Raw genomic sequence first — 144,179 nt, forward strand, 5'->3', positions numbered from 1 at the left:
GTATCGCGTGCAACTACAGAGTGGGTGACAAACACGTGCGTGTTTACTGTTGTCAGCCGTAATCGTTGACATGGCTATTGTAGAAAACGGTTGAACATATCTCAAGCATCACAAAATAGTTTCATTGCGTCATGAAATGATGAATGAAATTTAGTTCCATATTTTCTCGAGAAGTTTGAGATTTAGCATGATCGAATGACTTCGCTTTGAAATTATGTACACCAATGATAGGACAATAGGATCTTTGCGGAGACAATCGATGCACGGATTATATCATTTGTTTGTAAAACATTGGGTATTTATCATTTCTATATGAAGGAAGGAACTGTATATTAATACATCTTAGACAACTTAGAACTTAGACAAATGGTTCGAACGGTTGCAAATAGTATTGAAACAGGCTCATTGCCCTACAACTGAAAACTGATCTAGAGACAATAGAATCTTACAGTCGATCGTACGACGAACAGCACGATGAAACTCTCAGCCTCCGCTGTTACACTCACTTATCAGATAAGACCGATAAGACACAGACTCATCAGATTCGTTCCATCTTTGTTGAGATGCGGATGCGACTCGGTCCAGTAATTTTAGTTTTCTGTTCGTGTCATTTGCAACTCGCCTCACTGCTATCAGTCGCCCTTCGTGCTAATCTTTAGAGTGCATCCACAAGTTCCATTACTATACAATTGTGCGTAAAAAGGAAGAAAGTGACGTTTGATCCTAGGATATTGTTTTATTTTTAATTTATCAGCTCGACAAGCTTCTATTATTCTACGATGGAGACAGTGTGAACTAATTTTGTGATCATCGGTTTACTCAGTGTTTGTTCACTAACTAGTTATTCACTGCTGAACCCGCACGTGCCAAGTGAACTTTCAGATCCGTAACTTCACCGCGACCGTTACTTATGCGGTATAGTATTGAAATATTTATTGCCTTTCTGCAATTTATGATTCGTAAATTTAACCACATTGAGACGAAATTCGCGTTCCCGATAGTGACGAAGTAGGGTTATACCTAGACGAAGGAAATTGGTTTCTCCCGTTGCCCTGATCAGGCAATCCGCTGCAAAGTTTGAATGAGCAGGAGGGAAGGAACGAATATAGTGATACCTGGTTACGCCATTGAAGGGGGTGAAGGAAGTTGCTAGCGAGTAGAAGGACACGCAATCCAATCGTGGGAAAGATCCGGACGACAGCTTTCATACTTGGTGTGGCGGTAGTATCGTATATAGGGAGAAAAGGCAGCAAGAGCCTCGGTAAAGGACCACCATGGACAACGATAAGGAGCACACTCAGGTTCTGATTATGTAAGTTCGGAGCTATATGCTCATAATTATTCGATGTAGCGCAGGTTGGTCATAAATAAATAAATTTTAATTAATTGCTTATACTTACCCGATGAATGGTTGCTCAGCAGGGAAATTGAAGGTGTATACATTTTTCTTTATGAAGCTATAATGTGCGTTCATAATTGATCGTCGTTGTTGGAATAGTCTGTAATTAATACGGTGAAATAAGTACTATGGTGTAACACGTTCCGGAACCATTTTTGTTCACACTGTACCTTGTCGCATTTTTCGGAACTGAATTTATCGATTTTTTGTGATGTTTCTGAATTGATATAATAGTATTTCTGCATTGACACAAAGAAGTAAACTTAAGAGGGTGTGTTTGAGCGTTCGCTCACGGAAGTACGGTTGTTCAGTGTTATCATATGAAACACTCACTGACCTTGAATAACTCACGCAAGGGTATATTATATGGGTTAATGTTATAATTTCTGCCATCCTGTTGATGGTTGGTCTAGAACCACAGACTAACAGACATAACACTCTAAGGAAATTCATCTAAAAATATCTATCCGCGCATTTTTCCAGAACACTAGCTCAACCTTTTATACATGGTCCCAAACATTAATTTGATAGAGTGTTACCCCTTAGGCTTGGGAACAATTTTTCACCAGGGGTCTATTCCCCGCATGTTTGTTCATATACCAGTGGCGCCATCATCGCAAATGAGAACTACAAATATATTTCAAATAATCGTTAAAGCGGACGAAGTAGGGGAATATGGGGAAACTTGACCAAGCGCAAAATTCTATTTTTGGCTATGGTGTCTTCTATTCGATTCTTAAATCATTATTTTTTGTTATCATTTTTCAAAATTCTTTTGGTCAAGTCTCCCCACGCCTCACAGTGGTCCCAAATTGAAAAAAGACGGTCATAACTATTTTCTGGCTCCCAGTTACGTTTTTGTGCTTCGGTGTCTTCAGAAAAGTTTCATAAAATTTGTTTGCGCATATTTTGAGATAGGCACCTTAATTCTCATTAAGGTGGTATAACAAGTTTTGAGTATCTTTTTTTTATTAAATAATCAAAAAAAATTTTTTTCTTCTTTTAACTTATATAGTAATTCATTTGGAGTAACTTTGCTGAAGAAATTGTTTATCGATATATTTTTCAATGAAGATATAACTGTGTGATTAAAATTGTACTCTAAAATCAAGTTTTTTAAGTTTTCTTCACAGGATCAGATTTAATCACTTAGGTATGTTCTAGAAAGTTTTAGATATCATCAAAACACACAACTTTTGTGAACACACCAATGGTCTTTGGCGTAAAATTTAGGATATAAAAACATATTTCAGTTAAAAAATAGGGTTTTTCTGCATCATTTTGTGTTTGAACCGGCAACTTCCGGTAGCCAATTTTTGGATATGTTTTACAATATAGTACAACCTTGCATTTGAAAAAAAACTGGAGTCCTATCTTGAAAGATTTGTATCTGAGCTCAATCAACAGTCACACGAAAAACGCATTGTCTTCTATCTCGTCATCTTGGATTTATCAGCCACCACTTATTGTCAATATAAAATTCGGCTACTCCATATTTTTTTAGTATTAGGAAAGGGTTTACACGGTGCTGCTAGCATGTGGAATACTGGCACCAGCATGCTAACTTACACGCAGAACTTTTTCATTCAACGATAGCATACTTTTCTATCTGCTTTTCGTTTCTTATGCTGTAAATTTTAAGCATTGTGCATATTCGGTCTATCCTCTTATTGAATGCTTACTAAAAGTATATTCTAGAAGATGCATAAAAATCACAGCAGAATAAAAGAGACGTCAATAAAAGGAACGCTAACTCTGCATATATTTATTTCTCAGTGTAATATAAATATGACATATGTGCATGCCATCCCGCAACCCTGCCAGAGTCACAAACGTCGAACAGGTCGAAACGTGAGCGCGTTGCGAAAAAATAGAAAAAGTTTACCGAAAGGATTTTGTTTTTTTCTACCGGAAAGAATATGGATTATTCCAGCGAATGTGAGTACTTTCATATATTGTATGAATGAAATACGAAACGTATATCATATTGATTGACAATTAACAGTTTTTTTTTAATTGTCGAATCATATTAAGTTTGACATGAATTGATGCATTAGCCCGGTTTTCGGTTTCTCATACAAAATTATAATATGTAAAACATATCTGAAAACTAGCCACCAATTGGAAAATGAGAGATATTTTTGTTTGTAATGTGTAAACACATTCAAAAATGCTCATGGTACAGTGATTGTTATTATAAGGATAATGTTGTGAATTTTTTGCTTTGTTTAACATACATCAGTTTTTCTCGACAAGATATATACCGGTAACTTTATTTTCAGATGCTAAGCATGGTAGCAGACAACGAGATCTTTTCACTCGGAAAGAATTTTTCCAGCTCATTAAAAAATGTATCGGTAAAGGTACTGATAGCTGTTTTGTGGTTATCGAGCGTTCGCTTTCCGAACAGCTCGGCGGCATTCCATACACATTATCCGCAGAGTGTAAAAAAAATCTACGAATTTTAATTTCTGATCTTAAAAAGAAGTGGAATGATAGTCACAGAACGGAACGCGATTTCTTTAATCAAAATGCTGAATGGCTCAAATCAGAAGTTGTTTTTACTAGTGACAGTGTCGCCAATGACGACGACTTGCGCACTAACGACTCCTGCGCAAGGTCTTCGGCAGGGAGTACTGGTCGTCCCTTATCAGGATCTTCTTTCCAAGAATTGAGTGATCGAACTAAGCGGAGACGGACTGAAAGTCTTCGGAAACATTACGATTCTGAAGAGTTATGTTATGCCGCGCAAATGAGTCTAAGAGCCGAAAATAAGGTGGATGCAGCCAATTTGATAAAAGATATTGCAACCGGGAGCCCATCAAAAGTCCTTAAATACAAAGAATACCTCAAACAGAAGCCTGAATCAACTCTTTCTGGTAACGAAGCTGTTGCCCTCATGATTGACAATAATTTTTCCAAAAACCAGTACAATAGCATACGATCTGTCAGTCTTGGAAAAAATTGTGTTTTGTATCCACCTTATAAACAAGTCCTAGAAGCTAAAAAAAAATGTTATCCTTCACCTTCGGGAATTATTGTCAATGAGTCGAGCGCCGAAGTTAAATTACAACCATTACTGGATCATACAGTCGAACGCTTGTTGTTAGTGCGAGTAAATTTTATCGAATGTCTCCAATCAGATAGCGTAAATAATCTTGAATTACTCTGCAAATGGGGTTGTGATGGTACTTCTGGACAAAGTACATTTAAACAAAAATTTTCTGACGATGACGGATCCAAAACTGATGCCAACATGTTTGTCACTAGCTTGGTGCCTTTGCAGCTCATTTACGCAGATAAATCTGTTAGCAAAAACACAGTACTGTGGAAAAATCCTAGCCCTTCATCTCCTCGATTCTGCAGGCCGATAAGATTACAATTTTTGCATGAAACAGCTGAAGCAACAAGAACAGAAGTCGATGATATAAAAGATCAAGAGAAAAAATTGATGCCTTTTCAAACGATTGTAAATGGCAAACGAATAAACGTTTCATTTAAAATTTCATTAACAATGATAGACGGCAAGGTTTGTAATTCATTGACTAACACAAATTCTTCTCAACGTTGTTTTCTCTGCGGTTCAACTTCTAGTCAGTTTAATCGAATTGATCAAATGTTGAAAAAGCCAGTAGTCTCCGAAAACTTAGAATTTGGAATTTCGTCGTTACATGCCTGGATTCGGTTCTTTGAGTGCTTATTGCATATTTCTTATAGACTAGATGTCAAGAAATGGCAATGTCGCTGCAAGGACGAAAAAGCTAGAATGGAGAAACGCAAAAAGGAAATTCAATTTCATTTTAAGCAGCAATTGGGACTTCTAGTAGATATACCAAAGCAGGGGTATGGAAGCACAAATGACGGTAACACAGCGCGCCGATTTTTCGAAAACGCTCAAGTTTCTGCATCCATCGGGGAATAGACCGGAATTTAATCGACAGGTTTTATGTGATTCTGCGGGTAATTGCATGTGGTTTGGATATACACATTGTGAAGTTTGAGGCGTATGCTCTGAAAACTGCACGAAGATTTGTCGAACTTTATCCATGGTACTACATGCCCACTAGTGTACACAAAATCTTGATACATGGAGCCCAAATCATAGAGTCTTCCTTGTTGCCGATAGGACAAATGTCTGAAGAGGCCCAGGAGGCTTGCAACAAATATATCAAGAAGTTCCGTCGAGATTTTAGCCGAAAATGTAGCAGGTCCAAAACAATGGAAGACGTTTTTTTTAGATTGCTGGTTTCGTCCGACCCCCTTATTTCTAGCATGCGTAAAACGTCTTCAAAAAAAATAAAAGCGTTACCTGCTGAAGCAAAGGAGTTATTGAAAGAAACTGCGTTGGAGATCAGTAACGAACCAGATTTATCGATAGATGAAGTGGAGTGCAGTGACGATTATGAGAGTAATTGACTTATTATTTCTGCTGTGTAGAATAATTTGCGGTACTAATAATATAATGTTCCTTATGAAACTTTCAAACATTCGTGTATTTTTTACCAATTTTTAACAGGAATACATAATCAAAAGAAAAAACCATTGAAATTTAAGCTATTTGTCGACATGGTGCTGGGGGTATGCATTGATTTGCATGCTATCGACTTAGTGTACGCGTTTTCTCTGTTTCAGGGATTAATCTAAGATGGCGAGATAGAAGACAATGCGTTTTTCGTGTGAATGTTGATTGAGCTCAGATACAAATCTTTCAAGATAGGACTCCAGTTTTTTTTCAAATGCAAGGTTGCACTATATTGTAAAACATATCCAAAAATTGGCTGCCGAAAGTTGCCGGTTCAAACACAAAATGATGCAGAAAAACCCTATTTTTTAACTGAAATATGTTTTTATATCCTAAATTTTACGCCAAAGACCATTGGTGTGTTCACAAAAGTTGTGTGTTTTGATGATATCTAAAACTTTCTAGAACATACCTAAGTGATTAAATCTGATCCTGTGAAGAAAACTTAAAAAACTTGATTTTAGAGTACAATTTTAATCACACAGTTATATCTTGCATTGAAAAATATATCGATAAACAATTTCTTCAGCAAAGTTACTCCAAATGAATTACTGTATAAGTTAAAAGAAGAAAATTTTTTTTTTGATTATTTAATAAAAAAAAGATACTCAAAACTTGTTATACCACCTTAATGAGAATTAAGGTGCCTATCTCAAAATATGCGCAAACAAATTTTATGAAACTTTTCTGAAGACACCGAAGCACAAAAACGTAACTGGGAGCCAGAAAATAGTTATGACCGTCTTTTTTCAATTTGGGACCACGCCTTGGTCAAGCCTCCCCGCAGTGTACAGTGTACTCTTTGTACGCAAAAGGCAAAAATCCTAACTTAATAAAGCACTCATTTATAAAAAACCTGTTTTAATCCACCTAGCGGTGCAATTGTGCCTTTCTCATTTCTCTAAACTATGGCACGGAGGCTTTTTATGTTCAACATAATTGTGGAAATGTCCATTAGATTCTTAGTACACTTTGCACTTATACACAATGGCATGCCAGCCACGAACTTGATGAGCTACGTGTCGACGGTGAAACACTTGAAACAAAAAAATATCATACTCCATTAGCCTAATCAGCATTAGATCAATGTTATCCGCTTGCTAACTCATTTTGTCATGCGGGGATGGGTATGTGAGGAAGGCGAAAGTCCCATGAACGAACGACTCCCCAGCTTAAATTGGTATGCTTTGTAATATAGTGGTGGTTTAAAGATAATGGGGTTGAAAGGGAGGGGTATGAGGTGGTGGTCTGAGGGGTGATTTAAGGAGATTTTTAAAGGATGGGAGTGAACAGTAGAGGGGGGTGTAACCCCTCTCCGTAAACCATCAACTACGCCCCTGTTAAAATCCAGAAACCTTATGCGAGTCGAAAAAAAAATTTGACCGGGATTAGGTTGACGTTTTTCAGAGTGATTGCATAACCTTTCTATATGAGAAAGGCAAAAATGTGCAAAATCCAAAAAAGTGAATCTTCGTCAATTTTTTTTCGTGTTTGCATCAAATCTCGACGTTTTATGCACCTTGAATACATTTAGCATCAAAAATAAAAATTCTATTTTTAATTTTTCCTATAGTTTTTATGAGAAATTTCTGTGTGGCCGCACTCTGAAACCCGTAATTCCGGAACGAGAATTCCGATCGATCCAAAATTCAATAGCAGCCGATGGGAAGGTTGCACCTTTCATTTGAGACTAAGTTTGGGCAAATCGGTCCAGCCATCTCTGAGAAAAATGAGTGACATTATTTGACACATACGCACATACATACACATACACACACATACACACACATACATACACACACATACAGACTTTTTCCGATCTCGACGAACTGAGTCGAATGGGATATGACACTCGGCCCTCCGGGCCGGGATTAGGTTGACGTTTTTCAGAGTGATTGCATAACCTTTCTATATGAGAAAGGCAAAAATGTGCAAAATCCAAAAAAGTGAATCTTCGTCAATTTTTTTTCGTGTTTGCATCAAATCTCGACGTTTTATGCACCTTGAATACATTTAGCATCAAAAATAAAAATTCTATTTTTAATTTTTCCTATAGTTTTTATGAGAAATTTCTGTGTGGCCGCACTCTGAAACCCGTAATTCCGGAACGAGAATTCCGATCGATCCAAAATTCAATAGCAGCCGATGGGAAGGTTGCACCTTTCATTTGAGACTAAGTTTGGGCAAATCGGTCCAGCCATCTCTGAGAAAAATGAGTGACATTATTTGACACATACGCACATACATACACACACACATACACACACACATACATACACACATACACACACACATACAGACTTTTTCCGATCTCGACGAACTGAGTCGAATGGGATATGACACTCGGCCCTCCGGGCCGGGATTAGGTTGACGTTTTTCAGAGTGATTGCATAACCTTTCTATATGAGAAAGGCAAAAACATATTGTTTTGGAGCTAGCGTCAATCCGGTGCTAGCTTAGTCCTGTCATTAAATTAGTTTCGGATTCTGATGAGACAAATTCGAATCCCAAATTTTATAACTATATAGTCATCATTTATTTTTACTTCTAGAATTCACTTTTAAGTAAGGGAATCTATTTCTATGGTATCTCTCCAGTTCACGAGACCGTTACTCCAGCCCTTTGCCTGAAAATGTTGAAGATTTACTTCTGAACATGGAGTACGAGTCGAGTGGTATTGAAAAGACCGCGTGCTCAATAAGGATTCCCAAAGAATTTTTTTTTCAATGTCATTGATTATTTTTCATACGCTACCGCTAACTTAATCTAGAGTCGGAAGAAGTTAGTGGCATTTTTGAGATGCTTTAATATAATTCTGAAATGGTCGGTGTTAGGTCAGACCGGACTAAGTGACAATGTTTAAAGTTTGAATCGCAGCATCCTTTACGTTATAAATGGATTTTTTTACCATAATTCTTGTTTACTGTTTCATATTTTATGTCTGGCAAAAGTGGAATGTACCTGAAGAAATTCTTTATCCAGTACTATCATTATCTCATTTTTTGATGTTTTGCGACTTATTCCGGTGTGACTTAACACCGACCAAATGTATTTTTCGCGGTCACTTTAAAGCTAAAAGATACAAAAGCAAATTAAAAGGACCGCCAACTAGCCTCAGGCTCTCCTATATTTTAGAGTAAAGGTGTGTTCGAAGCACATATAGCAAATGTCAAAGCATTTGCTGCTTTTTTCATTTTCAAAGATGGTAGCATTTCGAGGCTTTCTTAGCTGAACGTTAATGCGAAGGGCACTATTGAACATATAGAAAAATAGAATAATAATCTAAAATTTTCGCAGCATATTTGCAACAAAAAATTAAAAAATAAAACTGCATTAATTTCCAGATACTAGCAACATTTTTCTAAAACGTTATAAACATGCTAACTGTTCCCCGATAGTCCATATCTTCACTGCGGTTCCCTACTCATTCGAAACGTTCCCATACATCGATAGCCTCTTCTTCGCCCCGCTGTTCCTATTCCTGGTGAAGCAAACCCGAGGCGTAACCTACCGATATCTCGCATTATTTCGCATTATTTCGAAACAAAGTTTTTCGCAGTTATTTTCACTTCATGGTACCGTTCGCTCTTGAATGGAACGCCAGTACCCTGGGAGGGCTCAGCGTGAAATGTTCTGCTCTAACAGCTTACTTGCTGGGAAGATGACGAGAAGTGCCCAGCTTGGGAACTTTTCTCATCGGGAACGGGCCATGGAACCGGAAAACGTGGGGGAAAAACGGGAACGGCATTTCACCCGGATTGGTGACGGGTTGTGCAACCACCAAAGACGAGGGAAAACAAAGCGAGTGAAATTTAATTGAGATTTCCCAAAGTATTTTCCGCTGCTTTGAAATTAAATATTTTATGCGTCGATGTGCTTTCCCCCCTTTTTTCCGCTGCCTGCTGGTTGATTTCCAGTTCGAAGCGTTTGGTTTTTTTCAGCACGCGTGCACGATTTCCACGAGGAACTTTCTTTGTCCATTATGGAAAAATAATCACTTTGAGTGAAAACTATTTCGGAATCGTGGAGTTCAGCGAGTGACGGATAACTTTCGGGTCAATCGTGTAACCGTAGCTGGAAACAAAAGTAAACGAATGAAAACCGTTTACAAGGAACTATCCGAGGGGCGGTTAAACTTTGCTTACACTGTACTCTGTTAGTTGGTTAAATTCCGCAAAGTTAAACTTTTATCCGAGCTAATGTGCTTTGTAACAACCAGAAACCCTGCAGCTTAATAATCACCATAATCACACGCGATCAGCCCGTTTGCCCTAAGGCAGTACAGCGTTAAATTTGAGGGCTTAATTGCACATCTCGTGTCGCTACCAGCGTGATGGTATCTCTGCCTGGGTGGTTTTTAAAGGGACGTACTCACAACTCACCCAGTTTCGTAAAATGTTATAACAATCACAAACATATCGAATCGACTTTACAATTTAAACAACAGCGTGTTTGACTTACTACAGTAGCTTCAGTAGATTTAAGTAGATAAAGCTTTTGCTAAAATCACAATGCAGTCAAACCATTTCAAAGGGTGTTAATAAAACTAGAGCATTACTAGGAATCTGTTACTCGAATGATTCCGCCATGACGTTGTCTGTCAACTAACTTATCTGTGACAACGCACTGCCGGAAATACGAAGGCAGCTTCTGGTCAAGCTAGGGTCCTCTTGCAGTCGTGTTGACGTTGCTACCGGCGTTCCTTTCAGCTATCCGTGCTTCATAGTACCATAATGCAATGTAACGGTCTGACCAGTTAGTCCAAACCCAGCGTTTCGCTTCTGACGTCGCCGTCGTTCGATAACACTCACTGATGCGAATCAGAAGCTCTGGATACGATGAACAGTGTTGCCGCTTGTACATATCTACAATGTACAATTGGGTCATTAAATGAAGAATAAAATTCTTCTTTTATTACCTACATCGATGAAGCTCAATTTTCTAAATGAAATATTAGATATGTACTTGTTTGACACTATCGGTCTTACATGATAATTGATAGCATCTTTTACAGTTAATCCAGCAAATGAATGTGGGCCTTGGTGGTCGGAATGAAGGCTGAGGCTCTATTATTTCAATTTCATAAAATAATTGCATTTATCAGTTTACGAACAAAATTTTAAATTGTAACTATATTCAACTAGCTAGAGATTACTTGGTAGCGAAAGTTATGAAAATTTCGAGCCATAGTACGTAAGTGAGAGCAAGGATGTGAAGTATACAGCTTGGAAAACTAGAAGTGCCAGAGTCATTGGAAACAGGCTTAATATCCTATACTTAACTTTTGTCTTCTGTTGGTGGGGGTCGAGCTTAGGCAGCATAACTACGAATCACTCAAGTCCACCAACAGACAGAATTATCCCTTTTTACTCTAATGCGTCACTTCGTTTCCACACGCACCTGAAAACCGAGATGAAGAGAAACAAAGGTGGAAACATTCCTCCTTCCTTTTATCTCGAAACTACCGATAAAAAATAATTATGACCAAACCGAAACAAAACCTCTGGCCACAGAGAAACCTACTACGTCAAGTATTTATGTTTTTCTTCTTCATGTCCTTTTGTTTTATCGGTTTATTCGAAGAAAAACATTTTTTCGTATGTAACTGAAAAATGTTTCATTTGATCAAACTTATCCTGATGATCAAAGATACCTAATTTTACGGTAGTTCTATCTTTGATGCCCTCAAGAATATAATCATAAATTTGAATAGTATGAGAAATAATCAATATACAAGCACCAAATTCATAATTCTTTCTTTCATGATCTGTTTTCAAGACATATATTTTCTTATTGGACAATTGCACCATGCATGTAATTTAAGTTGATGTGCGTATAATAGTGCGCAAATAGTATCGATTTTATTGTCCTGTTTCATTTATATGTTATATTAGGAGCAGAGAAAAGCCCCATGGAGCTAGGATTCATTCAAACCCTCTCTTTAGCAGGCATAAATCCACCTCACCTTTTTATCAACAGATTAAACAAGAGTTTTGTGATTATTTTAGTTAGTGCAATATATCGAGAAATCAACACAAGCGAATTTTCTGCATACCAAGCATTCGGTCATAGTATAGCACAGCACAATAAAATGTGGATCGAGTTTGATCAGCTTCCAGAGTAATTCAACAAAATCAAAAAAAAAAAATACATCAAACATTCACTGCAAAAAATAAGTTCCGTTAAGTGATACTTCAATATGCTAATTTCTGCCTAACGTCCATTATTCCAATTGTTTATTAAGCATAAGCATAAGAAATCGCCCGTAGTTGCTACTCCGTTATTGACCAGAACCAAATAAAGTTGCAAAATGTTCATTGGAACAACATGCTTGGGAATAACATGATGAGCCACATTGTACAATCTATTCTGATCCCTGCATGCTGATCAATACCTACGCCGACTACGTCCGAATGCAGATCTTCTGGGAAAGGAAGGAATGTTAGTCCGATACATGTTGCTACTAGAGACCGAGGAATCCTTTGCATCTCCACATATATCACGGGAAGGGGAGAGTTGTTAGTAAATGTGCCAATAGCGTTATCATGTAATAATTGCTCTAGGCAGCCGGCTGCCGAGAATTTGGGAAATTTATCATTTGTTGTATTAATACGATTAGCAAAATAAGCAACTTGAACTCCGGATAGTCGGCTATAAGGAGCACTGCTTATATTTTTTTAATAGTATTCAATCACGCGACGAATTTCTTCGTGGTTTCTATCGTGTCAGTGCGGCGATCGTTTGAATAAAATGCGGAATCTTATATAGAAGGTTCATCAGACTCTTCCATAAGTGTCACGGAGTTGGTTGTTTGGAAGGGAATAGGGTCTAGGATTCGCTCCAAGCAAGCGATGCGACCTGCAAAGCATAGTTTGTTAGGTATTAGTTTAGTTAGTTTTCGAGAACACGAACGCTCGAAAAAGAAGATATTGTTGAAACTAAACAAGATCTTCTTCTGGTTCTTTTTAAACTCTGGGTAGCCGGCTACCGAGAGAATCCTATGTTTTCTAAACAAAAGCAATTTCAACTCCACACAACCGAGTATTGAGTATTGCATAGAAAAGCTAATCTTATCTGCGTAATGGGCAGGATCACTATTATTGCGATATTATTTAGACTAATTTTGTTATTCCTTCTCTACTATATATTTTTGGGTTGCAAACTACCGAGTGATAACACGTTATACAGACAAAGAGTTATGATAGCTCGAGATGTTACAAATCAACGAAAGTATTTCCGATTTTCCATATCGGATTGTTTGTAAACTACACGTATACGAACGATTATATCGAACATTGAAGGGAAATACAGAGGATCGTTAACCTGATACACGGGCTTGTTACGAAGAACGGAATTTGAAATTAGATTCATTAAAACAGACGCGGCGTATTTTCAGTACGTATTGACTCGCGATCATCGATACCAGTCGAATCAAAGTCCCATTGGAGCCAACCTCCGACCAACTATTCATTTTTACGGTATTGTCTTCTAGGCTAGATCCGTTCGCACTCTCTCACTCTGCAACTATCGGCAGAAGGCCGACAGCATACAGGCGTCGTCGGTCTAAGGACCAAATGTCATCAATAGACCTAGACTCGCGTGGGGGCATGGGATAGAATTGAAAGCTAACCAATGAACATGACAGCAAAACACTTATTCTTCGTGCTGACATAACTGAATGTAATTGCCAACCGGTCTCCGATCCCTCTCGCGAATTATTCATTAATTCATTTATTCATTTATTTATTTATTCATTTATTCATTTATTCATTTATTCATTTGTTCATTTATTCATTTATTCATTTATTCATTTATTCATTTATTCATTTATTCATTTATTCATTTATTCATTTATTCATTTATTCATTTATTCATTTATTCATTTATTCATTTATTCATTTATTCATTTATTCATTTATTCATTTATTCATTTATTCATTTATTCATTTATTCATTTATTCATTTATTCATTTATTCATTTATTCATTTATTATTATTCATTTATTCATTTATTTATTTATTCATTTAACCATTATTCCAATTGTTTATTATCTCTAAAGTATAATATGCCCATCGTCTTTGGCCTAACGTACGTATGCCAAATCGTCGCTTTCGTGCTATCTTATGACAAACGCCATTTTAGGGTAAACTGAGTTGGATATGCCACATTACTTGTTTAAAAAATCTCTACAAAGTGGCGTTTTCAGAATTTTGATTTTCTGCTTGATTACTGAGATATTGCGAGAAACGTGTTGAGAAATGCTGTGATTTTTGCTTAAAATGGCTGTGTCTGGAAATTGGCACAAGTTATTTTGATTAATTGGATGTTATTTTATGTAAAGCTGCGCAGCAACAAAATGGCGTAATCATTTTGAAAATGAAAATACACGAATTGTGAGAAAAATGCATTTTAAGTTTTAAACTGGAAATATAGTATAATTGGCAACACTGTAACCAAAAATTACAGTGAAAACCCGTTTTTATCAGCCCCAGCTGCTTGTCAGTTTTTTGACCCAATTTCGTCAGCCAGCCAAGGTTATGAGGCTATATCTACGGAATAATGTTGAATATTTTTACAGCCTCGGTTTATTAAAAGAAATAAATAAATATGTATTGTCGTTGCCCCCATTTTGTCAACCAAAAAATACACCAAATAGGCTGATAAAACGGGTCTTCGGTGTACTATTTTTTCTAGATTTCCTGACTAACTTCCTTCAAGATGCATTTTACCGATTATTTATAGACCAAAATAAGCCAAAGATATGAATAAAAGTTAATAGTTGATGATTTATTTGCATGGAAAATTTTTCGTGCACGTCATACAAATTTAGTCCTCAATACATACCTATGAGACGTGTGAATGCGACTTTTGTTTACATTTTTTATAAAATCTCGCAATACAGTCAACTGATCTTCGTAATTTGCTGAGAGATTGATATAGAATAGATAGAAGCATCAATTGTCTTCTCTGAATTCTTTCTACCATTTATAAGTTTATAGATATTCAATCTCAAAGTTTAAAAATCGTTTTTCTCTAAATGGTAGTTGTCATAAGATAGCACAACAGCGACGTTATGTCCGTATGTCTAACGTACTTTTGCCTAATGGGGTACACCGTATCTGGCCTACTACGACGAGTTTCCTGGCGGTGATTGCTCTTCAGCTCCTCGCACCGCCGACGTTTGGCATGATCCTCATTATTGCGTTCGTTGCTCAACCGGTCGTCGATTACCACTCCTAATTGGTTCGGTGAATGCGTCTATGCAATTACATATCCTCCGACGTCGATCTGCATCCGCTGAACCGCTTTGCAGTTGGTAACCAATAACACCTCCGACTTGGCAGCTATCATACAGTTCGTGATCGTGTCCATTTTCTCCGTCACCGACACCCATCACTCATCATTATTAGTGATACTTCGCCTGTAAAACCCACGATTTTCACTTTCTTGCGTGGCCGCAGAGTCAAGACCCTATCGTACACCCCGTTCCAAAGAATTAGGCCGAGAATGGAGCTCTAAGGAACGCTCGCATTGACTTCTGCCCTTCGTTCGTCCCGTACAGCAACACTCCGCTCTGGAAGTAGCTTTTCACGATCTGATATGGATAGTTGTGGGCCCTAATCCGTTGCAGCGCTGTGGTTAAGGATTTACAGCTGGAGCTGTTGAACGCATTCTTCAAATCTATCGAGACCACATATTTAGATGGCTTCTCAGCTCTCTCGAGCATTGTTCGAATTGATTCCTCTATCGATACTCCTTTGCGGAATCCGAACTGCATCCTTGACGTGCTCGTCCTCCGTACATTTCGTCAGTCTGTTAAGGATGATTCTTTCCAGGAGTTTTCCAAGTGTATCCCGTAGATACATGGGCCTATACGATGTCGGATCGCTTGGTGGGTTCCTTGGATTTAGCAGCAACATCAGTTTCTGTACCTTCCATATTTCTGGGAAGTTATCTTCATATAAACAATTCTGCAGCACCATGTGTGTCCGGATATGCCAGGATCGCTGCTTTCAACGCAACGTTTGGTATTCCATCAGGCTCGAGCACCTGTTATGCTTGATTTTCCGTTTTAAAGCGGCCCTAGTTTACCGAAGCGCCACATTTCGCTTCTCTCTATCTATCTCTATCTGACTCCAATAATGCTCTCTGGCCTTGAGACAAGCAGAGCGTAGTGTATTGAGCGTCTCGTTACACCAGCAAGCTTGACGCCGGCTACTGTGTGGCTTCAGTTTTCGCGGCATTGTGGCGTCGCAAGTCTTCACAATACTAGATCATCTACACTCTCGGAACCTCCATCCGACCGAGGTGTCTCAACGAAGACGTCTTTGTTGAAGGCTTTCGTCTTCCACTTTCTCTCGCCGGCCATCCTTCCCAGTGAAGTACTGTAAAATGTAACGTCGATGATAGACTTTCTGCCGTCTCTCCAAAATGTGCTAACGGAACCTTCATTGCAGAATCCTACGTACTTCCTCCAGGATAAACCCTCTTGTGTTGGTTACTCTACTGCCCCACTCCACAGCGCAGGCATTGAATTCACCACCACTGACTACCGGCTTTCGGCCGATCAACTGCTCGGTTAACTCTACTAGCATTAGGCTAAACTGTTTCACTGTCCACCTTGAAGGTGCATAACAGCTGCACACGAAGACGCCGTTGATTTTGATGATCACTATTTCTTAAAAGGGGAATCTGCTTATATCTTGTATCGCAGCTCTTCTCGTTCTATTCGTTACCCAGTTACCATTATCCAGGGGATTTAACACGGTTCTATAATCAAACTAACGTCACACATAGTTTCTGTCGTAGATTGCCGCAAGTTTTTCCTTCCAGAGACCCTTGTTTGTTCACTCGTGAAGCGGCTCTAAATGGGCATCTCGACCAGCCAACCGTAACTTTACCTACCTCCAGTGCCTTGTCAGCAACGGTAACCGGTAGACGAATTATCGCTGTATGTGTTTCTTCGTAGCCCTTCGTTAACCGGATCGTCATGTCCGCTTCGCCCAGGTTGCACTGTGCCTTCAGTACACCTTTCAACTTGTCTACCGTCTCGATCTCATGCAGGTTCACAATCACTGTCTCTCGGCTTAAGAGTTTTACTTTTGCTTCTTCACCCTGTGATTTGGTCATATTCGCCATAGTCGAACTGTTAATCATGGAGTCCTCGTTCAGCTCGAAGAGAATCTCGCTTGTTTTGCCACGCCAAGTTTTTACCATGTTTTCATCCAAATCCCTCAGCTCCGTATCCTCTCTGACTTACTTGAGGAGCGCTGCATACATCGTCGCGACATTAGTTTTGACTAGCACGGTTTCTCCCTTTGGCAGTTTCTGACGAACCAGGGGTTTTCTTTCCTGTGTCGCTTCACTTTTCTCTATTTCTTCTGCTTTTGCTGTTTCCTATGTTGGTCCATTCGACCGACAACGGTGCTGTAGCTTTATCCCTGTTGAGTGGCCCTTCGGCAGTGAGAGCATCCTCGCGCGTTTGCTTCTTGAGCCCGTCTGGTCTTCCATCTCCTGGTGAGGTTCTTGCTTTCTTTGGAGTCACGGATACTGGTGTTGGTGTTGTTGCTTATATTGCCGTTGCTGTTATGGCTGTTGCTGCTACTTCTCCTTCTTCTGCTTTTGCTGATTAACTTCAGCTGTGGCTGGTGGTTGTGATGTCATCATACCACGTCTGGTGAACGGATTCGCCACGCCTACTCCATATGTGTGGATTTTTTGATTATTCTTCATTTTATTGGGTTCCAATTCGGGGCCGCTATCTCCATTCGTTGTACGTTGTAGCCTCTTGTGATCCGTTGGCGATCTATGCAAGCATGCTCATGCTAGAGCTGCTGTTATCCTTCATGGTGAGTGGCATTTAGAGTCGGATCGGTATAAAACCGGGAATGGTTCATCCGAATCTTGTACCACCAACTACTGGCGACGAGTGTTGAACGTACGCGGGGACCTGCCAAGGTTTTAACGGGATGGAAGTAGAGGCACTGTTAGCCCACTCGCTATTGTAAGTCAACGTAATCCTTCCTTACTTAGGGAATAGGACAGCACGCCTGTCAGCCCAAAGCCCCCTGTTTAATACGTGATTCTTGTCCTTTCCGCTGACCATTCGCCATGACCAGTATATCGTAGTTAGAATGTTACTGGCGTCGATTTTGAAGTGCCAGTTGGGTTGGGTGCTTTTACTGTTAAGATATTTGATTTATAAAAATTAAGAAGCGGCACAGACTCGCTTTTTCGAAGTTGCGTTTAGAGTTATGGATTTTTTTAGAGGTTTAGCAGAGCCCAATGCTGCACAAAACCCACCACATTCTAGCAAGACTCCACAACTCACTGTATGTGCGAAGGGGGGGTGTTAAACCCCCGAACACTTGTCACCATTGTAGCTCTCGTCCCTGTGAACCGTTTAGATGCTTATTTCATATGCCATTTAGCTCCTGTTTCTGGCCTTGTCATGATAGTCCCAGACGGACTACTCGGATAGTCCCCGACGGTGAACTCACCCTTCTCCGATCGATAGTTCCTCGACGGAGGAATTTCTACTGATACCGATACCCGATTTTTTAAACCATTTAGCTCCCAGTTTTATCGAGATCTACTCGGATATTATCCGGCGGTGAAGTAGCCTGCTCCGACTGAGAGTTACCCTACAGCGGAATTTATCTGGTACCGGTGTTTGTTTCGTGAGCCAGATTTCTCCCGATACTAATTTTTCTTTTCCGTTAGCAATTTAACTCCCCACTTTGTCCCGATCTAGTCCCCGGCGGTGGATCTAGCCTATTCAACGGGCCTACCAGTAGAAACTGAGGTCTGTCCGATTCCGGGTGGAGCGTAGCTTCCGGTTCACTGGCGCTCCAACGACCTATTGCTAGCTGTTCGATGCGATCCACACGCACTAATCTCCGTTGGTGCATCTAGCCTACTCACACCCGGTTGGGTGACGAGGTCGGTCCGGAGATTCCGGTGAAGCCTTAAGTCCGGTTTACTGGCGCCCCTATGACCTGAACCCAGTTGCACGTCGCATACTATTCAGCTGGTCCTCGTTGGAGGACCTAGTTTACGGAGAGTTCCTCGGCGGCGGAATTTCACCCGAAACCTGATTTGTGGTTTTACATCGGCTTTCTAACCGATGCACAGTGGTCGGAAACGCCAAAAACGTGAACTTAATTCACTAAAGGCCAAACCATCGAATTTATTCACAAGGTGTCTTTGGAAGAACTGTTTGTATGAATATTCCCCACAATATGATAACAATTAAAATTACTATGATCGAACTAAAAAAATTAACTTTTTATACTGACGACGTAGAAAGTTGGTGTCTTCAACAAAGTTTTAGAAATGCTCATAGTGAAGAATATTGTTGAAGAACTTGAGCTTGTAGGACTAAAGGTTATCGAGTTATAAGGCGTTTTCTATGGCAACCCCCTTTAATCTGTTTTTTTTAATATAACTTTTTTTATTGTGACTTTTCGTACAAACTCTGTTCAAGACGAATGTGAAGGTATCTAAACTACATAATATTGTCGAAGACTGTATGTAAAAATCCTCATTCGTTTCAAAGATATTGAAGATGTTTACATTTTTTTACGCTAACTTCAACTACGTATAAGAAAGAAAGGTGCAAACCAAAATGCACAAACAGGCACTGTTTAAACTATGCACAATAAAGCTAAGGTTTGGTGCGTGGCACTCTAGAACACTATGAATAGGGTAAGCTTACTTCATCATGTTTTTTGACTCTTTCCATACAAAAATCAACAAAAAAAAATTTTTTCCTATTTTTTCCGTAAAATTTAGTAATTAATGGTATGACATTCTTTTGTGAGCATTAAATTCATTATGACATGTCTATTTGAGTATACATTAGTTTGAGATCTCCAATGATATTAAAAACTTTACATTTTTGCTCCAACATTTAAAAAAATCTGAACTATTCAGGTGTAAGTTGAAATAATACTTGAAATTGAATATCAAACCAAAAATTTAAAAAATTGGGGTAAAAAAAACAAAAAAAAAATTTTTTTTTGCTCATTTTTGTATGGAAAAAGTAAAAAAAACATGATAAAGTAAGCTTACCCTATTCATAGTGTTCTAGAGTGCCACGCACCAAACTTTCTTAGCTTTATTGTGCATAGTTTAAACAGTTAAAAAAGTGGCTGTTTGTGCATTTTGGTTTGCACCTTTCTTTCTTATACGTAGTTGAAGTTAGCGTAAAAAAAATGTAAAAATCTTCAATATCTTTGAAATGAATGAGGATTTTTACATACAGTCTTCGACAATATTATGTAGTTTAGATACCTACACATTCGTCTTGAACAGAGTTTGTACGAAAAGTCACAATAAAAAAAGTTATATTAAAAAAATTAGATTTAAGGGTGTTGGGTCTAGTGAATTAAGTTCACGTTTTTGGCGTTTCCGACCACTGTGCGATGACGATACTTTGTTGGTCCTACGCCACTTCCCCTGAAGCTCGGAGAGTATAGTCGTAACTACTTTTTGAGAGCGTTCCACATACGCTCGTCGTACCACATCTCTTCTACGATATTGTCAACTATCACACCAGGCATTTCCCTTCGAACTTTTTCGAACCAATGGCATTCGAAGACCACATGTTTCGGTATCTCTTGCACGTTCACACTTCGGGTAAAGGGTTGACGCAGCATGTCTAAACCGATACAGGTACTTCCAGAAGCATCCGTGCCCGGACAAAACTGCGTCCAATGGAAGTTGACCTCTCCATGCTTCCTATGCGCCCAAGCCGACACATTCTCTGCGTTGTTCCACTCCTGCTGCCATTTAACCAACGAGTGATGCAGATGGGGATCATGACGGAAATTACGCATACCGCCTCCGATGATATCGTTCTGTACGCACTCGCGATACGAACAGCCATCCTGACCATCAATACGACCATCTTGTGGTGAGCCAGCTACAGTTTGACGTCTGCCATTCAGGTTTCCACGATGTCTATTTGTTTCTGCCATCAACATCTACACCTCCTCAAGGGTCTTGCCGGTTATCGTCAGGACAACATCATCTGCAAAACCGACGATCCCAACACCCCAGCTCCGATATTAACACTCCGTTGTATATTATACTCCAGAGCGTTGGATCAAGTATGGAGCCCGCCATGATCCTAATGTTCGTTTGATAAGCCAGTACTCGGTTCTGATAGTAACTTTTCAGAACCTTGCACAGATAGTCTGGGCAGTGCTGCGGCGATCGCTACCCAGCTGGCAGTGTTGAACGCGTTCTTCGCGTCAATCGTTTCCACGGCGCAGTAGCGATTACCTCTTCTCTTTTACTTCGATGCGTTTTTCGCGCTTGCGATGACTGTGCGGATGGCGTCCATCGTCGATATCCCCTTCCGGAACGCGAACTGCCTCTGCGAAAATCAGTTCTCATTTTAAGCGTAGTTAGTCAGCCTGTTGAAGAGTATCTTCTGGATCTTCCATCTATCCGGGAAGTAGTCATCGTCCAGACATTTCTGGATCCTGAAAATATTCGGAAACGCCAGCATTGTGGTCTTCAGTGCCACGTTGGGGATACAGTCCGGCCGAGAGCTTTCCTCGCGTTCAGCCATTTTGCCATTATGACGAGCTCATCGTTGGAGACTCGATTGTTACCAGCATTTCCACAGACTGCATCGACGTACGTGTATGTGTGTGTATGTACATGTGCATTAGAGTGGGACATGGTTATATGAAAAAAATAAAATTTTGCTCCGAGTAACTTTTTGGGTCCCATTTAGCTCCCAGAACAACTCTGCAAATTTTTAGCTCGATCGGTGAAACTATATTTTTGCGCCCACTGTTTAAAGTTTAAATGGGATTTCGTCTTTTGCAAAATAATTCTTCCAAGAGTCGCCTAAATATAAATAGATGCCTGACTTTTATAGGAAATTTATCAAGAAAACAAAGTGTAGAAGACAACGAAACGATCTGATGCTTGTGGAAAAAGTTATTAAGCGAAAACCGATTGATGCTTTGAAGATTGATCAAAAATTCATAGCATCACTGCTGCTGACGGTCGAATTATAAACAAAATTGTTAACTCTCTTATTATGTACAAAAGAAGCCTCATTTTATCCCTCAAAACTCTTGCGAAGTGTCCAAACAGTATAGCTAAATGATTTAGACACATTAAGAGAAGATCAAAAAAAAATTACATACATTACATTACATTGGTCAACTACCACCAGTGATGCTAGAAAAAATGAATGTTTTATCAATAGTTAGAACATCAATCGGTTTCTGCTTAATAACTTTTTTCTCAAGCGTCACATCGTATCGTGGATTTCGAAACTTTGTTTCTATGTTAAATTTTCTATAAAATCCGTATAACGATTTATTTTTAGGAAGACATGGGCGACTCCTGGAGGAATTATTTTGTGAAAGTTAATTTTTCCACGCAAAATCGCATGTAAACTTTAAACAGTGGGCGCAAAAATATAGTTTCAGGGATGGAGCTAAGAATTGGCACAGTTGTTCTAGGAACCAAATAATACCTTAAAAATTGCTCGGAGCTGGAATCTATTCACAAACGTAGTCCAAAATGAAAAAGAAATTGTCCCCATATATTGCAATAAAATTTCGCACAATTTTCAATAATTCGCAATGTACAATTGTACAATATTTTGTACAATTGTTACAATAACTTTGAAAACCGACAAAACACACATCGTCCAAAAATCATTAAAAAGGGTTTTTGTTTTCACCGAAAACCCTTTGTTATCGTACTTTTCTAAGATTATGTTTAAAAAGGAAGCAGTGAAGCTTTGATGTGATTAACATTTGCTCCAACTACCAAATAGAGACGTTAAAATTGCTTTCGGCGCAGTTGCAGAGATTATTTTTAAATGAAAACAACCCAGATATAGACACACTTAATTTTTTCTGTCTGCCGAATATTGGCCTTTTTCGCATCTTTTGCCGAAATCTCAACATTGTTTTTGCTGGAATATCAATAAAAGTGACGTTTGATTACTGAGATTCTTAAAAGATTTCATCAAATCAGCAAACAAATCTTACTTTATTTAGATATCAGTTGCTAAATTTGCTAACTGCACGGCAGTTGGGAAATTGCGGAGCCGAATTGAGTGTGAAAGGACGTTCAAATTCTGATAAAGTTTCGAATTTGGCAACACTGACAATGAAATGCCCCGGCAAAGCGAAGGCAACAATTTCAGAATTAAAGTTCTTCCTCGACACCGCACGTTCGTAAAAGGAAAATCCAATGAGTGGAAGGCATCAAACGAAAGAATGTTACAACTTTGCTCCGAAGCCTCGGCAAGTTGACGTGCACTCTACGGGACATTCAAGGATGTAACGTAACGTTTGCCAATTCGGACAGGACCGGTCTGCTTGCGTCTTGTTCCTATGCGGGCAACAACTGCAAAACTTGCGAGTTGTAACGCAAACGATAGCAACGTGTCGGATATTTGTCACTAAGCTGTCTCGTTTATTTCCCTGCAAGAATGAGCTTCGTTTACCCCACGGTCATCAGGACTTGTGATAGGGGAAGTCAGTCAAGTTAAGTAATTTCCATTAGCGAATGGTGCTGACTTGTTGATTCAGCAAAATGTGTATCTCTGTGAGAGGGTCGTACAAAGTATAACGAAAATGGTTACAATAGGACAAGCTTTACACTCTTCTCTTGTACTACACGGTCTCGATATTTTACTGGTAGGGTTTCTAAGTGAACTTGTGGGTGACCTACCTTTGTGTTGCTGATGTAGGTGTAGGAAAGCTTTAGTTTTATTACATTTTGAGAAAAAAAATACATTTAATGAATATGAAAAATACATTTAATGGATATGAATCTTCTTACTTATTGGCAGTCCTAAACGAGTAAAGATTGTATAAGTATCTACTCTCGTATTATGTTCCACATAATAAAATCCAATTTCAGAAAGGTCTCCATTATCACTGCATAACTCTCATCCATTCAGTGTAAACAAAATCCAATTGTTCTAATCGTTCCCTGAGCTCCTCCTTACCTAGTTCAAAACGGAAAAGAATCTTTTTCTTTTGCTAATATCTTTTCTATCTAAATTACCTTTCTGTTATTGCCGAAAAATTTACCCATAAACGATCTGCTGATAGTGCGTAATGCTATTGAACCTTTTTCGACCCGCATCTTGGAATCCCAGAAGGGACATAATCAGCTTCTGGCATCACATAGATATACATACAAATGCGTTCACGAGCTTCCCACCAACAGCGATGAAGTGCGCTTCACTAACGTCGCATTTGGGAGGACTGCTGAAAGGATGGAAGAGCATAATCATCTACTGGCTTGTGTTACTGCTCGTTTCATTCGAGCCATGTATATACCCAACCTTTATGTGCGTTAATTTTATGCTAATGTTCATGTGTGCTTATAAAATAGTAACAATCCGTTATGAAAATGGCTGTGCTTTGCGATGCCTTCAGCTGTAACGAGGTCGGAAGAAAGATGGTTTGGTGAGTGAGTGCATATCGCGGAAAGTAGGGTCAAATTAGGGTACGAAAAAATTGTCGGTTTAACCGATGAAAAATGATTTTTCAATATTCTATACTTAACTGTTTGTAGTTGGACTTCATGCCTAATAGCATTATTATTCAATCCATCGAATATCAATTGTGTTATTTTTCCTTTCGCTTTTATCAACATACTAATTATAATAATCAATTATCCTACGCATCTTAGAGGGTATAATTCGCAAAAATTATCAAGATGTGCAATTCTAAACAAGCCTTGGAAAAAAACTTTCATAAATTCACGAAAAAATCACGATTTTGTAAAATGAACCGTTTAAGATAACAATGATCAAACTCTTGAAATCATAAATAATGAACCATGTTCAGTATCAATTTACCATCTAGAAGTGTTAGGTTACGGCTCATCTATCGGTGAACCCAATATAAAACCGATTTCAGTTGAATTGCGTTGTACATTGACGTTTCGGTCCGAACAGTCGTTCTTGAAGGTGAGTAGAAGTAACTGGGAATGAATACTTCTGTACAAAAGAAATATACACTGAAAAAATGTGTCATTTTTCACAAAATTGAAAATTTATGCTAAAAAGTTAAATTGCAAAAAACCATATTTTTTTATTTTTTCTATATTTTTAACAAAAATCTAAAGAGAAAAGAAACATTTTGAATGTAATTGAATGATGGAGAACTTAGCGGTAGAAAAGTTTTTCTAACAAAAACTTTAAACATGTTTTCAATTTTCATACTAATTGACATACAAAACTGCAATATTATTACAGATTATAATTCTAAATCATTTTAAATCAAAATTCCTTTAACAAAAATCTTCCAAAATGCGATAGTTGTCGAGATATTTGGAATTTTGCTCCAATAAAAACAATTAATTCGTGTAATTATTCCCTTTTTTAAAGTTTTTCGTACCCTATCATAAAATGTCAACAACCTAATGTTTACCGTTTTAAAGACGTACAAGAAACTTTTTCAGTGAATTTGGATTATCAAAAAGCTTTCAATAAAAATGGTTTCTAAACAACAACTTTTGACATACTTTTTTAATTCATATTATTTGCAGTTAAAAATGAAGTATTCTTTGTGAATATGATTCTAAATGCCATTTTCAATCAAAATACTCATAACAAAAAATTTCTGAAATGTTACTACAATTCTCGAGATATTTTAAATTTTGTTTTGACAGCACAATTATTTTAGTTTATTACGACCTTTCATAAGTTATTCGCTTTTCTCCATGAACAACAATAGATTTTTCAGAAGACCCATAATATTTCCTGTGACTTTCCCTTTGACATCAAGGCGATATTGTAAACCATTTGAAAGCTATGCGAAAACAATTAAAATATTATTTAACCATAGGGCCTAATGAGTAAACTATATAGTTGAATCATATTTTGGTTGTTTTCACGTAGCTTTTAAATGATTTACAATATCGCCTTGATGTCAAGGGAAAGTCACAGGGAATATTATGGGCCTTTTTAAAAACCTATTAATATTAATTAATATTAATGGAGAAGCGCGAATAACTTATGAAAAGGCCATAATAAAACAAAGTAATTGTATTCTTGAAACTAAATTTAAAATATTTCGACAACTACTACATTTCAGAAAGTTTTTGTTAAAAGAATTTTGATTTAGAATGGCGTTTAGAATCATATTCACAAAGAAATTGTATTTTTGACTGCAAATAGTATAAACTACAAAAAATAGGTTGAATGGAAATTTTTTTTTTATTGGAATCTTTTCCATGATACAAATATAAACATTAGATTGTGGACATTTTATGTAGGGGTAATGCGAACAACTTTTAAAATGGGCATAGTTACACGAATTAATTGCTTTTGTTGGAGCGAAATTGCAGATATCTCGTCAACTATCGCATTTTGGAAGATTTTTGCTAAACGCATTTTGATTTGAAATAATACTTAGAATTGTATTCTGTAATAAAATCACAGTTGTGTATGTCAATCAGTATGACATTCACTGTCAATTAGTGTGAAATTTAAAAACATGTTTAAAGTTATTGTTAGAAAAACTTTTCTACTGATAAGTTCTCCATCATGAAATTACATTCAAGATGTTTCTTTTCTCTTTAGTTGACAAAATATTAAAAAAATGAAATAAAAAATGAGTTTTTTGGCAAATAGACTTTTTAACATAAATTTTTGTTTTTGTGAAAAATGATTCGACATTTTTTTCAAGGTATATATTTATAGTACATAAGTATTCATTCCCTGTAACTCGTTCTCAGGCACTTTTGTTGTATAAATACGGTAATCGAATAATAAGAATTTGAAATTAATACACGTAGAGACGTGTACGCCCTTTTGAAAAATTGCTCTTGTATCAAAATATTGCAATTGGCAGAAAAAATCATGGAGATTCATTTGTATAGTATTTTGCGGTCGGACGGTTCCTCATGGAATCCCTCAGTTGTGTGTGTGTGTACACAATCAACCTCCCGCTGACCGATAGTGCTTTTATAGAAGAAACTTTTCTGTACTTATTTATTGAAATACGTATTTATTTTTATCTAAGGATGCAAACATTTTTAGCTCTGGAGATGAAAGGTGATAGCTCTATTATACACCCAACGATCCATGTCAGAAATACCTGGTCTTACACATACATTCTAAGATTGCTTGCATGTATAATAAGCGCCGCACGAATATATTCACGTAACATTTAGATACGTGCAATATATTCACACTTTCTAAATGAAAAACAACATTTTTGATTCTGTCATGCATTCAGTTCAAGCAAAATATTTTGCTTAATTATTTGTATGCCTCGAAAAGAGCAAACAGCGATCTCACCAACGTCTGACTTTTAATTAATTAATTGATTCGACGTATAGTTTCACTATCATCGATCAACGCAGCCCGGGAGCAACTTGACAGCTCCCATATATTGAACTCATAAGCAAATTTTGTGGTGATTTGATGCTGTCATGGTGGCTCGAATGAGCCAACATTTTAAAAAGGCACTTCCCATATATTATTTTGCAAACTTAGATTTAAAAAATTAGAAATAAAACAAGTCGAATTTCGGAAATACAAGATAATGACTTTCAAATTCGAGCCACTTTCACATCTATTGGCTAGTAGTTCCGAAAATCTTCGGGATCGAACCAACATCTTTCCAGACATCAAATCCTCCGGTAGAAGCCCAGAAGCCGTTTCGTTAGGTTTCTGTCAGACCAGAACCGAGTAAAGCGACGGAGAATTCTAATGGGAACCGTACCAAATCATCGCAATATCTTCCGGACAGAATTATTGTAATAATCGAACAAAGCTCTGACAGAAGTCGAGGGAAATTGTACATTCCTAGCAGCATTGTTGATAAAATTGGGCACTACCGGTGTGCTGCTAGAATTCTGGTAAAATACATACAAAATCTATCCAAAATCAATTTCGCTAAACGTGTAGAAAATCCTAAATATCTTGTTTATATTCTCGACCAAAATACTAGAATTCATGACGATCTTAATTAATTTGAAACAACTTTGTAGGACTGTAAATTTGCAGTACGATAATAATATATAATTTGATGGTGGATCTATTACAGTGTATTCAATGAGATTGTGTACAGTCGGTTAATCGTAGCAGGCTACGTGCTTTTCGTTAAGAGCTGAGAGTATCTTTCTCATTCAAATAATTACAACATTGCGGTTGGAGCTATCGAATCGCCCAGTTTAATAACAAATTTTGAAGCGACGAGACGTATACAAAGTGTTCTTGTATTGTTACAGTCAATGCTAGTTCCTCCAAACTTGTCACAGGTTCACGAATTGTTAAGCTTGTTGATATACTTTCATTGGCCAAATTGTTTTCCATTTATATTTCTTGAGAAAAAAGTACCTATTAGACACTTCACACAACAAGAAAACAAAAACTTTATTAGGAAGAAAGAGTCGGTTTCTAAAAACGACTTGCAGCAAAATTTATAATAAGATTTATCTAACATTGTTGGTGTTTTTTCGGTTAGTGATAAATTTATTCTCGAATAGTAGTTTTCTATATCCACATTTTGGAATACGCTTTTTCTAAATGTTGTTCTAGCTGCATTGATGACGTGCATAACACACGTAACGAAATACACTTTTCGCTTGAAAATATTTCGTTTCGTTGTTCATGATGCTCATATGGAGAAGGTATACTAGCGCCACTATCAAATCAGTGATACATATATGAAACTATCTGTCAAGTTGTTCCCGGACTGGATCAACAAAAGAACTGCATCAGCCAGTCACATTCAGGAGGCGCTGCAGACGTAAAACAGAAGGAACGGGTGTATTTTTTAGTAAAGACGCTGAATTCCTCTGGATAAAGACTCGCCAACTCTATCTTATTCTTATTATTTCTTGAGCGTTTTTTCAAAACGTCATATCTGCAATGAGTTACTCTCTTTGTTTACTTTCTCTTCTGTTAATAATTCGGTCACTTTAGCATTTATCCCTCAACTCTTTGCATAATATGTTAGTTAAAACCACCGTCTTTCGATCTGTACTGTAAAATAAGTGAAAAGTGTTATAGTGACGCCGTAAAAATCGAAAGAGAAAGTATAAACATAGAGTAACTCATTTCAGATATGACGTTTTGATAAAACGCTCAAGATTTATCAGTAAGTGTCATTCCAATCGAGCACGAGACCAGTCAAAAGCCCTCAATCCGATGAAAATCGCTTCGAATCCTTCTGGAACGAGAGCCATTGACAGGTCTCGTGCTCGATTGGAATGACACTGGCAGATAAATGGCAAACAAACAATTGACGTGTCGAGTCTTTATCCAGAGTGATTCAGTGTCGTTACTTTTTAGTGGGTCGAATCAAAAGAGATTGTAACTACTAGAGGTCGCATGTCGCCGTTAACACTGAAAATTTATCATCTCGCTCTTACATATGCTAGGCCCATTAGTTTGACACATATTGTCCCGGGTATACACCTGTCAAAGTAATCGGATACAATATGCTAGAGCGAGACCCCATGTTTCAGTCCGTGAATGCATGGAGACAGTAGCGCTTTGCTTCCTCTAGTAGTTATAATCTCTTTTGTCGAATCACGTTGGTGCATATCAAAATTATTAGAAGTTGCAGAATTGCACTAATCTCGTGATAATTTCACAAACCAACACTTAATACAATGGAATAAATATTCGGGTGAATGCGTAATTCCTATTTTCAATTAACTAAACACAATTTCATTGAAAAATAAAGAAAAACAAGATCGAACACAGCCGCGTCTTGGCGATTCGGCAGTGCTGCCAAAACTCTTGCAAGCGGAGACAGTTGTCGTTAAAGCCTACGCAATGCTGCTTTAGCGTAAATCAAGGTACACTCAACATCACGCGGCAATGAAGGACAATAGTGTGGTAAAAGTTGTTATAGTAATAGTCCCATATTACGTCCTTGAGGTATTCCTGATTAGTAGCTATAAACTGAGGTTTTTTTGCAGTTACTCACGCGCAGTTCTGTCACATAAGGGAGAGTTTCGGGGTATACTAATCTAGGAACTTAATTAAAAAACATTTTTTCATGAATATTCGATTATCTATTTGGTTGTTCGTGTGCCTAGATTCACAAATTACCAATTAATTTCAAATAATGAACAATTGAACATTTTTTAAAAAAACTTAAACTCTATCCTCGCTCGTTCTAAGCACGATTTGCTATGGAAAAATCGTCAACCGGACCCGGAATTTGTAGAGTTGAATATTTAGTATCTGGGAAGGGTCTGCGAATGGGTTGAAAACTATAAACCTTTTAGGAGATAGTATGCTGATGAGCCGAAATGGTCCCGACACCAAGCACCAACCAACCGTGGCAGCTTTCCGTACATGCATATACGTAGTAATGTTCTTCGTAGCGTTAGTTCCATGTTGTAAAGCGCTGAAAGAAAGTGGTAGATAAACGACAACTCACATCACATACGCTGGTGAAATGGGATGCTTGGGATTGGATACTTTTGCCACGTTCGTGTTTCGTCCATGTCTCTGGTGGGACATTTTTTGCCCGTTTCTCGAACCATCCGGAACGTTGCGAATGGTTCTCATATCTCCACTCAACCACGCCACACGGTTTGCTTCGTGACCAAGCGAAATGTCCTTCGCTTGCGTCTTTCAGATATCAAATTTATGAAAGTGTAATCAATTTGTTCCAAGCGTTTGTGGCTGAATACTACGGACATGGAACATGTGAAAAATTCGATGACTTTTAGTTGTATCAGTTTCTGTCGGTATGTATCGAGTTTCCCATTATAAATATCCTATGGGTGGATTCTTTCAGTTTGAGGAATTTCATTGCAGTTTACAATATCAATTCCCGGGATAGTGGAAAGATATCACATTTTTGCAGACACGCTGCGGGTATCAGATGTTCACAAAACTACCGCTATCATTCTCGCTTTGTCAACGGGTTATGAAAGACGTCAGTGTGCCGAAATAAATGAGTTCTGGAATTGTTTGTCGCCTCATTCCCGTCTGTTTCTCCGGCCATCATTAGTAATTTGCATATATGCATGAAAAGCAGAAAAGTTGGTCAACATAGTTTTAATGAATATGTCAACCACATTTACATGGTGCCATTCAAAGCGGTGTTTTCAAATGAAACGAAGAACAAATTCCATGGTACAGAGGGAGAGCGAAATTAGCTGTGTTTTACTGGCGAGTTTGCATCGACTGCGGGGAAAGCCAATCTCTGATGGTGACGTCTGGATAATTGATTACGGTGGTCACTGCTCGGAGGAGTAAGTCGATCTCTTGATTTTTTGGCCAAAAAATAACACAGATAGGGATGAGCTGATATTGAAAAAAAACGGAATTACATTAGTTTTACGGATGATAGTTTTTGTCGAGCGAATGTTGTACCTTTGACCGGTTGATGCATCAAATCAAGAAGAGAAATGGGAATTGCTTTAGGTTGCGTTTTCAGAGGGAATTCGTACTTTTCAATTATCGCAAGTTTTAAAGAAATAATGTTTTAAACCGTCTAGCAGTGTAATGATATCGTTGAAACTAAATTAGTAGCTGTTTTGTTCATTTTTTGCCATAATAAAAAATCTGTCTTAATTCAACTAGTTGTGCAATTGGGTTTTTCTTTATCTAAACAATGATTCGATGGCTAGTTATGTTCAATATAATTGTAGAAATGTCTATTACATTCGTATTACACTTGGCACGTACATACCAACGCACGACATCCACGAACTTGATGAGCTACATGTCCACGCTGACACATTTGTGTGGTAAACTCTCTTACTACGATACCAGTTTAAATGCAAATTCACTGTGTGACTTCACTCTTCCACCCGTAATTCCGGAGCAGGAACTCCGATCATCAAAAAATATCAAATGCAACCTATGGGAGCGTAATGTGGTTCGTTTCAAATTAAGTTTATGTAAATTGGTTCAGTCTAAATCAAACAATTATGTTTGTATGGATAAAATCATCAAGCATTTGAATTCTCACAAATCTGACAAAAAATAGAAACGATTATTTGTTCTATGAAATATTTCTCCTTAGTGGAGAATTCTTTTGGTAAAAGCTGTTTTCTCTATACTAAGGAGAAAATTGCTCAAAACCATCTTTGCACGTGAAGAGCACAAAGCTCATAACCACATAGGTTATGGAATTTAGGTTTCGACTCTGTTTCATCAGAATCCGTCACTAACGTAGTGACAGGACTAATCTAGCGCCGGATTGACGCCAGCTCCAAATTTTTCTCTACCAAGGAGAAATGCAGCATAGTGCATATTGCATTGGTTTGCTAAGTAAAGTTTCTGAATTCAGTTTCGATCTGATTAATTCTCATCAGCTTAATCAGAGCTCCTTTTCTTGTCGGACAGCACGCGCTCACAGATAGTGTTTTCGTTTTTTGGAGCTAGCGTCAATCTGGCACTAGCTTAGTCCTGTCACTAAGTTAGTGTCGGATTCTGATGAGATGAAGTTGAAACGCAAATTCCATAACTAATTTAATTATTTGTTGTCGACTTTGATCACTGCTCGTTTGTATTGCCATTAAATTATATTATATTATATCCAATATATTGCTAATGATTTGTTCATATTGTATGTCCTCTTTGGAATAATATTCGATATATTTCATTACATTCAAACATATCCAGTATAGCTCTAGCAGCAAAAGGAGCGCACTTGCCGTGAATGACGATGCAATGTTCCTCAGTGTGCACTGCAATAGCACAATATTTCTCACTTTCCCGCATTGTATCAGAATTAAATTATAGAGTAGGGCATTGCAAAAAATCACTCGTTTTTGGATTTCAAAGTCTCGCCCACTTCATATTGTGACAAATGTCGAAGTATTTCACATCATTTGGACAATTCTAGACCCCCGCCCACTTTGCTTGAAGTTTTTGAAATTGGTACTATGGGAAAATATGAAGGAAACATATATTAAATACTATAACTTTGGAAGTAGCCTCAGAAATGGAGATATTTCCGTTTCACGAAAAATACGGGAAAGTGAGGTACTGGGTCATTATGTCCCCACAATCCCCTATTTTTAAAAATTTAACAATGCTACATATTTTACAGTTTTTCTGATGTAAAAAAGTCTCAGATATCGAATTGAACCTTTACGACCTTTGTCCGAATACGAGAAGTTGGGGTTATAGTACCTTTTGTCATTAATATTAAATTTTATCATTTTCTCGTGCATACATCTCTATTATTCTTCAATCAATTTTCAAAATATGCACCTTTTTGAACGTCTAAAATTCTTAGAAATAAAATAAAGATTCGTTACGTTTTACATTAACTATACAAACCACATTTTTCATTAAATGTCTTAATACCCCAACTTCCCTTATATTTCCAGAAATGAAACGTTTCTCATCTGATACCTAGGCGTATTTTACACCAGAACCAGTAAATTAAATAATAATTTATAGTTAAAAAGAGTTGCTATGTGCAATTTAATGATAAAAATGTGGAATCGAGACTAATAGTCAAAAAATTTTGATGTTTCTGAATTTTACCAGTTACACTAGTTTACAGCATTCCTGAACTAAATAAGCTGGTGGTCATTTTCAATGTAAAATCGTGTGCCGAATCCGAAAATGAAGTTCAAAAAATTTACGGTAAAACAGTTTTCGAGTTACAGTAAAAATATGAATATCACCTTTAAAAATAAAAGTACTTTCAGTAATCTCCAAATATTTTCGGTTGTAGTACATCGATATGCAATATTATTATGTTGAATTAAAGGTACTAGAATGTACTTTCGGTCGTTGGAACATTTTGATTTAGTTCGACTACTGGTGCTGACGTTGTTTGCGAGTTTATTGAACTTTTTCTTAATTTTTCGTCATTTTTTAAAGAAAATTGAGCGTTTGGTAAAGATTTTCGGCTAGATAAAGCAATTCTAAAGATTAGATTTTTATGGAAATCTAATAACCAATGAAACTAAGCACTTGTTAGTTTGAATCCGATGAAAATTGCGAAACTTATTCAATTTTTTGTAAAATGTCAATTTTTGTTTCTCTCTGGGTCTGAACCGCCTCAAATCCATTTTTTTCTAGAGTTTGTTTCATAATATATGAGAGATTCTCTGCCAGAATTCTGTCAAACAAGTAAGTGGAAGAATTTTGAAAAATTTAATGTGAGGTAATGATCGAACTCGTTTATCCAAATGATTCAAGACTTCTGATAACGATAATTTCAGGCTCAGTGGAGTAATGGCATCCAAAATTTGGCATTAAAAATACGCATAATATTCACATGTGTCATACAGAATCGTATCGTATCGTTTTGTACATACACGTTGTAAAATGCACGCTCCACAACGCCTTGATTCATACATCGGAAGCTTATGACGGTGCAAAATGTTAAATTCAGGGAAATAGCTTCACGAACGATGACATCCACCTATTTCGTCTCGTTTTGTTCTACAAACAATATATTTTAAATTATTAAAACGTCTAGAAGTTTATAATTTTAACTCATATTGGATTCACATTGGCTTCTACGATGTACCTATTTTACTGTACCAGTTCACACAACTTCAATATATTACAATATATTACGTAAAACATTTAAGTGCAATTACAAAATATTCTACGTTCTTCAAATCATTCTTAAGTTCAGACTTTGGGATTTTAAACCTAAAATAAGTCTTGTTCGATGTCCTACATATTTTACAACCACTGCTACATGTTCTAGAAAGGAAAACAAATTAAAAGTGTTACAAATTATTAATTTTATAACACTTGACGTATGTAGTATTTCTACGGATTCTTATAGTTTGTATTAACATTGTACAAAACCCAGCTAGCGTTTCAAAATACGAATTTTATGACGTGTGAGTGTTTAGTTTACAACGAATTTTGTATCATAAGAGTGTTATTTTATGTAATTTACTTGTAAATATTACACGCAGTATTGCATACCACTTATTGACTTATAATTTCATGGAGCCTGAAATTATTGTTATCATAAGTCTTGAATTATTTGGATAAACGAGCTCGAATATTATCCCACGTTGAATTCTTTCAAAATGCTTCCATTTACTTGTTTAACAGAATTCTGACAGAGAGTCCCTCATATATGATGAAACAAGCCCCAGAAATAATTGGAATCGATACAGTTCAATAACACTAGTTTACAAGAAAAATGAAGCTTCAAGAAAAAGTATTTTTTAGACTAATTTTAGGTCGCTGAACACTAATACAATATTCATTTTTCTGTTCAAACAAGCGATTTTGTGATTTGCTAAAAAACTCAATTTTGAGCACTTTTTGTAGTTTTTAGTCAATATTTCGTGTCAAAATAATCCAATTAATAAAGTCAATATGCAAGTTGAAAGGTGCCGAGATACCCTTTCCAAAAACATATAATATGTGTCGATCATATGTAAAATTTGTAGTGCTGTAAGCGTCCAAAATTTAAAAAAAGTGCATTTTTGACCATTTCTAAAAGTTACTCATTTTTAATTGATTTTTTTACAGAAGAACATATCTTTTTTCAGACCTTTTAGAATCTAAGATGACAGATAATATGTTTACGTTAATTTTAAGCCTAATATCACTAACATCGGATGAAAAATGTTGCTATGGCACATTGAGCGAAATGGAAATTTTATGATTTTAGCAGACCCTGCCCTGGTGCGGCGGTTTAGGGGGTGTAGCACTGGTCTCATAAGCCAGTCATCAAATATTCGAGTCCCTATCGGGATTTAGTGGGATTGTAGCACTAGCCACGTAATGTTCTGTGAACTGAGAATAGGCTGCGAACCCTGTTGAAACAGAAGGCGAAAATTCCTTTAACTTGTTAAATATGTACTCACCACAGACAAAACAAAACTTTTCCAACGAATATTCCCACATTTTAAAAAGAGCACTTAGTTGTAAAATGAAATATCCAAAACCATTCAAATGCCGCAAGATGGATGGATGCAAGCTCGAGAAGACAGTAGCAAACACAAACAATAACGATCAAGAATAGAAGATTATTTCAGCCGAAAATATGATTGTGCAAAAAATAAAAAGTTGCAGTTTTCACTCAGTGCTTCATACCATCTACATTTTCCATCAGATTTTTGTGACCATTGGCTTAAAATTTATGTAAAAAGATTATTTATCTCATTAGATTTAAAAAAAAAATCTTCTGTCCTTGATTTATTTAAAAAAATTAACTAGAAATATGCATTTTTTAAAAACGGTCGAACATTAGACTTTTTTTACTTTGGTCGATTGTAATCATAATAAATGTACATTTGATCTACACATAATATACATTTTCGGAAAGGGCATACCAATATCTTACGCACTTTTTCGATTGGATCCTATTTGAACGAGGTATTGACAATTCAATATTAATTCGTCAAAAGGGCGAAAGTGTTTTTTGTAAACAAACTTGTTTCGCTCATTAGTCTGCTGCAGAGTGGAATTTCATGAAAAATATGCGTTAATGTAAATTTTTACCCTTCGTAGAAGTAATTTCAATTGTTTTCTGCTTCGAAATTATAGTAAATTAAGAGAAACCATCAAAATAAAAGTTTGTTTACAAATCTTATTCACCCTTTTGCAAATTTAATATGGAATTAACTAAAATAGTTCCCAAAACACCTTTTTCGAAGAAATATTGAAAATGCTTCTTTAAAAAAAGTAGACTTTGTTTTCGTATTCAGCGATCCAAAATTAACTTAGAAAACAACTTTCTTTTTAGCTTATCGCGATTACCTTAAAATTGTTAAAATCTGTCACATAAGATTCTGAAAACATGAAAAATCATTTTTCTGTAATAAAAAACAGAGCAAAACCAAAAATGAAACAAAAGAATTTTTTTTAAACTCGAACCTCTTAGAAAGAGAAATTGAGTATTATTTTCGTGTTCGACCCAAAATTAATCTAGAAAACACTTCATCATACAACTTCATTTTTCATGTAAACTAGTGTAATCTTATTTAAGACCAAAAGAGATATGTGAAAAACAGAACAATTTTCACTCGGTGCCTAATAACATCACTATTTTTTATCGGATTTTCGTGATCTTAGGCTTAAAATTCACGTGAGAAGTTTGTCTGTCACATAAGATTTCAAAAGATTTTTTTTGCCAAATTATTTTTTTATGAAAAATCAACTAAAAATGAGTAATTTTACCAAATATTGCTTTTTTTTACTTTGGTTGCTCTTAACCCTATATTATTGATATTTAATCCAAACATGTTATACATTTTGGAAATAGACACATCAATACCTTTCGAATGGTGAGTCGATTGTGTTAATCGGAAGATATGTTCCTGAGATATTGACCAATAACTGCAAAAAGTGCCTAAAAACACGTTTTTCAAAAAATCTCAAAAACGGTTCTTCGAAAAAGAAAATGAATATGATTTCGTGTTCAGCGACCAGAAATTAACTTAGAAAACACCTTTTTTCTTAACTTCATGCAATCACCCCAAAATTTGTAAACTAGTGTAATAACCCAGAGAAAACAAAAATTGCCATTTTACAAAAAAATTAATAACTTTCGCAATTTTCATCGGATTCAAGCTAACAAGTGCTTATTTTCATTGGTTATTAGCAGGCTTTAAGTTTCCATAAAAATATAATTTTTAGGATTTCTTTATCATGCCGAAAATTTTGACCAAACATTAAATTTTCTTTAAATACTCCGAATTTTGTTAAATAGTTCAGGCAAAAATTTCATTGCCATGTTGCATGAAATTGAAAATGATTATGGATATCTTAAAGCTCGCAAAAAAAGATCCAAAATCATGTACTAGGAATCATAAGCCAGTTCACGAATTCATGAATATGAGCGTGATTTTGTGGACTATTTGACGAGCACGAATGGTCAGATGTGACCATTGCACTAGGAGTCATGAACTAGTTCACGAATATATGGTTAATATTTCATGATTTCGTGAACTATTTCACGAGCATGGATATTGGATCCTGACTAAAATATTAAGAATCATGAATTAGACCATGAGGATTGAATGGATTTATGAATTAAATTCTGAGTTTCGTGAAATAGAGAAATTATCCAGAATGCTTTGATTTTGTGGACTAATGTTCCTAAATCTATGAATAATATCATGACTCAACCTTTGAATTTGTGAATAATGTTCATAAAGTTGTAAACAAGTTCACGCACAGAAAATTCAATTCGGTAATGACATGGCGGAAACCGTGTCTGAAGTTCACAAAACAAAAACAAATATTTCCACTAATAAAAGCGTTGCGTGGGCGTTACTGAAAGGAAATTGAACATTATGATAAAACACATGATTTTGGTTCGTAGTCTTGTTTTCGTAACGTAAAAAAGTGATTGTTCCAGAATTCATGACGCCTTTTTCACGATTTTGGGAACAATTATTTTTTCCCGTGGGATAACTAACAATATATTCAAAAACTATTTGACTGGCAATCAGTGATCTAGACCTGCGTATCGAAGTAATAAGGTGACCATTTCAATAGATTTTTAGCCTCTGAGGTATTACGATTGTAACTGTTTATATGGGAAACTCCAGTGTGACCTTACTAACCAACCTGTACCTCCGGAACCAAAAATCAGAACCTAATGAAAGTAGGTAATGTGAGTGTCATTTCATTCGTTTGAAATCGAGTTAGAAAAATCGATGAAGAAATCGCTGAGAAATAGATGGGGCATTAACTTAGGAATTTGGCAAGTTCTCCGGGACATCAAGAAACGTCGTAGGCGACAAATGTGGTCAAAGCTGCTTCGATTAGTTATTAGTGATCTAGACCCGCAAATTCAAGCAATGTTGTTCAACCCGTAACTCCGCAACTAGAACTCTGATCCAAATGAAATTCAATACCGATCTATGACGATTCTGCACCTTTCATTTGCAAATAATATTGTTGCTCTCGGCTCTGCCATGTCTGAAAAAGATAAGTGAGTTTATTTGACACATTTATTCATTCATACATACCTCCATACATGCACACATACAGACATTTTTCTATCTCGACGAACTGAGTCGATTGGTATAAGAGACTGTCCTTCGGGCGTCTGTTGAGAAGTTGAAATTCCAAGTGATTGAATAACCTTTCTATTTTTGCCTTGGTAGTCATGATCGGATGTTTTCGTTCACATCTTGTTTTGCGGTTAACGAATGTCGGCTTTGTTTTTGAGATACTTTTAATTAATCATGTGCAAAAATTTTATGTGTGATAAACTGTAGTTCGCCTGAAGAGGTCAATGGGTGTATGTTTGAAAATGCTATTGATATAATGTTGATGTCCTATTCCTTTTTCATAAAATTCGAATTGCTTTTGGTAATATTTTTGTGTTCCATTTGATGCTTGGTTTTATTTACTATTTTATTAAACTGATAAGAAAGTTTGTCTTCTACCAAAAAAGCCATTGGCATTAATGGAACTGCATTTATATACTATACCGAATCATTTGATGTGTGACACTTTCACACTTTTTCCCGTTGATTTGGATTTTGTATTGCTATACGTAATAAACCGATACAGTGATAAAAACAGTTCTATATTTTCCCATACAGTCCTGAACAGTGGCCAACTTTCCTTTCGCTTTTTTGGCACCTCCAAAGCAGAGTTATTATAGCATAGCAAAACTGCATTTCTGGGAACTTTTTTCCCTTCATGATTATCATCATCTGTTTTTCGAGCAATTACAGATGCAGATGTCAGAGAGCAGGATCATTAAACTGAAGCAAACGTTCTATAAGCAATTTTTTTGGAATACACAGCGGCATGCGCCATGGATTTAGAGTAGGACAAAAGTTCGATGAACTAAGTTAGTGAACTTGAATGTATGTTTCCTCAACTGCAGCATGGAATTAAAATCAGAAAAGGACGCTCACTCTCCCCACCCCCAATGCCAGGAAACTTTGATTCCGCTGCTGCAATTGAATTCTGCTTGAGGCGCCTCCCGGTCGGCGTGAAGTGTGTTTTTCTCATTTCGATTTCATTTACTTATCTATCGCCTTCATCTTGATACGTTGCACAAGTTACGCATTGGATTTTCTCTGCAGCAATAAAGCATTATTTAGACCAGTACCGCCCTCTGACCTGCAAGACCTCTGCTGCGAAAAAGTTTATTGCTTTTGCTGAAGACTGTTTTTTTTTCTACACAGACATATCTTTTTCAGTACTGTTGGAAGTTACGGTAAATCATTCAAATTCTAGATACCTTTTATTTTCTTCTTGAAGTACGAATCATTTTAACAACACATCGGAAATCGGCGTGTGAACTATGCTAGGCACGACTGTACTACGAAGGCTTCCAAACAATCTGCGCCGAGTGCAAACCTAGCAATGCTTCCCTGCCTCAATGCCGGAAATGCAATCTTTCTCTTTGCCACTTTTCATCGAGTAGTAATTTTTTTCTTCCTTGCCCATTTAGCATTCGCGCGATTTTTTTTGTGTACCCACCTAATGCTAGTGAAAATTTCCTTCTTTTGGCCTTTGCCCATTTGCTTTTTGCTTTCGGATCCAGTAAAGAATGTTGATTCATCGAGATACTTTCCTTCTACTTTATAGCGAACCGAAGAAAAACTATGGAAGCGCTGCCAATGCCACCGATGTTGCTTGGACTACGAAGCCACTGCAGCAGCAGAGATCAGTTATCTATTGTGTGCATGGAAAACTGGCGCAATCCTGCTGTGAACTACCGGACGACCTGAACATTAGGAAAATTGAGTGTAAGTAGATTCTTTTTTTTCCACCACCACTCCACTGATGCGATGCGTTTTCTGGTCGAGTATTCCATATCCAATGCTCGTTTCGCGGTGCACGGCGGACGGCCAGGTACGGAAGATGTATGTTGATTGGAATGATTAAGAGTTAGGGTCGTGGATTTTGGAGCCACCGAAGGCGAGTGGCAAAGGGCCAAGTTACTTTTTTCCAGATTGAATTCGAAAATTTAGCGCAAAATCGTTATTTATGATTCAACTATTTGTACCTACTGTTTTTTCGGTGGTTTATTTGCTATGGAGTGTGACGTTAATTTGGGGGAACTGGAGTATAGGATCATCTACCTGTGCTAGATAGTACAAAGCATCGAAATGTTGGCAGATTGTAATAAGTTTATCCAATATACACAAACTGAGTTCATATTTGAATTATTCTTTTTCGGTTTTTATATCATTTACCAATATACAAAACAAAAAAGAATAGATGGCGGTGTGTATATTGGATAACTTTATTATGAATGATTGAACGATTGAATCATTCATTAATACTATGCAATCATATTATAATCTAATTCAGTCGCGTCCAAACGTCATTTACAAACATTCTTGGGAGAATGAGAAGCTATTCGATTTAGTTTCCATGAAAGAGATTTGCGAGAAGCTCAGTATATATTTCTTCTTCTACTAATTAAATTTGGTATTTTGTGAACTCCTTTCCTAGCTCGGTTCATATATAGAAGATAACTTGCAAAAGAAAAAAAACTATTGCTTAGACTCTACTGATCTTCCTTGCTTTGATTTCGCCTTAGCAACTTATTAGCAAAAGCAAGTTATAAATTGACATTCTTAATGCAATACCAGTCAACAAATATATCCAGAAAATCCCGGGAATATAAACAAATACCAAAATACCGGTACTGCATACTAATAAATACTTGTATTTTCGGTGCCATGTAGAGTGCATTCCCAGTGTTCGCCAGCTTCCAGCCCGTGCCTCTGCTTTGTATGTAATTGCTTGTCAAACGTCCCTAGGTGAAAGGGTGGCCAAGTGCATCTGTCATAATATCAAATTTGCCTTAACAAACTATCAATCGTCATCATTATGTTAGTGATCTAGTGACCGGATAATTCAAATCATATCTGAATGTATTTTAGATTTCCAGGTTACTCGATCTCGGACCGCCAGTTCCATAGACGCCCACTGCATGCGCATCTTCCTCAATTGTGCACAGCCAGCGAGAGCGGGGTTTGCCTCGACATTGACGACTTCTTCCAGGTTCTCTGCTCTGTTGTTATAACTTATCTCTTTCGGCTTTTTGCACTACAAGCCCAGTTCACTGTAGTCTGCCGTGCTTTATCAGCCTTTCAATGTCACCGTGGTTGTATACTTGGTACTGTCTGCGCCATTCTCCATTTTCTACTGTGCTGCCGAGTATTGAACGCAGAATTCTTCCCCAGACAAGCTGAGCACTCGATACCCTGCTTCCTTCAACATCCTTGGCCGTACAGAGCAACAAGGAGTATCAGCGATTTGAATAGAGCAAGTTTTGCGCGCATCCTCAGGCTGTGGGACTCTAGCTGACTACGTAAACCATATTCGCAGCAGCAACATGCATTTTTCCTTCGCAGCTAACATCGTTATCATATTTCACCAGTGTTCTAAGGTATATAAATTAGTTTACCGCACCCCCTCGTTTTCCACCTCAAACTCAACACGACTGCTACGTTTTCTGCCAGCTACTATGTACTTTGTCTTATCAGAGTTTATAGTCAGCTTGATTCTTGCAGCTTCCCAACAATGCCTCTTCCACTGCTCTGCGATCAACGCCAATGATGTCGATGTTGATCGCAAAGCCAGAAGCATGTGAGATCTCGTGATGATTGTTCCGTTCCTTTGCACATCAGATCTTCGTATCGCTTGATTTTATCCCATCCAGCATCATCCGAATCAGCTTAATCAGTTTTGTCGGGAAACAATGCTCAGCGATTTTCTGCCACAGTTCATTTCGTTTTGCTGAATCGAGTGCTGTCTTGAAATCCACAAACAGATGGTGAGTCCGCAAGTTGTATTACCGGAATATATTCAGAATTTGTCGCATTTGGTCCGTCGTCGATCGTGCTTCTCGAAACCCTCTTTGATATTTATCGACAAAGGATTCAGCCAACAGACGCAGTCTCCTCAAAAGAACACGAGAGACTACCTTGTAGGCAGCATTGAGGATCGTTATGTCTCGGAAGACATTATGTTCGAGTTAGAAGTCCTTCTTGAAGATAGGACATATGAGGCCAATTAACCAATCCGAAGGCATTCTTTCTACCACGCAGATCATCCCGATCACGGAGTGGATTGCTTCTCACAGCCGGTCACTTTTTAGACTTTTTGAAGTTCACCCGGGATTCCGCCTTTCTCAACGGCCTTATCGTTTTTAAACTCTCGGATCCACTCATTCCTAAAAAAACATTCGGTCAAATAACGTGCGCTAGCGCACGAAACTAACCTTCGATGGAACACTTATTAAACCTGTTGTCTTATCGACTATGCTGGACCAACACAGCCGAAGACCAACCAATTTTTGTCAAAATTTCCTATTCTAAGCGTGTGCAACACATAACTTTATTTGTATTTGTATTTGTATAAAAAAGTTCAACTGCCAATTTGTCTTAATGAACTATACTAAACTAAGGTAAACTAAACATAATTAAAATAGTGACAATACACGACGACGAAACTGCGAAGAGTTAATGACGAAGTCAAAAATTTCAGCAAACTCGTTGAAGCGACGACTTATTGCTAAAATTGGACTATTGGCAGCGTAGTTAGTGCTGCGCATTTCAGAATGCAGCAGGGCTCGAGGGCGAAGAGAACGGGTAGGCGCGTAGAGGTTGATTTGCGCTAGTAGCTCCGGATCATCATATTCAGCCAGCAGAATCTTTGACACGAAGGTAGCTTGCGCTGCATGTCTCCGGCGTGTTAAAGTATTAAGTCCTAAAAGACGACAACGGTCCTCGTATGGTGGCAGGTTTAATGGATCGTTCCACGGCAATTCACGTAACGCATATCGTATGAATTTACGCTGGACTGCTTCGATCCTAAGGCTCCACGTAGCTTGATACGGGCACCAAACGACGTTTGCAAATTCCAACTGCGGGCGCACCAATGAGCAATAAAGAGCCTTGAAGCATAGAGGATCCCGAAATTCGTTGGATATTTTGAAAATAAATCCCAGCAAACGATTGGCTCTGTCGATGGTCGCTGAGACGTGATGAGTATACGTTAGCTTATCATCAAGAATGACACCTAGATCCTTCACGTGGTCAACGCGTTGTAGTAGAGTTCCTGCGATGTTATAGTTGAAGGTAACCATATTTCTCGTTCGATAATAGCTGATGACAAAACATTTTGCAACGTTAAGGACCATCACGTTTCTTACACACCAGCTATAAAAGGTGTCAATAAGATGCTGTAGCTCACGGCAATCGGCTTCATTCCGTATAACAAGAAAAAAATTTGAGTCGTCGGCAAAAAACAGCTTTCCTCCACGGCTTAGAACGAAAACCGCATCGTTCACGAACAGTGAAAAAAGTAGTGGACCTAGCGTACTACCTTGAGGAACTCCGGAAGTGTTGAAAAAGGATTCTGAAAAAATATCGCCATTTTGAACAACGATTTCACGGTGCACAAGGTAGGATCGAAGCCAATGGCAGAATCTAGTAGAACACCCTAGCTTATCAAGCTTTGTTATCAGTATCTCATGATTAACTCTATCAAAAGCTGCCTTTAGATCAGTGTAAATAGTATCCACCTGCAATTTCTTAGACATTTGTTCCGTGCAAAATGACGTAAGGCAGGCGAGATTCGTCTCGACTGAACGTCCTGGGAAAAATCCGTGCTGAGATGTACTAATGTAGTGTCGACAAGCAGAAAATAACGCCTCGTTGATAATTAATTCAAACACTTTAGATTCGACTCCTAGCGAAGTGATTCCGCGATAGTTCGCTATGTTGCGTTTGTCACCTTTCTTGAATACCGGGAACATAACTGAGCATTTCCAATCCTCAGGAAACGTTAGCTGCTGAAGCGATAGGTTAAAAATATATGCAAGTGGTGTTACAAGTTAGTCCGAACATTTTTTCAATACAGTTGAAGGTATAGCACTGAGGCCGGGTGCATAAGATGACTTGGTTTTCCGAATTGCAGATATAACCATTTGTTCAGAGACAGTAAACACATCCAAATCAACAGCACAAGCAGGAACGTCGCGAGAGGCATTTTCGAGTTCGTTTGCAGTTGGCGAGTCAATTGAAAAAACACTCGAGAAGAATCTGGCAAACAGCGTACATTTCGCCACAGTTGTCGTAGCTTCTTCGCCGTCGTAAAGCATCTTTGATGGAAGTCCAGTTTCTTTTCGCTTCGTGTTGACAAATGCCCAAAAGCCCTTCGGGTTTCGGCATAGATTATTCTGGATGCGGTTTACTGTTTGTACAGAAGCTTGTTGTAACAACGATACTCATTACTGGCTAAAGTGAACATGCGCTTAGAAAGAGGACACCGTCGATTTGTGTACGCACGTAAGGTTTTTGCTCGAGTACGTTTTAGCTTTCGAAGAGTGCTGTTTGACCAGGGCGGCTTGCTAGGAGGCTGACATTTAGGCACTGAGGTCTCAACACAGTTCAGTAGTAGTCGCTTGTAGATGGCAACTGCAGCATTAACACTCACTTGGGCATGCAGTACACTCCAATCAATTTGCGACAGAGAACTGCGCAGCTTTACAAAATCAGTTTTGCGAAAGTTGAGACGGTCGACAGAATGAGTTTCTACATACTGAACTGATCGAATAGTGCCAATTGAGATTCCAAGCGCGGGATGAAAGTTGTCAAGTGGAACAATCACGCTGGATGCTTCATTGACGGAACATACAGGTATAATAGTTTCACTAACAAAGACGAGATCCAGAAAGCGTGACTGGTGGTTAGGAATCATGCTTACTTGACTTAGCCCGTTGACAGCAAATCCGTCCAGTAGCAAACGACTGGCGATGTTGGTTGTCGAAGCAATCGGGTCTGGGTAAGCGTATCCGTGTCGTGACGGCACCCATATGAGCCCTGGCTGATTTAAATCACCAAGGACAATCATCACGCCATCCGCGCCAGCTTGTGAAGAAGCGTTATTCACAGCATCCATGTGAAGTTGCATGATATTGCAGTCGAGTCGCTTTTCAGGAGGAATATAGACAGCACCAATATAAAAGTTCCTCGATGGAGTTGTAATTCTAACCCAAACAGCCTCAACACTGGTTAAACTACCTACATCAATCTCACATGATGCAAATGCGGTGGAAACAGCAATCAAAACTCCTCCTCCACATCCGCGAATGCTGTTGCCACTATTTCGGTCCGCACGGTATACGGTGTAAGCATCGCCGAAAAGCAGCACTGATGTTATACGCGCATCGAGCCATGTTTCGGTGAAGACGCAAACATCGTAGTCACCGTCCACAGCAGCTAAATACACGTCATCAATTTTCGTCTTAAGCCCTCTCGCGTTCTGAAAGTAAATCCGCAAACCATCAGTGTCATGTGAGAGGTGTCGTGCTGCATTCCAAGTTTCAGGACTGTGGGCTCGATGATGACTATCACCGCAAATAGCGCGGGGAGAGCAGGATGTACTGTTGTCAGGAAGAGGAACAAGCTGCGATACGGAGGGAATGACTGCGTCATAACTGTTGTGTCCAGCGGCTGACTGCAATGGGAGGCATACTGAGCGTACAGATGCGATGCGATCGAAATTATCATTTTGACATTGAAGGTTCGCTGGAGCGGTAGAGTCGATTGAGTTGTGTTCATCAGCAGACTGTAAGTGAAATTTACATTGAGGGTGTGCAGCATCTTGAAGCATCTTGTTTCGATTGCCCATTTCTCATATATTTTCACATACCAACTTGAAAATTCTTGTGAGTGAACTAGAGTTTTCGAAAAAAGCTCATATTTGACAAATTGTATGTAAAGCCAATTACCGTTTGATTTAACAGTGTTTCGAAAAAAGTCTAATACCCACACTACTACAAGGACATTCGGAAACTCATCTCCGTTGAATCTTTTGAGACTGATCAATATGTATATAGTTTTGTTCGATCGCATCCGTCGTCCCGATCCCCTACCTTTTTAATTATCAACAGATGCGAAAATAATATAATTTCAAGCTTTTCATCCGCACTTGATTTTTATCGTGATTAATGAAACTTGAACAATTACTAAAAAATGAAATAGAAATTTGTTGAGTAGGTAATGCCGCCCCCTAATTTTGCCGCTCGGGGCGGTTGCCCCCTTCGCCCCCCCCCTTAGCGCCGCCATTGCCAAAATCTGCAGATATATAGCTTAAGGTGTAAGGATCAACATTGCCAAGGACTGCAAATTGATCGGATTCTGTAGTAGAAAGATATTGTCATATAAAGCTTGCCCCTCATTCTCGCACACGCTTAGAAGAGATTTTTTTTGGGGGACGTACCGGCTTAGCGTAGTTGGTAAATCGATTGCCTTGTACGCAGCTCACCTGGGTTCAATTCCCAACCCCGCACATAGGGCTAGAAATTTTTCCAAAGAGATTTTTCTAACCTGAAAAGAGGCGAATGACCCTAAGGTTAAAACCTCTACAAAAATAGAAATTTTGAAAAAAATCGGTTGGTCTTCAAGGTTAAATAACTTTATTAGGGAACCTCCAATCATTATGCAATCTTCAACATAGCTGTTCATTATAAAATAAGCTACGCGAACTAGTTTTGAGGTATGCAGAGTTGCTGTGCAATATTTTATTGGATTTTAAGTTTTTATTTCCGAGCTTCCATATATATTACTATAGATATTTGAAACCTCTTGTGGTTAACTAGAGCTATCGATAAAGCTCATATTTAGCATATAATCTGTGCATTCAATTACCATTTGAATTAGCAGTCTTCCGAAAAAAGACAAAATTGTTGCCGGTCTAATATACATAGTCGAAAATTACATTTTCATAGAGATCCGAGCGAAATATCGAAAGTTACAGATCTTCCAAGCGCACCTCGTCTACCAAGAACAGAGGCGACTTGAAATTTCAAACTCGAATATCTGAAATTTTGTTTTCTTCAAAAATCTACTCAACAGATCTCCTTAATTTGTTTTCGAATTGTTCTTAATTATTTCTTATCGTACATTCCTATTAAGTGTATAATTTTTTAATTTTGCGGATGAGAATTTTTTAATGCGATTTCTAGGGCTCAAATCATTGATTTTTTGGAAAAAACGTTCCCAAATATAGGAAGAAATATTATTTATTCGGCTAATCATTGTTACGAAGAATACTCCTATACTAACGGAATTTTTGGAGTTCTAGGATTTTGTTTGATCTGCTGGAGTTGTATCGTGATCACCGCAAGCCTTTTAAATTAAAAAGGGTTTGGGGAAAAAAACACCATAACGCCACCAAATATCAATAATAAATTGTTTTATATTTTTATAAACTAATGCTTGTTTTTTTCGCTGAAAAATATACTATCAAAAGCTATAACTTTGATGTAATACAATCATCACGTAATGATTGTATTACATCAATGTTTTAGAAAATTTAAACAATTCTAATTTTTTTCTCGCTATAAGGTATATAACACTTTAACAACTACCATTTTAACGAGCTCATAAGATTTCGAGGCAAGTCATTTCAATTTGAAGAACCGAAATAATGGAGTACTTATTTTGTACTCAAAAGTTTTTAAAGGTTATATTTTATACAGTACATTTAACTTTACCACAAAATATTGATTCAAAAATGGGTTCCAACAGGTAACGTTAAGTACAATGCATTAGTGAACTGTTGCATCACCCTTGCAAAGTTAAGCAATGTAGACACGAATCGCTAGCACGATCTTCCAATGAATAACTTTAGAGCACCCCAATCGATAGAAAATTATCTCCCGCACTACATCAATTCTGGAAAGCGCCAAACTATGCTTGGATGCCGGTTATCTTCCATAGAAACAATTGACCGCTGGACCGCAAAGTTCTGGTTCCTCGCGGATGGTGATAGTGATTAAGCTGTTGTAAACTTCATCTTCATCATCGTCATCATCAACGCCGCCATGCCATCACCATCCGCGCGTCAAACAGCTCAAAGTTCGGAGCTTTGGAAATGATTTATGAGCCGCAGCCACAGTGGCAAACTTTCCACGCCTGGGCTGCAGTTGTTGACTTCGGTAACACTTTCGCCCGTGGTGCCCTGATAACTCATAAAATGTATGTAGGTTCATACTATTGAAATGGATCCATCCGCAAAAAGGCGCGTAATCTCTTCTCAATTTTCTTCGGCGGCTTGCGGCTTGTGGCTGCCATATGATACCAGTACGACCGCTGCTACCGATGGTTGAGCAGTCTCTCCGGAAGTGCAGAGCTGGCAAAGCTTGTTTATGTAACCCTTTTCTGACACCTCATTCATCTTAGTTGTGGCGGTCAATTTAATTCATTGGTATAATTTTGCGACGAGTATGGTAGTGGGGTATGAAGATATATCCTATGTTCAACGGAACGCTAGTCAATCAGCAGAATTATGAGGTTCCGGCAAAGTTTGAAATTTACTAGGGGTGATTTTATGTAGAAGTTCATCAAAATCTCTTAGTGCTGATGAACATAAATGGGAAATGCCGTAACCGCATAAAAGTTATCTTGAATAGCAAACCATATCTACATCTGGCCTTTTGATAGAGATATCTTCTAACCTCGAAACACCCACATTGCCCTACAAAAGGCAAAGGGAAATGTGGTTTTAGCTGTCTGGAAAAGATGCAGACTCCAAACGACACTGGCTCCAAAGATCGTTTGACTGTCGGAGTTGGTTTCTGAGTCAGGAAGCGAATAAACCAACAATAGCGCTAATTTTCTTCTAACAATCTGCTAGTTTTCCGCCTTCCTGGCGACAGCGACGATTTATTCATGCACACAGTAAATGGGCAACAAACGATTCACTCACAAACACAGGTCACCAGCAGCGAGCACCTTTTTCGTGCTAGTGCATAAAACCGAGGGGTTCTCCGAAGTAGAATGGTGCTATGGTGCCCGGAAATCGATATACGTGTATGGATGCTTAGGAAAGATTCCAACGAAGTTTGTTTTCGGAGTCTAGACTGTACCTATGAAGAGTGTCCAAAAGCATTACGCGAAGCTCTCTATCTCCCACGATGGAAGGGCTGGGTTCAGGATCTACACTAAACTAAGATTGATAATGGTCTAAGACGAGTGATCAATCAGTCAATAGTTACCCGATTGCATCTATTATTCACGAATGAATCATAGGTGAGTGCGTACCCGAAATGGTTTGGGCGGGTTTCAGATTTGAATAGTATATCACGTAGACAGTTTTAATTCATTAAGTTTTTTTTGAAACTGTTGTAATGGCATTTAATTAGCACGGGACTGGAAGGTGTGGTATATTTTTCAATTTTAAGCGCCATAGCATTCAAGGGAGAGTAAGGAGTTGAAGAAAGAAAGTTTAGAAAAGCGTGGAATAGGGTCATATGAGCAAGCTTAGAGTTTCCCGGCGACGTTAACTTTTTGTCTGCTACCGCAGGAGTTAGAATATGCTTAGCATTAGAAATGCGAATCACCTGAGTCTGCCGCATGCCCGGACGAGCGTAAAGTAACACATAGTACTTCATGCTGTCGGAACCGACTCTGTTTCTCTGAATTCAATAGAGGTAATACTGTTTGTTATTGTTTACGCTGTTTTTCTGTGCACTTTAACTTTTGTTTCTATTATTGTGAACATTCGCCTCGGTATCCTGCAAAGCAGTTCAGACTTGCTAGCCACCGTGTTCGCTTGCAGTATTTTATTTCTGAAAACCGAAAGAGCCACCAATCATAAACATACATCCATCAGTTGTCGTCCGCCTTTCTGATCTTCGTGTGCCCAGAACGAGAGTGTAAGTGGCGCCATCTGTTACTGAGCACTCCAACTAATAACCCTTACACTATCGCATATTGTAAAATACTTGGATTTTGTGAGAGTTGCACTGATCATTTTTCCGATGATCGTGATGCTGTAAAATGTGGCGGTTTATGCTCTTCGTCATTTTGTGCGAAATGCTGCGGCCTAAACGACGAATTATTTGCAGCTGTTCTTAACAAGTCTAACTTATTTTGGATGTGCAACACTTGCAAAAATATCATGGACAAAGCACGTTTTCGTAACGCATTGGTGTCCGTTGATTCCGCAAACCAAATGGTGATCGAGGAGCTTAAAAGTACAATTCGCGTCGACATATTGGAGGAATTAGAAGTAGAAATTTGGACCAACTTCAAAACGTTGTTCGACGCTATTATAAAAACGCCGGTTCCTGGACCACGCCAATTTTCCTTTAATTCTGCAAAAAGAAAGAGAGACAACGACGATACAGCCTCCAATCCTTCTAAGCTGCTGCGAGGTACTGATAACGCCGGTTCATCAGTACCAAGCTAGCGGCGGATAAACTCGGAAATTCAGACATCACAGTCGTCAAGTTGGTCCCTCATGGCAGAGATCCTAAAACGTTAAATTTTGTCTCCTACAAAGTTGGCATGCCCACGGATCTCAAAGATAAGGCTATGACGATATCCACATTGGCAGTTGGGATTGCTTATCTTGAGTTCAAAGAGAAGTCGGATTCCAGAAAGGTTTTTTGGAAACCGAATGGGCCCGACTCAACAACGATGACCACTACTGCTCTTCACTCTCCTTCCAACTAGTCGCTTGATTTACCTCCTGTTCCCTAAGTTGTTACACATTTCGAGCAGTTTCTTTTCGTTTACTACTAGAACGTGAGGAGAATGGAAACGAAAACACAAGAATTCCATCTAGCGTTTTCTTCTAGTGATTACGGCGTCATTGTGCTAACGGAAACCTGGCTGCGCGAAGACATATTTAACGCTGAACTCTCGTCGAACTACGTAATATACCGCTGCGATCGCAACTGAACAACCAGTTATCTGCGCTGAGGCAGCGGTGTCCTAATAGCGGTAAAGAACAATCTCGCAGGTTCGCAGGTAAGCTTGTTAGGAATTGAACGCTTGTAGAAAATCGCACTCCCGAATCAATCGTTATTTTCGCAAAAACTCAGACGAAAATAAAGTTATTATTCGACGAACAGAACTGCAATACGAAACTGTTGCTTTTGGTGACCATTTGAATCGTGTGCAAAATAGCCCTACAACATTATGGAACTTCGTTAATAGCAGAAAACTATCCGGCAGTACTCCCACTGATGTTTTTCTTAGAAACGTAAATGCGAAATCTCCAGATGATGCCGTAAATCTGTTTGCTGATTTCTGTCCAAAAGTCTTTACCGTCTCTTCAGAAAAGTATTTGGAAACATTGCCATCGTACAACACAAGTCTCCCTCGCCCCGTTGTAGGTCGAGCTGACATCGATCATCTCTCGCCTCCATTTATAAAAAGTTGCGGTGCTGTCTCTTCCAGTGTGCATCCTTTTCAATCGCTATCTCGCTGAAGGCATTTATTTTTCCTACCGCTTGGAATGAACCTGCAATCATTCCCAATAATATTCACTGGAAATATTCACAATGTCGAAAATTACAGAGGCATCTTATTATTGAACTGTCTCTCCATAGCTCTCGAAAAGCTGACCTACAACGTCACGAATGCAGCTGCATGGCACATTATCTCGACTGGTGATCAGACCAATAATTACACAGCGAAACAAAATTAAGAAAAAAACGCGAATATTTGGGATCACAGGAAACCTCCTGGTAAAGAAATTTTGGAAAAAATTGGAACGGGAAAAGGTTGTATGGAGAACTAGGGTGATTGTATAGGGAAGATATCAATGAAAACAGTCATCTTACATTTTTTTTTTTTCATAAAACGTTTATTTGACACGGCATTTGCAAAAGCTTTTTTACGCCGGGGTTTTTTTTACATAACATGTTACAAAGGATATATAGCATAATGTTACAAAGGTTCTTAAGACTATCACGTTATTAAAAAAAATCACTTTCTAATGCTAACACTGAGGATAATCATCATTTTGAATGTGTTTAATTATACTCTATTTTCTTGAATTTCATTGTAAACCTATTGATAGTTTTTCTGTAATCTTTGTTTATTTTTTTTTCTTTATTTATATCGTTTTATCTAACTTAACTAACTGCGAAGAAATCTAAATTGTTTGTGGGTAGCAAGGGAAAAAAACTAGAAACATTGTGGGGATAATTATATTTGAATATTTATTGTTTTCAGGAAATGATAAATATGGCTTATGTATGTAAGATCTCGTAAAGCGAGGATATCACGAACAGGTACATAGGGTGGTTTTCTTCTGGCTCGTATGGAGTCTATTAATTGGGATCTGGCTTCACGATATTCAGTGCAAGACCAAACAACATGTTCAATGTCTTCGTAACCCTCTCCGCAAGCACATTGATTATCTTCTGCGATCCCAATACGGCGGAGATGCGCATTCAACGTATAATGGTTAGACATGAGTCTAGACATCACACGAATGAAGTTTCGACTTACATCCAAAAAATTAAAAAAAATAAATCTTTCTTGTGAACATGAATATAGAGATTACTTTGAAATGGGCCATTCAAAATATATTTCGTTAAGTGAGTTAACGAATTGGAGAGTTCAAGTGCTACATTCTGCTCGAACACATCGAACGTGACAAAAATACCTAACTAGTCCTAAATCCAATCCGCGCAATACGTCTATTACGTTTGATATCTGGTCTCGCGAGTAGTTAAAATAACAAAAAATTATAACAACTACCAGTGCGAGATATAGTTTTGAAATATTTCTGTTATGTGTTTCTGATCGGGTTATCGCTGTGTTAAAATATCTCGTCAATTTTTTTATTCGAGATTTCATCAAGACATTTTGCATTTTAAATATATTTGACATCAAAATACTAATTCGATTTTGAAGTTTTTCTTTACTCCTCCATTTGAGCATTTTTCAGTTCCTGCTTATGTGAAATCATGAACCGTCGTAGGTGGCCAATGTGGTCAAGCGGGCTTTAGTTAGTCATCATTGATCTAGACTGATCTAGACTGGCAAATCCAAGTAATTTTGCGCCCATTTTAATAAGCTTTGCATCATTTTGATATCATGGTTGTACCAGTTTATATGGGAATTTGCTGTGTGATCGCACGCTTCAACCCGTACCTGGGGACCAGTTGGGCAGTACGCGACGTAGCACCGGGTTCGGGTCGTCGAGGCTCCAGTGAACCGGACGTCAGGCTTCACCGGAATCGCCGAACCGACCTCGACACCCTATCGAGTAGCTGTTGAGTAGGTTAGATCCACCGCCGGGGATTAAACTGAGGAGCCCCCCAACGAAGTACATAATACCTTGATGTAGTTCCGTGGAGAGTAAGGGCGAAAAAAGAGTAGTGAGTGCTTTTAGTGGTTTGGCACGAACGTGAGTCCACACAGTGCCAATACACTGCGGGTCAGGCTTCTGAAGGCTTTTAAACCTTACTATAAAAAAACGCTTTTAATACACCTAACAATGTAATGAAACATTTTTTTATAACTCTTCGGATATTATATCGATCAAATTAGCATGGGACAAATCAAAAGTAAAGCCCAAAAATTACTTTGCCGGACAATCGACTTATTACTAATGCTTTATGAATAAAATATTTGAGTTCTTATTATTCTATTCTATTCTATTCTAATCTATTCTAACCCTTACACAGCCAGTATTGAAAAGCATCTTGGAAAACACTGCAGTTTTTCTGTAGTGTTTTTCTTGTCAATATTATGTGAATAACGATAAATTTCTTCTAGGTGTAGTCTATTCTCCTCCAGAGGTCGATTGCTCTAATATCCTTGATCAGAAACTCTCCGAATTGTCACTTGATTATGAAAAGATTGTTGTGACAGGTGATTTTAATACAAATTTGAAAAAAGTTAGCATCAAAACTGCTCGTCTCTGTGAAGTTCTAGATAATTTTGGCTTATTTTGCATTAACAATGAACCTACCCACTTTTATCCCGGTGGAAGTTCATTGTTAGACCTATTGATAACAAATGACATAAACTTTGTTCTGAATTTTAACCAAGTGTCAGCCCCTGGTTTCTCCCATCATGATATGATTTTTGCATCTCTCAATATAACTCGCAACAGTAACAACCGTTCTAACATGTATAGAGACTATAATCGAATCAATTTTCTCTCGATTTCTTCAATAGTCATATTGTTCAACTCTATGATAGCTTCGTACCATTGCGAGCTCCTCGACCTAAGTCCAATGCTCCATGGTTCAATAACGAAATCTTGAATGCAATGATTGCCAGAGATACTGCATATCGCCTATGGACTTCTAGTAAAAGAATTGTTGACCAGGTCCAGTTCAAAAGACTTCGTAATAAAGTAACTCAACTCGTTAATAAAGCTAAATCGAACTATATGACCTCTAACTTAGAATCATCTAATTCAAGTAAAGAGCTTTGGATGAAACTCAAAAATATAAACGTTACTGGTGGCACGAAGAACTGTGCAAAGTTCGATAACACTGCAGACGAAATTAACGCATTTTTTGGTGACAACTTTACACAAGATCCTGAACCTGAATCTATACCACCATCAAATTCTAATGGTTTTCTATTCACGCCGTGCAATGAGCTGGAAGTCTCTAATGCTATTTTTTCGATAACTTCAAATGCCATCGGTATGGATAATATCCCACTAAGGTTTATAAAGGTCATTTTACCGTATATCATCACCCCAATAACGTACCTTTTCAATTTATTCATTTCAACTGCTAAATTTCCTCGAGCATGGAAGACCGCTAAAATAATTCCGATACGAAAAACACCTGCCGGATCTAGCTTGAATAATCTCCGTCCAATCAGCATTTTATGTTAACTGTCCAAAGCATTTGAAGTTATTTTGAAAACTCAAGTGCAAGCCTATATTCAACGGTTTAATCTCCTCAGTCCGTACCAGTCTGGTTTCAGATCTGGACACAGTACCACCTCGGCGCTTCTTAAAGTACATGATGATATACACCAGTGTATCGACGAAAAAGGTGTTGCCTTTTTGCTTTTGATAGATTTCTCTAAAGCTTTTGATAGAGTATCTCACGTCAAATTGCTTCGGAAACTATCATATCAGTTTGGTTTCAGTCGTGATGCTGTTTCTCTCATCAAGTCATATTTGAATTCACGTACACAAGCAGTAGAAATAGGTGGAAGTCTATCAAGTCCAATTAACATTTTATCAGGCGTACCTCAGGGATCCGTTCTAGGACCGCTCTTATTCTCGTTGTTCATAAACGATTTGCCTTCAGTTCTAAAATTCTGCTTAATTCATATGTTCGCAGATGATGTACAACTGTACATCTGCTCAACTGATTCCAACTTAGAGGACTTAGCCACACTTATCAATTCGGATTTAAATAACATTTTGGATTGGTCCTCGAGTAATCTGCTTCCCATTAATTCGTCGAAAACTAAAGTCATGTATATTTCCAGAAGGCAGATTCGTACCGTGTTACCAGATATAATTATCCACAATGAAAAAATAGAATACGTTGCCAAAGCTCGCAATCTAGGTGTGATATTCCAATCGAACCTTGAATGGGACTCTCAAATAAATGTTCAGTGTGGGCGCATCTATGCAGGATTGCGACACTTGAGACTTACAGCGGGAATGCTTCATGTTTCTACCAAACTTAAGCTGTTTAAATCACTTCTGTTACCCTATTTTTCTTATGGTTTGGAATTGATTTTGAATGCTTCAGCTGCTTCTTATAATCGATTAAGAGTATCATTGAACCATTGTGTTCGATGGGTTTACAATCTATCTAGATTTGCTAGCGTAACCCACTTACAGCGGCAACTGTTGGGATGTTCTTTTTATAGCTTTTTCCAATATCGATGCTATGTCACTTTATACACCCAAAACACGAACCGTATGATTTACATTCAAATAAGCATGATTCTAATGAGAATTTTGCATTGTAACTGGTATAATGCACATAAAGCGATATTGGTCCGGGACAAAAATGCATTAAATTGCGATTAGGTCGTAGAAACATACACAAACCCACAACTGTGAATGTATTTGTGAATTCAAAGATATCGGAGTATCAGTATTAAAATGACCCGTACTTATACACATGTAAAGAACACCTTCACTCGTATACATATGCGCTCTAAAAATTCTAATACACGGTCTTTCCATCTCACTTTTCCACCAATTTCTTTGCTGCATCTTGCAAAGAGCAGCACAAGGTAATCATCAAATTGATGGAGCACGGGTTATGTTTATGTGATGATATTATCTGGGACGGGACTCGCGGATAGATGTTTTCTTTTCCATTTCATACTAGAGAGTATTGACAAAAGTATTGCATGTGTAATGGAAGTATTGACGTATTGACGATGTGAATTTCAAATGGCATTGACGTATTGAAGCAATATCGTCCGGCTTTTGAGAGCTGGATCAATTTAACCCTTGTTTTTTTCTCAATTCGCATGTCCCATCCCAGGATATTATGATAAACTTTCAGCGTTCTCTGATCCCTCAATATGCCAGCGACATGGGAGTTTTAACCACTAGACAGTCTCAAGTCAGTCAGTCTTTTTTAATGATTGATTAATAATTAAGCACACTATAGGCTATGTAGGCTAATTAAGCACACTATAGACTATGTTAACCACATGAGAACATTGAGCTAACAAGTTAATTGAACTTTTGTTCTATAGAAGCCGTTCACTAATCATTTGTGTCATTCCTTATAGCGACAGTATTTTTAAAAGTTAGTTGCAGTGATGCCACAAGTACAGATTTATCTAGAAAGGTACAGATTTTTGAAGCATTCTTGGTACAGATTCTGTACGGTACAGATTACAGACTTTTGTAAAAAAGTACAGATTGGTACAGATTTTTTACAAAACTGCAAGGTAAAATAATTTAACCCTGCGATGTATTCCAGTAAACAGCAGGTAAACGATGAGTTAGGCAGCAGTGATAGCAAGAATCTGAAGTAGAGCTGATACTTATTGAGCTTGAACTGAAGCTGACATTAGAATGTGAGATGCGAGAAACCTGCTTCCAGCAAATCAAAGGGATGATGTCTAAGTGAAAGGCGAGCGAGTCATCTCGAAGTGCATACTCTGACCTGCTTCATTTGGATTCCAAGCAAGTTTCTCGCATTCTATTGATATTACCAGCCCCATCTCAGCTTCTCGCCACCACTCTTTTAGCCACCTTTGGTTGCAAACAAAGTCGTAACGAGAATTTGAGCTGGAGCTGATATTAACATTACCCAGTCAAACTCATCATCCGGAATTCCAACTGGTTTCTTGCGGAATTCCTCAAAGCTCAAATAAATCAACCCAGTCAGAATGTCTGGTTTGATTTCCCCGAATGAAAAATATGTTAAGAAAAATGATTTTTCTTATAACCTTGTTATTGTTTGGGTACAGAATCCGGTACAGATTTTCTATAGAAGAGTACAGATAGAAAAGATTTTTCAACTCCCGGTACAGATTTAATTGTGGCAACACTGCTTAGGTGATATCGTATCAGTATTTTGCAACAAAAGCATTGAGGTAACGTAAACTATAAGGGCAGTGATGAATTGGTTTTTCACTTTCAATCAGCAGTGGTAGTTGCTCATTTCAGTTGTTTGCACGTCATCGCATGCGAATCCAGTTCACAGCATCGCCCTGCTCAACGATCATCAAAAATCAACTTGAGCACAAATTATTTGCTTCTACTCTTCTCTGCAGTATGGAATGAGAGCGATAATTTTACTGCACAGACCATTCGCTGCGCGAAAAAAACAACATATTTCACACATCATCCTGAACTGCATATGTGTTTAGTGTGGTTGGAATGAGCTGTTCGCAAATTGAAAAGCGTCACTGTGTTAGATGACAGAAGTTCGCACAAACACCAAAGAGGTGACATGTATAGCATACACCGCTTTTTTGGCACACTCAGCAAGCAAAACCAACTAATACTTTTACATACGGACAGACTACATTGTAGCGTGTATTCTCAATCAATTTATTAGATGAGTTGTGTTGGTATAATGCGGTAGGTAAATTTGGTCTATAATGCGAACAAGGCATGATTCCAATTCAAAATATGTTCGAAAGGGTGTAATGCCTTTTTTGCATTGGGAAATTGTTTTGGGTGTATTATATTATACACAATGGTCCAAACTACCTCCTTGACAAGTCAACCTTTCAGAAGCACTAGAGTCCGCCACTTTGCTCTTATACCTCATAACTCTTCTCATTACAACGGCACTTTTTTCGTTCGTGCAATTATCCAGTGGAATCTGCTTCCAATCCGAATAAAATCTCTCAATTCAATAGCAAGATTCCGTCGTGAATGTATGGCCTGGCTAAATGAAGGGAACTAACTCGAGTGAAATGAGCGACAAATAGTGGAATAGGGTTCACATGTTTGTTTTTAGTTTATAGTTTACATTTTTTTTTATTTAGTATGAAAAAGATTGTGGTGTGAGCAACGTGTAAACCGATTGTAGAAATTTTATAAGGGTGATCCCTTACTCTGCAAGTATAATGAAATACAAATACAAATACAAATACATTAAACATTCGAATCAAACAAGCATTTTTCGCGTGACCACGAAACTAATTGTGCACAAAAAAATACGTAGTCGCTACCATCTTAATTTTATTGGAAACAACCACAATCGTTGTAAATACTCTAAATCCAATAAGAAAGCGCGATTAAATTAATTTTTTGACGGAGCAAAAATTGTTTTCGTTCTTCATGCTACCTCAACCCGATTATCGCGATATAGACTTTTTTCTAAAAGTGACCTTGCAGTGATCATATTTCGGATACCGTTGGACTCACAATAGCTAGTGATTGAAGAAAGGATTTTGATTTACATCATTATTACTAATCATAATGCCAAAAAACTAATTGGGAAGCTCTCAACACATGATTTTTAGGGAAAATCGTCACCATTACTGAGCGTACTGAAAACTTTTCTTTTACCTTTTTGTAGAACGTCTCTGGAAAAATATGATTTACGGTGTTTAATAAAACAATTCGTGAGAACAAAGTGGTCCTATTTTTTAGAAATATCTTAATCTCAGCGACAAATAAACGTTTGTTTAAGCCTTAACTAGTTTTGAATAAAAATTTAGCTAACAATTTTCTTCCTCCATAGACTTACTAGAAGATATACTTGCATAAAAAGTCCACCATTTGAATTTAATCCATGTTTGAAAAATATCAAGCTCCAATCAAGAGGTAAACTTCTCTGTTTATATAGAAGAAAATCATACAAATGAAGTTTCAAATCTGTATAGCTGATACGCAAGCAACCTCATTCTGATATCATAAAATTGCTTCATTTGAATCCCAAGTTATGATAATATATCTGGCTAATAAATTAAACAACTACACAGAAAAAAAAATCTTCATAACGTCCCACACAGTCCACAATCTAACTCAATTACTCTATGTGGAAAAGCTAAACATGGTGATTCGCACGATGCAGCAAATCTGATTGCAACTCACCCCCCGGAGGCCGGGCTCTCTAACCGCAAACGAAAAGAACACCGCAAACCGTTAGTTGACAGCAGATTTCCTCGCAAGGGAGCAGTGACGATAAAGACTACGATTACGGTTTGCGATTGTTGCTTTCAGTTGCGCAACTTATGATTTTCGTTCTCGCATTCAAACCAGAACCGGGTGGCTTCGGCATCGCATCATGCTTCCTCGCTCCCCGCATCCGTTTATAGCGCATTTTCCAACCATTATTGCATAATATTCCCACGCTGTGCTGATTGTCTCTCTCTCCCTCTTTTTTCGGTTTTGTCTCTTTTTCAGCACACTGTCACCGGCCGAGGACCGACGGAGTGGATAAGGTCGCCAGGAAGAAATTAATTATAGCCAGCGTACTGTGCGTTATCTTCATGATAGCTGAGATAATAGGTAACTAATTGTTTCTGTAGTTTCATAACATTTTGCCCTAGTTTATGACACCTTCATGAAATGGCTCTTTTTATCATGTTTTGTGCTTGTTTGGCGCTACACTTCCAGTTATTGCAATTTTGTGAGCAAGGTCTCGTTTCTAAGAACAAAGTAGTTTGTTGGAGTGTCGTTATTACTTTTGTCATCTAAAAGTTAAATATTTTACGTTTGAAATTGAAATCACATCAATCATACCCGGAATCAAATCGTCAAATAGAGATAATCTCATAGATTTCTCATAATTCCCATCTTAAAACTTCGGCAATAATTCACATTCGGTCAGGTGCGCTTCCAGCCGAGCAAAGCAAGAGCCGCCCGACCGTTCGTGCTACCCATTATGCTCATTTTAACGATCCACTTCCGCTCTACTGCACTTCCCAGGGGGCGTCTACTCCAACAGCCTGGCAATAGCAACAGATGCAGCGCATTTATTAGCCGACTTGGCCAGCTTCATGATATCGCTGTTCGCGCTCTGGATCGCAGCGAGACCGTCCACCAAGAGGTAAGAAGGCAGACAAATTGCTCATCCAGCTTTATCTTGTTATTACCCCTATTGTGTCTGACAGAGGAGATGGTGCTAAAGACGGGCTTTTGTGATAACTTGAAAGTCGCCTTTCTGCACCGGCTAGGATGTCATCGAATAGGGTTGAGTGTTATTAAATTGTAGTCAAATTGGGTTGAACAAGTTGAAGCGTCCAGTCATTTGTTGGATTAGTCGCTGAAAATGTTTCATTAATACAGGAAATGGAAAACCGATGAGAAAAGTTCGGTATCTCGCTTTGTGATTAAAAACTAGGATTCTGCTTTATCATGAATCATGATAGTGGAGCTATTACCAGAATGCTTCGTCATTGATGCTTCGGTCTGATGCATTAAGAAAAGGGGCAGTAGTATTCTCGATTAGGACCGACTAATTACCTAATATTGCAATATTTATTTAGGTGGGTTTCGAGAAGCTCTGTAATTGTAATTTGTTTATTGAGGGCTTTAACCAGGTGGTCATTCGCCCGTAAAGGAGGAGGACTATCAACAACAAAACGGATGTGTACTATCTGAATCACTTGGGGATCTAGAGAGGAGCTCTAAGGGGGCATGTGCCCTTCCTTTTGAGCCAGAAACTGATTTGAAAAAGGTATTTGAATTTCCTTCTGACGTACGTAGCATGGTTTGAGCATTTGGGCTTATTATTTCAGTGCATGGAGTCAGGCAGTAAGTTATTGGTCAGGCATGTCGCATTCTCATCACTCGAACCTCGGTGACAAAATCTGTGTAGCAGTTCTGACAAATCTAAAATGAAATTGATCCCACTTGTCTTTATTGTACCATCTCTGTCACCGTCCTTGTATCCAGGGATGATCGTCATGCAAAGACGAATGAGTGCGACGTGCGACAATACTTAACATCAAGTGCCACGGTGTGACTTCATAAGCAAGTAATCAGTTTCAAGAATATTTGTTTTTTTCATTCTAAGCTCAAAAATTCTCAAATAGTATTGTAGTTTCTAAAAGCCAAAATTCTATTAAATGCATAATTGTCAGACGTATACTTTTTCTTAGACCCGTCAATTAAAATCATATTTCATGTTACAGTTTCTGAAACTTCCAATATCATAATCTTGTTTGATTCAGTACGAAATTAAATGGATAAAATAAACTTTCAGTGACACTTAAAATTAGACTTTTCTGTTGAACCTTCAATCATAAATCAGAAATATTAACTTTTTTTTGTGTCGATAAATTTTGTAAGGATGAAACAAAGGAAATAACGTCTCATTTCATGAAACTGACTGTATTATTTTAAAGAAATTCTCGCACTTTTCTGTTGATATTAGCTGTTTTCACCGATACTTCATCCGTCAAAAGTCGTGGTTAAATACTTTTTTGCCTTTCTCATATAAAGAAAGGCTATGCAATCACCGTAAAAATCGACTTTTTAACGGAGGCCCGGAGGGCCGAGTGTCATACACCATTCGATTCAGTTCGTCGAGATCGGCAAATGTCTGTGTGTGTATGTATGTGTGTGTGTGTGTGTATGTGTGTGTGTGTATGTGTGTGTGTCATTTAAACTCACACAATTTTCTCAGAGATGGCTGAACCGATTTTTGCAAACTTAGTTTCATCTGAAAGGTATAACGCTCCCATAAGCTGCTATTGAATTTTTAGTTGATCCGACTTCCGGTTCCGGAGTAACGGGTTGAAGAGTGCGGTCACACAGCAAATTCCCATATAAACTGGTACCACCATGATGTTCAAATGATGTAAAACATATTAAAATTGATGTAACATTACTCAAGTTTGCGGGTCTGGATCACTAATGGTCAATCAAAGCAGCTTTGACCACATTGGCCACCTATGATGGTTCATGACGCCCCCGGGGAACCCGCCAAGTTCCTAAGCTAATATCACAACCATTCCCCAACGAATACTCTACAGATTTTCACAAACTTGATTTCAAATGAAAGATACAGTAATGCCATTAACTGCTGCTGAATTTCATTCGGTTCTGACTCTTACTTCCGGAGTTACAGGGGTGTTAGTAAGGATACACTGGAATTTCCCATAAAAATCGGTACAATCGTAATACCTCAGAAGCAAAAAACTATTGAAATGGTCACCAAATTACTTCTAATCGCAGATCTAGATCACTGATTGCCAATCAAACATTCTTTGAATATATTGTCCACTATCGACGATTCCGGAAGTCCGGAATTCCGGGAATATTCCACAATTAAAGTCACATCGGTTCATCGGTGATGACTGAACCGATTTTCTCAAACCAAGTCTCAAATGGAAGGCAAAATATGCAGTTGAGTATTGCGTCGCCGCCTCTCCCCCCATCCCCCGCCTTGCCCTTACACCTCCCTCCTTCATCACTCCCCTCCTCTTGGACCACCCTCACGCCCGCATTTCCTTCATCCACCCCGTATACCAAAATAAGATGAAGGATTTCTGACGCATCCTCCACTCCCACTCTACTAACCCCCCATTCCCTACACTTCAAACCCATTCCACCAACCTTTTCAAATTATAATCACATGAAGATAACATTGAACTCATGCTTATTAAGCTAATTAAATATTATTCTTTTGCCTTTCTTATATAGAAAGGTTATGCAATTGCTCCAAAAACCGACTTTCTAACCGACGCTCGGAGTGCCGAGTCTCATATAACATTCGACTCAGTTCGCCGAGATCGCAAAATATCTGTGTGTATGTGTGTGTATGTATGTATGTATGTATGTATGCATGTATGTATGTATGTATGTATGTATGTGTGTATATCTGTATGTATGTATGTGTGTGTATGTGCGGATTTGTTAACAAAATGTCCACATCGGTTTCTCGGAGATGGCTGAACCGATTTTTACAAACTAAGATTCAAATGAAAGGTATAATATTCCCATAGGTTGCTATTGAATTTCATTTTCAACCGACATCTTGTTCCGGATTACGAGTTGAAGAGTATGGTTACAAAACAAAAATTGTTGATTTGTCCACATCGGTTTCTCGGAATTTTCTGAACCGATTTGGCAAACTTGATTTTAAATGAAAGGTCCATCAGCTGCTGTTTAATTTTGTGTGGATCCGAGTTCTGGTTCCTGAATTACAGGGTGATACGTACGATCACGCAGCAAATCCTGATTCTAACGAATTCTGCGATGAATGTAAAAAGGTGACTTTTTTCCAAAATGTAAACACAACTGTTGAATTTGTAGATCTAGGTCACCAACCACATAGAAAACTCCGATTCAAACCAATACCGCGATGAATGCAGAAAGGTGCTCTTATATATACTTACCAAGTGTAATAAGAATGAAAGACATTTCCATAATGTTATATTGTACGAACCAGCTATTAAATCATAGTTTGGAGAAATGAGAAAGGCACAATTGCACCTCTAGGTGGATTAAAACAGGTTTTTATCTTTAGTTTTCGCGTTATTGTCACTCAATATTTCTCTATCAGTTTGGGATGAACTGACTCCATTTTCGTTGTACCATTCTACGCCTCCCTTGCTATTATGGCCGCTGGCTAAATATGGCTAAAACGTTACTGATCCGGCATAGGACCTCATGATGAGAAAAACCTGTTTATTGGGGCACTCCTTTTAAGATGCTTCCGAGCTCATGGTCTTATCCGTCACAAAAAGTTAGTTTTCTTGCCACAGGAATGGATCTTATGCGAAATTACATTTTTCGTGAACTTATTCACGAAAACAAACTCGAATCTTCTAGAAACATTATCGGGAGTAGGAGTTTCGTAAAATTTGAGCCCAGGGATTTGCTTGAAATTCTCAAATATTTCATCGCCATCAAGTCACATCCATCGAGTTTCATCAGCATGTGGTCATACAGCCTACGGACCAGTGTCCTGAACGCTATTTGATATTTGAGACTTGTTTGTTTACTTGCTCGGTAACTTGTGTACAGTACAGTATTCAGTTTTTTCGTCAAATCATGATCTGAGGTATTGGGATCAACCTTGATTTTTCGAATGATCGCTCACCACAGTTGACAGTAAACGGTTCCACTCCGACACTCGAATTGCACTTAGTGGGCAGTTATAAGAATTTCCTTGTACTTTTAAATCATTCGAACTAGGGTTTGCAGTACCGGCCCATTTTGGCAAGAACCGGTACTACGGTACTCAAACCTCCAGTACCGGTAGTACCGGTAAAGTACCGGTACTCGAATATTTTTTTCAAAAGATTCGAGAAATGCTTCAAATGAAATTGAATGATCGAACTGATGGCTCATTGCAGCAGGAGGTATTTTTCGAATGCGGAACCTTCTTTTATTTCGAGAATTAGGCCACTTTGAATTCCATAACTGGTAAGCGACCGACTTTCGTCGACTTCAACAGATGATAAATGTAAGAAACCCTATCATCAACAGTAAATCGAAGCGAGAATGTAAATACGTGTATGTTGGTCGTATTTCCTCTCGGTATTTTTGCTTTGTTGTGAATTGGTTTCGACATTTATGCATATCAAGGCTCCCAATTTTCCGTAAACTATGGAGTTTGCTGACTTTTCCGATCACCAAAAATTACGAATCGCTCCGTATGAAGCAGTTCACTAACTCTGAAATTGTAAGCTATTGATCGCTGTTCGTTCTTTTATAGATAAGGATTTAAGCGCAAACACAGTCATGACTTAGGCCACAGCCTTATTACGCGCCATCCAGTGAATAATTGGAACTAATCAGAATGTCGATAATAAAAAAAAATTAAAACAAATTATTACTCTTATGCTAGATGTGAATGCTTTGAAATTTAGTAGAAGATAGTTGAAATTTTTTTCGTCCAGATAGAGCAGGAATTTAAACATATCGTTCAGTACAACGGGAGTTAATAATAGTTAACTTCTAGAATTATTATGATGATGGCCCCACCTCATTTCCCACAAAGACGTAAGCTGAACGATTTATCTAGAAGATAATTAAATATAATTAAAAGCCACCTTGCAGATATTTGGAAACGGGTTCCTCTATAGAGTCTTCATATTATTCATAAAAAAATGTATGGTACCGAAAATACCGGTACTGGCTTTTGTTCAGTACCGGTATTACGGTACCAATAATGGGTTGGTATTCCCGGGATTTTCCAGCATTTTTCCAGCTGCCGAGTTTACGCTGATATATTTTTGAGTAATTGTGCATTATTTCTCTTTTCTTTTTCTGCATGAGAAAGTTCTAGGAATTACGTTACGAGTTACTGTTAAATACATAGACCAAGCGGAACTGTTTACAAACAACAAAAAATACTTCAAAAGGCTTTCATATTCGACTACTATGAGCTATGCTATCGCCAAATTTAAGTTTCCCATTTTTGAATCATCTAACCTTTAGTATTAAATATTTGTAAGTCATCACGATGCATAGTGTTTTAAAACGTCGTTTTCGTGCTCAAAATTAATAGCGTCTAAACCGTTAACTTTAGAAGTATAGTTCGTTCGGAGAATTTGTTGCCCTAATGATTGTGCATCCACATCTCTGTGTCTTCGGCAAAGTTGTAGCAAATGTTACTACAAAAGAAATTGCTTAATACACTATCTATCTAGCTACAATGGTTTACAAGTAATGGAATATATTATATGGAAGACCCCTTAAAATTAGTTTTTTCGTGATAACTTTTTTAGAGATTCTCCTACTTTCTTGGAATCTTCCACAAAGTTGTTAGCGGTATCGAAAAATTAGAAAGATGAAGCTGCTTATCGCAATCCGCTTGAATATTTCATTTTAAACCTCTGCGATGGTAAATTGTTTAGAACATAACACTCGGGGAGAATCGCGTCGACTAACAGTCGGGCCACTACATGAAAGTAAAAAGTTAGTACTTTCAGTATGTTATGATGTTGTTTTCTCCTTTTTGCTCCTTAACGAGTTATTGGAAGTTACCCCAAAAATATCGTAAAATTTGGAATATCTTTTTAAATTTGACAGATATGAAGTAACTATGTTCGGCAAAAATATGTATTTCGATACCGCAACTTTGTGAAAGATTCCAAGAAGATAGGAGAATGTCTAGAAAAGTTATCATAAACAAACTGATTTTAAGGGGTCTTCCATATACTATGTTCCATAACTTGTAAACCATTAAAGCTAGATAGATAGTGTCTTAAGCAATTTATTTTGTAGTAATATTTGCTACAACTTTGCCAAAGACACAAAGCCTCTATCGTAATTAGTTTCGAAAATAAAATTCGTATATCAATTATAGGTGACTTTATCCTTCAGAAGGTGTTCCACTTCACTAAAACTCGGTCGTTTTAAACAAAATTTAAAGTCAACGACCGCAGCGTTGGGTCGGAGTAGCGCTTTTTCGTCAACTTTACTCATGATGACAAGAATAATCCGATATTTCCTTTGTTCTCGAGACAATGCACACTAGATCGAGAGGCCTGTTGTTCACTTGGCTCGATTGTACGTCTGACTGCGGCAGAAGTAGAAAGTAGACTGTGAGGTGACTTTATCACTGAACGATATACTACTGTGGATGCACAATGATAAGAGCAACAATTTCTCCGAACAAACTATACTTCTAAAGTTAGATTTAGACGCTATTAATTTTGAGCACGAAAACGACGTTTTAATACACTGTGCGATGGCATCATAGAGCAATTTTACAGGTTTCTGCAAGAAAAAAAAACACTTTTTTGCGATTTTTTTTAGAACTTTGGGTAAAGCGAATTAACCAAATCATTTGTGTGTTATGATGTATCATTTCAATAACATTTTGTATTTTTGTTACTATGTTTTAATTGCCGCAAGGTTCTACTGTATCGATTTTGTTGGCTATTTTCGGCAAATTTGAGACTAAGAGAAACGAAAGCAATGACCGGAAATGAAAGTTTTACCGGCGTCGGCGGTAAAACATGATGATGAGTTATGTTCTACCATAGACCATGCGGTAGACTTGGGTGCAACGCCCAACTCCTACTCTGCATAAGGCAAAGAATTCTTCACATTTCCTTTCGATCATGCCCATATGAGCCTGCCTAGTTCTAGTTTTCCGTTCTAAGTTTATAACTGATTCGCTCTAGAATACCTATCCGTCTTTCAATTTCATTGCTTTCGTTTCTCTTAGTCTCAAATTTGCCGAAAATAGCCAACAAAATCGATACAATTTTGTATTTTTTTCATTCAAAAATATTCATAAGCGACTCGGTGATGAAGCTTTTTGTAGAACGTCTCTGGAAAAAACACGATTTGCGGTGTTACCTGTAATCCAAAAACTACTGAACCGATTTATTTTTAATCTTTACACTTTTTATGTGAAAATAACCTACGTTGAATTTTTGAGATAATTGTTCAATTAAGCGTGCTTTTAACTCATTTGAAATAAAAACTGCTATCTTTTACGAAAAATCCCGCCATTTTATGAGTAAAATACTTCCTTAATCGAAAAATTATCTCTAAAACTTAACGTAGGGGTTAGATATTTTTCACATAGAATGTGTATCCAAAATTTGAAATAAATCAATTAAGTAGTTTTTGAATGGCTGGTTACACCGCAAATCGTGTTCTTTCCAGAGACGGTCTACAAAAAGCTTCATCACCGAGTCGCTTGTGGATATTTTCGCATGGAAAAATTACAGAATGTTATTGAAATGATATATTATAACACACAAAAGTTTTGGTGAATTCGCTTTACCCAAAGTCCAAAAAAAAAAATCGCCAAAAAGTGATTTTTACTACCTGGAACCCTCCCCCTTAAGAACGATAGTAGAATTTTCTCAAGACACTTCTCCTAGTACATTTGTTGATCGATGGCCAGACCGCTCGATTTGAACAACGGCTATGAAATCACTCTGTCCCATATGGCACAGCATTACTTTTTTTTTTTTTTCAAATTTATGCAATTCATTTCCTGGAAAGAATCAAGAGCGGAAACTAAATTTCGTCGTCCAGCACGAACGACGTCCGGCGGTAGTTCTGCGTCATCCATATTCTTCCGAAAGATGATGTCCTCCATCTTGTGGGTTCGGTGAATCAATGTTCGGGAGCAGTGATATTTTCGGCCGGCGTCCCGCAAACTCGTTCCGTCCTTGTTGTCGAACAGCTTTTTCAACGCTTCCTTCTTCTTCTTCGTCATTATCTTCGCCAGACGGCCGCTATCGGCCTTCCGCTGCACGCTCAGGGATGCAAGGATCTGGTAAACTGTACTTACGGGCACGTTTTCGTCTCAAAAGTGGTCTACCGTCAACTTTTTTCCACGATGACCATGGGTTTCGTAAAACCGTACAACTCTCTCGCGGAGTGCTTGCTGTTTCGACGCCATCTTCGATTGAACTGACAGCACGCGAGCGAAAGGAAACATGCCACCCATTTCTAGAAAGTCCACAGAGCAATTCTATTGGAGAGAGAAAAAATTACGCTCTTTATTTTAATTACAGAAAGGTTTGGAAATCATTCCAATTTTTTTAATTGAACACTCGTTAAGATTGCACCAACTCTATATCGTAAAATATCGAATTTCAACCAACTGGTCAACGACTGGGAAACACAGCATGTTGTCGCAGATCAACAGGTTGACCATCAATGTCTGAACATCTACTTGACCATCAATGTCTGAACATCTACTTGTGCTAGTTTTTCTCTTAGACTTCTCTTCTAGTAGACCATCCGAAAATCTTAACGAAAGGTTCACTGACTGACGGCATTTGTTTGGATAAATGGTCGCTGGTGGTCGCGTATCTTCTCAGTTTGGCAACAAATCAGCAGTCATGCAAGGAACCAATATTGAAACATTACTATACACACTGTTTTTCGGAGATTCAGCATGTATACAGGGTGCGCCATCTGGATGTATCCTATTTCAACATTGAACAACTCCGCCATTTTCCAGCCGATTTTGACAGATAAACACAATTCTGAGACGTCATTTAGTGCCATTTTAGCGATTTACACCAAAAGAACGCGCAAAAATCGTGGCGCTTTACATAGAAAACGATCGTTCAATAGTGAAAAAAAAATAATGATGGACGAAGCTTACTTCGCACATTCCGGGGGAGTAAATAAACAAAATTGTCGAGTTTGGGGACACAGAACCCACACGTTACACATCAAACACCACTGCACGATCAGAAAGTAACTGTTTGGGTCGGAGTGTGCTCCAAAACAATCATCGGTCCTTATTTTTTCAAAGAGGAAGAGACCATCGACGGCGCACGCTACCGATGGATTTTGGCGCACTTTGTCTGTCCAGAAATGCAGAAAAAAGGTCTGAAAAGCTTCTATTTTCAACAATACGGGGCACCTTGCTACATAGCAGCCGCTACAATTAAGTTCTTGCAGAGATAATTCTCAGGACGCGTTGTCTCAAAAAATGGTGATTTGGAATGGTATCCTCGTTCTCCGGATTTAACGGTACCAGACTTTTTTTTCTGTGGGGTTACTTGAAAAGTAAAGTTTATTCTAGCAAACCTAAGGCCCTCGACAAACTCAAAGCTAATATACGAGCTGAAATTGCTGCGATTAAGCCCGAAATGCTGTCCAATGTCATGCAATGGCCCACAAAGGAGCTGCTTTTTGTATATCAAATGGGGGTGGTCATTTAATCGAAGCTGTATTGTAAACCTGGTTTATAATAAATGGCATAAAATATCCTAAAAACTTGTTTACTTGTGAAAATTGGCAGAAAAATGCCGGAGTTGTTCAACGTTGAAAAAGAATACATCCAGCTGGCACACCCTGTAAATTTTTTTAAAAAAAACGCAACATATTTTTCAGTGCATATTTTTTTTGTGAATAAGTATTCTCTGTAACTCGTTCTCATATAGTTATGCTGCATAGAATAGCGTAATCGAACCAAAAGTTGCTGAAGTTAATGCACTTAGAAACTTCTACGCCCTTTTAAAAACATGCTCTTGAGTACAAATTATCTTAATAACTGTGGAAAATGTTTAGTCTTGCATGCCGGTGTAACCTGTAAAGTTTCATCGGAATCTAAGATAGTCGGTCTCGATTTTATAGATTTTCGGATGGATCTTCGGGGAATTCCTCATATAGGGATTAACGGCTCTTAAGGACTTAAGGTGTTCGATAATAGCGTTAGTAATGCAGAAAACGAACTGTAAATCTCTGCACTGTGATAGCACAATATGTATTCTTCTTTTTGGCATTATATCAGCATTGAGTCAGAATACAGGAATTAACGGCTCTTAAAGACTTCCCTATATGCAAATCTAAAGCAGATATAAGGTGATGTTATAATACTTATGCTCAAGAAGCAATGGAGTCCTAGTATTCATGAATGAGAAAGGTACAATTACACAAATAGTTGGATAATAACAAGTTTTTCGTATCATATTACCGCGTCATTTATTTTTCAACTATATTTGTATTAAAATAACATGAAATACAAGAATTTTTTGATTATTGAAAACGTAATTTTAAATCGATGTGTAAAAGTAAATGCTCATTTAATTTCCAACATTCCTTCAATTACTTCAGAAGATTTACTTTTCCCTTTATAATTTTAACGGGTTATCCTAAGCTCCCCCACTACGGTGGCAAATAACGGAAATCAAACAATGACTCAAATATTCATGCCTCAATGGAATAATCCATTTCTAAATATTTGAATTTGCAAACTTCCATAAATTCCTTTCACTCTTCTGGGACTCTCGCACACCTCAAAGTTTGATTTATCTTACCGAAATCCCAAGAAAACGCATAGATTTCACCCACGTTACTGCGCCTTCCCGTCCTACGGTGGCATGAAACCGCCGGAGAACTCATCAGGGCGGTTGTTCCTGCCACAATGTAATTACGTATCATTTTACGTTGCCTTCCGTGTGGTTGTTGCTGGCTGCTCGGTGCCTGGAAAATCCCTCCAGGGTTTCTTTGTTTTGTTATTTCTGATAGCTTTTGACTTTTTCGGTTAAAAAAGGTATGCGGGAAACTTTTCCTTCTCCGATCTATCGCGCGCGTTTTTGCTTCGATTGTGGCTAAGTATCACGCTTTTCTACCACAGTAAATCCGTTCCGGGTGGTTCTGTAGTCGCAGTCTCAATTTTCTTGTCTAACTAGTTTTACGTTATCGGGATTGTTTGAGGAAGTAGCGAGTGTGGCACAGCAGTTACTGTGATGGGGAACTTCCCCGGAGAGCTTAGGGCGTCAAACGTATTTTATCCGAAGATGCAGTACTGCTCTTTGTTTGTCTCAATCTGTAATATTTAATGAAGATAAGATTTTCCATACACCGAACAGTGAAAAACTTTATTACATTGCAGGTTAATCCGGAGATTAGAACTATAATAAGAAATAATTCATATAGAAGTATTGAAATAAATCTTGCTTTATTCTTTCGGCTTATCCGATGTCTACGAGATTACTGTAATCTAATTGTTCCAGAAAAATTTGCGGAGACGTTCAAAAATTCAACCATGTTGTTTTTTAATCTGTTTTATGCAATATAGTAAAAAGTGGAAGATAATTTGTTTTGTTTCATGACAACTATATTCGAAGTGAATCTTGCGGAAAAAAATGTTTCAAAGATTTTCCACATACTGTTTCAAGTCAACCGCTTATAGTTCAACCAACGTTCTATCAGTTGAAAATCGTTGAAAAACATCAACTTTCATGTGTTTGGCATGTTAGCCTCCGGAATAACCCCTTTTTGTTCTGTTGAAGGTGCACAATAGTTTACGTTCGCATTTGAGAGGTTCGGAACAGCGGGTGTATGTGTGTGTGATTGTTGATCCTAAATCCTTGAACTTTGCGTTGAAAGCCAATTTGGCGTATAAAGGAAATAGGATTGCATTTGTATCCTGGGGGGTTCAACTTTTTCTTCTCGCCTATACTGCGGTACAGCATCGGCTGCTGTACTCTCTTCTGGTAGAGCTCGTTCCAGTCCATTTCGGTGTATTGCTGGCGTATACATTTTAAAGTTGTTTTCCGTTCACAATTTTTCTCTTCATGACAATGGATAGCTCGTTAGGGTGGCTTGAATTAATTGTGTTTGTTTGCCTAAGAAGAATAAAATCTAATAGATTCTCGACGAACATATGATTACGGATTTTAAGCTTTGAATGAAAATTTGGGAAACGGCTACTTACCAATCACAGATGCTGATAGCAAACAAAAGAGAAAAGTTTTCTCTATCATTAAGTGCTGTGAACTGTGTTCAGTCAGTAACGATTTGTCCGGAATTTCCGTACGATGAGAATTTTGACAGATGGCTTTTACGCCGTAATCATATGTTTGCCGAGAATTATGTTCGTCCAAGAGATGCTGCTGGATTGTGCTATCTAAATATCTCAGGTAATTTGTGAGTCACTCTAATGAAACATTCCTACAGATAGAAAGCAGAAGAGGCCTCCACACGTATCCTTGAAAATAGTTTGATAACGAACACTGTTTCATTCACTGTTTTTGTTCACTTTTCTCCCCGCAGGTTATCATTCGGATGGCATCGGGCCGAGGTGATTGGAGCTCTGACGTCGGTCCTAATGATTTGGGTCGTGACAGCGATTCTGTTCTATATGGCCATCATGAGAACGATTGAACGGAACTTCGAGCTGGATGGGAAGGTGATGCTGATCACTTCCGGATTGGGGATTCTCGTGAATATCATGTAAGTGCAAATGAACGAGTAAGGCTACATAAGAAGAGTTGATGCACCCGAATCGTAATACTTGCTAATTACTACGAGGGATCGGTGTAATTTATTTTGATTACTGGCTGTGCATTTTAAATTTTGTAATCCCCTGATGAACATTTGATCGATTTCTGATTGATTGCAAAACGGGATACAGTCGAATGTCAGTTTTCGCAGTACTAAATTAAACAATTTTCGTTCGGTTACATGTAACTCTTTATTTGGTAACGCTTTTTGCCAAAATTGGTATACTGCCCATTATCTAGAAATGTTGATAAACAATATTCTTCCGACCCACAATAAGGTAAATAAAAATTCTAGTGGTCTGGTTATGCAATCTGGCGGTTTAGATTTTTTAATAAAGCTTTGGTTTTGATCTAGATAGCGCGAACCTGATCAAGATCAATTCTATCTTTTGAAAGAAGCATCCTAGAATGTTAAGTTCTTTATCAAAGAGACATTTCTACTCCAAAAGAACTGGAGATGGTTCTGTGTAGAAATACATAAAAAATATTTCGAAAATTATTTTTGAAGAATTTTACATTCATAATTAGATCAATTAGAAAAAAAAATTAACGGTTTCTTTAATAAATATGTTTATTTCCAAATTTTTGCATCTTGGCACCTCTGTTCCCTTTTCTGTACAGACATTAGAAAAAAATACTTAGTAAGTATATGGTGCCAGATCATGCAACTGAACCATGAACTCCCATCGTCCATATACATGGGGACCTTGATTTTAGTGTAGTTACAATCAACCACGTATTTTAACCTATAATGCAAAATTCAGCTTTTCACACAGGCCAATTTGTTGAATGTTATCAGCACTGCATTCCTGACATGGTCGAACTGGATAAAGGAACTTTCCGTCAACCAAAGCTTCTTATTCACCATCATTAAATGTTCCACATCACTCTTAGGGTTGTTCACCTTCTTTTTGCGTTTTAAATATTTCTAATGCGCTGTAGCGGGGATAAAGAATTGAAGTGACCAACTAGGCAAAAACATGACTGAAGAATGTGTGCTTATGCTGATAAGTCACTTTAACAGAGAAGCACGATATTGTTTGCGAAATAACGATGCATAATTTATATCCATTATTTTCTTGAAATTCAAAGTTTTTGCCTTTATGTCATGCTTAGCAATTCTTTCGATTGAAAGAAATATTTAAAAATTACTATGTTTAGAAGTGCGTAATTTGTAAATGATCTAGCCTTTAGTTGGCTAAATGTTAGTATTACCTGAAGACAACGTTTCAAACAAACGAAAATGAATTTGAAGAGTCAGTATAGACTCGCATACGCAGTTGTTTTAAAAATTTTTATTTTTATTATAAACCAGTCACCAACGTTGCCAACATTTTTTTCAAAAAACTGAAACCTTTCTAGAAAAAAAAACTGGAAAAAACTGGATGCTCGGAAAAAAACCTACTTTACCCTTGTAATGTTTAAATCAACGATTCAATGAACGTAAACAAGTATGTTCTAAACCTTTTATCGAAAATTTGAGTCTATTTTTTGATATTGTTGTCCAAATTAAAAAATATTAAAACATTTGAATTTGAATGTAATTCTAATAGTTACAGTCGAATTATACTGTTTTGAAGGTTTTCAATCTACACATCCACAAAATCCTAAATTTAAGACCATTTGCTAAACTTGAGGATTCATCAAAATATGTTTGACACATGTGCTGCCACCTTTATGTTTTAGTAAAATTCATTTGAAATCGAATCAAAATGTACATTCCTGTACCGTTTTACTCACAAGTGGTATAAAAAGAGTTCTGGTAACAGTGGATTAAAATCTTATTCTGCGGCAGTCTGCATCATCCCATCGTTTGCTTGAAAATTCTGTGAATCAAGTTACAATTTGTAAGAAAGAAAACTAAATAAATAAATATTAAAAAACTGGATAAAGTTGGCTTTCAAAAAACTGGAAGATTTTTCCGATTGTCTGTTTGACTGGATGTTGTAAAAAAAACTGGAAGAATCCAGTTTAAACTGGAAGGTTGGCATCGCTGCCAGTCACAATTACCGACAAAATCGATGCATTCTCTTCACAGTTTTTGAGTTATTATTAGGATCCATTCAATTTCTTGCTTGATCTTGTGTTAGGTGTAACTCTCTGCTCTAACAGTATTACGCGTGAGTTGGCAAACTAGCTCGTAACGAACGAGCTCGAGTTATGCGTTCTTCTCTTGATGAAATACCGAATTCGCTAGGCTCACTATGTTATGCAACTGAGCTTGAAAACGAAAACACAGAACCGGGTCAGAGCAATTAAAGCCGGCTCGTAAAGTTTAAAGAAATGCTTTTTGATCATTAGAGCGATGAGTTTGGAAAAGCCTTTATACAAACATCTTAAGTTTTAACGACACACCGACGACTGTCCCGGAGTTCTTTGGTTGGTGGCCGAATTAAATAGAGTAGGCACTGCGACGGACTTTGTTGATCTAGAACCAGTTTTAATTTCTTTGAATAGTCGAATAAAGCACGATATTCGCTCTTGGGCTACATTCGAACCTGTCAGCTATTGACATAGCTTGCAGACTTGTGTTCAAACTATTTTTTCTCCCGGATGTGAATCTAAAAATGTTTAATAATTTGTTGCATTTTTCCAAGCACAATTCAAGAATTTAGTTAGAGAACTACCCCTTTCCTATCCTACCAAGAAAATTGTGAGATGGCATGGCAAGACACAATTCTCCGAAAACATGGACAACATGCAAATAAAGCCAATTTTGTCTGATTACTGATTCATAGATTGGTTTAACAGACTCACATACATACAATATGAAATAATTATTATAGACAATTTCCGTTAAAATCCGATGTGATCACCAATTGTAACAGTAACTCCACTCAATTATTTTTAACCATACACAAAAACGATGGGTCCCAAAATTGTGAATAAAGTAAGGCACTTCTGTAACAATCACGTTTTCACGTTACAAAAATCATTTGTTTTTTAATTATGTTAAACTTCTCTTGACGAATTTCGCGCTAAATCGTATTCAGAGTTGGCAGCACCCTCTCAGATTTTAACGAAACTTTCTGTACATGAAGGCTTTGACAAAAAAGGCTCTTTGTAATTTTTCAGTGTAGGAGTCGATGAAGAATTTTTGCAATATTTTTATTCAAAAATTTAACTAATTTTGTGAAAATCACTCCTACAACATTTTTTTTGTATATGTCCTTTATAGACTGCAGCCATTTGAAAAAATGGTAAAAAAAGTTTGACCCCTTTCAAAAGACAGTTTAGATCATTTTTGGAAAAACAAAGTTTGTACCACTTAACCTCGTACGAGGAAAAAACTTGTCTATATACCCGCCCGGAAGGTAGAGATTGATGGTGTAGTCAGAGGCCTTAATTGCGAAGTATGGGGTTCGCTCCTTCAAGGACCCTTTACTTCGGCCAGTAAAAATTATAAATCGCAAGAAATTGCGTTCAGGAAAAATCAAGGAGTATATAAAAACAACTTATTTTCCATCAGCTTCATTTCGAACCTTTCGTTGAATCTGCTCTTCCAAACTTTAATCTTTTGAATGGGGCTAGTTTACCTGTTCGCCTTTTTTGCTGCGAGGCATGAACTACCGTCGTTGCAAACAATTGGACCTAGTCGTTATTGAAGAAACAAGACATACTTGATACTTGATGGGCAACTATTCGCTTCGGTGAATCTACGCCGAAGAATTCTCCTCCACTGGACCCGGTCCTGGGCCAATCTCTTCCAGTCACCCTGGACATTGAGTGCTTTTGGGTCCTCTTCCACTGCAAACAGCCATCGTGTACGCGGCCTGCCACCGAGTCGTCGGCCTCTTCCCGGTTCTCAATTGAATATTATCTTCTCCTGTCGTTTTTCCGGCATTCGTGCCACATGACTAGCCCACCGTAGCCTGCCGTTTTTTATTAGCTTGACAATATCCACTCCTTTATATACTTGGTATAACTCCTGATTCATGCAACGCCAAGACACGCTGTGGAAAATCCGAAAAGAATCAACGACCATGCCCACATCGTTGCAGTTACAGGAAGCTCTCCGTTTGATGGAGCATGGAAAGCACTGTGCGTATTTCCTGGCGAAAATATGGGAGTTTTTGAGTACTTCATCTGCAAAATCATAGCTATTTACTTTTTTTTCCCTTTTTTATTTCGACTATGTCAGTCACATTTTCTTTTTTACATTTTTGTAGTTATGCTACCTACGCTGGACTCCCATTAGCAGAAGACAAAAATTAAGCCCGTAAGACCCTTGACACCCTTGCTCTCACTTGAGTGCTATGGCTCTAATTTTCATAACTTTCCATTATCTCTAGCTAATTAAATGTCGTTAAAATGTAAAAAAAAATATAGAAATTTACCTTAGTTTGAGTTCTTTCGCAGTGCTCCATTCCGGGTAATGAGAAGGCTAACACTTGGATTAAAATGATAATGAGAAGGTGGACATTTAGGCATTAGAAGGTGATATTTATTAAAGATCGCGTAGCTGTAACGAATTTTTAAATTTTTCTTCTCAGAGGACGCTCGAAAATTGCCAAATTTCGTGGAGCGATGGAAGTTCAGGAATCCCAAAGGTATCAACAAACCTTGGTCCAAGAGAATGGATGAGGGTCATGACTTTATTCAGGTGATATCTCGGGTCATGTACAATTATTATACGTAGAATGCCAATCTCCGCCGTATTGGTGTCGTCTCTGCGCCTGTGGTGGCGGTTATCGCGATATTAAACGTGTTGTCTGGTCGTGCACTAAGTGTTCTAGTACCAGATCTCCGTTAAACGAATCCCTTCGGCCTCGTTCCAGTCCAGTCCGAGATGCTATACTAAATTCGTTACTGATACCTGTTGAATGTATCAGGCAACTAGCAGTTGGGGAATTTGATTCTGAGATGCTTATGACTTTCATTTGTTTAGTTTTCGTTAAAAATACACTAAAAAAATTTAGTTTGTACAAGGAAAAGTTTTATCAAATAACTTTTTTTTCCTGGAAAGTGCCCAACTTGAATTTTTGGCGGTAGGTAGGGAACATAATTATCTATCTTGAAACAAACTTTCATCCAAATCAAAGATGGGATTTTTTTAATAAATCGACTTTAAATTTTTTAAATCGATTTTCAATTTGATTTTTGACTAATTTTGTGAAAATCACTCCTACAACATTTTTGTGTAGGATTTGTCATTTGTAGACTACAGCTATTTGAAAAAAATTGGTAAAAAAAAGTTTGACCCTTTTCAAAAGACAGTTTAGATCATTTTTGGAAAAACGAAGTATGCAAAGTGGCTTTCTGTAACAAAGTTATCATGCACTGAAAGCTTCAATGAAACCTGAGAGGGTCCTGGCAACATTTGTAACGTCATGTACCGTAAACCGGGGTGGCTTTGATCATCGGGGTGACTTTGATCACACGAAACTTTTTTCGGAGATTGCTTATTAAACCAGAATAGTCTACCGAATCATTTTAGTTTGAAATTATTTTTACTCTAAACTTATGAAATACTGGTGTGTTATACTTTTTGAGTATTTTGTTCGGTTTTTGGGTACAAAAACTACAAAAAACCGAAATTTGACTTTACCTTATTTTTACGAAGCTTCATAAAGTGTCTATTTTTTATGAAACAAATAAATCTCAGATTTGAGCAAGAGTAATAAATTACAAGAGAGATTTTATTTTCCTTTAGAGTGGGATTTACCAAATTTACTTTTAAGAGTTTGTTTAATTTAAATACAATTTTTTTGTGAAACTAGTTGGAAATCATTTCAAATTTTTTTAAGCTAAAACTCGCAACTTTTTTTTATTGTTCGATATCCCAACGTGTTAAAATGGATGAAACATTTTGTACATTGATAAAGCACTGAAATAAAACAATTTTAGCAGTTTTAAAGGTTTTCAGACTCTTTTATTCTAGTTGGACGCAAATTATACGAATTTTGGTAACTCGAATTTTACAGTACATTGAATACTTTGTATAATACCAATTAACATCTATTTAACAATGAGTATCTTTCCAGAATTAGTTTAAACAAACATTTGAATGAAAAACACTGACATCAATAACTTAATGTGGGTGAACATGCAGGTTATCAAAGTCACCCCGGAATACGAAAACGGACATCAACTTGAAATCATTTTTGAAAAAATAGCTGTAAGCGGACAATTTTAGGTGAAACCATCCAATCTTGTGCTCCTTACATCAGTACATGTTTTAAAAATATTAAACTTGAAAAAAATGTGTTGCGTCTAAAAATATGTAATGATTGCTTCGAAAAGTGATCAATGTCACCCCGGTTTAAGGTATACATATATTCTGGGCGAGCTGGTTTTGTTGGAAACACAAATAGTTTCATGAATATGATGTTTGTTATTAATTATTTCTGGAATTGATCACGGTTTCCGTAAATCAAGAAATCGTGATCTTCTTTGCATAGATTTTTGGACAATTTTTTTCCGTGTACCTAAAACTTACTCTACTCAAATCGCTGATACTCCCTATTGCCAACGTACGGCTATGAGTTTCAAGCATTGAACATATCAACGAATACCCGACATGTTTGAACGAAGAGCTCAAATTTCTACTTAATTGCAGTTACCAGGTTTCATTTTGACTAATTAATGCGAGGTTAATTTCTCAGGAACCCCCGCGCTACCAAAACAACCGCATATCACATGATATCAATGAACGTAAAATTGGATTTTCATTTCTACTGTGAATTCAGAATGTTTACAGTAGGTTTGTGTGTGTGTCCAGTAGGCAGAGGCCGAAAGTAGGATCATCGTATTAATTTGGTACGTATATCAACCGGCTGATGATAGCGGCCAGTGGCAATATAAGGTACTTACCGTCCACGTTGGTAAGTTTACTGGCAGCCCCTAGGGAACGTGATATTAAAATTCCGACTTCTCGTATAAATTAGACCATCGAAAGTGGAATAGCGCTAGGTCCATTGGATTGGTACCGTGGACTAGAACGTTTGCCGCAGTCCTAGTTTTACATTTCGATTGCGCCCCGAGAGTATGTATGTGTGTTGGTGATTGTATTTACAGCTCGGTCGAGAATGATGGTGCAGCTTTCGTTCGACGAGCTTCGGTACACTTTTTTTAACCACGTGCTGCTACCGCTCCTGCCGCTGACCGGTCACACGGGTGCTGGAACGGCGGTTGGATCGTTGACGAGGGTGCGATTAAATAGCATTAGAAAGTTGATTACAGGAAGATAATCCTTCATTTGTTGAACTAATGGGTGGCATTAGAGTATGGCCGTGCGGTCCGCGGCGCTGCTCGGCTGGTTGGACGAGGTATCATTTGTGTAGGGTGGCACTTTCGGTAGCTTTGTGGTGACCAGGATTTACCACTGGCTTATTGTGACGACGCTAGAGTAAACTCGGTAATTCTTCTTTGAAATTGAGGAATTAAATACTTGGAGCATGAGACGATATTTTTTGGAGCTTAAATAAATAAATGGTGACTTGTACCTTCCATCTATTTCGAAGCTGAATGAACCCGATAGAAGCTTTGAAACAAGATTTATTGACTGTCTTTTCATGTGTGGTTTGAAGATTTGAATAATAATTAATACATGTGGAAAAATGCAGATTTGGTGTCCTATTTTGAACCTATTTTTGAACAAATGTGCTGCCAATTTTAAACCAAATGGGATTAATACAATTCTAGACAGAAGTCAAAATCGACAATAATTTAAATTTCAAAATAGTTTTCCAGCTGACTTCAAGCTTAAAATTGTTCAATGATACTAAAGACAATTCTGACCTATACTCTTTAATCAAGCAATGGATTTTACATATTGTCCTCTTGAATTAAAACTAGACACGGTAGTATTGATATTTATCCTTCTTTTTACTAATTAAAAACAAGCTCTCACTTCCCTACGCAATCATAGCCAGTGTCTATTCCTACACATAGAGCTATTCCACACTGTCACTTATCCACGAATCATTGCTCCCAGGATAGTCATGTATCGATCACACTCCGCAAGTGAAGGGTGTGCGTAGACATGTCATCATTAGGTGACACGCTACATTTATTATTCATTGTCTCACGTCTGGAGCCCGCTACATCTTGGGCTTTAGGGTTGGAGCTGCATACAAGCACCCTTGACTCTAGTCAGAACGCTTCTCGCGCGCCGTAAGCCAAAGTTCAATAAAGTTCAAGAGAGTGTGCCATTTAGTTGAACCAGACGGTAGAACAATAGATGGGTGGAGAAGAAATACCGTAGGGAACTAGGCTATTTCAAAAAGATTTCATACCTTTTGTGATGAGAAATGTGCCAAAGGACCTAGTTTCAAGATTATAATATGATTTATTTGCATTTCTTCACATCTGTACGAATATCACCTACCGGCAATGTTCAGGTCGCCATCAACAATTTTCCTAATTAATGTCGATGTGGCTTTGAATGAATAGAAATTCCTTCATCGTGCATTTCGTAATTAAAAACGATACAATCATGCGGTATTACCTGCACCAAGCCTCTCATCAATATTCACACTTTCACCATCACACGGGGATAATCGCATAACCTCCCTCCATGATAGTGCGATATGCAATGAAGACCAGCACCGTACCGCTCGCACACAGCATGGCATAGTCCAGAACGGGTCGAACCATAGCTCTCGCGAGATAATCTGTTGCTCATCTGCTGACGTCAACAATAGCGCGGTCGCCCCGGTCGATCGGTGTGACTTGCAGTGTGCTTTATAGTGTGACTTTCTCGTTTGATTCCTTTCACTTTATGCGGAGGCCTTTTCACGGCTCGATGCTTTGGTCTTCCATTACACTAGACCAGCTAGGAGAGGTTAGGGTCTGGTATGCTTTGTCTAGCGTTGTACTAGAGTTCTTTTGATGTGCACCTGTGCTTCGTTGGACTGATCTGTGCATGACACCAGTACCAGGGATGTGTGTTAATGCGATGCATTAATCGCAATAATTTCAATGCTATTCTGTAGATTCGTTAATTTTTACTGCTGGTACAGGTAATCTTCGATACAACGTACCCTCGATATAATGTACCCTCGATACAGCGTCACTCGGTATAACGTACATTTTTCCTCGATATAACGTACATATTTTTTAGTTTATTTTTCAGGTCCAAATTTCTCTTCAATTACGCAATTCAATACGTTACACACAATCTTAAAACGTACTAATTGGACTTCTAATGAGCATTTTAGGAATTGGCTCTTCATTGAAGGTTGCGAGAGCGATTTTTTTCAATTTCATTTGCGTATGATCGTAATTTATTAAAACCAATCATTTATCTCAATAAATTATTCAAGATCAGTTAAGTTCTAACTGAAAACTAAAATTGATAATATTTGTGTGACCATTGTTGGTTGGTTTCGGGACTGCGGAATCTTATTCTCTGGGCCGAATGGCAATATTTAAGTTCCACGGCATACTGTACCACAAAAAGTGTGAGAGATCTTATTTGTAGTTATACGGCCACTGTGCACGCTTTACGATCGGTTTGGGGTATTTAGGAAACCAATTAGCGGACTGAAATATCTTTAGAAATTCTTGAATCGTGGATACAAGTGGATCTTTATACTCTATTCTAATGATTAAAGTTCATAAGTTGCTTTTATTTTATGAGGCGCAGACGGTGGGAATATTAAAAAAACACTTTAGGAGCCCAGACAGAATAATTATGACTAATGACTTAATAATTAGGAAAGGAGTCAGAATAAGAATGTTTTCGGGGGTTGAGATAGCGTAGTTGGTAAATCGATTGCCTTGTACGCAGCTCACCTGGGTTCAATTCGCAACCCTGAACACTGTGTTAGGGATTTTTCAAAAGAGATTTCTCTAACCCGACAAAGAGGCAAATGACCCTAAGGTTAAAACCTCTGTAATCAAAATAAAGAAAAGAATATTTTCACTAAATTTAATTCATATAAGAAAAAAATTGATTGCGGCATCTTTTTTTCTGGAACCACTATAATTTTCTTATTAGAAAAGTTGTTTCGCACTGCTAGGTAAGTTAGATTTTGAAAATTAGTTACGCGTTATCAAAATTCTACACAATAAAGTACCATGAACAACAATTCTTTGAACATTTTGCATGCTTCGATATAACGTACAATTCGATATAACGTACAATTTTTAAACCGAGATGTACGTTATATCGAAGTTTACCTGTATTATTCTAAGGATACAAAACCCTAACTAGCATTTCGTTGATGATTGAAACTAAATTACACTTTCTAGTTGTATAATCATGCAAACAAAATATGTTAAATATAAAATGAAACGAAAATATAGACCTGTGATGGTCCTCATAAAATTCTCTGGTCGTGAAAAGCATATTTGAGAATCACAATGTCAAAGCAGCCTTCAAATGCTTTTAAAAGCCCAGCAATATTTTTACAATAGGTTTACAGGCAATGCTTTACAACATTTCAGAATACACTAGCCTAAAAATACACATGAATACCAAAGTATATCTTTATTTCTATTTAATATCATTACAAATAACATTTTCGATACAAATTATATCCATCTAATACAACCTGCCCCTGGATGGTGTACTTCCAGACCAAAGATAAGCTTTTAACAGCATCAATATATCGCATCTTCTAAGGGACCGTTCATAAACCACGTAGACCGAAATTTGAGAATTTTTAGCCCCCCCCCCCCCCCTCCCCCCTTGTAGACCTTAGTAGACTTTTAGCAAACCCCCCCCCCACGCCAAAAGTCTACGCAGACTTTTATTTTTTTATTCGCGGGAAGAAGCACATTGTAATGTTCAATTCAAAATTAGCGTTCAGATTTATTTCAAGCTTTTTAAATATTGAAGAAAGGTTTTTCACATTTGTTTTTGTCTATGATTGATCAAATCAATTAATACCAATTCAAGGTGCTTTCCAATGTTTGTGTAGCGGAATACTTTTTTTCAAGGTTTGTCACTCAAGTGTATGTAAAAAGATATATTGCTATAATTAGTTAAAATTTTGGTCGAAGTGCGAGCTACACCAACAATGCAGAATTGCTAAACACTTTTTGAGCCTTACTGGTGCATTCAAAATTGTTAAATTATAAGAAACAATTACAAAATAATACTGTCGATGTGCACTATCATCTAGATTAAAATAATAAACCAAACATGCACACAAATTTCACTTTTCGTGAACAAATTTCAATATTTCTAAGATAATAAGATAATCTAAATTGCCTTATTTGAACGAAGCTATTTAAATCTTCCCAAAAATATTTATTTTTCTTGTGTGATTAATAGCCGTATCACCTGAAAGTATTATCGCAAAGTATCAAAGTTTAACTCCGAATGTTTTCAAAGATAAATATAGTAAAACCGATTTGCACGGAGTTGCGTAGGGTCAAGACGTAAAATTTAACGGGTGTTTAAAGATTTTGTAATCAGTGTAAATGATTGCAAACGAAGCTGATTAACTCGAGTAAACACTTTGTTGTAAAAGTTTAACTACACTACTGCTTTAACCACCGAAATCAATAAATAAAATTTTTTTTAAAAAACCATTTAATCGGGTGTTTTGTTGTTACAATGATGGTTTTAATGCTTAACTTTGACCATTTTTTAACTTTTTATGGTTCATGCATTTAATGGTCCATGCATGTCTGCTAACTAGTGGTGTTTCAGATGATTTCACAGTCAAAACCTTCCGACGAGAGGAGTTTTTGGCGATCGTCTTTGGAACTGTCATTTTGTATTATTCATAGATCAAAACTATATCAAAATATACGCAAGAAACAACAACGTGAGAGGTTGTCCAAAAAAAAATCGTGGGTTCTGGGTTGAGTGGTCGCTTAACGAGTAGTTACCTTAATAGCCTCGAAGTTTCTGCATAAATACTGAATAGACCGATATTTTGAATACAACTCTCTTTAAATCCCATTTATAATTAGTAATACGAGAATAACAAAAAATAAAAGTCTACGTAGACTTTTTCAAAGACCCCCCCCCCTCCCCCCTCGTAGACAAACGTAGACTTTTGCCAGACTCCCCGTCCCCCCTATGAGGCTACGTGGTTTATGAACGGCCCCTAACTAAATAATACTCGACCGTGAACGATATTGCCATGGTCCGACCAGATTAATGTATGTTATCTGTCAACAACCTTGAGTAGGTAAATATGATTGTTCGCTGCTAGCTGTTTACGAAGAAGTATCTTGTCTACGTACCCGCCCGTGAAGTAGAGATTGATGGTGTAATCCTAATAATCGACAACGGTCTTCGTATGGTGGCAGGTTAAGCGGCAATTGACGTAACGCATGAATCTGCGCTCGACAGCTTTAATTCTTTGGCTCCTGGTAGGTGCAGCACTGCGGAAAATTTTCCAACACGCCACTGTGGTGCTCCCTGCTCAGGAGATTTCAATTGTTCTGATGCAACAGTGCAGCAGCGAAAAACGCACTTTTAAGGATCTTTCATAGTTAATGACTTATTTAAGAAAATATTTTCTGACGCTTTTGTGTACCTCATTTAATTGTATTCTGGATGCCAGAACACTAAAACTGTTTGTGGCATCAAAAGTAAGACGAGTGATCAGATAAATAAGTGATTTTGTGTGATAATATTCTGATAGAAGATAACGGTTGGAAATTGATTTTTTGTGATTTTATTTGTATTAACTATGTCTAGCTAGTCTAAATAGCAACACATATAGTGCACTATTTGTAAGAAGTGAGCAAATTTTACGAGTGTGGTTGGAATAGTTAATTACCAACCCATCATAAGTTTTTGATACATGGTTCGTAGACCGTCAAGCATATGTGCCTTTACTAACCTAAATCTAAAAAATGAATAAATGAAATCCCTAAACATACATGTAGGGGCAAAGACTCAAATCGGGTAATGAATTAATACTTTCACTAGTGTGCACGCTCATTCGATTTTCGCTGACGTCATCGCCGCGCCGCACTGTGTCGCCTAGCCGGAAAAAAACCTCAAAATTCTATTTTAATTTTTTCATGATTTAACATTTTTCTGTTTGTAAACAGGTTGAATGGAATTCTCAAAATATTAAGTCTTGAGGACGAAAGCTAGATTAGAAAAAACTGTAATCAAGCCTAAGTTTTTCAAATGAATATATATTTTTAGTTAAGATTCCGATTAGGGTCAAACTGGTTTCATTTGAAAGGTTATTCGGTGGACTTATACTTGCTATTCGATTTAGCCGATACATGTATTTCTTTTTCTTGACATGAAGAACACATAAAAAATCGAGCATCAAATGGAAATTGTAGTGTTCAAAGTGGCTGTACTTTTTTTTAAATAGTTCGAAAACATCGCTTGTTATTAAAGACACTTGAAAATTAGTGTAATTTCCGAAAATGAATATTTTGTTATGATTTTCATGATATGTCTGAAGGAGACGCATGGTAGTGTTTGATTATCCAGGCTTTGTAATGCAATTTATAGATGTCTCTTAGCATTATAAACAGTTGAAAAATTGTGCATTCTGCTAAAAATTGACCACACCAAATTTTTTGAAAATGAATTTTTAGATATAGTGCACTTTATATTCGTAAATGATGAATTTTCAAACCATCCTTAGTGCCAAAATATTGAGATAAATGAAATTAACATCAAGTATGAATTCAACACCACTAAATTACCCCAATGCACAGTGGTCCGAATCCAGAATTTAGGATGACGAAAAACATTTGTGACTAAATTACTGGCTCTAGAGATTTCATGTCTTCGGAACAAATAATCTGTGTCAATTGCGGAATCTTTTGAGGTGGGTGACATTAGGGTGGTCCTTATTGTTTGTACGATCTGAAAATTGTTTTCGAAATAAGAAGAGATAGTACAATGAAGTGTTCCGCAAAATTGTAGTACAACCTTTTTCAAGCAACTTTGCTAAGGACGTCATATTTGTAACTTTAATGGTTTTAATTTTACAGCTATTAAAATGTTGTGTGATAGGGTATCCCTAATAAAATCAGTTTTTTCGTTATAACTTTTTAAATAATTTTTTTCCGTCAATAGCGTCTTCACAAAACTTTTAGTGCTTATTGAGTCAAATATTATTTATATAGACATATTTGAGATAGCCCATTTAGTTCAAAAGTTATGAGCATTTTTAGCAAAAAAAACACAACCTTTTCAAATGTTGATATCTTAAAATGGAGCAAGTGAAATTGATCTCTTCTTTTTGCATTCGAAAGACCACAATTGATAGTATGTTTTATGAAAAAAATCTCAGGGGTCATTTTTGTTTAACTCATTTTATTTTAGTTTGAATATTGAGAATATTACTACTATTTGTAACATTAAAAGGAAAACGGTCAGTGTAACCTAGCATCTATTTTTAAAATAAGATCAGATAGATAAACAAAATCTCAAATAAAACTGCCCGAGTGTGGCAAAGGGCCCACTGAGTTGTTGTTTCTAATGTAGTCGTGTATCAATCCATCTGAACAGCGGAGAACGTAGTGTGATGTTTGGCTAGCCATCCTAGTCACACATATTTTAATTTACAGTATCAACTTTGTTAGCTATTTTCGGAAAATTTATGAATAAGAGAAACGAAAGATGTTAAAATCGAAAAATAAAGATAGGTATTCTAAAGTTAATCATTCGTAAACTTAGAACAGAAAGCTAGAGCTACGCAGGATCATATGGGCATGATCGAAAGGAAATGTTAAGAATCGGTGGTCGATGACGACGTTTTAAGAAGGAAACACCAAAGTGGCGTGTTGGAAAGACGACAAATCGTCAAAGAAAAGATCGAGCGTTCGAATTAATGAGCCATTACCCAGTGGAGGCAATTCCAATGATGACAACGCGACAAGAAAAGTTTTTGATGAATGGAGTTTGTGAGATCACGGGTTTGAATGCAGATTTATTGGATCAATTAGGTATCATTCTCGCCGTTATCAATAGCAAAGCAAAAATAAACGCCCAAGTTTTTGCATGCTATTTGGAAGCAACGAGAATGATTTACGATCACAAGTACGGTTGGTTCCTCTATCTGCAACCCTTCATTAACTTTTGGTACGCGTACTTGGTTCGTCTATCGTCAAGCATGCTTTTCTTCTTGTTGGTAGCGTATGTTCCATGTTGATGTCCGAATCTTTTTCAAAAACAAAAATATTAAAAAACCAACACAATACTCTTGTTCAATATTAATTTCTACGTAAGAAACAACTCACTTGATGCTTTTTACGTTGATTAAATGTAATGTACTGAGGACGAAAGACAATTCGTTTCCGCAGAACAACACGCGAAAACACAAACGACGTCGTAACTAATACAGCTGCTTCACGGCAACAGCCGAAATGATAGTCGTCAACGATGCTCTCTACCGTGTATCTAATTCACGGAACACGAGCTACCTCTGCAATAACATTGAAAAGATACTGCCCTATACTTATTGTACACCCGTACCTGTTTGACCCCATTCTACTCTATGTATTTCTATGGTTTTCTCGAAACTTGCGGATAGACTTATTCCTCGTTTCTAAAGCCTTTTCACTGGGGCATTAGAAATGAGGAATAAGTCTATCGTAGTAAAACTCTAGTAAGAGAACTGCGGAGAGAAAAACAGCATTTTTGGCAACGTATGTCCCGGCATTGTATGGCAACACGTCCAATGTTATAAGGATAGGCAATGTTCGATTGGATCCCTTTTTTGACAGCTAAACGCGAATCCAATCGATACAAAATGGAGTCTCCGCAGTTCTCTTTCTAGAGTTTTTCTAGTCTATCGGCAAGTTTCGAGAAAACCATTCAAGAAAATTTAGCAGCGTTGCCAATATTGAAGATGTATGTATTAAAAAAATTGCTGCTTACTTCGGACCCTATGATCTTGTTGAAAAATAGGTCAAATAATGTTCCAGATTTCTAGATCTTCCGGATGCTACCCGGATCTTGATTACTCGTGACAAATTAACAGCATGCATGGGCCTTTCGCCGCACTTAAGCAGGGTGCTGGAAAGGTTTTCCGATTCCCAAATCGTCACTGTTGTGCTATCTTATGACAAACGCCATTTTGGGGCAAACTGAGTTAGATATGCCACATTACTTATCTGAAAAATCTCTACAAAGTGGCATTTTTAGAATTTTGAAATTCTACTTGGTTACTAAGATATAGCAAAAACCATGATGAGAAATTATTAGTTTTTTGCTTCAATTCACTATATCTTCAGATTTGCTCAAGTTATATTGAAGTTTTAGATGTTTTTATACGTAAAAATGTCTGAGGAACACAATGGCATAAAAATTTTCAAAAGAAAAATACACGAGTTGCGAGAAAAACACAGTTTAAGTTTTAAACTGAAAATATAGCATATTTGGCAACACTGCAACCAAAAGTTACTATTTTTTCTAGATTCCCTAACTCATTTCCTTCAAAATGCTTCCAACCGATTGTTTATAGACCAAATTAAACCAAAGATATGAATAAAAGTTTATAATTGGTGCTTTTTCTCTATGGAAAATTTTCCATGCACGATTATGACACGCCATACAAATTTTGTCATCAATACACACCTATGACACGTGTGAGTGCGACTTTTGTTTACATTTTTAGTAAAAACTCGCAATGCAGTTTACCGATCCTCGTAATATTTGGGAGATTAACACAGAATAGATAGAAGCTTGTCTTCTCTTAATTGGTTTTACCATTTATAAGTTACAAGATATTCAATCTCAAACTTTAAAAATCGTTTTTCTCGAAATGTGCTAAATGGCGCTTGTCATAAAATAGCACAACAGCGACGAAATGGATTCTACCATGGCTGTGACTAATAATAATTCAGCGGACTCTTCGCCACATTATGACGTAGTGCTGGAAAGGTTTTCCGCGGCTCAGGCGAAACGAAATACATCGGAAACAACTCAGCGGGCCCTTCGGCACACTCGAGAGGTTTTATTTGAGATGTTGTTTATCTATCTGATCTTATTTTAAAAATAGTTGCTAGGTTACACTGACCGTTTTACTTTTAATGCTACAAATAGTAGTAATATTCTCAATATTCAAACTAAAATAAAATGAGTTAAACAAAAATGACCTCTGAGATTTTTTTCATAAAACATACTACCAATTGTGGTCTTTCGAATGCAAAAAGAAGAAATAAATTTCACTTGCTTCATTTTAAGATATCAACATTTGAAAAGGTTGTGTTTTTTGCTAAAAATGCTCATAACTTTTGAACTAAATGAGCTATCTCAAATATGTCCATATAAATAATATTTGTCTCAATAAGCTATAAATGTTTTGTGAAGACGCTATTGACGGAAAAAAATTATTTAAAAGGTTATAACGAAAAAACTGATTTTGTTAGGGATACCCTATCACACAACATGTTAATAGCTGTAAAATTAAAACCATTAAAGTTACAAATATGACGTCCTCAGCAAAGTTGCTTGAAAAAGGTTGTACTACAATTTTGCGGAACACTTAATTGTTCTATCTCTTCTTATTTCGAAAATAATTTTCAGATCGTACAAACAATAAGGACCACCCTAATAGCACCCATCTCAAAAGATGCCCCAATTGACACAGATTATTTGTTCCGAAGACATGAAATCTCTAGAACCAGTAGTTTAGTCACAAATGTTTTTCGTCATCCTAAATTCTGGATTGGGACCACTGTGCAATGTGAACTTCTCATCAAATTCGGCGGCGGTCGGGAAGATGATCACTGCGCGCCGTCATCAACTGGCCTGATCGCATGAGTCATCCGCTAGTCGAACGAATGTGTGGTTGCTTCCCTCGTTGGTGTACGACCTATTCGAGCATCAGCTTCTTGAGATGACGGCGGTGTTCTTTCACGTTTCCGAATGCTCGCTTCACGGCTGACAGTGTTACTGCAAACAACCCTTATTGCACGGACAGACTTCGCCGTAGTCAACATCACAATTTCCTGGACACGTTTAGACTCTTCCGTCACGAGTAGACTTCCTACGCTTGTCGGTTCGAAACCTGGCTCCAGGGCAGGGGAAGCCCATAGACTCGCCGCCACTCTCCTAAGGTTCTTCGTTTCTCGGATCGGGTGCAAACTCTTCATACGTACAGCTTTGGCAAAATCGGCTTACACGTTCCAAACGACTGCGGTTTGAGACAGATAGTTGGCTCTACTCCACAGCATTATTTCGTTGAACATTCGCACCTCCAACCGTGACTTTCGGGATTCCAATTTTTGCCGTTGTTGTGAACCGGATAGCAGGCACCGTGATTCGCTCACATATAAACACCCAGACACCGAAACGCATGCGGCTTTTACCTTTTGTGACTTACCACGAACATTTTTCTTTTGCGCACGCACTATTGCTTCTAGTAGGACCTTATCAGGCCTCACCGGCCAAAGGCAAAACAGCACAGCAATGGAATGCAATCTTTTCGCTGCCGAAAGCAATTTTTTCTTACATGCATGTCTAGATGGCCGCGCACACTCGGCCATTCGATCGTCGTTCCACATCGAACTCAACCGAATGCCGTCACTTCCCTTACCTTAACTGTAACACATGTTTTCTGGTTGGTACCCAAGTAACAATTGAAATTTTATAGCACGCTACAAGTGCAATCTAAGTTTTATCAGTGGCTATAAAACTATCATAAAACCACAATTGTTACTAGGGTTTAGTTCAATTTTTGACTTTTAGCTCCACCAGGCTCTACTGATTCCTTTTATGGCCCTTAGTAATTGTGAAAATTTTGGTACCGATCGGTTGTGTCTACGGACCCCTCAAAAATTTCAAAGTTTATATGGAAATTAGTATGGGAAATCGAAAAAAATTGAAAATAAATTTAAAAAAAACCACCTCATCAATCAGTTCATGAGAACACTATATATTTCTAAAGGTATTCTTGAACTGAACACAATCGTGGAACATTTTAAGTTTGTGAAAATACGCTGAGAAAAGTTATTAACTAAAGAAGCAGCATGACTTCAAAACAAGTGCGTTTTATTATTAATCATAGCAACCCTGTTTGAAAAATTAAAACCATTGAAGTTCCAAATATGACGTTTTCCGAAAAGTTGCTTAGAAAAGGTTTTACTATAATTTTTCTGAACACATGCTTACTATATCTCAAGTTATTTCGAAAAAAATTTCAGATCATGTCAAAAATTAGGGTCACCCTAATGGCCAATATCTCAAAACATGCATAAGTTGATACAGATTATTTGATTCGAAGACAGAAGCTGAGGAATTCCACAAAGATCAGTCCGAAAATAATTAAAATCCTGATCGACCATCTTGGATTCCTATGAAACTTTACACATTTCATCGGCATGGAAGACTAAACATTTTCCACAATCAGTAAAATTATTTTGACTCAAGGACAATTTTTTAAAAGGGCGTGAACATACGTGAATTACTTTCAATTTTTTTGTTCGATTACTGTATTTTATACAGCAAAACTTTCTGAGGACGAGTTTAAGAGAATCAATATATATGTGCGAAAAAAATACACTGAAAAAAATGCGTCATTTTTCAAAAAACAAAAATTTGTGTTAAAATTTTAAATTACAAAAAACCCCTTTTTTCTTGTTTTTTTTTATATTTTGTCAATTAAAATCTCAAGGGAAAAGAAACATTTTGAATGTGATTGTATGATGGAGAACTTATCCGTAAAAAAGTTTTTCTAACAATAACTTTATACATGTTTTTAAATTTCATGCTAATTGACATACAAAACTGTAATTTTATTACAGAATACAAAACTTAGTCTTATTTTAAATCAAAATGCATTTAACGAAAATCTTCCTAAATGCTATAGTTTTCGAGATATTTGGAATTTTGTTCCAACAAAAACAGTTAATTCGTGTGATTATGCCCTTTTTAAAAGTAATTCGCGTTACCTCATCATAAAATGTAAAAAATCTAATGCTTATCGCTTTAAAGAAATTTTTTCAGTGTATTTGGATCATGGAGAAGCTTTCAATAAAAAAGTTTTCCTAACAACAACTTTTGACATATTTTTATAATTCATACAATTTGCAGTCAAAAATATAATTTTCTTTTTAAATATGATTCTAAACGCTATTTTAAATCAAAATGCTTATAACAAAAATTTTCTGAAATGTAGTAGTTCTCGAGATATTTCAAATTTTGTTTTAACAACATAATTATTTTGTTTTATTGCGACCTTTTCAGAAGTTATTCGCGTTTCTCCATCAAGAATAATAACTTTTTCAAAAGGCTCATAACATTTCCTGTAATTTCCTCTATGACATTAAGGTGTTATTGTAAACCATTTGAAAGCTATACGAAAACAATCAAAATACTATTCAACCAGGGGGGGGGGTTTCTAATTCAACTAAATAGTTCGATCATATTTTGGTTGTTTTCGTATAGCTTTCAAATGGTTTACAATATCACCTTAATGTCAAAGAGAAAGTTACTGGAAATGTTATGGGCCTTTTGAAAAAGTTATTATTCTTGATGGAAAAATGCGAATAACTTCTGAAAAGGTCATAAGAAAACAAAAGAATTGAGTTATTAAAACGAAATTTGAAATATCTCGAGATATCTACATTTCAGAAATTTTTTGTTAATAGCCTTTTGATTTAAAATAGCGTTTGAAATCATATTTAAAAAGAAAATTGTATTTTTGACTGCAAATTGTATGAATTATAAAAATATGTCAAAAGTTGTTGTTAGGAAAACTTTTTTATTGAAAGCTTCTCCATGATCCAAATACACTGAAAAAATTTCTTTAAAATGATAAGCATTAGATTTTTGACATTTTATGATGAGGTAACGCGAATAACTTTTAAAAAGGGCATAATCACACGAATTAACTGTTTTTGTTGGAACAAAATTCCAAATATCTCGAAAACTATAGCATTTAGGAAGATTTTCGTTAAATGCATTTTGATTTAAAATAAGACTAAGTTATGTATTCTGTAATAAAATTACAGTTTTGTATGTCAATTAGCATGAAATTTAAAAACATGTATAAAGATATTGTTAGAAAAACTTTTTTACCGATAAGTTCTCCATCATACAATAACATTCAAAATATTTCTTTTCTCTTTAGGTTTTTGTTTATAAAATATAAAAAATTAGAAAAAAATGGGTTTTTTCTCAATTTATATTTTAAACACAAATTTTTGTTTTTGTGAAAAATGACACAACATTTTTTTCAGTATATTTTTTCGCACATAAGTATTAATTCCCTGAAACTCGTTCTAAGAAAGTTTTGCTGTATAAAACATAGCAATCGAACAAAAAAAAAATTGAAATTTATGCACGCACTAATGTTTACACCCTTTTGAAAAATTGCTCTTGTATCAAAATATTGCAATTCTCAGAGAAAATATTGGATATTCATAAATCGAACACAACTTCAAAGTTTCGTTTGAATTGACGATGGTCATATTTTCTGGTCGGCCGGTTTCTCATGGAATCCCTCATCTCTAGAACCAATAGTTTAGTCACAAATATATTTGTCATTCTAACTTCTGAATTCGGACCACTGTGCAATGGACTGACGAGATATTTTACGATTAGCCGATAGATAATACGTATTCTCAATTATACAAAAAAAGAATTTTGACAAAAGTACTTGCTGGTACTTTGAATTTATAAACTGAGATTTTCCAATAAAAATAAATGTGTTTTTTTCGATTTGACACCAGATTTTGACATTTCATGGATTTCTAAAATATTTGTTGTATATAAAAAAATTAAAGCTGCATTTCCAAATTTAAGATCAACCATTTAAAATCAAATACATTTAACTGGGTTCGAACATATCCGATCTTCTTTCGAATCAAAGATGGTCCGAGAATTATTCCAATATTCCGCAAGACGCAAAAATATTCAGTTGTACTAGATATCTCGAAAGTTCGCCTAGATAAGCTCAGGATTGTGATATTTTGTCTAAAGCAAACAAATAACGTTACTGGTGACAAGACTTTTAAGAAAAACTAGCGCGTTTACATGTCCGCTCACAAAGTCGAGATCGATGGTGTAGTTATCGATTCAAATTTGGCATTCGCGGATCTACTGAAGGACGGGATTGGCTGTTTCAAAGATCACAGTTTTCCAGTGGGTTTAGATTTTAAATGATAATCGCACCGGACGGGACAAAATGGAGTGCCGCTTCAAACTAGTGTGTTTCTTTAGATGTAGCACTCGGTTGAATGAAGTTGAAGAATTGTGAACAAAGTGTATTTTTACAAGTTCTTGAATTAAATTCAAGTGCATTGTGACACTCCTTTTATAGTGGCACATAACCACAATAGACCTAAATACGGATCGCAGTGGTTCGTCTCCAACAACAACAAAAAAATGTGCATCTTGCGAGATGTAAATATTTTTAAGAGTGTGGGTTTTATGTTCAAAATTTCCAGCGAACTCCTGGATCCTTTGTGTTTCAAGGTTTCATATTGCTCACTGGTGCGCTCGCAGTTAGAATTTGCAAGCATCGTCTGGTGCCTCTACGATGCAACATGGAGTGAAAGGATTCAAGCTGTCCAGCGCACATATTTATACGATATATTTTACGTCAATTGCCTTGGAATGATCTGTTGAACCTGCCACCATATGTGAGCTGGTGCAGGTTATTGGGACTACATACTAGGGTGGGGCAAAATGATCGTTTTTTCAGCACAGCACTTTTTTGGTTCCTTTTGGGGTCCCAAACAACTGTGCAAAATTTGGGGTCGATTGGTGTTGACCCGGCGTAGCGCATTGCGTTTGAAATTTGTATGGAGATTAGTATGGGAAAACCTACATTTTTGCATTTTTATTTCTACACACTACAATTCTTCTTTTAGTATGCAAACAAATAGATAGAAGTGTAGTCCAGGATATGCTGAACAACTTTGCTGAAGGATATATGGTGTTAGAATGTCTCTAAGCCACGTTATAGCTGTTCAAAGTTTGATACATCGAATTAAATGCCAAAAATAATTTTCATTGCCAACACTGCCGGTGTACCAATGGTATTTCATATAGCATATTTCATATAGCATTCCAAAATAACATCGATCACGAGGCGTGAAGCTAATTTCTGGATTTCAACATGAAATCTATCAGATCCCTACAACAATTTTTGCTTCAGGTGATCGAATAGCATCGAAATGAGCATCCCATAGTGCCTATTAAAATGAAACATAATCAATGCAATCCTCTGACATATCAACTCGACATCAATTGATTCAGTCTGTAACGTAACTTCTATTGATAAAAGTCAAGGCAAAGGGATACAGTATGTTTTATTTCATCGTTACTATTATGCAATTCATCTGAACATTCCAACTCGACAACATTTCAGTTCGAATTTCTACATATTAAACCCCCCCCCCTCACTACGCCCCATTGCTCAACTACCTACGCTCATGAAACTGAGCTAAGGCTTTTGAATAATTCATCCAAACATATCAATGTGGTAAAACTAAAATATATAATGTTATTTTGGAATGCTATATGAAATACCATTGGTACACCGGCAGTGTTGGCAATAAAAATTATTTTTGTCATTTAATTCGATGTATCAAATTTTGAACAGCTATAACGTGGCTTAGAGACATTCTAACACCATACATCCTTCGGCAAAGTTGTTCAGCATATCCTGGACTATACTTCTATCTATTTGTTGGCACACTACAGGAAGAATTGTAGTCTGTAGAATTGAAAATGCAAAAATGTAGGTTTTCCCATACTAATCTCCATACAAATTTCAAACGCAATGCGCTACGCCGGGTCAACACCAATCGACCCCAAATTTTGCACAGTTATTTGGGACCCCAAAAGGAACCAAAAAAGTGCTGTGCTCGGTTGATGTGGCTATGATTACATTTTTCCATATAACAATGCCCCACCCTACTACATACTTTACAAGAACGTAGACACGCTTCGCAGGCCATTTTCATATCTAGCTTTGTTGGCTGAGTATGATGTACCCGATCTCATTGGACAAATCAACCTGTTCGCCCCAACGCGTATTTTACGCCCTCGAACATTGCTACACATCGAAATGCGTTACACTAACTACGCTGCCAATTTTTTGTGGAAAAACGAAATGACATACGAACTACTGCTAGATTCGTTATTTATCGATAATTAGAAAATGATAAATAAATCGTTTTCTAATTATCGATAAGTTACAGATAAAATATCAAAAGCAGAAGGTCGTATGTCTTTGCATTTTTCCTCAAAAATTCTCAAATATTTGTTTGATTTTTCGCCGAATCCAGGAGAAGGTCCCATTAAGATGCCAAGCTGCTTTCATCGCTAAGATTATTCTAGGTTATCCGCATTTGTCGGGATTATTGAGTCAACTCCACATCTATGCATTAGAACCTATGCTTCGTCAACGAAGCTTTTTGTTGTTGAAACATAGGAACTTCTTGAATGGTGGTCCTATCCACTTGATGTCTACCATATTCAATGAACTGTTGCCAAATTTCGATTTCACTACCTTCAAGAGCCAGCTATTGAGGAGTTTTTGATTTGCCAAATATTTACATTTTAAATTAGAATTTTTTATTGGAATTGTTATTTGCTGCGTTTCTTTCATATTTTTTTAAATTTTATATTATACAAGATCAGTTCAAATATGTTCAATCAAACTATGACGATACAATTGTACATGTCACATCTGGTGATGCCGTATGGCATCACGCGCGGAGAATAAGTTACGCTCAAAAGGTATTAGCTGTCTTAATAAAGATGGCTAAACAAACATACAGTCTGAAATATTTTTCACCATTGGTCCAGTCGATTTTGCCATAATTCGCACTATTTTAGTAAAAATATATTTTTTTCAAACCAACTTATTTGCTGTTGCTACCCTGCTGATGATTTAGAGCCAAGTTTCCCTTACATGATGTGGTCGTTTCAGATGACGATGCACGCGTGCCGGAATAACTCTGGTGTGAACAAATTTTTAATCATCATTTCCCACGCTTTGAACTTGAATGCTTCCTCAGTTTGCATCCTATGTATAGTTCTACGGGCCGTTCAACCAGATTGAAGCTGTCCGTTTTCTTTCCCCTTTGAACCTTTTAGGAAAAAAAGTATTTTCATTTTTCAATCCTTGGTGGTATGAACACAAAAACCAACTCACTCTTGGTTAACTTTGTTTTTATTTCGAACAGTTGCGTCTATAACATCATCTCACGCCCTTTGCTCTATCCTTCCTTAGCATGGGAGCCACGCTGCACACCCACGGCCACAGTCATTCATCGCCGTCGCTGAACGACAGCAAGCATGCCAGCTCGAGCAACGGTCACAGTCACAGCCACAGCCACAACCACAACGAGGGATACACGGAGGAAAACATCAACGTGCGGGCGGCCTTCATCCACGTGCTGAGCGACTTTGTGCAAAGTCTCGGCGTGTTCATTGCAGCTCTCGTCATCTACTTCAAACCGGAGTGGAGCATTATCGATCCGGTGTGTACGTTCCTGTTCTCGATTCTGGTGCTGGCAACCACCATTGCCATCATGAAGGATGCACTGTTGGTGAGTATAGATTTCCATCTCGGTTCAGCGCTGTTCTGTGTGAATAATGGAAGGCGTATGGTATCGCATGCGATATATTCTAGTTGATATTGTCGAAAATTTAATATTCGTTATGAAACTTTGTGGCATAGGGAAGAGGAAGGATAGATTTTCCTTGTTTTATTAGTTGCTTCATGGTGAGGGAGAGAGAGAGAGCTCATATGCAGTTCCATTTTCATCATTTTCCTTATTTTCATTTTGATACACCCATACCCATTTCTACTCATTAGCCAGAGTAGGATCTTCTCTCTCTCTCTCCCTCTCTCTCTCTCTATCTCACTGTTCAACGTATTGACTCAAATGGTTGGATAAAAGATGAGCATTACACATTATACAGCGCAGGTTTGTTATTATTCTGTTAGAAAACTAATAGCGTGGCACCCTGATTAACAGAATTAAAACAAGCACAACCACCGTTGATCTTGTAGTTGGAAGCTGCGATGTGACTCTTATTCAATCCATCCATCCATTCTCTCCTAAAAAATATGTATAAAAAACTGATGAAACAATAAAAATATTTTTTAATTATTGTAGTTATTTTGAAAAGTATTTGGGAATATTTTATTTGTTTTTATCAAAATTATCGTATTTAACCCATTCATGCCCATGTTGTTTGTGGACAACAACGTTTGTAAACAGCTAAAACTTTTGATTGAGGCAAGATTTTCTCGCAAAAACCAGTAAGGCTATTACATGTGACTATTGCCTTTCATTTGAGCATTAACAGTTACAAGGATCAGCTCTAGAACTGAAGTTATTGCAATTAAATCACACTAATTCCGCTGGAGCAGTGCTGCCAGGGACAGTTTATGTTGACGACGGAAAATAATTTTTCATATATCTTCGTAATGGTGCAACATTTTTGAAAACTGATAAAACTTATCAATTTAGTCTGTCTTTGGCTACGTTTTCCATGCAACTGGACTATTGTAAATATTCTAGGAGAATTGTATTGAGCATTGGACAGTACAAATTGAGCAGCTTCTAGCACTGCAAGGGAAGCACCTATCTTTATGAAAAAAAATACTTTTCATGTTTCTTGATCTCACCGTTTCCAAGGAAAAATAGCTTTGAAATCCTACATGCACTAGAAAAAAGTTGGGCATGAAAGGGTTAACGAAGGTTTTAGACCTTTTTGCCATTGATGCATAATACTATCGGAACAGAAAGATTGATCTCTCGCATCTCGCCTTCCAAAACGTGCAGCTGTTAGTGATTTTTCGCAGATGGCAGATCCTTTGCTATATAATATTATTGAGGGCTGTAAGCTGATTTTTTATTTAAAATGCATTAATCATGATATTGTTGACGTTCTCGTGAATAACTTAATGTATTTAGAAGATACACCTAATAGTTTTCACTTTCATGATCTTGTTAATAGTGTAAAGGTGCTAAGAATTTTACGGGAGCTGTCGCATAGGATTCCCTGGTTTGTAATACAGTGAAGACCCAATTTTATCAGTCCCAGATTTGCCCTACCCCCGATTTCGTTAGCTTTTTTATTCGATTTTGTTAACCTCCCAGGGAAATTCGTTTGATGGGTTCCAGCAGACGAACCAAGTCAAATGCGAGTAAATTATTTCTTGAGCTTATTTTTGATATCAAATGCTAAATAGTCAACTAACAAAAAATTTCTTTTTCAATTTTTTCATTAGAAGACCCCTTTAAGAGGAATTTATACTAAATAATCAAAAATGGTTATGACGTTACGTCTAGGGACTAAGAACGAATATTTTAAATTTCGGTTTATTAAAAAAGAAAGAAAAAATATGCCCTGATTTTGAGAATGACCCCATGTTGACACGTTATTTAAAAAAAAATCCACATTATTTAAAAAATCAGAGCAAAAAAAATTCGGAAATCCGTGCAATTTTGCCCCCGTTCGTTGATTGGTTGGAAGAATGGTTGTTTCCGAAAAGTTTTCGTGCTACTCAAGTCACGGAACTTCGCTTAAAAAAAAAACAATAAATTCATCCCATTGAATTCCCTTTTATGCATTTCTTTTTCAGTTTTGCAGCATTACAAGTAAGCAAGAAAGAAGAAAGAAAATAATTCGTAGCTTCATAACAGGTGATCTTATTCGGAAGGTGATAAAATTTCACTTATTTAACACAATTCCGTCCACGCGCTATAAATGGTGACTGTTACGATTAACGCCATTTGAAACCCTACAAAAGTTGTCCGAATTTGATGAAAATATCTCATTAGGGCAGTTTTGTGATGCTTAGTTCATATTTAAGGTTTATTTTTTTTTAACCACAAAATTTTGTCCCTTAGAGCAGTTCGAAAATTCAACATTTACGAATATAAAGTGTACTATACCGGAAAATGCATTATCAAAAAATTGTGCGTAGTGAATTTTTAACAGAATACACATATTTCTCAATTGTTGATAATACTGATAGAGATTTATAAAATATGTTTCAAACCCTGGGTAATCAAACACTGCCATGCGTCTCCTTCAGACATACCATGAAAAAGCAGCTTTTTCATATCTGCGGGCGGAAAGGGGCAAAACAAGACTATCATTTTCGGAAAGTACACTACTTTTCAAGTGTCATGAACTACAAGCGATCTTTCCGAACTGCTTCGAAAAAAGGTACAGCCACTTTGAACATTATAATTTTAATTTAATGCGCGATTTATTATTTCTTCTTCATGCCGAGCGCGAAGAAAGGTTTGTGTCGACCAAATCGAATGGCAAGTATAACTCCAGCGTATAACCTTTCAAATGAAACCAGTTTGACCCTAATCGGTTTTAAACTAAAATGATATATCCATTTGAATGACACAGGTTTTAATAGTTTATTTAGAATTCATTATCTGTTTCACCTTTGAAGCTCTGTAAAAAAAATCGAAGTTTCGTCCCGAAGACTTAATATTTTGAGAAGACTCTACTCAACCAAACAGAGAAAAATGTTAAATTATGAAAAGTTCAAAATAAAATTTTGAGTTTTTTTCTAGCTAGGCGACACCGAAAACCATTATCAATTTTAGTGTCATTTGAAAGGTGGTGTTCACGGTGACGGTGACAATTCACCATTTATTGAAAACACTGGGAAAAGATATGTCCTCAAGCAGGAATCGAACCTGCGATCTCCCAGTCTCTAGTTGGGTGCGTTTACCACTCCGCCATCGAGGAACTGTGATGACGCGTCACGGATTCCCCACAGTATCGTGATCCCCGCCACAGTTTTAATACCTACAGTGAACCGTTCTATCCCCAATGCCTCTCAAAAGCACTCACTCGTTAGTCTCCCCAGTGGATCAGTTTAATAAATGGTGAATTGTCACCGTTTCCGGTTCATTCTTTCTGTCTGTTTCCCGTTCGACACGACAGGTAAAAACAAGACTCACGTCAAAACAAGAAATATTTGTCGAAAATGAGTTATCCGTTGGACTGTATTCTGTATCACCATTGAATCACAATGCACAAATAAGATAACCGAGTTTGATTAGAAAATATAAAAAATACCATAACATTGATGTCCCATAGATTTGGCTCAATGGAAAAGTAAATCTTGAACAGCGTTTTTCTCGGCTTGCTGTTTTTCCATATGGGACTCTTATGCTGTTATGAACAGTTCAGTAGGTCTTAAAAATGGATTATTGACGCCATTTTTAAATCGAAGATGGCGGTTTTTGGTTACCAGAACATCCTGCTCAAAAGGATGCGATCGAAGAAGAAGTGGTTGAATTTCACAAACAGTTCTGTATATGAAAATAAATATAATTTGATCCAATAGTGAAAAGATATATTTCCCAAAACTGCTGCCGTAGCATTTAGTATGCAAAATTTCTGCACATAATGTTATACGGAAACGTAATCCAAAATAACGTTGATTAGAATACCATTCCCCCGAACGCAAGCGGCTCGAAAGGATTTCTACACTTTCCTTTTGATCGGTTCATCTGCCATTCTTGTATCGCTCATTGCGGTGCGAACCGAATCTCATTTTCGAAAGCATCCAATATGCTCGCGCACTGACACGAGTACAAAAATGTGTATTAGTGGGTGTTGCTCTGATGATTCAACTGGTGAAACTAGGAAGATGGCGTTAAAATCGCAAAACAGGATGTAACCGGTGATTTGTTCGAGGAATTTGACTTACATTTTCCTAAGTAAACTAGCGTGACTCCATGCGGATCTCCCCGTGCTATTGTACTGCCAATCATATTCTCAGTAGAAGAATTAGATAACTCGTATACCAGAGAGAATTGGCAGTTTCCTTCGATTTCAGTCGTCTATTTATTTCTTGACAGGAATTTCAAAATAGTTTTTAACGCCGACCCGTATTTCATACGGAATTTAAATATTGTACATATGGTAATGAAATGGCACCATCTTGGATTTCAAAATGGCGTCAATCATCAATTTTCGTTATCTACTGACCACCACCTTTCAGGGGACATCCCAATTGATGATTGTTTTCAGTGTTTTATAGCAAACGGGAAGCCGCCATCTTGAGTTTCAAAATTGTTTTTTTATATATTTTATTTTATGTTTGATTATATTGTTTTGCTTTCATTACATTTCTAATTTAGTATATTGGGTCACCAATTGTGACCGAACAGTGGTGACTTTTCATCCGTATAGGTTACATAATTCAGTTAATTATTATTAAGATATAATATGCTTCCGCAGTTAGGTGATTTTTGCAGTAGGAAGTTTTAAACTTACTTATCATGTGAATAAGTAGCTAAACAAACCTTATAAACTAACTTATAAACTATAAAGAGAGCTAATCGTTGCAATTATATGATTTTTGTCGGAAAGTGTTTATAATACTGTTCGTCATAATTCCTAATGTTTACATGTTAACGAGTCTGTGAACTCGTCAGGGCCGTCGAGAGCCGCGTCGATACCCAAGGCTTGTATTACTACCGGGCCTTTTAAGTTAAGTTAAGTTTTAAGAGTTAGTATCTCTTCAGCCATGGGAAACTCGTGAGTCCGTGATTTCTATTAGACTCCGGTTGACTCATATTGCCACATCTACAGATAGCGCGCCAGACAGGCGAATTTCGACAGCTGCTTATTCCGCTGTATCCAAATAGAGTAAAATTGTCATAGTTACATAATTTTTAAATTTGTGGGTATTCAGGAATCAGTAGCGTCTGACTCAAATGGCACATTCCTAATGTAGATCGGATATCTGTGCCTTGCCATGAATCGTTTTTTTCATCATTTCCCTGATGGGAAGGATTGGGGGAAGTGGTAAGGTTAGAGGTAAGGAAAATAGGATCTGCAGGTGCTACAATAGCAGGAATAATACTTCCAACCCACAGAGGGATTTAGAATTTGTATTTTAACAGCGAGCGGATATATTTCGTTTCGCGCTTTTGTTCTATTGATGGTCTGGAACATAATCAATAAGCTATGTCTAACATGGTGAAATTGTATGGTGTAAACATTGGCCATCTTTAGCTCCATTTGTACTTTTAACAATAGATTTTAAGGAACGTCTCGAAAAGTAAACAGGAATATATTTTGACCGCAATAGGCCACTTTCTGCTTGTAATCGTCACTCATTTGCTTCGACACAGTAGCTTGGAACACAATACTTTGCTTCTACTGTGCAGACAAAGCGACACATGAATTGATTTATTTGCTGGTAGCGGTGGAGCAGTTTTTGGCTTTTGTTGTAAGCAAAATGAGAAGGTAGCAGATTCAGCTCAAAATTCTCGTTTAAAAATATCAAATCAAAAAGATTTTCGATTTACATAAGTAAGCTGTGAGAATATGTGTGACGCGACAACAATTTAGACACAGAACACAGTAATCAGACGCAAATAAAACAACTGTGCGTACAGTAGGCAATTGAGCACTGCTGCTGTTGGATGAGCTGAACTGATTTGCTTTCTTTATTTCGCAAATTGTAATTGGGTTCTGATAGACATGACACGCATCTTTGGTGAGACCCAAAATCTCCGTTCTATCTCAACACAATGCATTTTAGAAGGAAAATACTAGTACGTGCTATAACAATACAAAAATATAAAAATTAACCATTTTATTCAACGGTTAGTTAAGTTCAGTCTATCTTCTCATCTCGCCCAGAGTAGAAACTAAAAATCGTTCCGCTATAGATACACGGTAAAAACGACTGCAGACGAATTATGTTGCTATTGATTTATGAAAATGTCCTGTAAGATCAGCTACTCGAGAAGTGAAACAATTACTAAACGTGCAGAAATACGCTTACATGAATTATCTCCACACACCCCTGACATCCTGATTAACAATTTTATGTCAAGATACGGAGAAGTGCTTTTCATAACAGCTGAAACTTTGCATTTTCCCGGATGTCTCTAACGTTGTTCTTATGGTGAAAATGCTTCCTTCATACGTAAGCATTTTATGCGGATCAACCGAAAATGGGACGTTTCATCAGACAACACTGATTAATGAATATGCACCCATGGAAGATTCCTATGCACGAGTTCTGCAAAAAAACACTACACCACGGAAAACTTTGTGCAAAAGAACAAAAAGCCCACCTGCTAAGCTAACCGTAAACAGCAGCACACCGTTATCTTATGCCAAACCACAAACGGCTACAAAATCAATATCTACGGCTTTGACAGGAACAAATATTCGCTCAACAACAATCACGCCCAGTATCTCCACGCCAACAACCAGCATAACCAGTAAAGAAGCGAACGTAGAAGAGGATGGATGCGTTTGTCCGTGCGCTCGCATTCCTGTTTGACGCTCTATTACTTTCTTCGAACATACTTTGAATTGATTGATTGATTAATTGATTGTTTTAGTTGGGGTTTTAACCTTACTTTGAATTGGCTTCTCAATATTTCGTAGTGTAGGGGAGCCCGGGGCTAGTTGGCGGTTGGGGTAAGTTGGAGGAATCCCTTTTTCTCTGTTTCTATTAGACATATAGCGCTTTCTCTTCTTGTGTATCTCAAGTTATGTGAAACCCGTTATCCAATGTGGTTTTGTTGCAAAACAATTTGTTTGGTGGAAGTTGGGGGTGATATTGTGTTTTCGAGCATACCAAGTAAATTTTCTAAATTTTAAAGACTTTGCTTTATTTAGCGTGATTTTCAAACTATTTCCTGAATTATTATATTTAAGTAAAAATTGAAAACTGAAAACATCGCCAACTAGCCCCGGTCTCCCCTATTCTTCGATTCATGTAATAAAACACGCTTTTTGTAACTTGTCAACTGTAATGTCAACTATCAAGTAAACTTTTTTTTACGCTTTCATTATACAATAATTTAATAAGACGAATGGATGCATTTTGTTTGGATTCCTTCAAAGTACTAAAAGTAAGTTTTTTATCGTAAATCAAACTCAAGTATTGAACGTGGTCAGATCACGTGAGATGCTAGTATCATTACAGCAAAGTCTACCGTTTGTGGGTAGATTAGGAAGATCAGAGGTAACAATATTATATAGGATTAGTGCGACGCTTGACCTTTGAGGGACACCTGCTTTAACGGGTAGCTTATTAGATTTACAATTCTGATAAGATACCTTTGTTGTCACTTTGTTTTCCGAGTTTTGCAACCAATAATTTTTAATAAAATAAATTTTTTGACGTGCTGACAAAATTAAAAATTTTCTGAAGAAGAATTCAGCGTAGAAACTAATTTTATTGGTTTGATCGATCGTAGCAATCATCGACGACGCATGAAAACAATTTTTGCTCCGTCAAAAAATCAATTTTCTCGCGCTTTATTATTGGATTTAGAATATTTACAATGTTAGTGATTGTTTCTGATAAAATTTAGTACTAGTAGTAGTAATGGCTATTACGTGTTCGGTTTTTGTACAGTTAGAAACGTGGTCAAGCAAAAATTGCGCATTCGAATCCTTCTGTATAGATTGTTCCTGATGTTAGACACCGCTCAAGCCAGAAATTTTCATGTGTCGCGGTTTCCATCAATGGAAACGTTGAAAAGAGTTTAGAATCAATTTTTGGAATTCAAGAATAAAACACTGCCAACAACACTAGATGACCAGCGATTAATCAAGAATTCCAGATCTTGAGTTCGGCTCAAGCAGCACAGATTATCAAAATAGTTGAGTTCCCGACTGCAAGATTAGCGGCACTGAATGCATAGGTATCGACGAGGTCGACGCCGTTTCATATTGGACAAATGCCTTGACAAGTTTCGATACTTTGAGCAGATAATTTGGTCAGATCTAGCTTGTTTATCCTTATATTTCTTTGTATATGCTGCAGAAGAGCCAGAGTCCATCTAGATGATGATACCTGGAAAATTCATTCTGAAATCGATTCTCAATCCTGATTGGATTCTGTAGGATTTCGGCGCGGATTCAGCAGCCGACTTCGGCACCGAATGAGTCGAAATCGGTAGTTACATTTAAGCTAAAGTTCATGTTGAGTCCATTCAGGATTACGACCCGGTGCGGAATGAATTTGGGCTATTAACTAAATCTTATGCTCATTTCGTTTTGGAATAAGAGTCGCTCTAGGTTCACGCAAAACTGTCATTTTATATGGGTTTTGTAAACATTTGGGCGGCTCAAATACAAAACCAAGCGAGTAAATGCGCTGTAACCTAGGCTCATAAGCCAGGGCAGGGCTAAATACTTCTGTCCCATCCCAGGAACCAAAGGAGTGACCTTAACCCTCTCAGCCAAGTCACTCCCAACGATTTATTAAATTCCCATCAAATTGAAACGTTCGGTACGGTTGTCCACGTTTCTTTCTTAAGCAAGGTTCAAAATGATTCGTTGATTAAATTATTCATTAAATGAATAATTTAACTGAAGTAAAATTGTGAATCATCTTCATTTTGTACGCTGCACAGTTGGCCCGGTCGCTTTAATGTTTGTGTCACATACCATAGGTACCACAAACATTAATATTGACAAGAAAAATTGTTGAAAACAGCAATTTTCCAGGATCCCTACATGTATTGGCTGTGTATATGTAGACTGGACTAGACTAGACGTAAATACGTAATTGTTTCAGAATTCGTAGCACTTTGTTAACGATTTTGGGAACATTTTTTGTCGTGTGAGAACCAGTTCTCACGAACATTCTCAAACTCACTGTAAACACTGGTAACTCTACGAATTAATCAATCCCAAGATAGCAAAAAAACGGATACCGAATCAATACTGTTTCCAACTTAAATCTAAACGAAGGATGTTCGTGTGAAGGCTGTTGTATCTGCTTGAACAAACGTTAAGCTTTTTTTTGCATTATCACTTAATTTCGATCCTGTGTATTTTCGGCCTCCGTTATTTTTTATTCGTTAGGTTCAAGCAGGAGCCTGTTTAAATGAGAAAGTGAAGTTTTGAATATGTGAAAATAAGAGCCTGGGAAAATGATACGGCTGTTCTTTACATATCATTGTCAGGGCAGATGTGCTTGGAGGGAAAATTACAGTCACGGTTTGTTTACGGTAAGAATATTTGTGATATTATTGATTATTCGGGTACATTATTACGTTGCCATAAATTTAAAAAAAAAAATGTGTGTGCCTGTTTCAGTATCGATTATTTCAAACACAGTATTTTTAAACGTCCGCACTGATTTCTTCGGAATAATACCAATGAAGACTACTCCGCGAAAAGTACTTTCCCATCAACGGAAAACGTGAAACCCTCGCGACGTCTAATGAATATTGTATTTCAATTTAAAACGCTTACGCTAATGATCCCCTTCTTTCTCGACCCTGAACCATCACTTCCGAAAAGGCTTTTCAATCTCTGTTGCAACGCCAAAGGTGTTAAAAATTTCTACACGCGTATCGCACCGCTCTGATCTACCTTTTACCGGTTTTTATTTTTATTGCTTCTGATCCGATTTCATTCTTTTTTTTCGCTTTTCTCATTTCCATTGCTGCTGCCGGGTTCTTTTCAACGTACACTCGCCAATCCGAACGAGCGCACAGGTCCTGATGGAAGGTACGCCAAAGTATCTTGATTACACCGAGGTGATGCAGGTATTCCTTCAGATCGAGGGTGTCGTACGGGTGCATAATTTAAGAATATGGGCGCTTAGCATCAACAAGATAGCGCTGTCGGCTCATTTGGCTGTCGGTGAGTATATTCACGTATGTACATCGGTAAGTCGCTTCCGGTCGGCGATATGATTGTATGGCTGGCTTTCATTCCTGTTTGATGGGAGGAATGAGATAAATCGTGCTTTCGTCTGAAAGCATTTGATTGATTAATGCAGACGGCTGGTAGTTTGTTGCGGAATAAAGTACCATGCGCTTGCACCAATATATGAACAGCTTTCAATTGAGCTATTTCTACAGCAATGTTGTTTGCATTTGCGTGCTGTGTGGTTGTGGTTCTACTACAAACTCCGGTGCAGAACGTTGTTCGAAGTAGTTCAGCTTTCCCATTCGAACAAACCCTAATTTCACTTGCAAAGTGCAATGCATTGGGAATCTGCATGTTCAATTGGCTTTTAAGCTGCTGCCGTTTCCATCCCGACTGCCGAGATTTCTATATACGTTCGCTTGTTCGTTCAACCATCACGCCGTACAGCCAGGCAGCCGATGGGGAAGAGTTTATCAGACCTTAATTTAATGTAAAATAATTTAATTCGTTTTCTACTCGCTACCGAATGCTTCTCTTACTTTCTCTCGGCAGCCCCGAATACGAACACGGAAGCAGTACTCCAGCAAGCAACACGTTCCGTTCATGCAAAATATGATTTTTTCGAAACCACACTGCAAATCGAGGAGTTCCAGGCAGACATGGAAGATTGCAATCAATGTACGAACCCGATGTGAGGCTGCCCCTGGTGCTGGTACCGGTGCCGGATGTGGATTGGAAGCGAATCGTGGGAAAACTAGATGGCGAGGAAGGCAGCTTTTATCTCTTTGGGGTGCTTCTGGCTGCTGTGTACCGTACGTAAAGGAAGGAAGGAAAGCTAAGTCGGTTAAAGTGAAGTCAAGTGTATATGTGTGATGTGAAACAGATAGGAATAATACAATCAGGAATACAGCAGCGCAGTTGGTAGGTAAACAATCATAAACTTATTTGTATTCAGACGATACAAGACCAGTAATGAAAGATGAAAAATCCAAAAGAACGCTGCAAATAAAAACAGGCGCCCAAAAGCCTAAACATGTGAACATCGAGAGGAGAAACAAGAACAGAAAGAAATGGTAGCCTTTGAATATTCATGAGAGGAGCGTGTTCTGCTGGCAAAGGGGGGAATATGGTTTCGAAGCAAATTTAGATAGCTTGCCGTTTCCTGTTCTCGCTTTTTTAACAAGGAAAATATTCGCCGTTGTCTGCAATGTGGCGGCTGTCGTTGATGTTGTGTGATTTTTTTTTGGCTCGATTTTTCCTTGTCGAAAAGACTGACCGATTGGAGCATTGTTGTTAGAAGCGGGCGTTATCAGGGTTCTGTTACGGGCGGAGCTAATTCTATATGGAAGATATATTCGATATGCTTCGAAGATAAAATCGTAATGCTGGCAGCATTTTAATAAATTTATTATACGCGTGTGCTGAATGAGATTCAACGATAATATTGGTATATTTGAGTTGGCTTGTTCGCAAACAAGGTTTTGTTTTATTGTATGCTATGATAAGGATCGTTATTCTTGAATTACATTGAACCCAACTGTTCATCCTTCAGTGAAGAGTGCAACTCGTTCTATCCGAATGCTTTCGTTCCAATTTCGAACAGCACCACGCTATTCATGGTTGCCGGGACTATATTTTCACTTGTCACTTCAATTTGTTACAATGATTCATTGTTATCGTAGGTAGCATGCTTGTTGCAGAAATGTGCTATTTCGCACGAACACACTCTCAGCTTGCCTCGCTTAGGTGAATGGACGACCTTGTGCATCAAGCAACAATGACATTTGTTTCCCAGGAGTATACGCTTTCCATCGTCAGCCATGTGCAGTCATCTTCAGTCACGAGCGTGATATTAGAATGGCAGATGTCAGTAGACTCATAGTTTACTAGCTGGTGTTGCGTGGTACTTCGTGAAAGAAGCCAATTATAATGATTAGTAGCGTGGGATGGCCTTCACGGTTAGCTTTCACTGTCAGGTACCGTGTGTTTTTCACAATGCGTCTAACCTTGGCCTTTCACAAAAGCAGGAATGGTTAGAAATATAGTAATTAACCCGTATGTCGGTTCATGTAAACGAAAAGAAAAGATTTTAACCAGCAGGACTTGGGGATTTTCTGGCCAAATGCGTTCGGTCCAATACCATTTCACTTAGCATGCTGTTTCGAACAGTGACGTAGGCAAAAATTAATGAAGTCGGACTCGATTATCCGGGGATTCGATTATCCGTGATTCGATTATCCGGGGAAAATGATTCGATTATCCGGGTGTTTTGAAAAAAATCAAATTTCAACTATAATATCTTATTATAGTGCTTATTCGATCATTGCAGTCAATAGAACATTTTTTCGGGCAATTGGGGGGTCTAGGGTTAACCTCCTCTCTAATTTTAACCAACCTCAAAAATAGCTTATATATGGGTTATTCCGCGCAAAGTGACCTAAAAAAACAAAATTTGGAATCGACCTTCATGGATTGAAAACAGTTTTGAAGAAATTGTTCATTTAGAGCCAATATATAATAACCTAAATTGTTGTGTCGTTTAAACAGCCCCTCAGTCCATGGGAACACTCTTAACTGTTATGTGTCCGACGCGGTACCCCGATACCTTTTTAGGTTACAAATAATGAAATTCCGATGTTTTATCCGTAGCTGGAAATTGAAACTTTGTGACATCTTAGAACTTAGTCAAGCTTTTGGGATAATAATGTTTTTGATGTAGTAAGAAGGGAGTCAGGAGGGGCTCCTGAATTTTTTACTACGTGGATACCCGGGTACCCCCAAAACTGAAATGCCAATAACTAAGGTAATTTCCAACCGATTTTGATGCTTTTGGGTGTTTTGGATTCAAGAACTCATCCACTTTTAGACTTAGTAAAAATGAATCGGGTTATTTGAACCGATTCCCGGAAATCCGGATTTCCGGAAGCATGTTCCAGTGCTTGGATACTATTTGTGAATTTCAATGGAATACTAGCAATATGGGTATCAAAATTCTTGGAATAGCATCAATAGGCTGTATCTCGTGATATTGAAACTATTTGGTGATTTCACCCCGGAACGGACACTCCGGAGGAGGTTCCCGTAGGGCCGTGAATGGCCATTTCATTCCAATTCCATTTTTCAAACTACCATAGGGTCCCGTAACAATAAATAACAGACTTCCGAGACAATTTGAAGAGTTTTGATACTCATTTTACTAGGGCATTATTTAAATTTACAAATCATGCCCTAGTACTGGAACACTACTCCGGAAAATCCGGATTACCAAGAACTAGATCCATTCATCCGGTTCAATGTTACAGAATCCAAAAGTGGACGAGTTTCTGAATATAAAACATCTAAAAGTGTCAAAATAGGTTAAAGGAAGCCATAGTTATGAGTATTTTAATTTGTGGGTACCCGGGTACCCTCGTTGGCCTGTTATAGGTGTTTTTTTTTTGTTGGACACATAACGGTTAATTTTAACAAATTGTTTAAAAAAATGTTTTTCTTCGGATTATATCTCTGGTACTGTTTGCACTAGAATCAATCAGCAATTTTTTTTAAAATTTGTTTAGGCATTCCAAAAAAATTAAAAGTTTTTAATGCCAATATTGCCAAATATGCAACTTTTTAATTTTACACTGTGAGGACATTTTTCTCGTAATACGTCGGTTACTGTAGGCCACATAAAACGTCATTATACCTACATTGCTCGGTCGGTTTCTGGCTATCTCTTGGGATAATGATGACATGTTTCTCAGAATTCTGTTTGGATACTTTTCAAGATTCTGATCGAAGTTTTCTTAGCATCCCAATGGATTTCTATTTCAGAACTTCGATTCAATATATATCGGTATTTCTACGGTTTTTTTTCTGAATTTTGATGCAGGATTCTAGAGAAAAGCTTTTTAAATGTCTAGTGGAATCTTTCTCAAGATAGAATTCCGCTGAAGATTATGCTTTAATCCAGATACTGATAGAATCACGGTCCTATTATCATTGGGATCCGGTGTAATGTTCGGATGAATATCCTGCTTTGAGTTCCAGTGAACTTTGACACTGGACACTATTGCTCTTCTCCCATTATCCACTTCAATAAGTGATTCCTGCTCAGAATTCCAAAAGCATCTTTAACCCGTTCGTGCCCTTCTGGTTGATGAACAACCATGTTTCTATATGACTATAACTTTTGGTTTACACAACGTCAAGTAAGGCTAATAACTGCGACTAAGATCTTTCATTTGAGCACTAAAAGTTATAAATATTAGCATTAGAACAGAAGTTATTACAATTAATCTGATTGGGTTCCGCTGAAGCATTGCTGCCAGGGATAGTTTCTGTTAATGGCGAAAATGAAATTTTGGAATATTTTCTTAGCCTGGGAATATTATTGAAAACTGCTAAAACATTCTATTGTAGATTTCCCTCGATCAGAGTTTAAAATAATCGAAGCTCTGTTTTGACGGCTGAAAATGAACCTGACGCGACTTGCGGTGAATAGAAAAAATATTCATTCAAATATCCATGTTATTCATTCAGTTGAATATCGTACAATATATTCATTTCACCAATTATCTAGGATAATATTTTCAAATGCCAGTAAAGCATATGAAACAACAATCATTATCGCTTACATTGTGCCAGGGACTACTTTGATGGGTTTGATTCGTTGCTGCACGGTCGCTTCGTGTAATAATCGGGGACGAATGAAAATCTGCAGGGATGAATGGGCGGTTTGTTCGTATGACGTTTCCAGCTGCGTCACTGAATATTGAAAATGAATGCGGCTGAATATGATCAATTTTCATTCAATGAATTTGAATATTTTTAACTCTGCCCTCAATTACCTTTTTCATGCAATTGGACTAGATCGGAAGGTAAATATTGAGCAGCTGCAAAAGAAGCACCTATCTTTCTTGGACCAGGTTTTTCGTGTTTCTTGACGCCAACAGTTTTAAGGAAAAATAGTTTTGGGACCCTATACGCGGTAGAAAAAAGTTGGTCAAGAAATGGTTAACGAGATTCTGAAAAGAGACCCGGCCGTCACTGGAGGTGATTTCAATTCTTGGGTAGCTCAAGCAAAGATGGATGATAGGCTATGTAAAGAGGGTACCAGCAGTACTTCTCGCTGAGGCGCCCGGGAACCTGGTAGTCCTTCGCTAGTGACAAGTATGAGTGGGACAGTTTGCGAAGACTACACGCGTAGTTATTACCTGACAATCCAGTATTGGTCAACTAAATGATGCTACAAGGATCTCTTTGTGGGTGCGCAAAACGCACTCTTCTAATTAGAATGACTAGACATGTTAGCTGTGATATGTGACACTCCACGTAAATTAAACTGGAGCCAAGAAACAGACGACCCCCAGTTTACTTACACAGAGAATAATATTCTAGTAAACAATACAAAAAAAACTATGTTCATATTTACTATAGCTCAAAATGTTCAAAATAATGGAAAATATATTCAACTTAACCACTTTATGGCAAAATATACTATGCGTTTTTAAACATTCTAATGGTGGCAATGACTATTTTCTATAGTTCAGTTAACTATGAATTTAGGTATTGAAATACTATAGTTGCGGTAACATTTACTATGTATGTTAGTGTTATTTCACCATTTACTTCTGTTCAGTTCTGAATTTACTATGTATATAGTCAACTCAAACGTCATGTACCGACAAATTTCAGCTGACCACGTTTCCGTTGAAATTTACAACAAATATAGTACATTTAAATACCAAGGAAGATTGATATGCACCATTATGATGCAATTAAAGTGTTTGTTTGTTTGAGAAAATCCGATCCGGATAATATCGTAGGTGAGTGTCTAAAATATGTTTTAGGATAAATAACTTTTGTACTTGATTCCTTCACAGAAAAGGACACCAATCCACAATTGCAGGATTGGATTTAAGCCCGTTGTTTTACGCTATTAACGTCTGTAAGTACAGAAAACTAATTAAAACTAAAGGACTAGATGTAGATTATTTTGATTAGAAAATTCTTTTGACTATGTGTAAATAAACTTTTTTCTATGCAATCCAGCCTTTTCATTTTGTAGTTTTCGTAATATGAATCCAGTATCTTGAACTTCCTTTACTGACAAAAATGTCGACAAAGGAACCCAGTAGGTTCAGCCGGAAGATGAGCCGGAGTTCTGGATGGCTCTAGTTAGTATCCCGCTTCAGTGACACAGCCAATTCTAATTAGAGTCGGTTGTGTCGCTGGAGCTGGAATACTAACTAGAACCAGCCAGTTTTCCGGCTCATTTTCCGAGTGGACTTACTAGGGTATAGTAAAAAGTAGACTCCATGGTGTCAAATTTACTATGAATGAAGGATTTAACCCAAAAACAGTAGCTACCAATTTAACTAGTTTCACAGTGAAAACCAATATCATGCAGAAACATTGAAATACTACAAACATGATAAAAATCCAAAATTCATGATATGGTAAAAATAACATGTTGCATGGTTATGATAAAATCATAGTATTATCAGCTGAAAATCGTGGGTACATTGTTTTTAATTTAACCCTCTAATATAGTAATTTTTACTACAACTTTGTTTTGCGTGTACTAACTTTATTTTTTCTGGTATTCGAGTAATCGAATCAGTTACCTCGGAAAATATAAGCCCTGGGTAATCGAGTTTGACTTGTATTGCAAAAGACACACCTTATTAAAAATTTTATCTTAGAATTCTTGTACAAATAGCTATAAACAACTGATACACCAACTGAAAATACAAATCACACCATGAAACTCTGAAAAATCGACTAGGGCCAAAATAGGTACATTTACATTTACCATAATAGGAAAATTTTCCCTGGTCATTTTATTTCCAATTTCTCCACGAATGAAGCTTAAATTCATGAAATATCGCCAAAAAAAAATTGATTCGATTATCCGGGGTGAGATTTTTTTCAAATCCCCGGATAATCGAGTCCGACCTTTAATGTGCAACATAAAATCCCACGTTAACCAATAAATATTTCCGATCTTTATTTTATTTCCTGCGAAAAAAAATCGCTTTGAAAAAAAAATTGGTGAAGCGGAGAGTGTTAGTCTATTCAGTAAATTTTTATATAATAATGCTACGGCCCATAGCGATAGCTTAACGGACCAGTGCACAGTGATTCCACTCCATACAGAAGTTGGCAATAACCCAAAAGGTGTACAAAAACATTTATTTGATAACTTTTTTCCATGATTTCAGGTCTCTGAATCGATTTCCAACATAATCTTATTCGAGAAATGTATGATTTTTATCATGCTGAATGAACAAACAATTAAACGCATGCTCTCTTTATGAAAATGGATGTTGCATTTTCGATGCAATAATCGCTATCTATGGCAATCAGAAATTTTAATTCCGGTAGTCGATAACGATACGTAACTCACCAAAACAAATAGCTGTGGAATTTTTTTGAATAATTAGGAATCAATCTTTCATAAATATTAATGCAGTACAGTAATAACCCGATATTATTAACTAACCGTAACTTCTTTGTTAATCGAATGGAAAAATTAATAAAATCGAAATATATATGATTTTTTTTTTCAAACAATCAGTGAATAATTTCAAACTGGTTGGTTGCAGAAAATAGGAACCCCAATTTTCAATAAATGCAGATATTTTAATTTTGCAGAACCCTGCGATAACTTGTTGTCGAACTTTAAATCTTTGGATCGCTCTGAAAGAGTTCAAGTTCCTTGTAGAGAGAACGAATTCTATAAGTGAGTGGCGAATCTGCCTGAAAGTGAGATTAGCAATTATTCGATTTAATATAGACTGGAAATTGTAACTTCCCACAAAAAATATTTTTTCATAAGAATCTTTTTTGAAGGTACTTTACCTCGTACAGACTTCAAAGCAATTAAACTATTAATATATTTTGGACGAAAAGATATTACAGGGTATAAATCAAGATATTCAAGATATTCAAGAAATTCATTATATATTGAACATTATTGTCACAAAAATTAGTTTTATTTGGCTATTTGGCCTAGTTAAAACGCGAAATAAGAATAATTGTGTACCATATTCAAAATTATCGAAACCATCACTTTTAACATTTGTCATATTTCAAAACTGTTCCAAGCAATAAAAAAACTATTGAAATTCGAGATCAGCTTAGGCTAAGCTTTAAAAATTAATAAAAGATTATAGTAATATTCTTGATACCTACACCTTATCACACAGTTACCAACCATACAAAATGGGGATTTGGCGAAAAACGGATTTGGCGAAGATATTTTTTTTTTCGAGAATGATGACGACTTTTCTTAAAAAACGGTTTTGGGAGCTTTCATATTTGGACAAGTGTAAATGGTTAAAATTGAAATTGTGAAAATTTCAGATCGATTGGTTCAGCGGTATTTAGAATATTTTAGTCATCACGCGGTCACTTTTCGAAAAGTCGCCTCGAGATAATGACGTTGTGTAATTTATTCACATTTCAATGAAAACGTACCCGAACGTAGAGCACAGAAGACTATTATTTGTTTGATCCCGTTGATTTGAAACACGGCACACCAATACTTAAAGTTTGAAACAGGTCTCCGGAAATACACTGTGATATAGCTTGCACCCATGTATACCCCATGAACTTCAGAGTGCTCAGTTCGCCATGAAAAGTTCACCAAACGCTATTGAAGATATGATACTCACAAATATATGAAATTTATTTTCGGTTTTTGGCCAAGCACAACATATATAAATCCTTAAGGTAAAATAGTAAAAGTATGTATTTATCGAGCAATTTTTGATGAAATGATCATCTGACTGTAATGCAACAGTCTGCGTTTTGGCTCATATAAATGTCGAATTTTGATTGCATTAATCGTAATTCTCAGCGGTCAGTAATCATAAAAAAACTCAACAAAACTACCGACTGTAAAAATGTTATTAGAAAATTTTCATTCTCAGCAAAGTTACAATCTAAACAATCTTTTTTGAAGACATTAATTCTCTACCTTGAATAGACTTCCAAATTTATCGCAATATTTATTAAAGTCTCCAAAAATAAGTTTTCACAATATTTTAATACAACATAATGTTTCTGAATAAAGTATCCCTATATCACTAACCGTTTTCTTTGTGATAAATTCGTGTACAAACAAGCATTTCAAGCACTTTTGAATAATAGAAAAATAATGAATTTGATAAATTATTTCGTATTAATCCCATTTCTGTACAGACTCCTAATAGTGTTACCCAAAAAGTGCCGAAATGTACTTAATAAAAGGACAATGTATCTCTGCCATTCATGCGATTGATATTTCCCTCTGGATTCAATTATTGTATAGGAATAAAAAATAGAAATATGCTAGTTTAGGATTAAACACATAATTGAGCAATTTTTGCAAATGACAAGTTTAAATGATTAAATTATAAACAAACTATGAAATTATAAAATAAAATAAAAATAAGAATGTGAAAAAGAATGGAATGGAAGTACCGGCAGGCTTTTTGGTACTTTAGGTAACCACTTTTCCAAAAACTTGTTGTAAACAAACTTTCAAAAAGACGAATTTTGCGCTAAATCGTATTCAGAGTTGGTAGCACCCTCTCAGATTTTAAGGAAATTTTCTGTACATAAAGACTTTGTCACAAAAAGCCACTTTGCATACATTGTTTTTGCAAAAATGATCTAGACTGTATTTTGAAAAAACTTTTTTTTACCAATTTTTTTCAAATGGCTACAGTCTAAAAATGACAAGTCCTACAAAAAAATGTTAAACAAGTGATTTTCACAAAATTAGTCAAATAAGAAATGAAAAGATTGAAAAAAATCTTCATTGGCTCCTACACTGAAAAAAATCGATTTTAAAAATTTAAAGTCGGTTTGCAAATAAAAACCCATTTTTGATTTGGATGAAATTTTGTTCCAAGATAGGTATTTATGTTCCCTACTTACCTTCAAAAATTCAAGTTTGTCACTTTTAAGGAAAAAAGTTAATAAAAAAAACTTTTGCTTGACCAAACTGATTTTTTTCTTCAGTATATTTTTATCTAAAACTAAATCAATGAAAGCCATAATCATCTCAGACTCCAATAAAACTTGGTTTGTGAGAAGATGTCTAATTTAGCAACAAAGCATATTTTTATTTAGGGGTTAAGTACTTTTTCATTTTTCATAAGATCGAATTTTTTTTTATTACTTTATCTGAAAGTACAACTCCTTGAGAATGTTTTCCCATATTTTTATAGAGATCCGAGCAATAGATCGAAAGTTACAGTGCTTCCAAGCGCGTCTACCAAGAGCAGTGGTAATTTGAAATTTTAAACTCGATTATCTCGAAATGTAGTTTTACTAAAAATGGTTTTTTCGCGATCACGATTGTCGAAAAACTACTGAATCAATTTTCTTATTTTTTTCAATTGATCGTAATAAATTTTTTGCGTACCTTAACGATTCTTTTTTCATTCATAAATTTTTGTTTCATGGATAAGAATTTTTTAATACAATTTTTAGAGCTAAAAACAGCGTTTTTTACTAAAAACGTTCTCGAATGCAGGAAAAAGTTATTTTTTATTCAACTAATCGTAAAGGTACGGGGAATACTCATATACTAATGGATTTTTTTGAGTTTTGGGATTTTAGATGATCTATTGGTCTTCAATCGTGATCACCGTAAACCTCTTAAATAAAAACGGTTTTCGGGAAAAGCCGTAACTTCACCAATTATCAAAATATTTTTATAAACGTATGCTTGTTTATTTCACTGAAAAGTGTACTACCAAAATATTATAAGTTTGATGTAATGAAATAATTGCTTTATTCATTTACATAAATTCAAATTTTCTTGACATTTTTATCATTAAAAGGTATGTAACTCCTTAATCAAGAATCCCATTAAAAAGAGCTTACGTCATTAAACGAATATTTCATTATTACTTCTTTATTTTCTTGTTTAGTGTGAGGAAGAATCAGAGAAAGAAAAAAAACCACCACAACATTATGTATTGAATTTTATATATAACATTTGTCTTAGAATTATCTTCAAGCATGCTATTTTGTACTATTTTTATACAAGGGAAATATTTTATTATATTCATGTCTTCCAGTCTTCTAGTCTTCTAGTCGTCCAGTCTTCCAGTCTTCCAATCTTCCAGTCTTCCAATCTTCCAGTCTTCTGATCTTCGAATCTTCCAGCCTTCCAGTCTTTATTCAAGTTTGTTATGAATATTTACCAAGTTCGTTACTGATACTTTTTGCATGTATCAGGCAACTAGCAGCTGGGAAAATGGAATATGAGATGATTATGACTTTCATTGGTTTAATTTTCGATAAAAATGCACTGAAAAAAAGTCAGTTTAGTTTGGACAAGGAAAATTTTTATTCAAATAACTTTTCAACTAAATTTCATCCAAATCAAAAATGGGTATTTTTGTAAATCGACTTTAAATTTTTAAAATTGATTTTTTTCAGTGTAGGAGTCAACGAAGAATTTTTTCATTATTTTTATTCAAAAATTTGACTAATTTTATGAAAATCACTCCTACAACATTGTTTTAGGACTTGTCATTTTTAGATTATAGCCATTTGAAAAAAAGTTGGTAAAGAAAGTTTGGCCCTTTTCAAAAGACAGTCTAGATCATTTTTGGAAAAACAAAGTATGCAAAGTGGCTTTTTGTGACAAAGTTTTTATGTACAGTAAGTTTCATTAAAATCTGAGAGGGTGCTGACAACATTTGTTCGAGTTGGCGCGAAATTCGTCAAAAGTAGCCCTATTGCTCATATTTAGAGATTGTTGAAACTATGACAAAAAAATTTATCTTTAATTATTCATTTTTTATTGATTATACATATAATATAGGCATTTATTTTTGACTTTATTCTTTACTATATTTTATTCTATGTACTTTGATGATTTGCTAATTTTATTTCTTATTTTTGCTCATTTTGTTTATTAGATTCATTTTTGTGTTTTATTAATTTGAATCGTTTGATCAAGAACTTTTATATGATGTTTAAATTTTTTGGTTTTTATGAAATTTATTCATGTAATCATTTTTGTTCCTATCACTTAATTCATTTTAATCATTTTGTTTATTTTTTTCATTGTTTATTTAAATTGTTCTTTAATTTTTTCCATCATTTTATTTATTTGTGTTATTCTTTTTAATTTATTTTGATGTAATTTCCATGTTTTATTTAATTAATTTTATTAAATTTCCTCATATTATTCATTTTGTTCATATTGCTAATTTTATTTGCTTAATTCATTTCATTAGTTCTTTTCACTTTAATTATTTTATTCGATTAATTCGTTTTGTCTGTTATATAAATTTTATTCATAAATTCATTTGGTTGGTTCTACTCCTTATATTTATATGCTATTCATTTCCCTGTCTTCTAGCCGTGAGGTCGAATTTCGAGCATCGTTTTCCAGGATGTATTTATTGCGGTTTTTTTATTTCGCTGATCAAAAAAATTAACTGTTTCTTTTACCTAGAATCCCAAATAGCTCGTGTCTGGCCATAGTAACACTTTTTAAATCAAAACTCGTAAACACACGATATACTAAAAATTTTAGAACGGAACATGCCTACACAAACGAAAACACGACTTTATAGAAAACGCATAATAAAATAAAAGTTTAAATAGAATATTATTATTGAAACTTACGATTTAATCGGTTTTGCCAGGGTGATAGATATTCCATACATTTATAGATATTATATAGGTATAGATTACAAATATGTAAAACAAAAAAAAATATTTTTTGAAATCGCCCAACCAGAATTTGTTTATTTTATTCATTTAATACAATTTATTTATTTTATTCTATTCTTTTATTTCGTTCATTATATTCATGTAACTCATTACATTTTATTGTTCATTTTATTCACTTCATTCATTCTCACTGCTAGGTGCAATAAATGGTGTTTTTTTCGGTGTATTTTGTCAATAATTACCACTTACTATGCAATGATATTTACTCATTCGTCATTTCGATCAAATTTTCTTTTATAATTCACAATATTCTTAAATTGTTTTGATACGCCATTTTAAAAACTGTCTTGAAAAAAAACATTTGAACGAAAAAAAAATTCTAGGGTGGAAACCAACATATTAATAAGGTTTAATATAAATTGAACATTGTCGATACAAAAAAAACCCATTTTATTCGTTAGTTGGCCTGGTTAATGTGAGAAGTACTGTTATGGGCCAAGTGCAAAATGATCAAAATATCACTTTTAACATTGGAAGGTTTATTTCACAATAGTTCTTAATAATCAAAATAAGACATCAAAATTTGAGATCAGCTTGGATTATTTTCTGGAAATCAAAAAAAAATTGGCGATTATCAACTTCATACCACTTGATACCTAGCCCTTGCGTAAGATTTCCTTAAAGTACACAAAAATTGCCACAAATTAAAGTTGGAGTGATCCGTTTCTGCCTTTTCCTTCATATTTAAAAACCTAGTTGTATTATTGCATTATAGCGCCATATGTTTTCCATGAAAGGAATGAAAAACATCTTTCAACACCCCTAGTTCAAAATGCTCTGGAGAGCTTATTTGTCATACGATAATCAAGAAAATTGGAAGTATGATGTCTGAAGTGCCGTAGAATTGGGAAAAAATAATATGGCATATGAATTAAATAAAAACTTTTTGGGGGTTTTTGCCATCGCGGCACCACTGTGCAGTGGAACGTTGATATGTTTATGGGAAACTGGGCGGTTGCCGGCGCTGGTCGGTTGTCGGCACCCCTATGTAACTTTTGACAGAAAGCAGACAGGGACATTCTGATAAATATTATTTGTGTGTTATACTGCCGTAATCCGCATAACAGTCCCATTTGCTATGGGTTTCCTATGCAGGTGGGACTGTTATGGGTATCACAGCAGTATATTAGCACGTTCTTTTTGTGCCGATTGCTGAAGCAAACAAACTCGTATGTTCTGTTCTACAACCAAAATATTTTTTGAACAAGTGAAAGTTACTAAATCGGTTGTCGGCACCCAAACAAGGTCGGTTGTCGGCACCCCATTTTTTGTGGGTAATTCTCTATAACCTAATCAATACGGGTATTTTCGGAACGGGCATGACGAGTAGATGCCAGACATCGATTTTTGACACTAGATTGAAAACCAACATGGCAAATTTCGGTTTAGCGTTTTTGAAAATTCACATGGTGAAAGCCCACCTGGTCGTGTTTTCACCGCTGGGTAGCACTGTATACACTAGATTATCACGACCAGGGAGACAACGTTGTCGAAATTGATCAGACTTAAATAGGAAAAGATATTGAGTTTTTAACGAAGTGCTGTCTAATATCCACGAGCTTATTTGTATTGCCAAAAAATGTTTGGGTTTAGCTAAATATTATGCATGTTTAGAAAAATCTTAATACGTAAAAATATTAGTTCTTAATTTCATGAAATAGAGGACACCACCACGAACTTTTCAACGACGTTAGAAAGGTCATTGACTTCTTCAGACGAATTACTCCAAAAAGTATTTCATACAACTTTGTGGAAGGCACTTACTTTCTATCTCACTCCATTGAAAAGATAGTGTTGGTGCAAATAATCTTCTTTGTCATAAGAATCTAGTGTATACAATGCCACCTAGCGGCAAATACACGACCAGATTGGCTTTCTTCATGTAATATATCAATAAATCCCACGCATATTTCAAGCACGTTGGTCCGGTACTTGGAATTAGCCGATTTAACTAAAATTTTGAGCAGACACTCCTGGTGGGACTAGGAATCGACTCAAAACAATCGATCAGGCTGCCAGGAAAACATCTGATTTTGCGAAACGATTTACACGATTCAGTTCTATAGCTCCCAAATTCTTACTATATCCGAATTTGACCGGTTTCCCTTACAATTTCAAAACAATTCTGACTAAGATTCAGGCATCATATGCTCTCGTTGTTAAAACCGCATACCATCTAACCTGTGTTGAGCAACTGATTTGAAATGACAACAGTAAGTAGCAACTTGCCACTGGTCGGCGCTTCGATCGGCCAGCAATCGCTATACGAGACTTGTATGCAAACTTGGATACAATGGTGACTCACGCATGCGAATCTGTATGCGATGGTGATTTTCAACGTATTTTCATTTAAATATTTACACAGGTTTTCGGGAAAGTTTGTTCTAGCTTATATGTCTTTTTTCTGTGGCATTAACGCACCAACTTTTCAATATACATATTGTGCTTCTAATGAAGAAAAACATTCAAAATGCTTTTGATGGTAACTGAAATGAATAAATTGCCTTTTTTCATTGAATCTTGATGATTTTAATTTATATTTTTTTATATTTAGTAAATTTTCTTAGGGTGCCGACAACAGACCACATTCTTGTAAATGGCAAAAAATTATCATTTTACTAAATTGTTAGTAAAATTCTTCATGGTGACTGAATAAACTAAAATCTTTCACCGGTTATTAGCTAAGGCTTCTAGCTTTCCATTGGTATGCGTATGCCCCTATATCGTGCAATTGGAATAATGTTGTGAGCTAAAAACACAAAAGTGTACCGACAACCGACCACATTCCCCTACAATATGCAAAAATAAAAAATAAAATAAAATATTTTGATTTACCACATTGATCGCGTACACACAACTTTTTATGCGCAACTTCTTGCACCCAAAACAAAACCTCGGGAGCGTTAATGCACCTGTTTTTCTGCTCTCGAACTGTGAGCGAAAAGCTCCCAAATGATTCGTTAGTGTTCAACCACCCTCTGGCACAAAACAGAAGGCGTCACTGACAATACTGAAAATATGGCGGCCGTGATGCAAACGAAATCATCCCACACAACACGCAGTCTCTTGAAGCAGCACTGCCACCGGAGGAGGAGCTCATCGATGCTCCCCTTGAGGACTGCTGGACCAGTACTAAAGCAGCCATAACCAGCACTGTGGAGAGCGTCTTGGGATACGTACAGAGGAGTCGACGGAACGATTGGTTCGATGCCGAGTGCCAAGAGATATTGAACGAGAAGAATGCAGCACGCGCAGCGATGTTGCTTCAAGCCACTCGTCAGAACGTGGAGTCATATCGACGGAAGCGAAAACAGCAGACTCGTCTTTTTCAGGACAAAAAGCGCCGGCTGGAAGAGTCTGAGAGAGAGGAGATGGAGCTGCTGTATCGCTCTCAAGAAACGCGGGCGTTCTTCTAGAAGCTGAATGACTCTCGCAACGGTTTTGTGCCACGGCCCGAAATGTGTAGAGACAAGGAAGGTGGCATCTTGACGGACGAACGTGAGGTGGTCGAAAGGTGGAGGCAGTACTACAATGAACATCTGAATGGTGCGCAGACGGACAATCGGGCGTTCGAGGAGGACCATTATGTCTGGGCACAAATCCCCGACTATGTACGGGGAACGCGCCATTTGAGCCAATATATTCTGATTCCTGACCATTATGTCAGTGTCGCAGCCGACTGGGATGTCCACTATGAATGAGGTTAACGAGACTATTCAACAGCTCAAGAACACAAGGCAGCTGGTAAGGATGGTCTAGGAGCGGAACTCTTCAACGTGGGTCCGGAGAAACTGACGGAAAGCATGCACCGAATAATCGAAAGAATCTGGGACAGAGAACAGATACCGGAGGAGTGGAAAGAAGTGGTCATCACCCCGATATACAAGAAAGGCGACAAATTGGACTGTGAAAATTACAGAGCGATTACAGTGACAAATGCTGCTTACAAAGTGCTATCCCAGATTTTGTTCCGGCGTCTATCACCGCTGGTAAATTGATTTGTCGGGAGTTATCAGGCCGGTTTCATCAACGACAGATCAACAAACGACCAAATCTTTACTATACGGCAAATCCTCCAAAAATGACGTGAATACCAGGTCCCGACACATCACCTGCTCATCGACTTTAAAGCCGCATATGGCACGGTGGACCGTGTAGAGCTATGGAAAATGATGGACGAGAACAGCTTCCCTGGGAAGCTGACAGGACTGATTAAGGCTGCGATGGATGGTGTAAGGTGTTGTGTCAAAATTTCGGGCGGCCTCTAAGGTCCGTTTGAAACACGCAGGGGACTAAGACAAGGCGATGAGTTGTCCTGTCTGCTGTTCAATATAGCGCTGGAAGGTGAAATGCGAAGAGCGGGGTTCAACATTCGGGACAGTTCGTGTGCTTTGCTGACGACGTGGACATAATCGATAGAAACCTGGAGACGGTAGCAGATCTGTATACCCGACTGAAGCGCGAAGCAGCACGAGTAGGACTGAAGATAAATGTATCTAAGACGAAGTACATGCTGGCTAGCGGAACTGATCGCGATAGGGAACGCTTGGGCAGTAGTATTAATACGATCGACGGCGATGAGTTCGAGGTGGTTGACGAGTTCATCTATCTAGGCTCATTGGTGACTGCGAACAATAACTCCAGCCGGGAGATCAGAAGGCGTATTATTTCTGGAAGTCGTGCTTACTATGGGCTCCACAAAACTTTGCGATCCAGGAAGCTTCACCTTCGCACGAAATGCGCCATGTACAACACACTGATTAGACCGGTGGTTCTCTACGGGCACGAAACGTGGACAAAGCTCGAGAAGGATCTGCAAGCACTCGAAGTCTTCGAAGGAAGGGTGCTGAGAACGATCTTCGGTGGTGTGCAGGAGGATGGCGTGTGGAGGAGAAGGATGAACCACGAACATGCGCGACTCTGTGGTGAGCCAAGTATCCGGAAAGTAGATCATGCTGGAAGGGTACGGTGGGCGGGACATGTTGTGAGGATGCCGGACAACAACCCCCCCAAGTTGGTTTTCACCTCCAACCCGGCAGGTACAAGACGGAGAGGAGCGCAGCGTTTCCGGTGGCTGGACCAAGTGGAGCAGAACCTGGCGAGTACCGGGCACCTGAGTGGTTGTAGACAAGCATCAACTGACCGAGTGACATGGCGGAATATTGTGGAACAGATTAAATCATGTTAATATGATGTATAATCAGGAAATATAATAATATATCATGAGTATGAAATTTACGACTTAACGAGTATGTGTCGTCATAGCACGGATAGTAAAAAAGTGTTTTAGTAAATAAATGTTTGTAGGCTCTAATCTAGGAATCATATGCTCGGATTTTTTTCTGGAACATTTAGTTATGACATATTTATAGTACCGGAGTAGTAAACGAAACAAAACGAAATGACAGATTGCGTATGAAGGGCGAGATGAAGGAATCCAAGTCATAGAAGAAGGGGGCTTCGTGAACGGCAAATTGATACGAAACCAAACACTAACAAAGTATAATTGTGAGACTTGATTGCGACATAATCCAAATGTCTAGAACACATAAATCTCTTGAATTATTCAAGCCGAGGTCGCTGAGATTTTTCTGAGTTAAAAAATCTGTGGTCACGTCTTCCTTCGGAAGGGAAATAAAGCCGCTGGTCCCCGGTCCATGAGTTGATGGATCGATATATAGTCCAGATAGTGAAGTCACCGCTCTGGCGTCGGCAACGAAGAAGTAGAATCGAACTTCTATATACTTACTAACAAATATCCTCCTCCCGTGATACTTGTGGAGTGCGCAGTAGTATATACGGCCTCACGCAAAAGCAAGTATCGGACTAACATTCCTTTCCTTCCGCGATCTACATTCGGGCCTGGCCGGCGCCGGTATTGATCAATAAACACTTTAGGATTACCAGGAGTTGCACATTGAAAGTTGTTTCGCTACTCCCAAACATAATTATCTACTGATACCCTATGCAACTTCAGCTAGTCCAGATCGATAACGGAGTAACAGTCAGGGGTGGTCGCACAAGCTCAAGCTCTAATATATTTGAAACGGGTTATACGAAACACTTGCGACTTTCATTTTCGGTTGCTCAATTTAATAGTAAAAAATTCTAAAACCATGTACACTGCCATGTTTTATGCTATACTTTTAAACTAATTTCAAATAAACAATTATTTCACTAGGTGATTGGCATTATATAAAACGAGTGGCACCATGTTTAGGACTGTGATGAGGACGCCTACGCTCGCCAAAGGAAATATTCATTCTTGCGTGGTGATCTAGCAAGATGACCGAATCTTATCAACAAAGCGTGATTATGCGGCCTAACACGGTATCCATTGACATCTGCTGAAGGAGAAAATACAGCTTCAGTTTTCGGAAGTAACTTTCATCCAGTTACAACACGTCAGGCACGCGGTGCTGATAACCTTCAACAAATTCGCCCAGATGAAAATATTAATTACGCAGAACAACTTAACCTTCAAAAAGGCAAGCTGAAAATGTGACATCAAGAAGCATCGCTCCTAAGACTCAACGAAATCAAAAGCCTCTTTTTTGTTGTTTTACCAGTGAGGGAATCGAAAACGCCGAAAATTGGAACCTTCAATCTCATCACATTCGGAAAATAATTTTGCAAATCGTTCTAATAGTAAGAGCCATGCAAATACCGCATGCGCCCAAATATGGCTTTTTTGATACTGATCATTTTTCCCAAAGATAACGTAGCACCAATCTATAATGTTTAACAACAAATATTATCGTTAAATTGTGGGTTCAGATTGCTTTGCAATTGGAAATGTTTTCCACTAGCTTACGCACAAGATAAATTTTTTTCGCCGAATTTCACAATCTTTAGCTATTTTTTTTTGGTTTACCTTGAATACCGATGTGCAGTTTCACAACCATGCCTTGCGCAAAAAGTTCCCCACTCGGGCGCACCGAAAACAACACCAGGTGATTGGCACGAAAACTCTCAACATTGGCCAAGGGCCGTGTGAAACGAAACAAAACTATAGCAAATCCAGCAAGTGCAGCGGCAGCGTAAGTGATTCAAAGAGAAAATTGATTTCCCTTGTCGATCGAAATTACAAGGCATTTTTTAATTGAAAAGTCTCAGCTTATTACATTTTAATGAGCTCTAAACATGCGACCCAAACCCGGGTAGGCCGGGTTGAGTGCAGCCTGAGGCGTTGCTTCTGCAGCTATAAATCACTGTTGTGTTTCACCCAAGCAAGCCAGCCCTGATCGTAACTTGCAGGAAGGTCACCGTTGGGGGCTCTTCCTGCTGTCGAAGGGATCGAATACATGAGCGGGCAAGACCGCTAGCTAACGGCGCGCCATTAGCTGTTAATGATGTTTTAAAACATGTGCTTTTCATACATTTGAGGCTCCACTTCCGTGCATATGTTGGAATGAAAAATGTGCTGAGAGTGAAGTTTATCGTTTTAGCGGAACTATTATAAATTACCATTTTCCAAGGTGTCCCTTGAAGTAAGCCGACACAGTTGAAATTATTCCATTGTTAGGCTAATTTGTGTAAAGTCCTAATCTCTAGTCAAATCATAACGCTCATTTGGTATGCATTACCGAAGCCATAATCTCAGTCGCAATTTCGGAATCGGTGACACTGCTTAACCTAAATCACCTTTATTGATGAGATTCCAGTCGCTCTCTTCTGTCCCGATCGGCGCACCGTATTGGTTCTATCCTTCTAACCCACAAGTTAAATTTCCCCACGGAATAAATACCAATTCAATTCAATTCCTCGATATGGCGCGGAAATTGCCCCGATACCTGATGTCGCTTCCGGCTGTGTACAGCATTTTCGCTCACAGGTACCTACCGCCGTACAGCAGATATGGTTCACTTGAATATAGCATCACGAGCCACCACCATCCAGGACGCCATGCTGTCAGAGGATTCGCTAGTTACTGGCATGATGTTAGCTTCTAGCAGTACACCGACATCCATTCTGCTATCAAACAAATACATACACACACACCAACTGAGCTGGTGTCTTTCGACTGGTTCAATCGAACCAATTGAACGGGAAGTGTGGAGAATTCCCGCATTGCTTGTGTGCATTTTCACTCGTTGCCAGCCTGTGGTTTTTGTTCAACACTCAGAGTGCCACAGGTCTGCTGTATAGGCCAATAGTTTGCACACTTTTCCTGGACTAGACCGGATCGTATCCCCATCAGTCTGCTTAGGTCACCCACGTGATAGGAAATGGCCGGGTTCAACTTGCGATTGAGACGTTTGGATACTTATAGTTTCGCTTCACTGTCCGGTCGAAAGCAATTTGACTTGCTTTGAAATGGGTTGTGAATTGAAATAGTAATAAACGAATTTCAATATAAATAAAAGCATCTATTACCACTTACAATGAGTAATTCATTATATTTACGATTGCTTTATATGTAATTATACCAGATTTTCTTACTTTCTTACAAAAACAGGTGCAAAATCCGCTCAAACTTTGAACATTTTGCTTTTCTCATGGAGTAAGGTTTTTGAGATCAATTTAGTTTGAAGAATTGAGACAAGCAGGACCCTTAAGACACATTCCACGCACTTCTTATCGCATACCTCATGAAAATAAATCTGTTAATATAAGTAAAAGTTTTTCTGAAATATGTTGGTATAGGTTTAAGGCTCCCAAATCATAGATATATAAAAATTTTTAAAAAGAATTTTATGATGCTCGTCAATAAAAACCAGTAATACATTTAAGACTCGTTTTTAATAATTGAAAATATTTTCCCGTACCACACCGGTATGTTCGTAATAAAATTAATTTGGATTAATCTTAAATTCCATTTTATTGTATACATATTGTACAAAGGTTTCATCTTTGGACGCAGATTTTTTGAGTGAATGGATTGCCGGATAAAAGGGGGCAAAAATTGACCATTTTTGCGTTGTCCACTAACGCAAAAATCATGTTTTTTTTTTTTTCAAATTTTCACGAAAACAATGCACGATATCTATGAAATATTTTCAGAAGCTATTAGTACTCATCAATACCTTTCTAAAAATGTGCTATTTGTATATAACAAACTTTGCAATCGTTCTTTCATAGGGGTGCACTGAAGTGTTGTCCCCTAACGCTTTCCGTTACAGTACGGTACATCCTTTTGCAGAGATACTTTGGGAGCCTACAGAACAGGATATGGACATAAAAGATATAAGCAACCTGTTTCAGAAATAGCGCAGCCATGCAGTAATATGAGTGGCCTAAGGGGTGGAAAGAGAGAGGAGGGGGGGGGGGGTATGCCATTAATGGGAAGGCCTACCTTATAATATCGCAAAATAATCGAGTTTTTATTACATCTATCAATGGATAAACTATCTAAGGATAAATCAACAATTTCAGAACAGGGTTCAAAGATATGGAATGGAACGCAATATACCAAACAAGTATGAGAGCGTACGGAAGAATTTCGTCATAGGGAATAACACTCGCTTGTCCTCCTTAAATATTCTTTTAAATTGACGGGATAACACTGTCCAATACACGATCGGGGAGCAGAACGAAAAAAATGGCGAAAGTTTTGGGTCCCAGGAAACCCCTGGTGAAGAAATTTTTGAAAAAAATTGGAACCGGGCTTCACAGTTTAAAACCAAAGTTTGTATAGAGAACTAGGGGTGTTCAAGAGGCAGGATATCAATAAAAATGGTCATCTTAAATTTTCGCATAAAGTCTTACATAAATGCTTATTACATCGAAAAAGTAATCTATGCAAGTTTTTAGCGCAATCGGACATCATTAAGGGGGTGTGGCGTTTGAATATTGGTTTCATAATATAAGAAAAATCCAAAGGGGGGAGATGTTGAAAATCGAAATTTTTTTGTCGGAATATGTCTAAAAATAGCATGAAACATCAGCATCTAGTCTCAAAACAAACGAAAACTGCTGAAAACAAATTATAATTTTTTTTTTAGATTCAAGGACTTGGAAATTTTCGAAAAAATGATTCGAAAATCAAAAACTAGGCTTGGTAGCAGCACAAATAAAAATTGGAGTTCCAACTAAATCACAGTGGAGGAATTTTTGAAAAAAAAATGGAATGGGACTTCACAGTTTAAAACCAAAGTTTTTGCCGAATTTTTGTTGGCTGGGGGTTTGCTGAGACTCTCGGCTGATGGTAGTTCGGTGAAGTTTTGTTGAGTTTCGATTATCAAGTTTCGATGTGTACAGATGAACCTGCCCAGAGGCCGTGTGGTATCCGGCCTAGAAATGAGCCACTGGAGTCCTGCTCCCATGTCGTAGGAGGCGACTGAAAGTAGGAGACCCTAAGTCAAGGTGTAGTTCCGTGCCGAGGACTTGATGACTGGAGGGTCTAAAATATGCCAGTCGCGCACGGAGCATTTTGGGTTTTGCCCTTACTGTGTTATGCGAATCTCTGACACAGTGGAGTAGTTGTTGCGTAATTTATGTTGGAGATGAAATGTACAGTTCTCTAATCAACAATGGTTAGAATAGCACAAATCAATCTCCAACATAAACGTACAGCAACTATGAATTTATCTCGACTCATGCAGGAAGGTAAAGCTTCCATAGCATTGGTTCAAGAACCGTATTTCCATAAAGGAAACTTCTATTTTGGAAAGTTACTTAACATTGCCTTCATTGCTTGCAATAAGACAGGCATGACTAACCCACGTGAAATGCTTCGTGCTTGCATTCTTGCAAATAAGGCTATTGACGCGTGTCTCATATCGGAGCTCACAACTCGCGATATCTGTGTTGTCACAGTTACATTGACTGTCGGAAACGTAGACAAATATATATATATATATATATATATATATATATATATATATATATATATATATATATATATATATATATATATATATATATATATATATATATATAAGTTAAGAACGAACCCGCCAGGACCCATTCAACCCATCATGGCATCAATTCTTTATCCATATTATCATCATCGTCATCATCCATAGTGACAACAACAACAACAACAACAAACCCGACGACGATAGCAAGTGGCCATTTAGCATGGAAACCAACTCAATCAACATCCGGCCAAACTTAGCGTCAGCAATTCATTTACCCGGCAGCACCAAGTGGCCCAGAATAGTGCATAGTCCACACATCAGCAGAACGACCATCCGATAAACAACAAATAAACGACACACGGACTCAGCGAGCACCAGCAGTTGTCGCCTTGCAATAGCAACCCGGCGACCAAATTTTATTTTCATTTAGTTTATCCAAAAAAGCTTACAAAGCAAAGCGATAGGCATAGCGGTAGGCTCATTTATAATTAACTTGGAAATAAACTTCAGTCAGAGTTAGACATTTGTGGTGAAAAGACGTCTTTATTCTTTTTAAAAATTTAATGTAGAAATTAAGTATCATTAGTGGCGCAGTCGGAAGTTCTGGCGCATAGTGAGTTATAAATAGTGCAGTGAATTCCAGCATATCAACGGCGGTTTACCGGAGAGAAAAGGAAGCATCTGCAGTCAACCTTAACGCACTACGCCTCACCAGATTAGTTCGAAGGATTATCGAACAAACGGACCAATCCGAGGGAACATCGGAGCAAAACTGTGAGTATTTTTAAGCTTACCAATTAGATTTTTCTTATTTTTGCAAGTGAATATTTAGAGTTTATTTCAAACAAGAGAATATTTAATTCAAACAAGTGAATATTACTGCAAACGAGTGAATATTTAATATTTTATAAGTGAATATTTAAGCAAAAACGCGACGGTAGTGAATTTTTTTTAAATTCAAGGTGTATTCATCATTTTCTTAATTAATTAATTACATACAAAATGACTCAACGATTCGACGAAAATCGTGACTTAATGCAACATCAGGTTCACGAACTAGAAAGTCAAGTGCGTGAATTAATTATTAGCATGCAACAACGGGACCAACGTATTATTGAATTAGAATCGTTTGCAGCGCAACAGCAAATTGCTGCTCACGCAGATAATTTGGCTGCTGCCGCACCTCAAAATCCAGTGGAAAGCGCACTAAAATCTTTGCAAACCCCACAAATTATTCGGATCTTACCTCCTTTTGACGGTAATCCGATCAAATTACATTCTTTTATTAGGTCAATAGACGACCTAATGCCTGAAATCGAGAGGGTTAGAGGCACCCCCGCTTGTACTATTTGGCTTCTTGCCATCCGATCAAAGATCATCGGAGAAGCTGACAACGTTTTAGAATTTTATGGTACCGAAACTGATTGGTCTTGCATTAAAGCTAATCTAATAACACATTACAGCGACAAAAGGGACGAGGTCACTTTGACAAAAGATCTCTTCAAGTTGAAGCAAAGAAATAATGAAATTGAAGATTTCTACAAAGAAATCCAATTTTCACTTTCACTGATGATCAATCAGCTAAATTTAAATGAACAAAATATGGCAGTTAGGACAGCTAAAAACCAGTTCTACCAAGAAATGGGATTAAAGGTTTTCTTGGCTGGGCTAAACGAACCAATTGGACAGATTATAAGATCACAATGTCCAACATCAATTAAAGATGCGCTTCGTAGGTGTCTAGAGGAAAGAAATTTCCACTATCACAAACAAAAACCAACACCACCTCCTATACCTGTACGCAACAAATTCCAAGTTAGAAATAATTATTCCAACTCATCTCCCTACAGACAAATGTTCCATCATAACATTCCTCCACCTAATCCTTTCCTGCATACTCCAGCCCAAACAAACCCTTTCCAACGTGTACCAAATTTTTCCCACCCCAACAATTTCCATCGAGTCCAACAACCTTTCCAACCAATACCTTTCCAACGTGCATTACTCCCTGCCCAACCTAATAGTCTGCCGCAAACGCAACAACCCTTCCTACAAAACCAATTCCAACGGACATTACCTTCAGGTCAACCTTATAATTCAAATCAACCACAAGCACACTTCGCTAAATCTGGACCACAGCAACTCTCAAAACCTATCCCAATGGATATAGATCGTTCGATAAGAAGTAGACAAGTGAATTACATGAATCGACCGAATTTGCATGAATTACATTGGACTGAACCAAATAACTACTACGATGAAATTTTCAATCCACATATCAACAATTACTATGACTACTATGCAAACGATCAATACGATATCAGTAATAGAACACCTGACATTGCAGACGTCGAAACAGTGGAATTCAAAACAGCAGAACCTGAGACCGACAACTTAAATTTTCAGACGGACTTAGACGGAGACACGAACACATAAACAGTAACAATTTTCTTCCATACGTTCAAATTAAAACTCATCTAGGTGAACTTAAGTTTTTGATTGACACAGGAGCCAACAAAAACTACATAAATCCCGAAATAGTTGAATTTAAAGATGTCTTTAGCTGCACTCCAACTAGAGTGAAAAATATTAATGGAACTCATCAGATCGACAAATTTACAAATTTGAATATTTTTCAGAAATCCTTGCCATTCCATTTGCTAAAATTTCATTCATTTTTCGATGGCCTAATAGGCTATGAAGCTCTTAGTAACTTAAAAGCTGAAATATTGACGGCATCGAACGTTTTAAAATTTCCAAAATTCTCGATACAAATGCTTAGAAAGTACCCAGACTCTTTCAATGTTAACCTTAATGCATATGAAGAAATACCAATATCTCTCAAAACAAACGTAACCAACGGCGATTTCTATGTCGAACATCCACTTCCTTTAACATCAGACGTGATGGTTCTCCCAGGACTTTATACAGCGCAAAATAACAAAACTACAGTACTTCTGAAAAATTGCAGCGAAGTACAAGTCAAAATTAGCCCAAACAGATTGATTTTTTCCGAATTAAATAATTTTGAAGCCGATCAGACTATTCATAACTATGAACCCGGTCTTGTATTTGACAATACGTCAATAGACCCAAGACTAAAAAGCCAACTTCGGATCGATCATTTAAACATGGAAGAGAGACGCAAGCTATTTAACCTTATTTCTAAATTTCCCAACATATTTTATCTGGAAGGAAATGATCTCAGTTTTACAAACGTTATCAAACACAAAATTGAAACCAAAGATGATCTCCCTGTCCACTCAAAAAGCTATAGGTATCCCTACTGTCATAAAGAAGAGGTACAAAAACAAGTATCGAAAATGTTAGCTCAAGGTATTATTCGTCCAAGCACATCTCCTTGGTGCTCTCCAATCTGGATTGTTCCCAAGAAACTAGACGCATCAGGACAACAAAAGTGGCGATTAGTCGTTGACTACAGAAAACTCAATGAGAAAACTGTAGGCGACAAGTATCCAATGCCTAATATTACAGAAATATTGGACAAACTTGGTAAGTGCCAATATTTTACAACGTTGGATTTAGCATCTGGATTTCACCAGATCGAAGTCCACCCAAACGACATTCAAAAAATAGCTTTCTCTGTAGAAAACGGTTTATACGAATATTTACGTATGCCTTTTGGCCTGAAAAACGCACCAGCGACTTTTCAGAGAGTGATGGACCATGTGCTACGTGAATTTATTGGAAAATGTTGTCTAGTTTATATGGATGACATTATTAGGGACCATTCATAAATTACGTAACGCATTTAGGGGGGGGAGGGGGTACGACAAGCTGTGACAAGTTGTGACATAGGGGGGAGGGGGTGTTAACTAGATCGTTACGTAACATGTTTTCATCGAAGAAAAAAATTTTTTTTCTTGGAATTTGTTACGTAACAGGGGAGGGGGGGATGGAGAAATTTGTGACAATTTGTTACATAGGGGGAGGGGGGAGTCAATTTTGGGCAATTTTTGCGTTACGTAATTTATGAATGGTCCCTTATTTTCTCTGTGTCTCTTCAAGAACACATTGAAAATCTAACTAAAATTTTTATGGCGCTTGAAAAAGTGAATCTTAAGATTCAGTTAGATAAAAGCGAATTTCTAAAAAAGGAAGTTGCTTTTCTAGGTCACATTGTGACAGACGAGGGCGTTAAGCCAAATCCTAGCAAAATTGAAGCCATCCAGAATTGGCCCATTCCAAAAAACCAGAAAGAACTTCGAGGTTTTCTAGGTATTTTGGGTTATTATAGACGATTCGTTCGCGACTTCGCAAAAATCACTAAGCCTCTGACGGCACAATTAAGAAAAGGTGAACAAGTTGAGCACACGCCACAATTCATGAAAACATTTAATATCTGCAAAAACATTTTAACTCAGAGTGACATCCTACAGTACCCGGACTTTCAAAAACCGTTCGTACTGACTACGGATGCCAGCAACTTCGCTTTGGGAGCAGTGCTTTCTCAGGGACCTATCGGTCAAGACAGACCCGTAGCGTATGCTTCCCGAACGCTAACAAAAACTGAAGAACGATATTCAGCAATTGAAAAAGAGTTATTAGCCATAGTTTGGGCAACCCAATATTTTAGACCTTATCTTTTTGGCAGACGGTTTACTTTGTTCACTGATCATCAGCCCCTCACATATGCCTTAAATCTTAAAACTCCTAACACGAAACTAGTTAAATGGAGATTACAGCTATTGGAATACGACTTTGAAATAAAACATCGACCTGGCAAACAAAATGTTGTCGCCGATGCTTTATCAAGAATTCAATACGAGTTGAATATGAACGAAAACGAATCAGACTCAGACGATGCTACGGTACATTCAGCCGACACGGATGACTCCGAATTCATCCAATGTACCGAAAAACCAATAAATTTTTTTCACAATCAGATAATTTTGAAAATAGGCCCTGATGAATCTGAAACATACGAAGAAATATTTCCCCGCATGTATCGTAGAACAATTACAAAAATCACATTTGGAGTCCCAGTCTTAATCCGGTTGCTAAAAGAATACATGGATCCAAAAAGATCCAACTGCATATTATGCCCAGAAAGCGTAATTCCATCCCTACAAATTGTTTATAAAAATTATTTCAGTCGTTGTAAAACATTCAAAATTTGCATTTCCCAGAAAATTCTAATCGACTTGACTAGTATAGAAGAACAGAATTTGATAATTGAAGAAACGCATAACTCTGCTCACAGAGGAATTCGAGAAAATACAGAAGAAATTAAAAGGAGATTCTTTTTCCCTAATATGAAACGTAAAATAAGACAATTTATTATCCTATGCGAAGCATGTAATAAGGCAAAATACGAAAGAAAACCATACAAGATCCAACTTGGAGAAACACCAGTTCCAAAACAACCTCTTGACATAGTTCACATAGACATCTACATCTCACAACCAAATCTATTTCTCTCCGCAGTAGATAAACTTTCAAGATTCGGCACCCTAATTCCAATAAAATCCAGATCTATATCAGATATCCGCAAAGCAATTCTAAAATATATTACAATGTACGGTAGTCCAAAATTGTTAGTATCCGATAACGAACCCTCGATAAAATCAATTGAAATAAGAGGATTACTTGCCGACCTAAACATACAACAATATTTTACCCCCTCAAATCACAGCCAAGTCAACGGAATAGTAGAAAGGTTCCATTCTACTATTACTGAAATTTTTAACTCAAATAAACACAAATATGGTACCTTACCAAATAAAGAAAGATTTCTAATAGCCTGTACTTTATATAATAATAGCATTCACACAGCAACTCAACTTAAGCCCCGAGAAGTCTTCTACGGAATAAAAAGCGGAGAAGAAAGGACACTGGATATGGACAACATTATACAATACAGGGATAAACTATATGATGAAACAGCGCTGAGATTGAAAAAGACCCAAGAGAAGCAAAACGAATATCACAATACCACCCGCGAAGTCCCACCAGCCCTAGATCCCGGCGAAACAGTCTACAACAAGATTCAAGGAATGAAATCCAAAATCAAGGACCGATACCAACAGATACAAGTTCGTTTGGACAGAAACCAAACATACCAGGATATCCAGAGACGAAAACTACACAAAGCAAAACTTCGTCGAATACGAAAATAATTTACTGCAAAATCTAATATTTGTTTCTACCTCTCTTTTTAGATGCTGACGAATACTTCAATCACACTCATCCTGTTCCTGTGTATCCGGTTATCCTATCCACAGTCCATCCGAATCCTGAACCTTCAGCAAAACCCTGGCCTTCTCACACTCGAAACTGGCTACAGTTTCATAAAACTTGGAAACCACAAACTGTTTCACATAGTTGAACTGAATGAATATGAACCTATTTTCGGAAAATTACATACAAACATTCAAGGACTACGACATTTTCCAAATTTTACAGACATGTTTGAAATTCTAGAAGCTAAATTCAAAAATGTTCACAGCATTTTTAATAATCTTCAGCCAAGGCAAAGACAGAGAAGAGGATTATTAAACCTGCTCGGAACTGGAATAAAAGAAATTACAGGAAATATGGACCACAACGATTTCGTACACATTTCTAAATCAATCAATAGTTTACAAAATAGTAATAGGATGCTCGTCAACGAAAATAACGAACAAATTAGAATTAACTCGCAATTTCAGAATAGAATTAACTTTTTAATAAACCAACTTAACCAGCAACAAACGCAAATAAAAAATAATATTATATCAGCTAGATTAGAGAACGAAGCTAGCAGAAATTTCCAGATATTCAGAGAAGTCATAAAGATCAATTATAATTTAGACAATTTGAAATTCCATTTAGAAGATTTGTCCGAATCAATACAATTAGCAAAAACAAATATCATTTCAAAACAAATATTATCTGTCGACGAGCTAGGATTAATTTCAAATCTTTTAGAACAACAAAACGTTAGGATAGACAGAACCGATCAAATTTATAATTTTCTAGGTTTATCCGCTTTCTTTAATAATTCTAAAATAATATTTGTAGTATCAATTCCAAGAATAGAAAACTCCACTTATACAGAATTTCTTTTAGAACCCATTCCTTTGTCAAAAAGAATATTAAAACTTCCAGCCAGTGTTGCTTTGCAAAACGATAACAAAACATACTTCATCAAGGACGAATGCCAACACATCGGGAAGACTAAGCTGTGTAGCCTCAACAACCTCATCGACATCTCCAGAGACCTGTGCTTCTCTAAATTACTAAGAGGACTATCAGGAAACTGTACTTTCACAAAAAGCCACTCACCCACGGAAATTAAAAGAATTATGGATGATCATATTATTATCAAAAATATCCACGACGTGAAAATCGAGTCAAACTGCGGACTTACTAGTCGAAACCTGTCTGGTACGTATTTGGTAGAGTTTCATAACTGCTCCGTTTTTATAAACGACACTGAATACAACAATGTCGAAGTATCCAAATCAGAACCTACATTTATCATGCCATTGGACGGTCTACATATCAATGAACAAACACTAGAAACCAAAGATAACATTGAAGAAATCCATATCAAAAATAGGCATCATATCGAAACAATAACCAGACAACATAAAATTCAGACATACACGTCACTTAGTATGTCGAGCATTTGTCTTTTCCTTAGTTTCGTTACAGGCCTTTTGTGGATCTTCAAGAGACGAAGACAAATATCGCTTTTCATAACAACATCCACGAACAGTAAAATCACGAATCGGGACGATTCGTCTTCAAAAGGGGGAGTAGTTAAGAACGAACCCGCCAGGACCCATTCAACCCATCATGGCATCAATTCTTTATCCATATTATCATCATCGTCATCATCCATAGTGACAACAACAACAACAACAACAAACCCGACGACGATAGCAAGTGGCCATTTAGCATGGAAACCAACTCAATCAACATCCGGCCAAACTTAGCGTCAGCAATTCATTTACCCGGCAGCACCAAGTGGCCCAGAATAGTGCATAGTCCACACATCAGCAGAACGACCATCCGATAAACAACAAATAAACGACACACGGACTCAGCGAGCACCAGCAGTTGTCGCCTTGCAATAGCAACCCGGCGACCAAATTTTATTTTCATTTAGTTTATCCAAAAAAGCTTACAAAGCAAAGCGATAGGCATAGCGGTAGGCTCATTTATAATTAACTTGGAAATAAACTTCAGTCAGAGTTAGACATTTGTGGTGAAAAGACGTCTTTATTCTTTTTAAAAATTTAATGTAGAAATTAAGTATCATTAGTTATATATATATATATATATATATATATATATATATATATATATATATATATATATATATATATATATATATATATATATATATATATATATATATATATATATATATATATATATATATATATATATATATATATATATATATATATATATATATATATATATATATATATATATATATATATATATATATATATATATATATATATATATATATATATATATATATATATATATATATATATATATATATATATATATATATATATATATATATATATATATATATATATATATATATATATATATATATATATATATATATATATATATATATATATATATATATATATATATATATATATATATATATATATATATATATATTGTTCAGCATACCTACCGCATAACGAATCATCTCTTTCTGATGATTTCAAAAGCGGTGTATCATTGTGTAGCAGAAATGAGCTTCCGCTCATTATCGGCAGCGATGCGAATGCTCATCACATCATTTGGGGCAGCTCAGACATCAATCTGAGAGGCTCTGAACTGATGGAGTACATAAGTAGTACAAATCTCCATATTCTGAATGTGAGAAACCGACCAACTTTTGCGAGGTCTGGGAGGGAGGAGGTGTTAGACATAACACTTTGCTCTGATAGAATTTTTCATGAACTGGGAAATTGGCAGGTTCCAAATGAAACTGAACTGTCTCTATCCGAACATAAATATATATTTTTCGATCATTTTGATGTCACCTTCAATGTGGTGACGTATCGTAATTCTAAATCTACAAAATGGGACCTCTTTTTGGAAAACTTGGCGACTAAATTTCATGGATATTTTCCAACAATTAGTCAACTAGATGACTTAGATGACGTCGTGGATACGACAAACTCTTTCATATAAGCATCCTACGAAGAAGATTGTCCACTTCGTACTGTTAAATCCCCTTGGTGGAGGGCTGAGCTTGAAAGAATGAAGAAAGCTATGAGAAGAGCTTGGAACCGGCGTCAGCGTGATGACTCCAGGGCTTTCAGGTCAGCTCGTATTGCATATAAGAAATGTCTTAGATCTGCAGAACGGGCTGGCTGGCAAAGCCTATGCACTAATGTCTCTAGTCTGAACGAGGCTAGCAGATTAAATAAAATTCTTTCCAAATCCAATGATTTTCAGATGAACTCCTTAAAAACCAGAGATGGTGTTTATGTGACGGGCGAAAAAGATGTTCTTAATTGTCTCTCCGACACACACTTTCCAGGTTGTATCGATCCGGAGTTGAACAATGTTCACAGATCTCATTCTGGTGATTCGGACTCGTGGGCGTTAGCACGCACACTGGTCTCCACTGAATCGGTCAAGTGCAGTGGCGTAGCCAGGGGGGGGGGGGTTTGGGGGTTAAAACCCCCCCCCCCAAACCAAAATTAATTGGATTGAAAAAAAATTGATGCTGACGAATTTAATTTAATATTCCATAAAATATTTTTGGAAAAATATTCTCTGATCACTACATTGAGAACTGTGTTTAAAGCGTCACTTTTAAACTTTTGGAAAATTGTGGGAAGGGGATCTTGCTACTTATCTCTTAGCCAAAATCCCATAGTTGTCAAATTACTTCAATGTAAAATAAAATAACTGTCTCAATTATTATGAGCTCATTTTTGGAAAGATGCTTCAAAATATGGATTAGAGACAATTTTTCGAATGGGAATCTAAATTTGAATAGGTTGATTGCATATAAAACATAAGCTTGTTTACCGAAAACTTGCATACATTTCAACATTTGCTGAAAATGTATTTTTTTTAGATTGTGTAGAGTTTAGACAACAATTCAATATAGTTAACAACAAGAATAACATTTCAGAAACTAGTTGAAAGCTGATGTAATTTTGTCTCTAGCAGGTCAGGATCGGTTTTATGAGCATTGGATTTTTGTTGTATTATCAACTATATGAATAACCTCTTAGCAGGATACAATGAATGGCGTACTAAAATTTGGTGTGCTACGTACTAGTACTGCAAGTTGTGAGGTTGACTAATGAAGAAAAGTAAAATTAATGCTCGATAAATTTTTAACGGTCACGATCACATTCATTCGAAGCTGCCAAATTTCGATGTTAAGTAACATTGAAGAATTTCAAAACGTAAAACTGTTCATCTGCGGGTAGAATAATTTTGACGGTTAATCCTCCTAGAAGTAATTATAGACATGAATTACTCTTCAAGCAAATTTGAATCGAGACTTAATGTCTCCAGCAAAGTTTTCGAAAGTGCTATTTCAAACAACTTTGTCAAAGACATAAATATCCCACATATTCAGAGTATCGAAATATAGTAGTAGAAAACCTTTACAACAAGCTATTCTGAAATTACTGTATTTGATAAATCACTTCTGCGGTAATTAAATAATAAATTCACATTGCGTTCAAGGTGCCTTTGAAGCTTACAAAAAATAAGGGAACGGGATTTAAAACAAATAATTCCCAGGGATTAAAAGGACTCAAAAACACAAAGAATGATTCCATTTTCAGGAGCTAGCATCAATTCGGCGCTGGCTTAGTCCGCCCACCAAGTTAGTGTCAGATTCTGATGAGATGAAGTCGAAACGCAAGTTTCAGTTCCATCCATCTATAATTTAGTTATAAGTTTTGTGTTCTCAACTCGCAATGATTGTTTCAAACAATTTTATCCGTAGCGCAGAAAAAAATAGTTTTCACCTAAATTTTTCTTCACTAAGGAGAAATATAGCAGGCTCAGTCCATTTGAATCCCTATATGTTGAATTCATGTAGCCTTCATATTTTCAACAAAATTGTTTGAAATGACATTATCAAAAACTTTGCTGAAGGCACCATGTCTCATAATATTTTTGAAAAATTAATTCACCATAATTACCTCTATGAGAAATAATCACTAAAATTTCTATATCAAAGCAGGCGCTGTTTTATGTTGATAACTTCCCGAAGTTGTCAAACCTTCAAAGTCTAGGATTATTATATTAGGTGATCTTGAACGTTGAAAATTTTTTAGATCATTTATCCCACTTTAAAAGATCGCAATTTTTGACTTCATTGACATTTTATACAAGAAAATAATCTATAGAGGTTTGAAAACTGTTCCATGTTGATCCTTCTTGTTTGTAGACTGGAATGACATCTGTAAGACTACTTATGTTTTTGAGTTTTCAATAATTTATCAAACTCATATTAA

General features: G+C 37.1%; 1 protein-coding gene and 1 long non-coding RNA gene across 2 annotated transcripts; both read left to right on the forward strand.

Moving 5' to 3' along the window:
- The first annotated feature begins 517 nt into the window (after nucleotides 1-517).
- On the forward strand, nucleotides 518-110,205 carry LOC131678418 (proton-coupled zinc antiporter SLC30A2-like). The gene is made up of 8 exons (XM_058958570.1): nucleotides 518-1,312; nucleotides 40,406-40,566; nucleotides 60,410-60,514; nucleotides 60,935-61,055; nucleotides 73,451-73,630; nucleotides 98,760-99,078; nucleotides 109,009-109,156; nucleotides 109,718-110,205. The coding sequence occupies exons 1-8, from the start codon at nucleotides 1,275-1,277 to the stop codon at nucleotides 109,858-109,860; spliced, it is 1,215 nt and encodes a 404-aa protein (XP_058814553.1). The 5' UTR covers nucleotides 518-1,274; the 3' UTR covers nucleotides 109,861-110,205.
- Nucleotides 110,206-114,642: 4,437 nt separating this feature from the next.
- LOC131683050 (uncharacterized) lies at nucleotides 114,643-115,193 on the forward strand. The gene is made up of 2 exons (XR_009304341.1): nucleotides 114,643-114,972; nucleotides 115,030-115,193. It is a non-coding gene; the product is annotated as an uncharacterized LOC131683050 (long non-coding RNA).
- The last annotated feature ends 28,986 nt before the right edge of the window (nucleotides 115,194-144,179 follow it).

The sequence above is a fragment of the Topomyia yanbarensis genome, chromosome 2 (assembly GCF_030247195.1).
Source record: "Topomyia yanbarensis strain Yona2022 chromosome 2, ASM3024719v1, whole genome shotgun sequence".
Taxonomy (NCBI): Eukaryota; Metazoa; Arthropoda; class Insecta; order Diptera; family Culicidae; genus Topomyia; species Topomyia yanbarensis.

Excerpts from the sequence above, each read along its gene's own strand:
- LOC131678418 (XM_058958570.1), top strand. The coding sequence starts at position 1,275 with ATGGACAACGATAAGGAGCACACTCAGGTTCTGATTAT. Across the intron at positions 60,515-60,934 it reads CATGATAGCTGAGATAATAG|GGGGCGTCTACTCCAACAGC; the intron begins GTAACTAATTGT and ends TGCACTTCCCAG. Across the intron at positions 61,056-73,450 it reads GCGAGACCGTCCACCAAGAG|GTTATCATTCGGATGGCATC; the intron begins GTAAGAAGGCAG and ends TTCTCCCCGCAG.